The 140,062-nt window shown below is 45.6% G+C and overlaps 2 protein-coding genes and 1 pseudogene across 10 annotated transcripts; all 3 read right to left on the bottom strand.

Moving 5' to 3' along the window:
• Positions 12,659 to 13,785, bottom strand: Gm2059 (predicted gene 2059; annotated as a pseudogene).
• Positions 22,690 to 59,169, bottom strand: Tom1 (target of myb1 trafficking protein). Of its 5 annotated transcripts, NM_001136259.1 has the most exons (16): positions 58,984 to 59,125; positions 44,734 to 44,818; positions 42,543 to 42,621; positions 41,154 to 41,303; positions 40,754 to 40,888; positions 40,515 to 40,661; positions 38,118 to 38,234; positions 35,523 to 35,656; positions 34,337 to 34,370; positions 33,905 to 33,998; positions 33,551 to 33,622; positions 32,258 to 32,378; positions 28,342 to 28,417; positions 25,230 to 25,289; positions 23,676 to 23,715; positions 22,690 to 23,561 (listed from the first exon to the last, which is right to left on the bottom strand). In NM_001136259.1, exons 1-16 carry the CDS (start codon positions 59,033 to 59,035, stop codon positions 23,407 to 23,409), a joined length of 1,551 nt encoding a protein of 516 aa, NP_001129731.1. In that variant the 5' UTR covers positions 59,036 to 59,125; the 3' UTR covers positions 22,690 to 23,406. The 5 variants fall into 5 exon arrangements, with proteins under 5 accessions (NP_001129731.1, NP_035752.1, XP_017168150.1 ...); NM_011622.3 differs by lacking the exon at positions 33,551 to 33,622; XM_017312661.2 differs by lacking the exon at positions 33,551 to 33,622 and having other exon boundaries at positions 22,700 to 23,561; positions 44,734 to 44,829; positions 58,984 to 59,169.
• Positions 59,170 to 60,832: 1,663 nt separating this feature from the next.
• Hmgxb4 (HMG box domain containing 4) lies at positions 60,833 to 99,161 on the bottom strand. 5 transcript variants are annotated; one of them, NM_001316753.1, is made up of 12 exons: positions 99,062 to 99,161; positions 93,873 to 93,976; positions 93,103 to 93,251; positions 92,920 to 92,998; positions 92,698 to 92,812; positions 91,227 to 92,161; positions 72,486 to 72,567; positions 70,944 to 71,008; positions 69,507 to 69,612; positions 68,644 to 68,813; positions 63,201 to 63,323; positions 60,833 to 62,822 (listed from the first exon to the last, which is right to left on the bottom strand). In NM_001316753.1, exons 6-12 carry the CDS (start codon positions 92,091 to 92,093, stop codon positions 62,778 to 62,780), a joined length of 1,458 nt encoding a protein of 485 aa, NP_001303682.1. In that variant the 5' UTR covers positions 92,094 to 92,161; positions 92,698 to 92,812; positions 92,920 to 92,998; positions 93,103 to 93,251; positions 93,873 to 93,976; positions 99,062 to 99,161; the 3' UTR covers positions 60,833 to 62,777. The 5 variants fall into 5 exon arrangements, with proteins under 5 accessions (NP_001303682.1, NP_821136.1, XP_006531427.1 ...); NM_178017.2 differs by lacking the exon at positions 92,698 to 92,812; XM_006531364.2 differs by lacking the exon at positions 93,873 to 93,976 and having other exon boundaries at positions 99,062 to 99,138.
• Positions 99,162 to 140,062: the final 40,901 nt, after the last annotated feature.

Genomic DNA, 140,062 nt, shown 5'->3' with positions numbered 1-140,062 from the left:
GCTTAGCAGGGTAAGGCTTGGAATTCACCTTCTGAATTCCTGATGAGCTGGACTCTTCAGTACAGAACAGACATGACACAGACATACTGGGTGGTTCTTCAAAGCCTCCATAGTTTTGTATGTCCTCTTTTGTTGTTGTTAAAAGTATTTACTTCTTAAAATATTTCTTTAAAAAGTATTTACTATTTTCTGGGTAGTGATGGCACATTCCTTTAATTCTAGCACCTAGGAGGCAGAGGCTGGCAGATCTCTGTGAGTTTGGAACCAGTGTGGTCTACAGAGTGAGTTCCAGGACAGCAGAGGTTACACAGAGAAACCCTGTCTGGAGAAGACAACAATGAAAAGAATATTATTTATTTTATGTGTGTGTATAGGCCCATGTATATGTATGCATGCATTCATGCTGGGTGCATATAGGTGCCTGAGAAGGCCAGAAAAGGGCATTGGATCCCCTAGAACTGGGAATTAAGGTGGTAGTGAGCTGCCCATGCTCACAACTGAATTCAAGTCCTCTGTAAGAGCAGAAAGTACTGTCAACCACAGGCCATCTCTCCAGCCTCAAAATGACTTTTGATGTCAACAAAGATTTCATTCTTTTGTTTCTTTGTTTTGTTAATCCTGAGATTCTCCAGAAAAACCAACTCCAACATTTTGGGCCAAGTTAGAAGCAAGCTTTAAATATTAAATACTAACCTTTGGGGATGGACTTTGACCAGGTATGTTCTCTGGGATTTCCCAGCTGATAATGGCCTTGAGCCTCATGTTTCAGGGGTTTATAAGGACAAACCTATAGGCTCAGTACTTTCCCATGACCTACAACTCCCTGCATTCGGGTAGTTACCTCTGGTGTTCCTAAGCAGGAGGGATTTACAGTTAATTTTGGACATTATATTTTCTTTCTTCCCCCCCCCAAAAAAAACAGGGTTTCTCTGTGTAGCCCTGGCTGTCCTTGAACTCACTTTGTAGACCAGGCTGGCCTCAAACTCAGAAGACCAGGCAAAACTCAAACTCAGAGATCTGCCTGCCTCTGCCTCCCAAGTGCTGGGATTAAAGGCGTGCACTACCATGACTCGCTCTTCTTCTGTTTTTAAGGCTAAAATGAAATGGTGGTTCTAAGTCCTCGACTCTGAGAGAAGGAGAATGGAAGTCAACAACTGCCCATCAAGGGTTGATTCCCCACAGAGGGGAATGGGATGGCCAAGTCTCACCTGCATGTACCCAAGAATCTGTGGCACACGGTAAAGAGAGCTGCCATTTCTCTGCCACGAGAAGCAGTGACAATGGAATAACAGCTCATAATAACGGAAGAACACACACACACACACACACACACACACACACACACCCGGCATGCAGACAACTCATTTCACTCTCTCAGGAACTCCACCAAAGAAGTACAGGTATCAGCTGGCTTTACAAACCAGGACACTGAGGCTTAAGATAAGGATGTGAGTTCACTGTAACAGGAGGACGTTCACAGTCCCTGGAAAGCAGGTGGCATATCTTCTGCCTTCGAATGGATTGGCAGGAAAAGTGGCCATGACCACTGCCAACAAGCAAGTGTTTCTCTAGGTCTTCTGGTAAGGACCATCTTCCCCCGGGGTGACCTGGAAAGCAGGTGGGCAGGGACACTGTTCATTTTGCTTTGTAAATCCCCAGGATGGGGTCTGTGCCTGGCAAGTAGCTGGCAGTTAATAACTGTCAGAATGAGTGGCTGCATCAGGACTCCCCTTGAGAATGGGGTGCAGCTGTCTGGCTTCCATGTCACTACAGTGCCAGAAAGGCTGAAACCAAGCTCTGATCGAAAGGTGCAATCCCAGCCAACCTTTGTAGAACACTTGCTGTGTGCCAAAGCTCTCCTAACCCTGACAGCAGCCCACAAGATCTGTACAGCTGCCATTGACATCTATATTCTATTTGATTCTAATGAGGAATAGGGAAGCCAGGAATTTTCTTGTCACACAGCAATATTGATGGCAGAACCAGAATTCTAGTCCTGGTAATAGAAAGTCAGACCTCCCCCAGTCACCCTATCCCAAGCTCTTTCACAGAGGATCTAGGACTTTAGGGGGAATAATGAGAAGTCTGCAGCTCTAGAGCCTGTCATTCCAAGGTCTCCAGAAAGATGAAACTCACAACAGGAGTCCCCCTTTTCACATGGGGAGCTGGGGTACCCAAAGACTAAGGCACGGACTCCGGTTATGCACCTCTCAGAGACACGCTTACTGATGCTGGGTTTCTGACTCCTGGTGTTTGGCTTGTTCTCTAGGAGCCGCAGATGTAGCTAGATGATAAACTAAACAGGATTTAGGGACTGAAGCAGCCATGCCAGACTGTGCTAGTCCCCTCTCAGCCTCTCTCCTCTCCCCTGTGCACACACTGACTTGGCTTTTGGACTCCTTTGCCTCCTGCACCAGAAAGATCCCAATCCATGCCCTCCTTCCTCCTGCAGTGGCTGGCTGAATACCCCACCACACCCTCACAATTAGGACCAGAGAGAGATTCTGAAGATGGTCAGAGGGTCTGGCAGATATGACACTGTCCTGGCCCATCCCTCAGGATCCAGGATCATCACAAATTGCATGATGGGTTCAGACACAGTTGATGGATGACCCTGCCTCCTCTAAAGATGGGGGGGACACAGACGAAAGGCTGAGATGCACAGGCAGCCTCAGGAAGCTAGAAAGTGTCCAACCCTACCCACACTCCTGAGCTCATCTCACAGACAACCATGCTGTATTTCAGAATAGGACAGACCTAAGAAAGGAGTCAGCCATAACTCCAAAGCTTTCCATTAGACGGATGAAACTGCTAGCTTCTGTAACTGAGAGGCATGGGGGGAACAGCAGCAACGCTGTGTGAGTGTGTGTGTGTGTGTGTGTGTGTGTGTGTGTGTGTGTGTACCAGTTCGAAGTGTTTCAGATAGGGCTTTGCAAACAATTTAAAATTAAACAAGAAACTTCTGTGCCTTTCTAGAACTTTCACTTCCTTCTGCCTGCCGTTCCGGAACCTTTTACCAACTATTCCTAGCTGAGGCTGAGGGAACAGAGGGTGACTCAGCAAAATCTGTCTTCCCTTTGTCTGCTAATCACCCCTCCCAACCATGACACAGCATAAAAGCAGCTGAGGAAATGAGCAGTGAGGAAATCACAACTCAGCATTCCAGCCGCTGCGGGAAAAACAAAGTTCAGCTCCTGTGGGGGCTGGAATCCTGGGTGGGGGTGGAGCTCTTTGTGCCTTTTGTCCCAGTTAGATGGCAGTAAGGGAATTTGTGTGGGTGTCTTCAGGCAGGAATCCTCCTAGACAGCAAGCATACTGATTACACTAAGCCTGAGACAGACCAGGAGGGGGACATGTCCCTATCCCTGGAAGGCAGGAGACTCCAGTGGGGCTCTGCAGCCTACATATGCACTGTGTATCAACAGAGCAGACAGTCCAAAGCTGAGAAAATGCTCAACAGCTGACATGGAGACAGGGAATCTTACTAACAGAAGCATCCATGAGTAAGGTAGAACCCTCTGACAGGCAGGCAGAGCTGTACTGCCACACACGTAGGACAAAGAAGGAGAATTCCTAATAAAACAGCTGCTCAAAGTCAAAAGACAGCACAAATGACAGCTGCCCCTGTTAGTCCTATGACAGTTCCTCCAACAGACAGCAGCTGGACAGCTGGATAGAGAGCTGGAGCCTCCCCCCCCCCATCCCCATTTTCTCTTCCTCCTGCCCAATGACTTCAGAGGACAGTAATGGAGGGAGCTGCCCACCCCTGGTCAACATCGTTCAACTGCTCTTGGCTACCCCTCAGGTAAAGTGCCCTTATCCTAGCACACCTGGCCCAGCCCTCCCCCACACCAAATGTGTCAGACTCACAGGAGAAACTTCTAGCCCTGAACCAGGAAGTCTTTTATCCTCAGCCTTTGCTAGCCTCCCCAAGAAAACTTTTGCACAGAGACAAAAGTGCATGTTTGTAAACCAGCACTTGGGAGAAAGAAGCAGGAGAAACCACTAATTCACCAGAGACATAAGGATTACCACCACATCCCCACTAGGATGAGAAAGAACCCTGTGAAATGAAAATTCAGAGCACAGTGAGATTACACTACACTTATTAGAAGGGCTTAGTTGAAGATGACAATGGAAGCACACACGTTTGATCTCAGCACTCAGGAGGCAGAGGCAGGTGGATCTCCAACATGGTCTACAAACATAGTTCAAAAAAAGAAAGAAAAAAGAAAAAGAAAGAAAGAGAGAAAGAAAGAAGGAAAAAGGAAAGATGGATGACTCCTAAGTGCTACTGATTTGAGAGTGAATACAACTCTTTTTCATTGCAGATGATTATAATGTTGCCTTAATATATTCTGTATTAGTACAGAATTATTTTGAACTGAAGATAATAAACCCCCCAAAACTCTGTGTCCTCCCTCCCTCCCTCCCTCCCTCCCTCCCTCCCTCCCTCCTTCCCTCCCTCCCTTTCTTCCTCCCTCATGTGCCACAAAGCAGACTATCATAGTTTATAGAAGTATTAGATCTTTCCAAACCCAGAGAAAGACCCTAAGGAGTCTTTTATTTTAATTATTTTATCTTAGGTGTTTGGGTGTTTTACTTACATGTATGTCTGTGTACCACATTAGTACCCGATTTTCAAGGAGGCTCGAAGAGAGTATTAGATCCCCTAGAACTGGAGTTACAGATGATTGTAAACTGACATGTGGGTGCTGGGAATCGAACCTAGATCCTCTGCCTTCTGAGTGCTGGGATTAAAGTCAGACTTCACCAGGCCCAGTTTCGTTTGTTTTTATTGTTGTTGCTTGATTCCCAGCCAGGGAGCCTAGGAGGCAAAGGGAAATGGTTTCTAGACCAAACCACTCTGATAGAGTTTCTTAAAGCTCTAATCACACACCTTCTGCCCAAACAGGGACACAGAGTGTGGAGACTGTCCAAAGTTGTTCATGACATCTTTATCTGTCATAGCCCCACAGTGACATAACATATATGTTCCTCAGCAGGTCACTGGATAAACATGAATACTATAAATAGAAATGACTACTGACTAACACATCAACACCCAAGTATTCAAGATAGCTATGCCTGATAAAGACAAAAAGATCCCAGCACTCTGGAGGCAGAGTCAGGCTGGCCTTGAACACACAGCAAGTTTCAGGATAGCCAGGGCTACAAAGAGAGACCCTGTGTCAAAAAATTCCCGAAAGGGGGTAGGGAACTTGCTCCATAATTCCATTTAGATAAGAACGTGTATGAAATATATATATATATATATATATATATATATATATATATATATATATATATAATGAGCATAAGATAATGCATATATAACATATAATAAACCAACATAAAAATAGAAAATGCCAAGTAAGTTAATCAGATAGGGTGTCACCTGGTATAAGGCAGGGCTCACCAAGGTAAGAAAACCTTGAGGAGTGATGACTGTGCTCAGAACCCTGGTGGCTGAATGATTACACAGAGTTTGGCCCTGAACTTACCAGGCTTTGTAAATATGTAACATTTGTTACAGCTCAGTTATAGCTCCATGAAGCTAGAGACTCAGCTGAAGCCTTCCTGCTCTTTCCTATCCTCAGTCATCTTATGGGGCCTGCCTTCCAGGTCCATGTGCCCCAGATACCCTACCCCATCCAGCTGTGAGCAATGCAGTACTGGGCAGCAAGATGGCATGGGCATCACCTTCCTTCCTTCCTTCCTTCCTTCCTTCCTTCCTTCCTTTCTTTCTTCCTTCCTTCCTTCCTTCCTTCCTTCCTTCCTTTCTTCCTTTCTTCCTTTCTTCCTTTCTTTTTCTTTTTTTTCTCGAGACAGGGTTTCTCTGTATAGCCCTGGCTGTCCTGGAACTCACTTTGTAGACCAGGCTGGCCTCAAACTCAGAAATCCACCTGCCTCTGACTCCCAAGTGATGGGATTAAAGGCATGTGCCACCACCTCCTGGCTTGGGCATCACCTTTCTAAGCCAGAGCTTACTGGTACCACATAGGCATTGTCTGCATACTTAATGTAGGAAGCTTGGAATGTGAGCTCAACTCCTAGCAGGAGGCCACACACCTAAAATTTGGAGCCAGATGTGCCTGGCCTCCTGCATATTCACAGCAACCCACTGGGCCTAAACAGTTATGGGTATAGATAGAGCTACACCCTTTTCAAATATCATCTGGCCTCCCTCAGCATCAGACAGGCTGAAGGTCTAGTGTTTGCATATCCAGACCACAAGGATCATATTGCCATATGGAACCCAGCTATAGCTCCAAAGTCCTGGCTCTACTTGGCTGTACTGAAGGAGGGACTACTAGGACAATGTAAACTGGCTAATAAAATGGACTTCAAGCAACAGTTGCCACTCAAATCGAGATCCCAACAAATAACCATGTGCACTTGAACCCCCTGAGCCTCTATTTCCTCATTTGACAAAATGTGAAGTAAAAACAGCATCCACTTAAGGGCATGTGGGGAGGGCTGGGTCAGTTAGGATCTGTAAGAAACTTGCAAGTGGGCATGGCTCAGGGGAAGAACAAAGGAAGTGTCCATTATGTCCATTATGGTCAGAGAGAGCCAGTTCCTCTTTCGCCCTTCCAGCCAGTGTTTCTCTAATGTAGAATTTCCAAAGCCTTCTGCACTAGGGTGGGGCAGTCACTAGTATCCGGCACAGCTTTGTCCTCCACCACAGTTATGAATATCAGCTTCCTTCTGTCCCTTTTCTTGAGTTTATCTGTCAAGATGGCTCAGTGGGTAAAGAGCAAGCCTGATTACTGAGTTTGCTCTCTCTGGAACCCATGCAAAGATGGACAGAGAGAACCAACTCCATAGAGTTGCCTTCTGACCTTCACGTGTTCAGAACCCCGGAGTAACCTTTCTTAGGCTGAGCTTTTAAGCACAAAGACCATGTTCTAGGTTGATACACTAAAGTTAACAAGAACAGTTAGCCAGAAGCAGAGCTACAGAAGCTAAAAAGCAAGGTAAGTACATTTTGAGACTTTCGCAGACCTATGGACTTGTGGTACTTGTTATCTACGTGCTGAGTTCCATGTTCTGGATGTCACTTCCATATGGACTAAGGAGTGTTAAGGCCTGGGGGCCTCTTATACTTCTATCCCACACAGAAAAGTAAACCTTTCTTGGGAAGTGATTTCAAATGTCCATACAAGCAGCAAGAAAACGAAAACAAATGAACAAATACCATCACCAAGGAATTTCTATACACATATCTTTTTGGGGGGTGAGGGGGGCAGAGGTTGTCAACACAGGGTTTCTCTGTGTAGTCCTGGCTCTCCTGGAACTCACTCAGTAGACCAGGCTGGCCTCAAACTCAGAAATCTGCCTGCCTTTGCCTCCCAAATCCTAAGATTAAAGGCATGTGCCACCACTGCCTGGTTTCTATACACCTTTTTATGGGTAGAGTTTTGTCCCATTTATTTGTGTTCCCCTTTGCCCCTCCCCTCACCAAAGAGTACACTGCAGACCACTTAAATTCTCTATCAAGTCATGCTCAGATGATAGTTTCTCCGCACTCCTGTACAACTGCAAACAACTGGTGTGGTTCATTATATTGTAAGTGGAGGCAAAGTGCCCTGGGTCCAGAGCTTTCAGCCCGGTCTGGGAGTTAAGTGATAGGATTGACTAGCAGAGAGAAAGTATGCAAGTGCATGTGACATCAACAGGGAGAGAGTATACACACGTGAGTGACTACGAATGAGTGTGAACAGGAACACTCAAGGAAGCAGAGACAGGAACATCTTGGAGCCAGGCGTGACTAAGCTGAGTGAGGCTAAGATGAAGGGGATCTGTAACAAGACAAGGAGGATTATCAGGAAGAAAGTGTCCACGGACCAGAACTCACAGAGAATCATTACCTTAACTCCTACTTCCTGACCTCCTGCTTTCCTCCTGGCCTGTGAGTGGCTTCCTCCATGTGGAAGCTGGATTTCCTGTCTTTGTTTTGCGGTTTGTTTTGATACATAAAGTTTTGAAAAGGGGTTTTGCTTTGTAGACCAGGCTGGCTTAGTTCTCACCCTCTAACCCAAAAGCCTTGAACTTACTAACTTGTCTTCTGCCTTAGACTCCAGACTCCCAAACACTAAGGTTACAGGTGTGAGCCAACATGCCTTGCCTTGTTTGTTTTTTTAACTAAGCTTTTTATTATTTATTAGTGGTGGTGTCTTTAATTCCAGTGCACAGGAGATAGAGATAACTGAGTTCTAGGCCTGTAAGGGCTACATAATGAGAACCTGTCTTTTTTTTTTTTTTTTTTTCTTTAAGCCTTTAGCACAAAATAATCTTTGTGCCAAGAGCTGGGGAGATGGCTCACTGGGGTTAAATGTTTGTAGTACAAACCTGACCACCTGAGGTCAATTCCTGGAATCCTTGAAAAGGTAGAGATAATTGACTTCACAAAGTCATCCTCTAACCTTCATTCAATTGCCCTCCAAAACACACACACACACACACACACACACACACACACACCATTTTTACAATGCAGAAAGGCATACTTGGGGATGGTTATTTCAAACTAACTTATTAATATAAAGGCAAAGTATCTGGTAGCTTCGAGTTGATCTTCTTACAGTGGTTCTTTTTAAAGAGTCTGTAAACACACGTTATATAAACTATTTGCTTTATGCCCCTCTATAGTTCCCTGCCTTTAAGGGCTGTATCTGAACCTAAACTATCCCCCCCCCCCCCCGCCCACAGAGAGGACGTGCCACGCCAGCACGTCCGCTCTCCTTGCCAGGACTCCGCCCCTAAGGGTTCAGTCTGGAGCAACGGGAACCATGACTCAGCGAAAACAGACCTCGGGACCGTGACTCAGCGTCACACAGCCCCGGACCTTGACTCAGCAGAAAAGGCACAGCTCCGGATTCCTAATGGATTGCTTAAGACTGCCCTGGCTGCTGCTCCGTGGGAACAGCTTGCTCACTTCGCATGCTAGCCCCTGCTCCTCCGCGTCCTCTCCCCTGGAAGCTAGATGGGAGAAGTGATCTGGTGGACCCTGCCTACAGCTTCAGGATGGTGGGAACCAGCTGCTTTCACCGCTGGGAATTCAACAGGGTCAGTTACACACACACACACACACACACACACACACACACACACACACACACACACACACACACTTCTTTTCCTTAAAACTGTTAACAGATGGTCATGGTGGCACATGCCTTTAATCTCAGTACTTAGAGGAAAAGGCAAGTGAATCTTTGATTTCAAAGCCAGCCTGGTCTACAAAGTGACAAGGACAGCTAGGAAGGACTACACAGAGAAACTTTGTCTGGAAAAACAAGTAGACTAAAACGCTGCTCAGGAGCTGGAGAGGTGGCTCAGCAGTTGAGAGCACTGGCTGCTCTTCCAGAGGATGCAGGTTCAATTCCCAGCACCACGTAGCAGCTCACAATTGTCTGTAACTCCTGTTCCACGGGATCTGACACCCTCACACAGACATACTTGCAGTCAAATCACCACTGTACAGAAAATAAAAATAAATAAATCATTAAAAAGAAAACCGTACTTAACAGGGAGAACTCTGGAGAAATAGCACCTTGAAAGGAGAAGGAAGAATAAGTCATCAGCCTGGGACCTCAAGAGGCTGAGGGATAGAATGTATTGGGTGATACCTTTGTCTATGTTATGGATTTCTAGCAAGGAAAGTAAAGACTGATTAGATGAGACCTCGTTATATGTAGCCATGTGGCCGCCCAGGTGCGAGGAGCTGAGCATCACTGCCCTGTGTATATCAAACTCCGGCCACGAGAGGGGAATCGGGACCAAGACCTGGAGCCCGGTCATCCCTCAGAGCTTTTGCTCCCTCTGGGATGACGATGGAGCAGATTGAGGATATCACCCCATCCCCTCTGAAAGGAAGGGGAGTCATTGAGGTTGAACAGGACTTCTCAAGTTGATTTCTGTTAATAATTTGCTTTATGTAAGGTAAAAATGAAAAACAAAACTGCTCAACAAAGACTGATTTCCTTCCACTTATTTCTAACCGTGGCTTTTACATAAACATTTTAAGTACACTGTAAAGCATTCGCAAAGTTCATGTTCCATCTCCAGTAGACCAAAAAGGAAAACACTCCAACAAACAAAACACATTTCAGGCCCACTAGTTGTGAAAGTGACACCTGGTGGGGTTCAGGAGGAGTTGTCACCACACCCAGCCTGCCTCCAAACTTCTTATCTTTATACCCATCTCTCAGTTTTCACCATAGAAGCCTCTTTTTTGCAGGAGATGGAGATGAACACAGAGAGTACGGACAGGTTCCTGAGCAGAGAGTAAAAGATTGTGTGGTCAAAGGAGTCCACAGTGAAGGCTTCTGGAGCAGGAGACGGAGGCAGTGAGTTAGGCACATCCACACGGCAGGATCTTGTCTCAACCAGATAAATCACACACCAGAAGGAAGAAACAACCCTAAGCCTGGCTTTGAGTCCATTCATAATAAACCATGTGGTTAAACAGGACTTCCTGGGCTGGAGAGGTGGCTCAGCAGTTAAGAGCTCTGGCTGCTCTTCCAAAAGGACTCAGGTTCAAGTCCCAAAACTCACATGGTAGCTCACAACTGTGTGCAATTCCAGTTTCAGGGGATCTGACACCTTCACACAGACATACACGGAGACTGAGCACTAATGCCCATTAAAAAAAAAACAAAAAACAAGAAGCACAAGACTTCCTTTCCTCTTTTTTTTTTTTTTGTAGTTTTGTTTTGTTTTTTATCCCCCTTTGCCTCCCTCCCAGACAGGGTTTCTCTCTGTGTAGCCCCAGCTGTCCTGGAACTCCCTCTGTAGATCAAACTGAACTCAGCGATCCGCCTGGCTCTGGCTCTGGAGTGCTAGGACTACAGGAGCATGCCACCATCGATCGCTCCTCTTCTTACTGTACATTTATTTGTTGGGTGGCACAGTGACATGCATGTGGAGGTCAAAGGACAACTTGCTGAAGTTGCTTCTCCTTTTTGTCCATGTGGGTTCTGGGGACTAAAGTCATGTCACACTCAGTGGCAAGTACCTGTTGGCCCATCTTCCTTCTGTGGTGCCATAACTAGAAACCAAGACTTTGATTGGGGTCAGCAGTGACTTTAGCAGCCCAAAGAGAGTCCCAAGCCCTTTCCAGCCAGCCCCTGACAGACCCAGACCCAGACACGAGTGTATTAAAAAACAAACAAACCATGCTGTTTCCTGAGTCCCGCTCCAGTTCTGTGTCACCTGTTCCTCCTCTCTGTGCTTCCTCTTTCTTCCTCAGCCCCTCCTCACCACTCTAGTTACCCTCCCTTCCCCAGACACCTTTCAGCTTCCATGGGCAGGCAACCGTGTCAGGAGTGGGGATGCTTGCTATCATAAACACCATGTTTACAGGTGGGTCACCAGGCTCATAAAGCAGGGGGCAGAACTGGGGTCAGGATCAACCGCAAATGGTGTGAATGCTGTCACGTGATGTTGGTGAGAGGTGGGGACTATGGGGATCATTGTGTGTGTGTGTGTGTGTGAGCCTGGGGCTGTCCCTTCCTGTTTCCTAAGGGCTTCTGCTGGCTTCCCTGCACAGGTGAGCCCACCTTAATGCCCAATAGACTCCTGGGAGATGTTGGGGGGATTTGAATAGGTGTTGGGTGCCCCCATAGAGACTCTAGATCTTTCTGTTCCCAAATGAGTTACTTACTTCTAACTTATTTTTCTGCCAGTGAAATAAGTCAACTCAAGGCAGATTAAAATATATATAAATGCAGGTTTATTGGGAAACTGCTCTAGGGTGGGCACGTTCATTGGCCCCAAGGAAGGAGGCCAAGGAAGTAGCCATGGGAAGGGAGACAGAGGGGAGAGGAAAGAGAAAGAGAGAAAACGCTAGACTCAGCAGCAAAATTGAAGCAGAGATTTTCAACGTTGCAAGTCAGATGTCAACCTCAAGAAAAGGCAAAATATTCCTAGGACTTGAGAGGCAGAGGCAATCAGATCTCTGAGTTGAGGCCAGTTTGGTCTTCAGAGGGAGTTCCAGGACAGCCAAGGCTATACAGAGATATACCCTATCTTGGAAAAAAATTAAAATAACAGAGAGAGAGAGAGAACTGGCAGCAAGTTAGCACAAAACAATATGTTGTTTTGTTTTTGTTTGTTTGTTTGTTTTGAGACAGGGTTTCTCTGTATAGCCCTGGCTATCCTGGAACTTACTCTGTAGACCAGGCTGACTTTGAACTCAGAGATCCTATAACTCTGCCTCCCAAGTGCTGAGGTTAAAGGCATGCACCTCCACGGTCCTCAAAATAATGATTTTTATAGTTCCAAATCACAAAAAATTCTTACCCTCTTTCCCCCATAAACTGACGTTCCAGAGTGTGAGTGACAGTCTCTCCTGCTCATTATCCAGCATAGTCCCCATCTGAAATCCCCTTTCTTCCTGGGGCCCCAGTTCTCTACCTTCCTTTTAGAGGGCTCGCTTGTGTAGCATACTGTAACTTTTCAACTCTATCCAAAGCAAATAGCTTCCTGTTGCTGGGGATGCGAGCTCTAGTGCCCCTGCTACTGTTACTGATTGAAGAACTGTAAATGCACACCACCCTGAAAGCCAGAACGACTGATTTCCTACACCCTGATGGGACTCACATGCCTCTATCAAAAAAGTAGCTGGACTTCAGCTCCAATAGATTTTTTTTAAAGGTGTTTTAACAGTTTATTTTGAAGTCTCTTAAAAAAACAAAGTAAAAGACAATCTGAGAAAAAAATTGCACAGATGATACTCATTAAATAAGCATGATGACTAAATCAGACAGGGATATACTCTCTCCTGAAACTCCAGAAGTGAGTTCTGTGGTCCTGATGGTTCTTAGACTTCCAGAGTGGGGAGGGGAATCGTGGCAATTAAAGCTGCTGCCTTGTAATCATGTAAGTCTACAGTAGCAACCAAATGTTTCTTTTCTTCCCAAGAAACCAATTTCAATCTTCAAACTGTGCCTTGTCTTTTAAAGATAAGATGCTGGAAACTCGATGGGATGTGGTGGTCTTCCCTTCGTGAGCACAGCAAGTCCCCGGAATAAGATAGACACAACTGTCTGGTCCAGGTAGGCACGGGTGAGCAAGGACTGTAGATCCTTCTGCTTCAATGACTTTTCTGCATTAATCTTCTCATTTTCGACTATTCTCTCAACGCTGTCTGTGAGCCTGTACTCAGAGTTGTGGGAAGCCACATACGCCATTACAAGGTGGCGCTGGCTACCGCTGGCCACCTCGCATAAGTCTGGGTAAACAACCAATGTGTACATATGCAGTAAAGTTTTTCACCAAGTCACTGCCTGGCCTGGGTATGATAATAAGGCTCTGCAAGGTACTAAGAGAGAATAACCAATCAGATGAGAGACATGCAAATGAGGTATGATAATGAGGCTCAGTGAGGTACTGAGAGAGAATAACCAATCAGATGAGGAACATGCAAATGAGGTAGAATGCATAACTAATCCGGGTGTGAGACACGCCTCTCCTAGGCCTATATAAGCAGCACCAGTTCTGGGCTCCGGGTCTTCTTGCCTACGCAGTAAATGCTCTCCCAATAAACGTGTTGCAGAAGGATCCTATTGTGGCATCTGCTTTGCTGGCGAGTCGGGCGCTCACACACAGTGAGGGTTTTCTGCAACCTGTGTCTGTCCCTCCAGCATCTGCTCTGACTCCATGGCAGACCCTGCAAACTGCAATCAACCAGATACCAGTCTTCCCCAATGCTATTGGTTCCCTAAGCGCCCTGCATGGCGCTGCCGACTCCCAGGGCGAACCGCTTCAGCTGTAAGTACAACAGATTCTTGCCAAGGTCTCACGTAGTTCAGCTGGCCTTGAGAACCCTGAAAAGCCAAGAATGGCCTTGAGTTTCTTATCTTCCAGTCTCTATCAAAGCCAGGTCTGCATCCCTAGTCCCTATTTACAATCTCTAATAAAAACATTAGAAATTAGAAATTAGAAATCTTTCATATAAGATAATAGATTGAACTAAAGAACGAAACAAGCCGGTCGGTGGTGACACCTTTATTTTTTTTTTTGTTTTCTACTTTTTGGTTTTTCGAGTTGGAAGTCAGCCTGATCTACAGGACAGTCAGGGCTACATGGAGAAACCCTGTTTTGGAAAGGAAAGGAGGGAGGAAGGAGGGAGGAGAGAGAGAGAGAAAGAGAGATTGAGAGAGAGCAAGTGCAAATGAGTATCTTCTAAAGGCTGGTAGTTTGAGGTTTGAGGCCTCTGGACTAGGCCATACCTTATGTTCTCTAGTTGGCTGTGCCCATGGGGTGTGGGTTCTGTAGGTGATGGCCTCAGTTACTAACAACTCCAGTCATCTCACCTCTTCTTTTCTGTCACCTGACATTCCCTAGAGGCCAAGGCAGCATGGGGCTTGCATCATCCTGTGATTTTGCTGTCCAGGAGGTCAGGCAGGTCATCAGGGCCAATATCCAGCAGATCAGCTGGCCTTTGTGGGGACAGGAGCCCTCAGTTTCTATCAATTCATTTACCAGTTGCACTCACTTGTTTCCCGACTGTCCCTGTGTCTATGGGGTCAAGGACAGTGACTTTTCTGTAGGTACATTCCTAGCACCCATCTCAGGATCACAGCACAGAGGGTGGGGCAGGGAACAGAGGCACATTTGTAGCTGTTGTGAACATAGATGGCAGGACTGAGAACAGAGAAGAGGTGGGACAGGTCTGCTCTCTTTGCCCACAGCCTGTAGTGCTGGGGATGGAACCAAGGGCCTTGCCTCTCCTGCTTGCAAGCAAGGCAAGCACTCCTCTTCCATACCACACCCCTAGCCTTCTGTCAGCCCAGAAGCCTTTATTTTTTTCTCCAACTATCCACATGGACAATAGATTCAGGGATGGTAACGGCAGAGTCATACATATCTAAGGTAGAGTAATCTGTCTTATGATCTCTCTATTCATCTTGTTATTATAATCACAGAGAATTCCATGATGGGTGAATGTCAGGTCAGAGTGTCAGGAATGACTTGACTGGAAGAGGTGACACAGTGAAGAACAGGTGAGATAATTCGTGGGGAAGCGTGTTCTTCAGGGCACAGCAAACATCTTGTTCAGAGGCTACAGAGTCAGACCATGGGACTCTGAGGTGTGTGTGTGTGTGTGTGTATGTGTGTGTGTGTGTGTGTGTGTGTGTGTGTGTGTGGTGTAGAAACAGCTTGTATTCTGGGTGTTTCTGGGCACAGACCCAGGAGCTTTGGCCAGGCCAGAAAGTGAGTCTTTAACTGGAGTGAGGATTTGATTTTTGTTGAGGTTTGAGGATGCTAGTTATTTTAAACATGGTCACAGTAAGTTAGATGGCTCAGCTTGTAAAAGTTCCTGCTGCCAAGCTCCAGGACTTGAGATAACCTGAATTTGATCCCTGGGATTCACACAATGGAAGGAGAGAACTGAAAACTGTCCTCTGACCTCCCTTAGCAAGCATGCACACATATATACATGTAAACAGACAAACAAATAAATGTAATTTAAAAACTAAACAAAACTCATCCAGGGGTTGAAGAGATAGCTCAGCTATGAGAAATTACCCTGTACTCCCCAGAGGGCACAGTTCCGTTCCCAGTATCTTGATCCTACATCAAGTGGCTCACAACCACCTGTTTAACTCTAGCTCCAGGAAATCAAATGCCCTCTTCAAACATGCACTACGCTCACATGCACATATCTGTACACATACACACTTAATTAAAAAATTAAAGTCGGGCGTGGTGGTGCATGCCTTTAATCCCAGCAATTGGGAAGCAGAGGCAGGTGGATTTCTGAGTTCAAGGCCAGCCTGGTCTACAGAGTGAGTTCCAGGACAGCCAGAGCAATACAGAGAAACCCTGTCTCAAAAAACCAATAAAATAAAATAAAATAAGGGACTGGAGAGATGGCTCAGAGCACTGCTTTTCCAGAGGTTCTGAGTTTAATTCCCAGCAGCCACATGGTGGCTCACAACCATCTGTAATGGGATACAATGCCCTCTTCTGGTGTGTCTGAAGACAGAACACTTATATAAATAAATATATAAATAAATTAGTATTTTTAAAAAATTAAAATAAACATGTACCAATAAAATATTTTTAAGAGCCTTCTGGCCGTGTGGAAGCCCCCATCTTGGGGAGGGCAGTGCCCAGGCTCTGGGGGGAGGGGGTACTTCTGCTCTCACCACGGAGTCCAGGAGCCTCCGTCCTTCACAGCCTTCCTCCTCTGCGCTGTGCTGACTCAGGCATGAAGTGTCACTCCTTCTCCAGTTCTACAAAGTGACACTCTTGGCAAATACTTGTAGGCAGAAGATCTGGGTCCAATTGACAGTAAGCTACCTGGAAAGAAGTATAACATGGTACCTTGGGTTCTTTTGGATGGCTTTGGTTTCCTCTCCCATCCATCAGCTCCTGGGCCTTGAGACGATTTGTCTGGTCTTAGCTTGCTGGTGTTCTTCTGGGATAGTGTGGACAGTGCCCCTTTCCCAGCAAGAGCTTCAGCTCTTCCTTCTTTGAACTTAAAGATTCTACAGCGTGATTCACAACTTGAACCGACTTGGTTCCATGTTTTCTCGTCACTTCCTGGATATAGCCAGCCATTCCCTAGCCTTTTGCATGCTTTGTTACAGCTCAGACAATGCCACTCACTTTCTTGTCCCTTATGCAGGAAAGGGTCTAGCCTCGGCCTAACAGGGTAGTACGTGTCTGTGAACCAGCTTAGGAGTTAGAAGAGAAAGGATCAAGAGTTTAGACCAGCTACACAATCATTTAAGGCTAGCTTTTGCTACATGAGATCATGTCAAAAAAACAAAAACAAAAACAAAAACAAAAAAAAAAACCAAAAAAAACAAAAAAACGCCAGAAAGTCTCTGAACTCACATGGTAGACAGAGAGAACCGATTCCTCTAAGTTCTTTTTTGACCTCACATGCTCATTTGTGGAATATGTTCACACTCTCAGATTGTGTGTGTGTGTTTGCAAGCATTTAATGTAAAATAACAACAACAACAACAACAACAACAACAATACTGTTTAAAAAATACAGGGGCAGGAGCTATAGCTCAACTGTTAAGAGCACTGACTGCTCATCAAGAGGACCAAGGTTGAATTCTAGGCACCCACATGGCATGCAGCTTACAACCATGTATAACCTAGTCCCAGAAGAACACATGCTCACTTCTGGCCTCCATGAGCACTGTATGTAAGTAGTGCACAGACGTTCATCAGGCAAAACCACCCATACACATAAAAAGAAGATTTTTTAAAAATTCAGCTTCTAGGGTGGAGAGATGACTTGAAAGTATCTTTTGCTCTTACAGAAGACCCAGCTTCAGCTCCCAGCACCCACACCAGTGGCTCACTAACAGCTGCAAAGCCAGTTCCAGGAGTTTTAATGTACACATGAACTCACAAAGACACACATGCATATACATAAATAGAAATAATACATCTTTTTTTGTTGTTGTTATTTGCTTTTTGTTTTTCAAGACAGTTTCTCTGTGTATCCTTGGCTGTACTGGACTTGCTTTGTAGACAAGGCTGGTATCAATTCACAGAGATCCACCTGCCTCTGCTTCCCTAGTGCTGGGATTGAAGGTGTGCACCACCATGCCTAGCCCAATATAATCTTTAAAAAGCCACACCTTGAAAGTTTAACCTCAGATCTTATGAACACCCTCTTCTTGTGCTTATGTAGCACTGTAGGCTATGCCAAGAGGACTCCTGCTGGCTGGAGCATGTGTGGGGCGGTGTGCCTGTGCACTGCATGTATGATGGCAGTATGCCACATGGACCAAGGCTGAGTAAGGAGGAGCCTGATAGAAGAGGAGGGCTGGAATGCATCCCTATCCTTAGCTACATTCTGTCTCCTCTAGGTCTTTGCTCTTTGACAAAGTGCAGGTGCTTGCTTTTGCTAGCTGGACCTAGAGGACAGGCTCCTACACAACAGTGACTGAGGAGGGGGTCAAGGCATGGGTGCCAGGAGGGGATAGCAGGGACAGTGGCAGTAAACTGACGAGTGAAAGGTACCAGCTCAGCACTTTACAAAGCCAGGAGCAAAGCCTTCAAGGACAGAGCAGGACTAGGGTTTCATGAATAAACACGCCCATGAAGCTGAGGCCGAGGTTGGCACGAGTGTTTCAAAGCATGTGGCCCAGTGAGTCTGGTTATCCTCGACTTCTGTCCTTTTGGGTCAGGGGGTTTGCCTCAACCAGCAGGGCTGCACAGATGGAAACTGGCCAGCTAGAGCATCTTCGATACTGGACTGAGTCTGATTACTGGTGTGCAAAAAGGGAGAAATAGGAACTGCTCAACATATTGCAAAGTATCATGTAGACACAAGCACAGAAGTGATTATCTATACACACATATGAATATCAATGCAGTCACAAAGTGGTGGTCCCAGCCTCCATGCAGCCCTGGTGGGAGCTGCCTCTTCCCAAAGCCAGGCTGAGATAGTGGTTTAGGTAGAAATCTGAGATCATAGGTTGCCTGACTCCTGATTTTTGTGTACCTCCCTTCCAAAGACTGCATCAGAGACACAAAGTTAGAAATAAAAATAGAGACCATTTATTTAAAAAAGTCAAACAGCCAGGCACGTAGTGTACACCTTTAATTCCAGGACTCAGGAGGCAGAGACAGGAGGATTTCTGAGTTTGAGGCAAACCTGGTCTACAGAGTGAGTTCCAGGACAGCCAGGGCTACACAGAGAAACCCTGTCTCAAAAAACAAACAAACAAACAAAATTTATATGTATGTGTTTTGTTTATATTATGTCTGGGTACCATGTACTCACAGAGGCCCAAAGAAAGCTCCAAATTCCCTGGAACTGGAGCTAGAGACAGTTATAAGCTACCATGTGGATGCTGGGAATTGAGCCTCCGTCCTTTGTCACATGCAACTGTGGGGATTGAGATGCAGGGTGGCTTCGGGCAGGGGCAGCGTACAGATAGGCTAATCCAGCGAGGGGAGGATAGGGCTCCAGGTGGATGGCAGTGAAGTCTGCTTGCTCACTGCTAGGTGCAGCTTTTTTTTTTTTTTTTTTTTTTTTTTCGAGATAGGGTTTCTCTGTATAGCCCTGGCTGTCCTGGAACTCACTTTGTAGACCAGGCTGGCCTTGAACTCAGAAATCCGCCTGCTTCTGCCTCCCGAGTGCTGGGATTAAAGGCCTGCGCCACCACGCCCGGCTTTTTAAAAGATTTATTTATTAATTATATGTCAGTACACTGTAGCTGTCTTCAGACACCCCAGAAGAGGGCACCAGATCTCACTACAGATGGTTGTGAGCCACCATGTGGTTACTGGAATTTGAACTCAGGACCTTCAGAAGAACAGTCAGTGCTCTTAACCACTGTGCCATCTCTCCAGCCCCCTAGGTGCAGCTTTTAAATGGGTAGGGAGTCCTAGGGAGCAGGTAGAAGCCCCAGTCAGACTCCCTGGATCTGAGTCCTTTCTCTCTCCTATTCTGCTCTGACCTCATGGCTGGTTCTTGGTAGGTTCCCATGTCTCTGGAGATGGGCTAAGTATGATCTGTCAGTCATTGTCAATCTCCATGAGGACTGGTGGAGGCAGGTCCTATATGCCACTGCTCTGTACAGTTGAAGGAACCTGTGTGTGCTAGCCATGAGCATGATGTCTTTCCAAATGCATATGTTGAAGTCCTTAGGACCTCACAGTGTGACTGTTTTTGGAGAGAGCAACTCTAAAGAGGTGACTAAGGTGCAGCATGGTCATTAGACCAGTATAACTGCTGTCTTTCTGAGAGGAAGTCAGGGTGAAGATATGTAGGCCAGTGACAGCACAGGGTGAAGACGGCCATCTGCAAACCAAGGATGTTCCTGCCACACCTGGATCTTAGACTTCCAGTTTATGGTGTGAATAAATGTGTGTTGTTTGGCCAGCTACGGCCCTTTGCTGGGGAATTGTGCAGGGGAACGACATGGACCAAGGACTTCTGTGGAGCTTTCTGATGTTGGAGGTGGAGAGGCTTCCTCCAGGGACAAATCCCAGAACCCCCAGACAGTAGGATGTGTTAGTCACTCTATCTGCCTACAGTGAAGCCTGCTTCCTTCTCTTCCTGTCCCAAAGCTGTAAGGTGAGTGGCAGAATGGCCACTGTCAGTGAGGGGACTGCAGCAGGTCAGAGGGGTTCAGGAGCTTGAGTTGAGGGAAGACTTGTGTTTGGACAGGGTCATGGGGTCCAGCAGAGGATGGCCTGGAAAACATCAGATAGGGACATCAAGACTAGTGGTAATGTGATGGAGCAAGAAGCAGTAAGAGTGGACCAAGCTAGGTGTACAGATGATGTCTGAGACTGCAGCACTCGGGGTTTGAAGAGGGAGGTTAGGAAGTTTGCTTGCTCAAAAGCAAACAAAAAAAAATAAGCTGGGCAGTGGTGGTATATGTTTTAAATCCCAGCACTTGGGATGCAGGGCCAGGTGGATCTCTGAGTTTGAGGACAGCCTGGTTTACAGAGAAGTTTCAGAACAGCCAGGGCTACACAGTGAAACTCTACCTCAAAAAGAAACACAAACCAAACCAACTAAAAAACCACAACCAATCAAAAAACAGTAGTACATTGGGCTGTGTTTCATTACTGGAGAAGTGAACAAACAGCACAAGAAGCTGGGATCTGAGTACTGTGCTGGGCTGTACTCGGTACCATGGTGCAGTCCTGACTTCCTGCACATAGCAACAGTTCAGTTGTGCACGTGGCAGAGGAGCCTAAGCAGGATGCACACCAGCTTCTGTCAGGAGCACCAGGAGATGGGTGTTACCTATCTGAAGTTTCATAGCCTGTTGCTAGCTCTGGTGTGTCTTTTCTATACAGTCCAAGAGTCAGGAGAATCAGAGCTGAAGTGAGGGTAGGGATAGGGTGTGTGAGTGTGTGTGTGTGTGTGTGTGTGTGTGAGGGTAGGGATAGGGTGTGTGTGTGTGTGTGTGTGTGTGTGTAGGAATAGGGTGTGTGTGTGTGTGTGTGTGTGTGTGTGTGTATTCCTGAGACACGTGCTTGGAGGGAAAGGTGGAAGGAGAGCTTCCTTGAATGCAGCACTGCTGCCATCTTGTGGTTACAGTTGGACACTGGTTCTGAAGCCAGGTCCACCGGGCAGGAGAGCCTTTCAGCTATCTTGGAAAGCTTCATGAAGTGCTGACCTGGGCAGACCTAGAACCAAGACCCATGGCTAGTCCCTGCTTCACTCTCATTGCTGGGGTCCAATCAATTGTGGGCATCTTTGCACAGGCATCTAAGGCAGGGAGGAGACTGGTGCTGCCTTCTAGGTCTCCAGCAGTTGTCCTCAATGGCCACACTGGGAGCTAGGAAGCAACAGCCTAGGCTGAGTTGAGGAACCTGAGCTGCAGAATTGTAAGCTTACTACTGGGGTCTGCAGCCAGTGCCTAGTTTCCTACCAGCCTCTCTCCCTTCTGCTGCCTGCTTGGTCTCCAGAGGGAGAGCCCTGATAGCTCTGCCCTGTCTTGGTGGAAGTCTGGGGAACTGCTCACTTAATCCCAGCTTTGAGGTTAGTCCAGTGGCCCCTTTATCTCAGATCTAGTCTTTATTGCCCCTTCCCTTCTACAAGTCCTCAGGCAGGCACATTTGTCACATCCCTATTCATATCACCTGCACTGTGTTGCGCACCATGTCTGCCGTACAACAATTAGTCACAATATCAACCTCTGGTAACACACAATCTGGTAGTGTAGCTATTGGTAGGGCCCTAGGCTTCTGGAGTGGTCATGGAAACTCCCCCTAGACTTTCTAGCGTACCTAGCAAAGTAGCAGCCTTGCCTTTGAACATTTACAAAGTCACCTAGTGGGCTTCAGATATGGAGAGAATAAAGGAAGCAGGTAGGTAGAGGAGTGGGTGGGTGGGGCCCCTTCTTCTCCATGACTTGTTAGACAGGTAAGGCCCTGCATACCCACATGTAAAGGAGAAGCACACCATGGATGCTACGGGATCAGGCCAGGGGTGGACAGGCCTGGCTTGGACATGGACTCTCAGCCCTTCTCCTGCATGAAGATGGAATATTCCAGATCTATGCAGGCTGTCCTTAACCTGCTCCCTTTACCCGAGTGTCCCTAGCGAGCTGGGCCAGGTCGCAGAGTACAGGTGCCGGATCCTGTGTGTTGGCCACTGCTTTGGAGAAGACAGTGTCTCTAGCATTCTGCATACTGCATTCTGCATACTGCATGCTTAGCATGCTGCTAAGGGCTGGGTCAGCTATAAACAAGGCCTCTTGAGGTCTGTATAGAACCAGGGAAGGTCTTGGTGCCCACATGTGATTTGCATGGCCCAGTGCCCAGGGCTGTGTGCTGAGGCAGCCATGAGCTCTAGTCACCAGCATGCAGTGCTGACAGTGCAGTTACCTAGGCCATGGCCGGCACCAGCACACTCCCTTTGGCCTCCTGTCCCAATATGCCAACATTGTCTACCAATACTAGGCTCCCTCTCTTGACCAACATGCTACTATTGTAGGATGGGCAAAAGCCAGCTGCTAGGGGTAGTGGTATATGAAGGGACCCAATCAGGTAGATGGCTGTCTTGTGCACAGCAGAGGGAGGCTGGATCTTTTGGGGTGAAGCAGGGATTGTATCTGAGCATGGCTGTGTGCTCTGCCCTGCTGTGGGCAGGAGATGCTCACCACTCAGATGGCTTTTAGCTCAAAGCAGATGCCCTGCTCCCAGTGAGCTCAAATTGCTTCCGCCAGAGCAGATCATGCTGACAGGTGGTTTTCTACTTTTATTTGGGGATACAAAAGGCACCTCTCCCTGTACCTGAGGACCAATCAACAGGTGAGCCCCAGGTGGGTGGAGCCCTGCTGGAGGTACAGAGCAAGGATAGGGGAAAGGCAGTGGAGGAACTGGGGAGCTCTGGGTACCCAGAATCCTCGAGGTCTCATCTTGACACCTGGGCAGTGAGATGTTTCCTCGATGGGTGCAGTTTCGTACCAGGACAGTGGGCAGCTCAGCAGGGGCCACCATAGCCCATCCCAAAAGCCACTGAAGCTTTTTTCGGGCCCCACTCTGCAGGGGGATGGGATAGGCAAGGCTGTGGTAATGTCTCCTCTATTGCCTAGACTGTTAGTGTAGAGTCTGGAGGGCTCCCGTGGGATTCTCTGGGGAAGGGACCAGGGGAATATCACAGAAGCAGCCTTACACCAGGTCAATTAGGTCCTATCAGGTCAGCTTGTCTGGGGCCCCAGGTCTCAGTAAAATCATAGTCGTTAGCAGGATGGGAAGAAGGCAGGACCAGCCAGGATTCCAGTGGAGGGCTGACTTATTCCTTCAGTTGACCCCCTTGCTGCCCAGGCTCTGGGAGAAGAGAAGCGGGGTAACAAAACACCCCCAAGCAGCTTTAATACCAAGGGAGGGAGGGGCCCCAGTGGGTATGAGAGTGTCAGGCCCTGGGCTGCAGGATGCCAGACCCTGCATTCATAAGGCAAACAGCATGTCATCGTCCTTCTCCTGGGTCTTCCTCCGAGGGGCTGTTCCAGGAGATGGTCTGGGGGGTCCCTCGGCTGAAGGGCTGGCCAGGTTGGGAAGTCGATCAGCAGCTTTGGCTCGTTCTTCCAGAAATTTGTCAAATTCTAGAGGGAAAGAGTAGGCTTGTAGGCTAGAGCTGGGGGAGGGGGAGGGAGAAGGGGAGAAAAGGGGGTGGGAGAGGGGCAGGGGCAGGGGCAGGCAGATGGGGTGGAGGTTACCTTCACTGGTGACACCAGAGGGCTCCTCAGCACTGTTCCCCTGAGAATGCAGAGGGAAAGAAACAGAGGTTATTACTGCCAGGAGCATGCAGAACTGGACGCCCAGTGGAACAGCCTTGGGATCAGGACCAGTGTTGCTGTTGTCCTTAAGCTGACCCTGATGTCAGGTCTGAGGTCTTGGGTTGAAACCTCCTATGCTTCAGAACCCAGGTGTTCCAATTTCTCAGCCATGATTTTTTTTTTTTCTCCTTTGAAACAGGGAGACTGGCCCTGAAGAAATAGCTTAGCAGTTAAGAGCTCATACTAATTCTTACAGTGAACTCAAGTTCAGTTTCTAGCACACATATCAGGCAGCTCCTAACAGCCTATATACCAGAAGCAGGGGACCCAATGCCTTCTTTTGGCCTCTGTGGGTACGGCTCTTGAGCCCATACAGGTGCATGCTCACTCATAGACACAAAACATAAAATTAGGACTGGCGATCTTGCTCAGTGGTTAAGGGCTCAGTTTGCTGTTGCAGAGGACCTGGGTTCTGTTCCCATATGGCAGTTCATATGAATTGTAACTCTAGTTCCAAGGAAGCGGATGTCTTTTATTTTGTAAAAAGTTAAATCTTTTTTTAAAACTTAAATGTCAAGAAACAGAGAGAATGGCTAGGCATGGTGGCACATATCTTTAATCCCAGCACTTGTGAGGCAGAGGCAGGAGGATCTCTGTGAGTTCAAGGCCAGCCTAGTCTACAAAGCAAGTTGACAGCTAGTACTAGATAGAGACTCTGTCTCAAAAAGGCAAAGAAAGGAAGGGAGGAAGGAAGGGAAGAAGGAAGGGAGGAAGGAAGGACAGACGGATGGAAAGGAGGAGAAACAGTGCAGCCAAGGCTAAGCTCATGGATGTGGGACGCTAAGCACAGACCACACGCAAAGCCAGGAATGATGCCTAGCAGTACACTCCTCCCTCCAGGGTTCACAGACAGAAGGCAGGAAGGCTGACACCCCCACTCAGGGACTGCTTGTGTTACAGCTGTCCTCAAATCTGGCTGGAGGTAAAGTTATGACCCACTACCCAACTGGATGTGTGGGGCATGGAGTTGGAATGAGACATCTGCCTCAGAAGGGCCTTTAGAAATTAAGTGTCCAAGCTCTCCTGGGTCTTCAGTGTCCACAGAAGTGGTGGCAGAAGCAGGGCTTGGGGCTGGAGGTCCAGTTCAGGATTTCTGTCTTCTGGTAATGCCCCTTTAGAAAGTGGTAGCTGTGAGCTGGGCCCCTTGCAGTTACCAGCCTTTTTGATGGGAATGGGACAATGATACTTCCCTCTGAGGGCCTACTGAGGGGAGTTTAGTAACCCCTGCCTCCGTCCATAACCAATGCCACCTCTGATAAGCACAGGGAAGTCACGCTGAGAGTGTGACCTGGAACAGGAAGGCTGTTGCGTGGGAGAGGACGGTGGGGATGAGATGAAGACAGTAATACTTGCCTCTCCTCCAGTCACTTACAAGGCCCTTCTATAAGACAAATGGATCCCTGCTTGGCAGGAGAGGTGTGAGCCCCAACTTACCACATCTGTGGACAGCCACTGCTCAATGTCCTCCATGATGCGGGCCTGAGTGGCTGGGATCTGGAAGGAAGGCAGCAGGGAGGCAGTGGGTGAGTCACAGGAAGGAAGCTGAACGCTTCCTCAATCCCTCATCCACCCCGATCTGAGTTGCTTTCGTGTCCTAATGGGGTGCAGATCCTGGGGTTACCTCTTCCAGCTGCCTGAGACCGTTCTGCCTAGCAGCAGGAGCAGCACAAGGGGTAAATAGGATCATTTCCGGCATGGAGAAAATGTATGTCTGGCCCCAACAGAGGGAGGTGCTTCAACTGGAGAAGGGTTTTAAGCCATGGTTCAGGACAAGGACAAGCCTGGTCACAGGTGCTCAGAGCAAACAGGGAGACTCAGTTAATGGCAGAAATAGGAATTTAAGCCGGGCATGGTGGTGCATGCCTTTAATCCCAGCACTCGGGAGGCAGAGGCAGGCGGATTTCTGAATTCGAGGCCAGCCTGGTCTACAAAGTGAGTTCCAGGACAGCCAGGGCTACAGAGAAACCCTGTCTCAAAAAACCAAAGAGAGAGAGAGAGAGAGAGAGAGAGAGAGAGAGAGAGAGAGAGAGAGAGAGAGAGAGAGAGAGAGAGAGAGAGAGAGAGAGAGAGAGAGAGAGAGAGAGAAGAAATAGGAATTTAAGAGGAGGGAGGCTCCAAGTGTTCCAGAGAGTCCAGGCTGGTGGTTACAGGGGCAGCTTTCTAGATGGGAGTATTTGACTCTGAGCTCAAACACATGGGCTCTCACATGGTGGTTTCTAAAAGGAGCAGGAGTTGGTTTCCTCTGTAACAGTTTCAACAGTGTCAATCTGGCATGTGCATAGACGTGGCCTGCTATGGAGCTCAGGGAACTCCTGGCATCTTACACAATGTTCTTGTACTTGTCTTCCTTACCTGGCAACATGGCTATCATCCATAGCGCTGTCAGGAGGCAGTAAGGCCAGCAGAGAGCCTGTATAGAGGAAGGCTGGGAACTTAAGTTTCTGTTTGACAGCTTTGGAATAGAGGGAGAGCTAGAGTCTCTGACCAAACCAGTTTAGTGCCCAAGCTTATCACCTAAGCTACCTAGGGTGCCTCACTATGGGAGAATCATGATGACACTCCCTACCTTTCTGACTGGTCACAGCTCTTTTAAATGTCTGCAAAGGGAGGTCAGCCAGCCAGGAAGGTGAAAGGCCAGGGCTGGAGGGGTGTGGCTGGCACCTGGCTGCTGGAAGATGTGGACAGGGATGGAGTATGTGGTGTGGCTGAGGAGTATACCCAGAAGCTGCCAGGTTGGGGCAATGTGGAGAGCAAAGTAAACAAAACAAGACAAAACACTCCTCCACATTTCTATGGGACCCCAAAGGGTAGCCCACACACTCTAAGCTGAAGAGCAGCAGCTGTCAGCCAGCCTGGTGACTACTGAGGGCTTCTAAGGGGCACTCAGGTTTTAGAAAGACTGCTTTGTCCACCGGTTTTATAGTTAACAACAGCAAAGAGGAACCTTTCTAGGTCCCAGCACAGGAGGGTGGTGGCGAGGCTCCTACCCATTATGCATTGACCCCTCTGTCTACTTTGGATGACAGTCATGTTGCCAGGTGAGGAAGAAAACTACAAGAACATTATGTAAGATGCCAGGAGTGCCCTGAGGTTAATGTCAGACCATGTCTACGCTCATAACCAGTGTAGGCTTAGCCTACCGCAGCACCAAGGAGTGAAGGAAGAGAACCTTGTCCATCACACAGGCTGTGAGTTCTGCTGAGCCTTGGACAAGGCACTGCCCACCAGCTCCAGTCTGGATTTTGATTTTACAATACCATCCCACAGTCAGTGGGTTATGTGCCTTTGCCTTTAGACAGACTCAAGCCTTTGGGAGTGGGTGCTGGCTTGGTCTTCAGAAATCATATCCAACAGGTGGCTGCCCGAATAAAGGGTGGGGGGAGTGAATGCACAGTCATGCTGGTCAGCAAGGGCAACTGTGCCTGTGTTGTCCACTGTGGGCTACTGAACGGCGCTGTGGGAACCTGGAAACTCAACACTGCTCATCCTCGCCATTGCTGTTAGTCCTGGGAAGATACCTCTATTTCTGTGTGGCAGCAGGAGTGAACAGTGTATGATTCCCACAAGAGGAACATGAGGGCTTAGCACAGAGCCAAACACAGAGAACAGGCTCAAGAAGTGATGGCTCAAAAGCATGCAGAAGAGAGGCCCAGAGCAGGTGTGCGCCGAAGCACCCAATAGAGGCCCTTGGACTCTATGAAGTCTGCCTGTCCAAAAGTGTTCTGTGCCTGTTCTGCTCTGAAAGGGACTCCAAGCAAAGAGCTAGGAGGTACAGGAGCACACATGGAGAGTTCCTGGGAGTCACCAGATCCTGCCCTGTGTGAGCAGGACCTCTGTGCTCAAGGCTTTCAAATAGCTTCTACCTCAGCTAGGATAGTGTCCGTGGTCCTAGACACCTCGTAGACCTCTTCCCACCTCTCAGGCACCTCTCTCACCACGTGGCCTCAGACTCCATCTTCTACACTCCTCCTTCTCCTCCTCTAGCTTCTGAGAGGAGTGTGCTATTTCTAGATGTCTCACTCACAGTGGCTTGGCTCACTATGGATTCTGCTTGGAATCTTGCCACTGTGGAGGACAGCCATAGAGGGTTCAGTTCTGGGCTGCCACTTAACACATAGTCAAGGAATTAACTGGACTTAAAAGAGTGTGTGTGGGAATTCTGACTGTTGTTCTAGGGTTGCTTTTGCTCCCCTCTGCTCATGCTCCTGTGAGTGAAAGGAGTGATGGGGAACAATGACAGAGTGCTGCCCTCTCCCAGGCTGCTGTGCATGTCCACTGCTGTTAGGAGTTCCAGGTAAAGATGACAAAACTGCCATAGCTGGCAGGTGATGAAGTGGAATGTGAACCCAGGACCACACTGACACTAGTCCCTGAAGCAGGATTGGGTCACTTGTTGAGTGAGTGCTTCCTTGGCTCTTGACTGGGAATAATCACACTAGCCACAAAGGGCCAACTGAGAGCCAAATGGAAAAGAGCTGTACCAAGCCAGTGCTGGAAGTCCCTCCTTTTTGGAAGGCTCTGGATAGAACAGATCCTCTTTGCTTACCGCTCCGGTGCTCTGCTGCCGGGCATCTAGGGCCCCAGCCAGGCCATCTGTGGTTTGGGGAGCTTCATATTTGACCCTGAAATACAGAGCAGTATGACATTAGACGTTGCTTGACCACACCAGGCCTGATAGGCAGCGTAAGGACTGAGGGTATCAGGTGAGCCTGACTTGGGTTGGCCTGGGCAGGAATGGCTCAGGTCACAGAATGTCCTGGTCTGAGGCTCCTCCTCTCCAAGCATGGGGCAGGAAGAGGAGGCTCCATTTTTTGCTATTAAAGATTATGTTCATATATGTGCCCCATAATGACATACATCAACGGAGCATGAGAATCTAGAGATGCCAGGCAGTGGTGGTGCACGCCTTTAATCCCAGAACTTGGGAGGCAGAGGCAGGCGGATTTCTGAGTTCGAGGCCAGCCTGGTCTACAGAGTGAGTTCCAGGACAGCCAAGGCTACACAGAGAAACCCTGTCTCGAAGACCAAACAAAAAAAAAAAAGAGAGAAAGGGAGGGAGGGGGGGAGGGAGGGAGAGAGAGAGAGAGAGAGAGAGAGAGAGAGAGAGAGAGAGAGAGAATATCTAGAGACAACATGTGACCAAAGCCCAGGAATAAGCTCATACATGGTTGTGACCACAACAGACCAAGTTGAAGGACTAGGAGATAGATTGTGACTCCCGTGCTCATGGATAGTTTTTATAGGTTCCTTTTTGAGCAGTTCCCATTTGAATTTCATCAACTGTGGTTCTGTTTAAGGATGTATTTGAATAGGGGAGTTTCTTCTACTGCCAAAATGAGTGTGCAAGCTGCTAAGGGCCTATCTGACCTTGGCTGGCTATTGGAAGACACTCCCAGGCTCTTTGATGGACTGGTCACAGCTCTTTTAAATAGCCCAAAGGGGGGCCAGCCAGCCAGGCAACTGAAGGCCAGGGCTAGGAAGGCTGCTGGCTTTGGCAAATGAGGAGAGGGAAAGAGGATGTGGTATGACTGAGAATAGCCTCAGGGGAGAGAGAGGTCATCCTGAAGTGGGAGGGAGGCTGGCCCTCATCTGTCCTGGTCAGCTGAGCCTGGAGGTGATGAACGCAGCCACCCGGTTTCTATCCCAAGGGGAAAATACGCACTGTCAGGAGTGGAAAGGAGTTCCTTTCCTGGGGCCCCACTACTCTGCTATGGCCAAAGACTTTAGCAATAGAGGCTGCATCACAGTGGGCTTGTGCAGTGCTGATTCCCTTTTCTGGGGGCTGTGTAGGCTGTGGCTAGGAGGATCTTTGAATAAAAGCCCCAACTCCCTGACAGCCATTCCAAGGATGATGCTGTCACTCCCTTCCTGGGAGGCCCAGCTGTCACAAACAGGACTGGCTGGTTTGTTTCTCTTGGCCACACAGCTCCTGATTACATGAAGAGCAGGTTGTTGATATCAGCACTATGGGGCTCAGCATCTCTAACTAAGTCTGAGCCAGGACAACCAGCAAGAAGGCACCCATGCCAGAGACTGGGTCTATTTTCCTAATTACTCCTGACCACCATGTCCCTGTCCTCAGTCTTACAGTGAAAACTTAGCTATTTGAAAGGCCCAGTATGTTCCCCTGGAAAGCCTAACTTGACCTTTATGGGCTACAGACCCTGGGCTAGAATTTGACCATCCCATGACTGGGCAGGAAGAAGGGAGTCTCTACCCAGGTTGTCCTTATTGGTTGCTGAGTAGGGCTGAATCTCAGGGCACTTGGGACAGTACTTGTCTAAGTGCTTCTGAAGAGGCTGCTCTGTAGACATCATTGAGGAAGGATAAGGCTCCTAAGGATAGTAGAGAGGATGGAAGGGAGGAGCATCCTGACCAGGATGCCCAGGCCTCTACTGTCTTCCTTTGTACTCCAAGTACAAAGGCCTGGTTGGAGAGGCTGTGGTACTGGATTTGGTAGGAGCTGAAATGAAAACAGGGGCGTTGACAAAAAGCTGGCTTCCTTGTGAGGCCTGGCAGAGCCAGCTGGAGGCTGGCATGGAATGGGGAGGTTGGGAGGGCAAGGAAACTATCTGGGCAAAAAAAGTCCGCCAGGTGACCAGAATGAGAGGGTCTATTACAGCATGAAGGTGGGTTAGGCAGGAACAAGGACAAAGGAACAAGGACCTCAGAGCTAGGGCCCACAGAAGTGGGATCTCTGTGGGTGCATTCTGTAGGGTGGGGATCAATGCACAGTGAATGGTACAGGAAGACCAAAGGCCTAAGGGGGCTCAGGGAAGTTACACCAGTCAAAGGGAAGAACTGTTGTGTGATCTTCTCAGTATCTGCTCCCTTACAGACATGTGCCTGTGAAGGGCTAGAGCTCAGCTCATCTGCCTTGCCTCCAAGCCTTCGCATTTCCTGTTCCTAGAACCTGAAATGCTTCCTAAACCCCAGTCTGGCCTTGAGCCTTCTGAAGGGCTACCTGCTCCTCCACACAGTAACTACTACATGTGCCGGGCGGTGGTGGCACACGCCTTTAATCCCAGCACTTGGGAGGCAGAGGCAGGAGGATTTATGAGTTTGAGGCCAGCATACTCTACAGAGTTGAGTTCTAGGACAGCCAGGGCTACACAGAGAAACCCTGTCTCGAAAAACCAAAAAAAAAAAAAAAAAAGAAAAAAAAAGAACCACTGCATGTGTGCCTTCCCTGTGGAGGTATGGTGGTGAAGCAGTGTACCCCAGCCATGCTGTCAGACCTGTTAAACACTCGGGACTCTCCAGTGTGCCTAGTTGTTTTGTACACTGGTGCCTATGTGGACACTCCATCCTCCTGAGTGTGGGTCCCACTAGACTCATTAGCTTTCATCTGCACAGCAGCCTCAGCAGCATCCTTAATACCATGGCTATCGTAAGCTGCTAGGCCAGAGGCCTCTGGGCTGGGGAGTACAGACTGCTGAGGGAAAAGACAAACCTGGTTTACAGCTTAGTGTGGAACTGGCTGGCTGCAGACTGCGTCAGATTGTACCTGAATCTGTAGTGTGAGGAAAACCAAAGGCCTAAGGGGGCTCAGGGAAGTTACACCAGTCAAAGGGAAGAACTGTTGTGTGATCTTCTCAGCATCTGCTCCTATACACAGACATGTGCCTGTGAAGGGCTAGAGCTCAGCTCATCTGCCTTGCCTCCAAGCCTTCACATTCCTGTTCCTAGAACCTGAAATGCTTCCTAAACCCCAGTCTGGCCTAAATCCTCTCTGGCCAGTTTCTACTGTCCAATAACCAAGTTGTCAAAGAAAGAATAGGCACTAAGACACTAAGTGGGAACAGCTAGGAGGCTTTTTTAATCTAGAACTTTCCTTGGCTGTAAGAACCATAGCTTCCACATAGCTGAGCCAACAGGGTTACAAGCAAAGGGATGAAAAATATCAGCTAAGCTATTTCCTTGACGAGCACATGAGGAGCTAGTATGAGATCTGCCAGAGCAGGGAGTGCCTTTGGAGGCCTGCTCCATTACAGGGTCTGACTGATGACAACAGCTCTCTGAAAATGGACAGCTCACAGGGAAGGCTTTACCCCAGTGCAGCCGGAGTCTTCTCTAGGGATGAAGGATGGTTATGAGACAATAGTCAAAACCTAGAAGTCACTAAGGCTTTCTTAGGAGCCTTCCTTGCCCCTGGGGGCTTGGTACTGGCTGCACATTATGGAAGATGGTGGGCCAGCCAGACAAAATGTTACGTAGAAGTGGTCAGAGGCTCCCAACCTTCCAATCCCTCAGAGGTTTGCTTCTGGTTCTGGTCAGATGTTGGTATCCCTTCCTGTCCCTGAACCACAGTGTTATCCAGGCCATGCTGGACTGAACTTAGGGACTGTGCGTCTTTTCTCCTGCCCTGCCCATTTCCATTCCAGATTCAGGGATCTCAAGAGATGCTCTTGTCAACAGAGAGCCCTCCCCCTCAGGAGAGCAGGATGGAACAGGTAACTCACCCTTTCCGTTGGTCAGCCAGTGAGCTGCCCCGAGTCAGAGCAAACATGTCAAAGTCATCTTCCAGGTGACCTGAGGTCTCCAGAGACTGCAGGCCAGCTCTCACACTTCTGGAGCCAAGGTCTGCAGAGACAGAAGGGCCAGGCAAGAGGCCTGCTGTTCCATTTGCTCTTCCCATGTTCCATCTGGGACTAGGGCTGCTTGCTTGAAGAGCATTAGGGGTGAGGTGGAGGGATTTGGATGGGAAGCCGACTACTGCCCGAGAGCAGTAGGAAGCCCTTCATTTCTGCTGAGTGTGCTCACTTCTAAAGTGGTACCACAGCCGCCTCCTCCCGCTGTGGTGAGGATTAGAAAACAGGAAATCCCTGCCTGTATCACCTGCTAGAGCAGTGGTTCTCAACCCGTGGATCGAATGACCCTTTCACAGGGTTGCATATCAGACATTTACATTATAATTCATAACAGTAGCATAATTACAGTTATGAATTATCAATGAAAATAACTTTATGGTTGGGGGTCACCATAGCATGAGGAACCGTGTTAAAGCATTAGGAAGGTTGAGAACCACTGAGCTAATGGAAGAGGCTGAGCAGCAGAACAGTGCTCAGATCCGACTGCTCACACATGTGGGAGCAGAATGCATTTCTGGGGTTTGGCGTGGAGCAGGCAGTCAATAATATTAAACTCAATTGTAAGCAGACCTTGTGGTGCCAGCCTGTAAGCCCAGCTCCAGGGGAGACTGAGAATAGCCTAGGTTACTAAGCACATTCAAGGACAGTTTGGGGAAATTTGTGAGGCCCTATCTCAAAATTAAAGGGTTGGAATATAGTTCAGTGGTAAAGCACTTGTTTAGCTTGAGGCTTAATCCCCAGCACAAAACAAAACACCCAAAATAAACAACAACAACAACAGCAGCAGCAGTAGCAGCCCAGGAACAACAAAAAAGATAATGACTGCTAATATTACAGGTATACCCACCTGTAATCTCAGGTTTTGGGAGACTGAGGCAGGAGGATGGAGAAAGTTTGAGGCCTACCTAGACAGGCTACTGAGCACTTAGCAACAACCTGGATCAAAAGCCAGCAAAATCAAATCAAACCTAAATTATCTATTTTTTTTTCCCCAGAACAAAGCACCAAAGGAAACCAAGCTGGAGTTTAACTCAGTGGCAAAAATATTGTCTAGCATGGCCAAGGTCCCGAGTTCTATCCTGCAGTGTCACCGGAACGGAGCGCCTTCTGGCCTCGCCCTGATAGAAGCCGCTTTCTGGCAGTTTCTTGCTCTATTCTTCCAACCTTGAAGAGGGGCCCATTCCTTCTTTCCTTCTTCAAGTAGGAAGTGATTACTGAGGCTGAGCAGTCGATTGTCTGATGGTCCCCAGGATGTTCAGGTGGGGTGGATGGAGGGGATGGGGAGGCAGGGCAGAGGGATGGTTAGAGTGCAGTGGGATTTATATTATCCAAGGGGCTCAGGGACATTGGTACTCCCAGGGCATTCTCACAAGTTTTGCCCAATCCTGTAGCAAGATTTGGCTTGGGATCCCAGCAAAGTAAGATGTGGACCAATGCTCTGCTGTTGGCGAGCACAGGAACTTTGAAGCTACCCACACATTGAAACATACCCTTGGCTGGAGTCCCCAGCATACTTACTCATTCCTGCCAGTTGAGATGAGAGGTTGTTTGTGGCTGCGGGGTCAGGACCCATGTCAATCAGGTCAGTAGCTAGCTCAGCTTCACTGGAGGCCTGAGGTGAGGGGAGATGCCTGGATGAACCTTTCAGGATGCAGAGATCTGCCTCCAGGCCCCAACATGTCTGAATGGGAGCTGGGGACTTTCTCCTCCACCTGGGCTCCAGCTCAGCTACACCCCTGGGAGGCTGGGAAGGCCCTGAGGTACAAACTGGTGGTGGCAGAGCCTTATTTCCCTTAAAGGGATAGTGGTGTAAGAAGTCAGAGACTTCCCTATGAGCCTAAAAAGAAGCACCAGTATCCTTTACAAGGAAGGCATCAGGGAGACGGTGAGAACTTCCCTCTCACTTCTATCAATAAAGCATGACACAGTCCCACAAGAGTTGCCTCTTACCTTAGCAGTCTGGCCTGTTCGGAAGCGTTCAAACCTACAAGACAGAAAATACCCCAGTCAAAAAGAACAGATGGACACAGTTCCCAGAGGACCCCAGATCATTACCAGGATGAGGAGATAACTGGTCTACCCTCACAGATGCAGCGCATGCTCGCTGTTCTCATGCTATCACTAGCAGAGCCCCTGTTTCGCTTGCACAGGGCTGGGAGGCATTTGATCACTCATAGGAACACTTTGCAATGGTCAGCAAGAAACAAGGTCACAGGAACACAAAAGAAAGGGACACTCAGCAAGCAGAGTTGAGCACTGCTTTGTCAACTGTCTAGTTACTTACTCTACATTTGAGAATGTATGGTTGGCTCTCAAAGATGGCCACTTGTCTCTAACCCTGACTACTTAGGGGCCAGGGGCTAGGGAGGTAGGTGGAGAAGACCTTAGTGACCAGCCTGTTGGAGTTCTGGCCTGGTATAAAGGACATCACTTTTGAATTCATTTTCTGTTCTAATGTCTCTGGGCACCTGCCTGCTAGCTGAGGTGATGACTGAGTTGAGGCACTGAGTAGCAGTTGGCTGGCACCAGAACAAACTGGTAAATTAGGGGCCTGATGCTAGAGAACTGGGGGACTACCACACAGTGCACCTCAAGATGGCAAAGAAGGAGCGGGGCGGTGGTGGCGCACCCCTTTAATCCCAGCACTTGGGAGGCAGAGGCAGGTGGATTTCTGAGTTCGAGGCCAGCCTGGTCTACAAAGTGAGTACCTGGACAGTCAGGGCTACACAGAGAAACCCTGTCTCAAAAACAAAACAAAACAAAACAAAACAAAACAAAACAAACAAACAAACAAAACAAGATGGCAAGGAGGAGAGGATGTGCATCCTCTTGGGCTAGTGAACAGGAAAAACTGGCCAACTGTTGCCCTCAGGGGCCCAGCCCCTCTCGACTGACTGCAAACCACACAGCAAGTGGGGAACACACAATAGACACAAGGAGTGGGAGGTGGCTAGATAATAACCATTTCTAGAGCAGAGCACTTTGCTTCCTGCTTTTATGACTACCCACTACCCAAGCAGCTCAGTGACGGGGAGAGAGCTGGGGGCTCTGGTAGCTTGCTGATGTCTGAAAAGGGCACAGGGAAAATGACTGAGTAGCCGAGGCCACGGCCCAGGTGAAGGTGTGGCAGGACTACCGTTCATGGCGCAGAAACACGTTGTTGAGGTTGTCGTTGATCATGAGCAGCTCCTCCGTCAGCTGCTCATTGGAGATGCGTGGGATAAGCTCCAGGATCCGCTGCTGCATGGCACGGCAGGTGCGGTTCAGTTCCTACGGGGAGGAGCGAGACATTGAGGCCACACGAAGGACAAGGCTACTCCTCATCAACAGTCCTGGAAGAGGGGTCTTCATGGCTCCACAAGCCTGTTCTCAAGATCACTGCTCAGGTGCTGCAGTGTGGTTACAGTCTTTGAGTTGTGAGATGGGCTCTCACTGTCCCCTAGGCTTGGCCTCAGGTGACCCACAACTTCTGGAGTAGCTGGAAGTGTTAGGCTTCACAATAACATGTAAAGTACCGGACTGAGTCCTGATAATGACTGTGCTGCTTTAACAGGACTGTGTGCAGACTGCAGAGTCAAGTTTTAGCCACCACGTTTGCTTACTTAGAAAAACCTCAGCCTCCTGGACCAGCCAGTCTGGCCCATGTGGTAAGTAGCACAAACAGGAGAGACACTGCCTCAAACAGAGTTGAAGGAGAGAGCTGGCTCCCTAAGGCTGATCTCTTACTTCGATAGCAAGCTGTAGTATTGCCATGTCTCACTCACACACACACCACAGTCACAGATGCACACCTAAGGGGAAAACAGAAGAGTGAGGAGGGTGAGGAGGATGACGGACCTGAGGATGGGGTCGGGTGTGAACACGTTTAACTTCTCTGTTACTTCACACAAGCTTTTGCCCCACTTTTCTCATGGATTGGCTTTTTTCTCTTTTAGTAAAACTTATTTTGGAACAATCTTTCAGATTTATTGAAGAGCTGCAATATGGCACCAAGGTTCTCATGTGCCTTTACCCAGTTTGACATTTGTCAAAACCAAGGCATCAACACTGAAATCAACTAAACTACGTTTCCTGCTAATATCTTTTTGTTTCCTGTTTCTAGATCCTACATGTATTTAGGCACCATGTTACTGATTGGGTTTTAATCACAGTTAAACTTGTTTTGGAAAAAAGAAAAAGATTAAGAGGTTGGGTGTTATGCTATGAATCTGTGACCCGTATAGTCAGGGACTGAGACAGGGGGATGGAGAATGTGCAGGACCAGGCTTGGCTGCATCATGAGACCTTTACTAAAAAATAAGTAAGTAAAATAAACCTCCTTTGGTCTACAGGCAACTGTAGGGAGACTGGTCACCTTTTCTCCAGCACCTGCCATGGATATGCCAGCACACTTTCTCTTGTAGCATCAAAGATGAGGCACTTCACCAAGCTCTGTCTTTTCATGGACCTTGTTCCCCACCCACCCCACCCAGGCCTCCTGGGGTTTCTTCATCTGCACAGGGAGTCTTTCAACATCTCTGGCCTCCCCTTCTCTTCCTCCTATGATGAAGTATAACTGACATTAGTTTCTGCTTCCTCATCGGTCCCTCTGGACACAAGAAGAGCCTAGACTGAAGTCGTTGCTACAAGTCACAAACCCTGGATTTGCTACCTACCAGCCACAGTAACCACAGGCATGTTACAGTCTCTTTGCCTTAGTTTCCTGATCTGGAGAATGGGTTTGTTTAGGCTATGAATGAATGTATATCAAGCACCTACATTGAGCTTGATACAAAGAGTACTCATTATGTGGGCACTGACTCTGTGTCACCTTGACAGCTGGCTCCAGCCTTCTGAGTATCCCAGACTACTCATATCTGCATGGACTTGGCTTGGGACATATAACACTATAACAACTCTTAGTCAACCTCCTTTCTTCATCTAGTTCTCACACTCAAAGAGTCCACTCAGCTAAGATACTCCTACTTTATTCCCCCACCCCCAAATATAAGGATCTCTGAGCAGTCACAGGGGCATAAAGACCTGGCTTCAAAACTGCTCTCTGAGGGTTGGTGGGAGGGCGATACAGACAGCACACAGAGCATTCTGCACACAGAGCATTCTGTCCTTCTACACATTCTGGAGACTCTGGCTTTGTCAGTTCCTGACTTTCTCACTGCCTTCCTCAGTGTCCCCTACAGGAAGGCTGCCTAAACCCCCCTCAGTCCTGCGCCCCACTCCATATGAAGACAGGATCAGGTGACTATCATATGACACCCAGGAGCAAAATCCAGCATTTCCCACTGGCCTCAGCTCCCCAAGACTGGATGGATGGTCACTCCTCTCAAAGCCCACACTGCTTTTTCCCTCCTGTTTGCCACCGCCAACACTGTGACGGGTGGGAATCGGCCCTTCTGGCTTTTCCCAGTGTTGTCTGTGCTCACCAGTACTGGGCGGAGGAGTAGATGCTTCACATGTACTATCTCCTTTAACTCTCATGTCCTGCTTGTATCAAAGCAGCCACACAGATGGAGAAAACGAGGGGTGGTTTTGTTCAAGTCATAAAGCAGCAGAATTAAGATGTGAATTCCTGTCTGATGCAAATCCCAGGTTCCTGGTTGTAATGTTTTCTATTGCCTGAGAGCTCCCAGCAAAAACAAAGGACTGCAATGTAGACAGGGAGGAAACAGGTGTGGCTGCACACAGGGTCACTTTGGTGGGGGCTGAACCTGGAGGCAGGCTGTTTGCTCACCTGTAGTAGCTCCAGGTCTGCAGGCTCTACCTGGGTGGGCACCAGCTCTGTCAGCATCTCTGACATCACTCGCACGTTTCCGCTCACCATCTCCAGCTCACTGCGCAGCTTCCCAATCTGAAATGCACCATTGTAAGGGGGAGAAAAGCCAGAGTCTAGAGCCCATGCCTCCTCCAGTCGTGTGGCCCAGGCACTATTCAGCCAACACTTTCTCCACACAGCTTCCCTCCTGACTCCTGCGGATCAAGAGCCTGCAGAAGCTTCCTCCCACTTCACAGCCCCTCACAGAGGTGCTACCAACCGCTGCCATCTCCCAACCAGGAGCCAGGAACAGAGGCAAGTTGAAAGTCGTGTGACAATCGGAGGGGAATAGCCAGTGAGGGTGGTTGGAAGAGTGCCAGCATCTCTTGGGGCCAAGATGGCAATTAATGAGGCCCTAGGGATGGTTCTCCTAAGGATTAGGAAGGCAGGTTGCAGAGTCCCCTTATGCCTGGGAGGACAGAGTAGGTTTTGTCTGTGTCTTTACCTTCAGATTCTTTAGGGCCCAGGTTTATCCAAAAGTAAGCGCAAGGCCTGATACCCATGTGAATTAGTACCAGTGATCGAAAAGAGCCAAGGTTCACAATGATGGTGGTCAGTGTCCTCAAACAGATGAGGTGTGAGGGCCACTCTGCAGTGTCTTTTATGAACTCGGAGGACACTGTGTTCACTTTGAATACTGAGAAGCAGATGAAGCACTGCTCCCTACCCCCACCCCCCAGATGTACCTGGCTGAAGAATCCTCTTATAATGGGATGGCTCATAAATCTAGTGGCTAGGAGACTACATTTGGGGAAATACTGGTATATTCTAAATTGTGTGATTGAGTGACAATAAACTTCAGAATTTAAATTCATGACTGTGACAGCAGCTCCCATTTCCTGACTAGTTAATAAGCGCCAAGCACTGAACATGCGCCATCACAGGTGGGCTAACTTTATGGAGCTCAGGGATGAAGAAACAGGCACGCAGGGACAAGCACCATCCATGCCCATTGAAGCTGACCAAGAGCACACCCCACAGTGCCAGGCACAACGGCTTGTTTAATAACTCCTGGTGTGAGTGAACAAGCTGCTCATCACCAGCTTGCCATCCAAACCCAAAGGGATCTAACCACAAAGGAGCCTAGGAATTACATCACCACACCACAGCATCCTAACACGCCCAAGAGGCCAAAGGGGCTATGAAATCAAACAAGAATACTCAGTTTTACTTAGTAAGAACCTTCTAGCACTAATTAGTCTTAATATACAGACTTTAGAAAAACTAGTTAAAATCAGAAACAAGATAGATACTTGTTTTGGATTTTAGAGTAATTTTACAATTTTGTAGACTTTACATGCTCAGAGAGCCAGCCTGCTCTCGTCATGTTTGTGGTGGTACAGTTTCATAACGTGGTATAAGACAGCACCAAGCTTCTCTTTGTTGGGCTGAGACCATGCACTATACACAAGTGGTCAGGGAACAGTTCTTGGGAATTAAGTGTTTCTCATTTGTATCATGTTTGTGAATCTTTACTTCCAGCTAAGTCTTTATACTTCACTGGTGATGGTCTAAGGTCTGAGAAGGCCTCAAGCCCAGCTCAGTACCACACCTCAAATGACCAATAATCTAGATTACAGCCACCTGGTCTGAAGTTGGTAATACTCTAGAGCTAGCCATAGGCTAGAGAAACTTCCCCAGAATCTCAAGCTAAGCTTCTAAGCTTCCTCATGAGGAATTGTGGGAGGCCTCAGTGGAGTACAAATAAAATTTCTCATTTTGTGAAGATGCAGATCTCTCTTCCTCACCCACCTTCTTTCTATGACAAGAGTTTCACTATGCATCCCTAGCTAGCCTGAAAGTCTCCATGTAGATCAGAGGCTCTGAACTCACACACATCCACTTACCTCTGTCTCTCAAGTGCTGGGATTAGAGGCATGCCACCAACCCCAGCAAGCATACAGATCTTTTATGGTTGTCTTCAACTTGAATCTCAATTCAGATGAAACTCTATGTGAGCCTACTAGCACATAGATAAAGTGGAGAGGCCCAAGTGGAAGGGAACACCTGCCTGTTGGCCATTTCCTCCCCACAGTGCTCCACAAAGGGCTCCATGGAGGGAAGACTTTGGAAAATGACAGTAGTATTGAACTGCATTCTAGAAGTCAGAGAGACTGGAACTTGAATCTCAGTAGATTCTGATGAGCTGTGTGATTCTGAGTTGGTGGATTTGCCTGTCTGAGCCTTATCCGGACCATAGGATGAACAGTACACATCTATGGGCTGCTGAGAAGACAAAGGAGTTTCCACAATGCTAGGGGCCATCTCTGACACCTCCCTGGATCTTCTGGTTCTGCCACAGGCTTGTCTGTTTACCTGCTCAGGAGTCGGTGTGATGGGTGAGTCACCCGGGAGAACAGCTGGAGTGGGCAGAGGGGTGGCATGCTGGCTCAGGTCTCCACGCTGACTGGTGTTGGAACTCACAGAGTTCTGTCTGGATGGTGTCTCTGAGTTGAATACAGTCTAAGGGGCAAAAGACAGGGTGAGTGAGGCTTCCTGGAAAGGCACTGTAGCCCCCTCAGGATAATTCTCATCTCACCCAAAATTCTCCTTACTCTCTGGGGTGTGTGGATGGGCGACAGCATGTCCAGGTCAGTCATGGGAAATTCTAGGCCCTTCCTTCGCAGGTCCTCGTAGACAGCAACAACACCTGTCAAATCAGGTGAGCTGCGGAACGCGTCAGCCCAGGACTGAGAGGGGACAAGGGGACATTGCCTGTAACCACTGCTCACCTTCTTTTCTGTGAGCCTGCCCGACCCTGGCACCTAGACAGAGGACAGAGTGCTTTCCTCCTCTTCCTCCTGTTGCCTGGTCCTCTAACCCCGTGTACCAGGCTCAGCACACAGTGATAAGTCCTGCTGCACACGTAAGCAGCTCACTAGCAGAGTAGAATAGCCCCAGAATTCCCCCACCCCTTGAGGCCACCGATACACCCTACCCTGCCAAAGAGCACACCTGGATGAGGTTCAACACCTTGTCATGCACAATGGTGGGTGGATTGTTCTTCGGCAGGATGGTCCTCACCAGCACATTCTCTACAAAGTCCTGGTTGGCCACCAGTACATGGAAGCGGTGCCCACAGTTCTTAACACATGTTTCCAAGACCTGTAGGTCAAGGTGCCCAAGAGAATGCCCCATCAGGGAAGGGAAGCCCAGCAGAAGACAGGAGGCTTCCAGAAGGGAGCCCCTAGGACATAAGAATGGAAACGGTGATGGATTTGGAGGCTTGCCTCCTAGGGGACTGGGACATGACAGGACAGACAAGACTCCCTTCCTACTAGGCCAGTGCCTATAACCTAACCCTGGTTTCTAGTTCACATCGTCTAGAGCAGTGGTTCTCTATCTTCTTAATGCTTTGACCTTTTGACATAGTTCCTCATGTGGTGGTGACCCCTCAACCATAAAATTATTTTTGTTGCTACTTCATAACTGTAATTTTGCTACTGTTATTTTTGTTTTGTTTTGTTTTATTTTATTTTATTTTTTTTTTGTTTTTTTGAGACAGGGTTTCTCTGTGTAGCCCTGGCTGTCCTGGATCTCACTTTGTAGACCAGGCTAGCCTCAAACTCAGAAATCCGCCTGCCTCTGCCTCCCGAGTGCTGGGATTAAAGGCCTGTGACACCACGCCCGGAGCTACTGTTATCTTAATGAATCTTAATGTAAACATCTGATATGCAGGATATCTGATATGTGACCCTGGTAAAAGTCATTTGACCCCCAAAGGGGTTGTGACCCATACATTTCGAAACACTGGTATGGAAGCTTAGAGATTCAGGAGGAAGCAGATACAACTTAGGTTGGTAACATCATGACCCAGGGACCAAGCACTGACCTCTTCCCAAGGCCTAGCAGAAGCTGCTTGTGCTTTGCAGGGTCGCAGGGCCATCTGGATCTAGGCACTACCGTGTAGAGGCTGGGATAGGGTGTTCTCCTGCCTATTTTCCAGCCATGTTGCTCTGAAGACAGGATGTCTGATGCTTGGCCCATGCTGGCCTGTCTTAGTACTGAGGTCAACACTGTTCTTAGACACAGGCATTTGTTTTACGTTCATTTTTTAGGGTGCAGTTTTAGAGGAAAGTGGCCCCAGTGTATCTACTCCCCATGTTAAGGCTGGAAATTTCCTTTCTAGCTCCCTTGCTTTGTCATCCACCTTCACCAACAGTGTGAACAGGAAAACAATTTGCCCATGGTCACTTTCTTCTGAGTCTTCAGGTGAGAAACCCAAGCATGGATGGGAATCCTGCTGGACCTAACTAAGGAGAAGCAGCTTTCAGCAGACCACGGTCCAGCCATGGAAGAGATCATGGAGAGATGGACAGATGAGAGAGGCAGCAGGATATTCACCGTAAGGGCCAGCATGACCTCATGGAAATTCTTATTCCCCATAATTCGCTTCTTCACTGCTCGGAAGGCATCTTTGGGGCTGGCAAAAAGGACAAAAGGAAGGATGGGCTTAGGTTTAGAAATTTCTTCCCCAGCACAGAAGGCCAGGGGCCCAAGATCAGGAGAGTGAACACAGCCTGTACTCAGAGCACCTCAGACGGCTCCCTGTCTTTCCCTGGCCAGTTCCAGCGGCAGCTGGCTTCAGTTCTTGGTGGCAGTACTGTTATATGGTTTAGACCCTGAATTTTCAGCAGCACAGTGGCACTCTTGAGACATGTTGAGGTGGGCTTAGGTTGAGGCTACAGTTCAATGGCACTGCATGTCTGGCATGTGCAAGGCCCTGGATTGGGGTGGGGTTAGGAGAAGAGCTGGACTCTGCTGGATGCTCTTTTTGTCAGAGATGTGAATTTGAAGGGCACTATGGAACTCTGTCCCTGTCACTTTTTTGTTCCCTGGCCATGTAGTGAGTGGGCTCGTCACACATTCCTCATGATGTGCACAATTAAGACTGAGACAAAATAAAAACTTCTGCTTTAGCTCCACAAACCAAACCAAACCAAACCAAACCAAACCAAACCAAACCAAACCAAAAGTGAGATAAAAAATTTCTCTTTACAAGCAAATCATCTCAAGGGCATTGTTATAAAAAGCTGACTGGCTTGTGGACTACTTTAGTGTTTGAAAGGGACTGAAGTGGCCTGGAGAAAAGGGGACAGCACTAGCAGTAGACTATGTACTGCACACACATGGACAAAGCATATGGCAATGGTATGATTCTGCCAAAGGCACAGGAATTTAGGTGAGATTGCTGAAGCCAAGGGTCATGCCTCTGATTGCCTATGGCTGGGTCCTCCATGCTGTGGGCAGAGTCTGGAACACCTAAAGTGTTCAAATGAACTCTGTGCTTCCCAAGATCACCATGGAGACAGGACACTGTCTCCAAAGCTACTGCAGTGACTTACTGGCCCTAGCAGAGGCCAGTGGTCCTGCCATCTGTCCACTTGCACCTTACGCTCACTTTGAGTCCAGATGCAGATGCGTAGGAATGCACAGCTGAGGGGGACTTTGGTTGGGGCCCAGAGTTACCATCCTCTCCTAGCCTAAGATATCCACAGTCTCCCTGAAGTTCAGGGTGCACTCCCTGCCTCCTATCCTTCTTGGTCAATCTGCACTTAACTGGGAGGATGTTCGGATTAACCAGAGCAGAGGCCTCATCCAGCTGCCCTCCCTGCCTGCCATGGCTACCCATTCACCTCACCCTACTTTCTACCCCAGTTAAGGACTTAGGCTAGAATTTTGTCAGGATTTAACAGAGCTCTTTTGAGGAAAAAGTCCCAGAGAGGTAGTATGACTTGTCCATGGTCCCATTCCACAGAGGAAGACAGGACTCCAAGACTTCTCCCATACCATGCGTTTTGGCTGGAATCACCTTTCTGAGCAAACATTAGGGCCCTATACCTGGTCACCTGCGGGCATCTACTCTGAACCGCAGCTCTGCTCTGATTCAGGGCTGCCCTCTGGGAACTCCTGGTTTCTAATCTTTAGGAACTGAAAGTGTGTTCTTGCTCTCAGAGACCAGCTGCCCCAAGACTCCAGCTTTCAGCATACAGAAAGATAACATGAGTCTCCAGCTCGTTTTGTCCCAGGGTAGAGCTCTAGATCTGTGTGACATTTGGCCTACTGTTCAGAGACACTGTGGGTCACAGCTAGTGACCCTAGTGGCCAGCTGCACACACACTACGTCTTTTTTAGAGACAGGGTTTCTCTGTGTAGCCAAGAACTCTTGATGTAGATCAGGTGGGCCTTGAACTCAGAGATTCCCCCTGCCTCTGCTTCCTGGATACTAGTATTAAAGGCATGCATCACCACCAACCGTCTCATAGTGACTTTGAACTTTACATCTCTAAGTTTTTCATCCACTCGATGAAGGCACTATATTGTATAAGGGTCTAAAGATGTTTAAAGTGCCATGTTGCTGTCTAAGATAGAGTCAGGATACTATTGTACAGCAGGGTTAGACTTTGGGGCTACAACAGTTGGGGGCTATAGAGGATCATCTAGTGGGACATAGGCAGGAATCAGTGATGGTGTGTACTCTTATAGTTGGCTGTCATAGCCTGCATCCCCACCCCTCACCCCAAGGGTCCCTTACCCTTCCTCCGTCTCGTTGATGATGTCACAGATTTCCATGTTGAGGGCCCAGTCCTCGCTCTGCAGGGAGCCATCTGTAGCTTTCTCTGTGAAGAAACTGTGAGTCACAAAGGTATGGGGAGTCCTGGATGGTCAGACTCAGACAGTGGAGTGAGGAGGGAATAGATAAAGCAGAAGGTCACAGATGCTTTCTGGGCACCCAGGCTTATATGTAGTCCCACTTGTCACTGAATTATGCCAGCCATATGAGGCCAGAAGTGTCCTTGCCCTTTTATAGATAAGGAGAATGGCTAAATGGATGAATGGGGCTAAGAACTAAGCCAGGCCTGACCTCAGAGGGCTTGTTCATGACAGGGTAGCTTTATCTGTGTGGGCTATGCTCCTCTTTACTTCCTAGTATCCTTTGGGTTGGAAGCAGTCACATGGTTCAAAACACAGAAGAAGTAGTCAATGGGGGCAACCATCTCTGTCCCTTTTCAGGCTCTCACTTCTTACAACCCCCACTGTAGTCGGTTTCTTCATTATGTTTTTCTCCATGGCTGTGCCAATGAAAGATCAGCCTCCAGGGTGGCCAGTGTTCAAGTGGCCCTCTCTCAGAATGGCTGTGCAGTGAATGCTGGGCATTATTGTTTTCCTTTTCTGGCACTGGGGCTTGAAGGTAGGATCTCATGCATGGCAGGCAAGTGCTCTACCACTGAGCTACCTTCCTAGCCCAATTCTTCCCTTTAAATGAACACAAGTCATAAACATAAAGGGCCATCTTTGATTGTGTCATCACCTGGTTCCGTCATAACGCTGTGGAACCACTTTCACGCTGGGTGATCCTTAGGGTAAGTTTTCTGAGCTAGGAACCAGCTACAAAGGTCTCAAGGCTTGTAATGGGGAGGTAAGCATGGTGGCACATACATATAATCCCAGTACTTAGAAGGCAGGGGTAGGGGTTCAAGGCCACACTGGTGCTATACACCAAACCCAATTTTACATAATAAGACCCCATCTCCAAGGACATTGATGGGTGTTATGTGAATGATGAATCTAGGTTCAGAAAATGTGAGCCCTTCACCAACGGCCCATACACATGTACTGCCATGTCTGCTGTTTACACGTACACTCAACTTTGTTCCACCTCCTGTCATATCCTGGCTGGCATGACAAACATGTATTTTTATCACATGTAAGCATGCGACAGGTTAACATTTCATATTCAGAGGGTGAGAACTTGGTGTTCTCCTCAGCTGCCATGCTGACTCCTCTAGTTTTCAGACTCTGGCTGAAGATGTCATGTACATACACATACACCTGCTTATCAGCCAGTTTGGATGCTAGTGTCACTTGTCACACAAGGAAGACAGTCTTCATAGCTGGGTGCTATTGATGGCTTACCACAGCTCTTTGTAAGCCAGGCCCATTCCAGGCACTGAGATGCCTGGTGGACAGATATAGTTCTTGCTCCATGGTGTCTGGAACAGGCCTCACAACACAGCACACTCTTAACAGGACTAGGAGGGGATGAGGGTTGTCTCCATGTGACTGGGTAGGGCTCTATTTCTTCCAGCAATGCCCCTGCTGGACTGGTCAGGCAGCTGGCTCTCTAACTGGTATGCCTTTTGGTCCACCCTTGCTTCCTGCAGCAGGCCAGGTGCTAGTATGTTCCAAACACATGACAGGAGGCTGAGACAGAAGGGCGGATGCCATGCCACTGGCTTATGGCCAGGGGAGGAGGCCAAGGTGTCCCTTTAGAAGGGCTGGAAGACAAGGCATGTTCTTTCCTCAAATATCTACTGAGTGTGGCTTCTGTCACCACTCCTCACGTTGAGGTCAAGAGTCGCCTTGAGCTGGTTATGAGTTATAGCTAAGAGCTATAAGAGTGTCTGCGGGTAGGGGCTGCATAACCATAAAAACCTGCTACTTCTTAGGCTGCCCTCAGCCAGATGGCCAGTGTTGAGTCATCCTTGAGCTCAGACCTCTAATAGTCCCAGTTCCCTGACAATCCCACCTTACAAGTTTGTACTGTGGTCATTATTTTTTTTCTCTTTCACCATATCCACTCCTCCTACTTGTCATGCTGCTGACAATAGCCATTTTCTTCTTCCCTAGTCTCTGCCTGGCCAACACACCCTTCTGTAATATTTTAACCTCATAAGCTATACATTATATAATCACCAGAGTAATTGCTGGTTATAGTAAGCATGAGATTTAATTGTCACCTCAAGAGGTGTGTACTACCACCTCCATCTCACTAATAAGGAAACCCAGACAGAGGGGTCAGCACCTTAAAATGGCCGGCCATAGTGCACACCTTTAATCTCAGCACACCTTTAATCTCTGGGGGGGGGGGGGCAGAGGCAGGCTGATCTTTGTGAGTTAGAGGTGAACCTAGTCACCATAACAAGGCCATCCAAACCTACATGGTCAGATCCTATTTCAAACCAAACCAAACCAAAAAACCCAACCAACCAATTAACCAACGGATCAAAACTCCTAATAAAACAAAACACCAGCATCCTATGGTGAGGGGTGCTGGTGTTTTGCAACAAACTTCTCATACCTGCCTTGCTGCCCTGCTCTCACTGGGGTCGGAGCATTCCATAGCATCCTCCTGATCTTCCCCAGGTTGTGTACTCTGCTCCCCTAGCCCCAGGAGCCCAAGGGTCTCTTAGCCCTCTCACTGGCCCTGCAAACCTGGTAACTGAGCACCTTCTTCTCCTGGGAAGAGAGCTGAAGTTTCAAAAGGGGCTATAGTCATGTGGAAGGGCCAGTGAGTGTTGAGGGAAAGCTGTGGGATGGGGCAGGTGCAGAAGTAGTCTAATTAGTCTTGCAAGAGTGCCAACAGAGATGGAGATATGGTGACAAGCAGAGAGGAGGAGGACTGTGACCTAAACAGGAGAAGGAAGAAAAAGAGGAGGTGGTGGCACAGGTAAGAAGATCATCTGAGCAGGTGAAGAATTGCAGTCTCTTCTGACTTGCCCTGAGATGTGTCAAGGTATCGTGTAAGTGTGGAATTTGAGAACAGGATTGTCATGTTTTGTTTTTAAACATGAAAGTAACTTGCTATTTTGTTTTTAGTTTTGGTTTTTGTTTTTGTTTTTTTTTCTTCTTCTTCTTTTTTTTCCTTTTCTTTTCTTTTTTCCTTCTCTTCTCTTCTCTTCTCTTCTCTTCTCTTCTCTTCTCTTCTTTATTTTTTTTTCCGAGACAGTGTTTCTCTGTTTAGCCCTGGCTGTCCTGGAACTCACTCTGTAGACCAGGCTGGCCTCGAACTCAGAGATCCACCTGCCAAGTGCTGGGATTAAAGGCATGTACCACTACTGCCTGGCGTAACCTGCTATTTTAAGAAGGGAATAAAAACCCTTACCAGCTTCCCAGAGCATAGCTGACTCCTCTACCTCTAGCTGCTGGCTGACTTTCAAGGGCTGCTGGGCAGTGGCTCTTTTCTCCTAGCTCTTGGAGGTCTCTGTTATCGTTATAAGCTTGCTAATGCTCAAGGATAGCAGTCCTGGGATCAGCAGCTAGTCCTGTGTTGGGTTTGATGCAGGTGTGTTCTGCCCAGAGGCAACTTAGTGACTTGATCTGGGCAGTGGCTCTGGCCTGCTGACCATACCTCCTAACGCAAACATGTTCACTATGGGTCATGTGTCTGTGTGTCAGATCTGGTTGAGCCTGCCTTCTTCCTAGCAGAAGAAGCTCCTCAGCAGTCAACTATCTGAAGTCATGTGAAGGCTGTGAGGAACATCTTGAGACAACAAGAAGGAATAAGCCTTGGCCAAAATTCATGTATTTGGGTAGTTGCTGGGTGCTTGCCCTTGCCTCCAAACTGTTCATCTTCAGCGGTGACCCAGAATCCCTGGCAGGACATTTTCCCTTGTGGTCCCAGAGGAGCCCTGCTCTCCTGTCCCTTGGAATCATTCTGTGGGTGCTCAGTGGAGTACAGATAGCATTACAGCTATGACCAACTGCCTTCCTGTTGCCATATCGGCTGTCTCCTTGCCTGCACAGGCCGGAAGCTGCTAGGGCTTTTGTGACAGGGCTAACTCTGGACCGGCACCATTACCTGTCCAAGCCGGAACTGTGATCCCATTCCCTGCTCTTCAGTGCAATTCTAAATAGCTCTCTTTTCTGTTGATTAATTATCTGTAGCTCTGCTTCCAAGAGTCATGACCCGAATTCTTCAGAGTGAGAGGAAGAGTCAATACAGAGTCCCCTCCTTCTGAACCCTTCTTTCACATCCCTGAGTGCTGTCGGGAAGGTCATCCTTACATACATGCTCGCTGGGCACAGTACGAACCTAACATAGGACTGAGGATGTCCTACACACAGTGACACTTACTCCCCTCAAAACAGGCTAGAACTGGGGGTGGGGGGAAACAGAGGGCTCAGACTTGCCTACAGCTACATGGTTGGTAAGCTGCAAAGCAGAGATTCACTCTAAAAAGTCTGTTTCTCAAAGCCACTTTATTTATTTATTTATTTATTTGTTTATTTGTTTATTGGAAGGATCTTGCTTTATTATTACTCCCCTGACCTAGAACTTCTTCTGTAGACAAGGCTGACCTAGAGTTTACTCTGTAGATATGGATATCCTGGAACTTCCTGTGTAAAGGACTGGCTTGGGAATTACTGTAGACAAGGCTGGCCTGGAGCTTACTCTGTAAGACAGGACTGGCCTGGGATTTGTATTGATCCTCCTGCCTTTGCTTCCCACCTGGGTTATAGGCTCAAACAGACCTGTAGCCATGGTTTCATGCCTCCCAAATGTCTTGAAACATGTCCAGACTCTGGGGAGACATTAGGAAGCAAGGTCAACAAGGCCCTACCATCAGCAAGTGTGCAGCCCAATGGAGGCTATGGCAGCTAATGCAGGAAGGGAGGCTGAGTCAGCACATGAGCTAGCTGTAGGGCTGGATGCAGAAGAGGAAATGAGTCTGTTGATGTACATTCAACCCTTACCTCACCCACATCCATCCTTAGCCATCACCTCACCAGCCTCCTCCAGTACCATGAGATCACCAGAAAACAAGGATCAAAAGACCAGCACTCACAGAGCTCTATAACCCTCCTCTCCTGCACCCTAGCTGACGGGTTAGCCAATGCTGAAGAGTGTCTACTACCCCAGAGTGCTGGCCACTCTGCTCTGCCTGCTGAAAGCCACCTCTCCCTGTCCAGCTCATAACCCTCCCAGCCCACACTCTGGGTAGTAGAGAGGAGAGGGCCCTTTTGTATTTGTGCAGTAGTGTACTGAGTCTCCAGGCTGCCAGGTGTGCAGTTCAGCTCTACGGCCTGGACCTTGGTATTCTTTGTTATACTCACTCCTCTGCCTCCAAGCTCACAACAAGGAAGACCTGTGAGAAGGACATTAATGAGCTGCCAGTCCGTGGAAAGTTGCGTCTTTCCAAACTTCTTCTTTTGTGCTAGGATTAAAGGCATGCGCCACCACTACCCAGCTTCCAAATTTCTTTCTTTTTTTCTTTTTTTTAGATTTATTTATTATTATACATAAGTATACTGTAACTGACTTCAGACACACCAGAAGAGGGCATCAGATCTCATGGTGGTTGTGAGTCACCATGTGGTTGCTGGGATTTGAACTAAGGACTTTTGGAAGAGCAGTCAGTGCTCTTACCCGCTGAGCCATCTCTCCAGCGCCCAAATTTCTTAATAGGTAAACATATGCAAGGCTCAGGCTCTATTGGTCAGGTTTCCTGTTGGCAGTGGCTCAAAGCAGGGCAAGCTGCTTGGGATTACACTATCAGGCCCCACTGGCTGGCTTTCCTACAGGGTGGCTGTGCTGTTGTAGGTACCTTCAGTATGAATCTAGTGTCCTGGTTTCCTGGAGTTTGGCAGTCAGGACCCAAGTGCTGTGATGCATCTGCACCTTACACAGCTCAGCTTTTTACCTGGAATGAAACAGCCTGGTGGCCCGCACTCAGCCTTCTGGACTTTTGAACATGCGCAATTCTTCTGGGACAGTGCCCTTGTCTCTTAACTCAGTTCCTTGCCCAGCATTAAGGTCAGATCACTTTCTGGGTACCCTGCCATCTCCCTGCCTGCTCCTACACCAGCACTCTGCATAGAATGCAACTCTCAGCTCTGTCTAGTAGACTCCTCGGAACATGGTACAGTGTTGGTTTCTTGGTCTGTCTGTCCCTTCCATTAGGGCGAAAGTGGATCTGAGGGCACCGTCTCCTGAGTCTCCAAGTTCTCTACACTAGATGAAGCCTGCAGGACCTGTTTGCTAAGTAACTGGGTGATGCTCCTGCTGTATTTTTAGCACGGTCACCTGTACAGCACTGTGGTTAGGAGAAGTACCACCCTGGCATTCCTGATCCCTCATAGCTACTGGATAAAATTGCAACCTATCAGAAGATTCTAAGTTTGTTCTTCCTTCCTTCCTTCCTTCCTTCCTTCCTTCCTTCCTTCCTTCCTTCCTCCCTCCCTTCCTTCCTTCCTTCCTTCCTTTTCTCTCTCTCTTCTTTTCTTTTTCTTTTTCTTTTTCTTTTTTTTTTTTTTTTTTTTGAGACAGGGTTTCTCTGTGTAGCCCTGGCTGTCCTGGAACTCACTCTGTAGACCAGGCTGGCCTCGAACTCAGAAATCCACCTGCCTCTGCTCCCAAGTGCTATGATTATAGGCATGTGCCACCACCACACCTGGTCCAGGTTCCTTAATCTGCCCTCTAACCTAACATCCTTGTTCCCAATGAAAGTCAATTCTGGACATGATTCTATCCAGCCACTCTGAATGACCAACCCTCTGAGATGCAGACTAGCTGTGCAGCTAGAAGTGCAGTGTGGGAATCCTCAAGGAGATGGCTGCAACTAATTTGCCCAAAATAGATACTAGGGTTCTGTGGATATCTGTTCTATGACATTCATGAACACCATGTTGACCTGTTACTGTGACAGACGATCTCCCTAAGCTCACACTGTTTTGCATTCCTAGTCCCTCTTCTTCACTCATTCCTAGCTACTTGAACAAAGTGGGAGTCCCTGGAAGGTACCTGTACGCTCTGTTCTCCTGGTAAAGAGATCTACACTGCTGGTACCCTCAGCAGAGCTCCCTGCCCTGAGGAGGACATTGGTATGGAAGATGCAGGAAGACAGGAGCCACTAGTGCACACATCACTCAAGATGAATACCCTGTGACTCATGGAGAAGACCAGTGAGTCCCTTTCAGTCCTGCAGGACAGTGGTGAGGAGGGAGACTAGAAACATGGGATGTGAATAGACAATTTGCATTGTAGGTCCTGACTTCAGCAGTCAGTGGCTGTGTGACCCCGAGTGAATGCCTTAGCCCTTCTGAGCCTCATTCTTCCTTTGCAGAATAGGGCACCTAAGGTACCCACTTCCCAAGGGTTGTGAGAAGGAGATGAAAGTATGCAGGTTGGGCTGGCAAGATGGCTCAGCAGGTAAGAGCACTGACTGCTCTTCCTCATGCCATGAGTTCAAATCCCAGCAACCACATGGTGGGTCACAACCACCAGTAATGAGATCTGACACCTCTTCTTGTGAGTCAGAAGTCAGCTACAGTGTACTTATGTATAATAATAAATAAATCTTTAGAAAAAAAAAAAGGATGCAGGTTAAGCGTGTTGTGCCCACTGACTGCAGCATCAGCACCAAAACAAATGTTACTCACCCCAAAAATATCAGCCACAAACCAGCCCAAAATTTCAAACCTTCACATAAAGAATACTCTAAAAGTTATATACAGTAGCCAACTTTTTTTTTTTTTCTTTCTAGTCAGCAAGTTGTCATGAAGCCTACTTTCCAAATCAACAATTCTTTCCTTCTAGATCCAGCCTGGAAACTTCTATCAGTTTCCTAAGTTGCTGAAATGTCCTTTCTTAAAACCCTGGCTGTCTCTCCCCTGTCATTTTTTTAAACCACAGGCCACAAGAGAAACCTTAAAATACCTTAAGGAGCATATTGTTTCCTCAGTCCACAGTTTTCAAGAAGATGTAACTAACTATAAGTTCTTGCTGAAGAAACTTTTGGTTACACAAAGGAGGGTTTCCTAAACTGTTCAGGCAGGAGGGACCAAGACCATGAATGCAAGGGCTGACTCTTGGTGACATTTCTCTACTCCACCCATGATTGAGCAAGATGTGAGGACAGCCTGAGTATGGGAGGTGGAGAGAGCTCTGAGATATGTTAGGGCTCAGAGAAATGGAGAAACAAGGTAAGGCTAAGTGCTTGCTGTGTAACATAATGACGTGGCTTCCCATCCCAGCACTACATAAGAAGCTGGGTATCTGGTGTGTACATGTAACCACAGCACTGGAGAGGCAGAGACAGGACAACACCAGGAGCTACTGGACAGGTAGTCTGCAAAATTGGAGTGCACCAGGCTTAATGAGACAGCCACTCTCAAAAAAGCAATCGAGGAAGACATTTAACTCTGACCTCTGACTTCCATACACAGGTACACAAATACACACGGAACTGTACATACACACATGTGCATTCATGTACCATGTAACACACACACACACACACACACACACACACACACACAAAATATAAGAGAAATGGAAGACTGAGAGAGAGAGAGAGAGAGAGAGAGACAGACAGACAGACAGATAGACAGACAGAGCCAGAGAGAGAAAGACAGAGCCAGAGAGACAGAGAGTCAGAGACAGAGAGGGAGAGAATAAATAAATGAGTGTGCATATACCAGTGGGCTCACTGATTTTAACTTTAAGGCACGCACTAACAAGACTGCAGAGACGTGTGGCTGGCAGAGTTTCCCTTGCTCTGGGGATGCCAATCCTTTAAGGAAGTCTTCACTGATTAAGGATCATCCACATGATGGAGGGCAATGGCTCATTGGTAAGGGTGCTTGCTGTCATGACATCATGGACATAATTATGAAGGATGGAACTAAAGGAGCTTAAACGAGGCAATTAAAGGAAAGCACCATGGAAATGATAAAGGAGGCACACAGATACAGAAGGTCAGGAGGCGGCAGAGGAATGTGGCAGTTTGAGAGCCCTGGCCTAGATCAGAACCTCGTCAGAGGGCTAGAGTCAGTGTCCTGAATTCCAGTTATGGAATGGCAGCCCCAAGTTAGCTACATACTGAGAGTTTTAGTTTAGCTGCCTGAACACCACCCCCAAGACCAGAAATTTAGGATTTTACTCTTATTTCTCAGTGTTCCATGTGGGAACAAAACCTATTTACCAGTTCAATCCACAGTCAGGCTGAGCCTTCAATCCCCAGGAGAACTGGCTCCACCCCACTGCCTGAAACCTGACCAGCCTGTGAATGTGCAGCCACCCAGCCAGTGACTGCTCATATCTCAATGACACAAAGACCAAAACACAAGCTGGACTGGAGTCAGGGTCCTGCATTATTACTTTAGCTCTGTCAGTAAGAGTGCCCTAGGAACAGTGACACCACCTACAAGAATCCCCAGGGCTAACAGCTGTGGATGCCTCTGGTCAGGCAGGCACAAACCAAGTGCTTCAAATGCCACACAGTATATACACAGCAACCCCACCTGCCAGGTGCTATTATTAGCCTCCTTTTACAGAGGAGGAACCAGAGATAGTGAGGTTAGTAACCTACTTCAAGTAACAAAGCTAGTGTTCTGACTCAAGGTCACCTTGGGCATTACTAGAATTTGTCCAGCCAAGGCAAAGCCCTACGTAGACATTGTTTTGAGATAGGGTCTCCCTATGCAGACCAGGCTGGCCTGGATCAGCCTGCCTCTGCCTCTGCCTCCTGAGTACTGGGATTAGAGGCATGCAGTACCACACCTGAGAAGAATAATGTTTAATGACACATAGCAATGACATGAACTCAAATACATGGTCATATAGTTTTATTGGAGCATGACCACACCTATTCTTTTACCTATTGTCTTTGGCTCTCTCTGCAACAATGATCTTGTTGAGTATTTTAAGAGACCAGATGGCCTCTGAAGTCTTGAGGATTTACTGTGTGGCCCTTTGGAGAGTAAGCCTGGTATAGTCCACCCTGACAGTCAAGTGAGAGTCCTCTGAAGCTCTCTTCTTTGACCCCTACCTAGCCAGTCTCTGACAGGTCTAGGCTTGGCTGCCGCCTGGCTCTGACTTCCTCTTGGAATAGCACATCACCTTTCTGTGCCATGTAGCACTAACACGTCCCCATTTCCATTGCTTTTCAGCTGCTGTTCACCAGTCCTTTGGGCAGGAGAGGGAGTGGGGGTGCCTCTGTGTTCCATTATAGATAGGGCTGCAAGAGTCAGAAGCAGACAGGGACTGAGAGCACCTCTCCTGAGCCAGCCCAACAGCTACAACACAGTCTAGTCTGTGGGTTTCCTGCCTCTGCTCCAAAGGAGCCCCAGGACCCTGATGCTGGTCATTAATTTCTGATTCATGTCTATGGGGCTGAGGAGGTTTTGGGAATCCAAGGACAGATCTACCTGTATGTGCACATGTGTGTGTATGTGAGTGTGTGTGTGCACTTTGAAAACACAAGTTGTCTCTGTAGCCCAAGCTAGCCTCAAACTCATGGCAATTGATTTGTCTCAGTCTCTTGAGTACTGGGATTATAGGTGTATGCTCTTTATCTTGCCTTCCTCGCCCAGGTCTGGCCTCAGTCTGAGCTCCAGTGTCCTAACTCCCTGAGACTGGTACCCAGGAACTGCCCATATCTGTGGGGGCATCTGCAGTTGGCGTCTAAGCATCACTGGACAGCCAGAAATGGAAGGGGGAAATCTCCTCTACAGTAAGCTCTGTCCTCTTGAAAGAGGACTCTGTGCTACCACTTGGTATAAGCCACTGAACCCTCAGGCCCACAGCCTGCTGGCGCCCCTGTGGAGGTCTCCTGGAGTTGGCCTGAGTGACTTGGAGGTGGGTGAAAACTCATCATTATCTCTAATCTGTGGTAGCACAGATTAATTTTGCAGGGTTCTGCTAATATAAATTCAAACTAGGACCTGAGTAGACTGGTGTGTTCAGGGCAAGAGAGAGCACTGGGTCTTAAGTGTGACCCTGAGCAGCTAGGCTTCTCTCCCTCCAGTTAGGTCTCAAACCTGGCACAAATAAATAGGCCTCAGGTGCCTATTTAACATATCAAAGTGGATTTGGCAGTCAGGTTCTCCCAGCATCCTTCAGTCCCTACCTGTTGCAGGGCCCCCCTGTCTAGCACATCCCAACCCCTGCCCTAAACTTTTCCAGCGCATGTATTAGCTTAGACTTCCTTCCCTATACAATGTACAATGTAATTTTGGCTATCTGGCCTTTTTTCATCTACCTTTACCTTTCAGGTCCCTTGGCCTGGCTCTGCTCCCTCTCTGCTCTGCACAAGGCCCAGCGCAGTCTACTCACACTCACCCTGGATTCTCCCAGATGCCTCTGGTCATGCTCTCTCTTTTATTTACAATAAACATTCTCCTCCCCCATCCTCAAGACCAGCCACATCCTTCCTTTTTTCTTTTTTGTTCACCTCCTTCTAGGAGCTAAGGCATCAGGAAAGGGAGGGATTGAACTCAACTCAAGCCAAGCTGAAGACAGACTTGCAGGGACAGTGATGCTATCAGTGTGATGGAGGTGGAAAAGGAATACTAGAGAGCAGGAGCTGCTTTCCATACCCTCTCACTGCACAGTCACTCACCGAGGGACCAGCTTTCTTATAACTTCCCTCAAGCAAGAGAGTTCAAGTTTACAAACTGAAGTTCCCAGGAGAGCTATACCTGTGTTAAAGATGTTAGAAGGTTGATTACAACCGTGTGATTGTGGAGAGTTGGAATGCTGCAGATCTTGAGACAAATTACCTTGCTTTAGATCATTTAGTAACTGCTTATTGCTCATCTCTGTGTCTGACCTAACATTTCTGTGACTTACCAGGTAACTTAGAAAACTAGTGTCCACCAACCCAAGAGTTAGAAATGTCATCAGCTAGCACCTGAGACATGTAGCATAGATTTTCATGCTTTGCTGTAACCTGAGTGTCTGATTTATAGCTTGCTTTTGTTCTCTGTGGCTACAAAAACAGGAAATCATCTCTTATTCGGTGTGATGTGAATCTGTGTTCTTGGGTCACGGCAATTCATATTTGATCCAGGGATAGGATGAACTATCTCTGATTTCTCTTGAGGTTAGAGCTGTTTTGTGCCTACTGGTAATAGATTGAGGACAGAACAAAAGAGCAGAAATTGGATGAGGAGTTGGGAAATGGCCTTAGGGAGGAGGTGATGGTGCCCAGTGCTTCCAGGAATGAGCCCAACTCCTCATGGCAGCATGTGGCATGGCAGCACTCCAGACTGTGAGACCAGCAATTATCAAGGTGTTTGTGAATTGTGAGGCCAGTGACACTGGGCTCTGATTAACACCACTTAATGACTGCTATCCTCTAGGATGCCAATTCTATGAGACTCCACTCTCAGGGCAGGAAGTCAGCAGACCTGGGAAGACACCACTTTACTCCTGCAGCAAAGAGGGGCTTGGATTATAAGAATACAAGCAGCTAAAACCTGCTTGTCATTAATCATCACAGCCAGTCAGGTCTTCTCTACTTGGAAGCTGATGGGAGACGACTTCTTGAGTCCTGAAGTTTCTGACCAACCTGGTCAACACTGCGAGACCCTGTCTCAAAAACAAATGCAGACTCAATCTCCAGTGCTTCTATCTCTATACACGGAAGAGTATGTAACACCGATACTGTTGTTGTTCTTTAAGTTAGGGTCTCTGTAGCCCAGGCTGGACTTGAGTTCAAAATCATCCTGTGTCAGCTTCCTGAATGCTGGGATTATAGGCATGTGCCACCATACCTGGCTCTTTTACAGCTTTGCCATCTTGTCTCAATTCACTTGGTTTTGGGTCTTACTCTGCAGCTTATGTTACCCTGCAACTAATTTCAGAATCAGCTAGCCTGGGACTTTGTGTCAATCCTCCTGTCTTAGTCTCCTGGGTATAGGATTACAGATGTGAACCACTGCTTCTGGTGGGAAATTTCAAAACGTGTGGTTTCCCAGCCAGTTGCAAAGAGAACTGGGAACCCTACACCTGCCCATCTGAGTCTTGGATAGGTCTGACATGAACCCCAAGGCAGAAAGGGTCCAGCAGTGAGATTTAGTCAGTGTTCTGAGGTACTGATGTAGCAGTACTCTTAATCAGAAGTATTTCTTGCCCAAGGCAGGCAACTTTCAGGGCAGGAGAGATGCTGAGCTTTGAACTGACAGGCAGTTTAAAAGACTGAACCCAAAAGACTTTATCCAAAAAGTCTCAGGACTTTGAGGCTGGCTTTGAAGGCCAGACTAATTTGCCTGTTTTACATAGGAAATCTGCGAAGAAGACTGCCTTCTCTTTCCAGGTCTCAAACAACGATTTATGGTGAAGCACCTGGGCTTCAGGCATCAGAGCTCCCTTGCAGAGAACTGATGAGAACCTCAAAAGAGCTACTAACAGCTGCAGTGTTGGTTACAACACAGAGCTGGGTTAACAGTTTCAGGGGAAGCCTTAGCTTTCAGATTCGGCCTTCCCAATTTCACAATGCCGTCGGGACCCTTCAGGTAAGGGGGTATGGATGTCACGCCCAGACCACCCATTCCTGGGGAAACGTCGCCGCCTGGCCTTTGCCCGAGAGTAGGTGCTGGGAGCCGGCACCTTCCCATGGGCTCCAGCCCCAGTAGGTGGTAACACGTTGACAATGACAGGCGTTAGCCATGTGCCAGGAAACATCCTCAGTGCTATCTTATTAATGCATTTAATGATCAAACAAGTCCAGGAAGGCTGGGCCATGACCCTTTAACTATGGGCGAGGACCATCACGGGGGCGACGTCACATAAACCCGAGACTCCCGACCATGGGGACAGAGGCGCGGCCGAACCTAGACACCCCGGCGTCTCGGAATGTGAAGAGTCGGTGACGCGGCGAATGATCAAGACGCCGCCAGCCCGGGAGGGGCTCTTAGTCTGCGCGCGCCCGGTGGTGGCGCGGCCCAACGCCTTCTCATCACAGCAGTCCCTTTAACCCAAACTTTCTCCCTCTACTCGGACCCCAGCACGCACACATTGGCTGAACCACATCCGCCCAGGACCGCCTCCTTCCACTGCCTATTGGCTACATCAAGCATCAATCCCCATATAAGACTTCCGATTGGCCCGTGTTCTTGTCAATCAGGTGGGTCATAGGGTGGGCGGAGCCCAGAGCGCCGCGCCAGCCTCACCGCCTAGCCTCCCTCCTGTCTGCCAGACTGCGGACTCCGACAGGTCCCAGGGCCAAGGCCAGAGCGGCACACAGGGGCGGGACTGCGCGCGGCTCCGGGGACTCACCGATCCGTTGTCCCACCGGAGAGCTGAACGGATTTCCCAGGAGAAAGTCCATTGCCGCGGCTACCGCTGCCACCAGCTCCCAGAATCAGGTGACAGCAACCGCCGGCGCCGCCGACCCGCCACGTGACCCGTTGGCCAGCCCGCGGGGTGGTGCCGGCAGGCGGGGGCTCTGGAGCGCAGCCACGAGGCCCCGCCCCCTACTAGGCTGCCCCTGGGCCGTGGCTGACGCCACACCAGGGCGGGGCCTGGGAGGGCCGGCTTCTAAGCCACGCCCCTGAAGCTTCAGTGCGCGCCACTGTGGAGCCTGGAAGTCTTGACATCCTGAAACTGGGTCTCTGGCCAGGGAAAGACCTGGGTCAGGTTACGCATACTCAGACAGGTATTAGTATTAGTGTCTTAGCCTTTAGTCCTGGGGACCAAGCCCTGAGGATGACAGCCTCCTTGCCCAAGTCGGACTCGAAATTTCCATTTGATGTCTCCCCGCTCCAAGAGCCAGAGGAGGCAAGGGCCTGGGTTTTTGCTCTCTTGAGACAGAGAATGAACTGCCTGTCCTGTGGCAAATGCTTTCACCTCATAAGCCACCTCATCTGCCTTGGCTCTCACCTGGCAAACCGGAAAAGTGCTTTTTCCTTATCTGTTCCCCTCAGCTGTAAATATCCATAATGTAATGCTTTCAGAGTATTGAGGTGACATGAAAATCACTCATAAGGCATTCCGTAATGGTTGCTTCCTCCTTGCTGTATCTTTGTAAGGCATTATGTTTTAAACTTTTAAATTTTTTTTTAACTCTATATGTGTGTGTTCCATGGTGCATACAGAGAGGTCAGAAGAAAACGTGGAGGAATCGATTCTCTCACCACATTTAATCTGAGATTAAACAAGTACTGTGGGCCATCACACTTCCTCCTCCATTTTGGCAGGGCTCATACCTAGGACTTTGCCACACTGAAACCCGGTGCTGCAGTCCCCCCCACCCCCCCTTTTTTTTTGACAATATCCCTTGTCTGGCCTCAAACTCAGATCCCTGGGGTGTTGGAATTGGAGAAGTATGTGCATCATAGCATGCAGCCTTATTATTATTATTATTTTTTTTTTGCTACTTATGACTTTTAACATTTTGTTTTTCCATTAACTTTTTCCTTAACCATGAAAGGTCAAATTTCCATATTTCAATGTTCACAGTATTAGCACATATTCACTTCAGGCCATGTGGCTGTTGACTCAGAGACAAGGAGGTGACATCACATTTTTTTTTTATTTAAAATAGACAAGACTCTGGAAAGCTCCTGGGATATGAACTGTCTGTTTTTTGGCATAGAATTTTCATGCAACTCTGACAAAAGATTGATGGATACTTTTTGATTTAGGCCAATAGCAATATTTTAAATGGTTTCATTTGCTATGCCACAACTATCATATTCTCTCCTTTTATAATACATGCAAATGATATTTGAGAGCCTTTACATATAAGGTGTGTTCAACCTGAGACCCAAGGGCTGCATGGCCCAGGATAGATAGGAACATGGTAACTTGACCTTTATTTCAGGATTTGGTTTTAAAATTTTTAAATTTTGTGTTTGTGTGTGTGTGTGTACCTCTGTGTGGGTATATGCACTTGTGTGCTGGTGCCTAAGGAGGCTACAGAGGGTGACTGATCCTCTGAAACTGGAGTTACATTCAATTGGATGAGTGTTGGGATCTAACTTGGGTCCTTATCAAGGGCAGGAAATATTCTTCACCAGTGAACCATCTCTTCAGCCCCCACTCCCTTATAGAGAAATGTCAGGGTAGAGTAGAGTTATACCGACTACGATTAGCCCAATTAGGGAAAAGACAGCTAAGACTGGACTATAAATATTAAAAATGAGATCTTTAATATAAGTACAAAATATTGTTTCTTTATACAACTGTAATAGGATTTGGATCAAACCACTAGGATTTATTTAAAAAAACAAAATAAAACAATGATATAAAAACAGCAAGAAGGCCTGAATCCAAAATTTTTCCTCTAATAGTACCAAATACCACAAGGTACAGATTATTATACAAATGTGTACAAATCTTTAATACAAATACAACAGGGCTAGGCTTCAGAGGAAAACAAACCCGAAAAAGCCGGTTCTCCTTAGGAGTTCACTACTGTCTGTAGCAAGGGCAATGGAGGACTGGCTGCTTCCTCTACCACACATGTCTTCCCTGGCCTCTCCTTGATACCATTTCTCACAGGAAACTTCTGCAGGGTCAAATGAGGTTCTGACATGTTAACTCAAATGGAAATTTCTGCTCTGCTTGATTTCAGTTCCCACATATTTCTGTTCCTTTCCCTATTTCTCAGATTAAATCTCAAAACTGCTCTGAGCTGACACAGTCCTGTGAGAAGCTTAGCTGTGACAGCAGTCGGGCTATGGGAAGGAGTTCCCTAGGATGCCAGCTGGCTACATGGTCCCCAAAGGTTTACTGTGATGCTGCCTCGTTCCATCCAGGCCATTAGAAGAAAGCATGGTTATTAACTCAGCTTGGTTTTGGCAGGGAAGGGAATCTCTCACCGAGTTCCCAAGCAACCCTGGAGCACTCAGCTATCTTCTCTCTAATGGGGAAGCAGGTCTGGGTCTTTGGGAATAAGGGAAATTAGGAATGGTGACATTCCTTTCTATTTCACTTTCCTAACATTATTGAGGGCCATGAAGTTCCTTTCTGAGTCACAACACCTTAACATATGGACGTCTTGGAGCTTTTAGACAGACATTAAGAAATGACAAATCTGTATGCTCCACATGCTCCTGCTGGTGGAGGCTTGTTATTAAATTATATATACAGAAATTTACAGGATAAATTAAAATCTAAGAAATTCTAAAGAGTTAAATACACATAATTAAAATATACACTCACACGCACATATAGATAACCCTCCTGAGAACCAAGAACTTCTTTGTGATCCAGCTCTGTGTGGAATGCAGAGCACAATGTACCCACCAGGGGAACCAGAGCTGAACCAAGAACCACCAAACAGCTAAGCAGCAGAATCCTCAGGATTTGTTGGGCAACCAATGCTGCTAGTGGAAGATGGCAGCTTTGGTTTTTATACACCAAGCCTTGCTGGCCAGACAAGCAGGTTCAACAGGTGGCACCAACAGCTTTGGTTTCTGCAAGGTATTTATTTCTCTGCTGCCAAGAATCACATAGCTGAGGCTATAGATGGTACCGATGACTCTGTGGAACCGTGGTTACAATAAAACTGGAGACACAGGTATCTCTTTAGTAGGAATTGGAATGAGTCCCCTACCCAGTCCACCTAAGCTCCACCTCCCCACCCAGGTTACTCCATGTCCAAAAGTTTGTAGTCAGCTGGCCTCCTCCCAAGATCTTTACTACATTTCTGATTATAAGACAGGTAAGGCAAATGGTCAGTGATGGGTCTGGAGGTAAACCCAAGCTTGGAAAAAAAAAAAAAATCACATTTTAGCAGTCTATGAGGAGATATACATGGCACCCAGAATAAGCCCCTAGTCCCCAAATTACACTGATTTTTTTTAAGGCAGATTTTTTTTTCACAAAAAAATAATTCCAAGCCCACATTCATGCTAAAGTTTCCTTTTAGCTAAACCTTTGCCATTTCATAAAATTATTAAAAGCAAAGTAGTTATATCCTATGTATATACTGTACATTATATACGTATATATAGATTATAAAAATTTAAAACCTACACCCAGAGGTCAGTGGAGGGTCTGGAACAGTCATCTATACATAGACTAGCGAAGGGGTAGACAGTCTTCTGTCCCAGGCGTCTTGGAAGTCACAGTCCAGGCATAATGTATGCAATGTTGTCCAGCGTGTTTGACTGTAAATAAGGAGAAAGGACTCAGCTGTGGCACACCTCACTGCAGTCCCCGAGACAAGGCATGCTCAGGAGAGAGATGGGAACAAGTGGACAAAACACACGAGCTGCTTTCAGCTGCGGCTCCTCAAGGGCTAAGCTGGACTGCTCTCTCCAGAGTAGTGTTGTGAAAAACGGCATGTTTTCTAGTTTCACTGAAATCATATCATGCAGCTGATACACAGTGTCATGGTCTGTGGACAGTATGTAATAGTGCTATTCACCTCATGAGGAGTGCTGGGCAGTGCTCATTAAGGTAGGGGTAGAAAGGCTCCCAAAGGCTCCAGCCCTCCAAAGGTAAGGGAAACCACCACCACCGCCACCACAAAAAAAAAAACTCACCAAGACCTGTTTAGGACAGCCGTTCAGTTCAGGTAGTTGTGTGGTCAGGCATGCCAGAGGGCCAAGAGCACAGATAATGGAATCTAGGAGCACTGACAAGCTTCCAGACACTGCCACCATGCCCTGCAAGAAAAGCAGACAACTGAGTCACACTCTCAGTTGCTCTCTGTTCAGCGCTCCTTTATGTCCTCTCAATAACACACTAAGACGGCAGTGTGCGGAGACAGCAGAGGACCCGTGAGAGGCTGGACCCACAGGCTACCGGGATTCACTCCATGTAACCAAGCAAGATCTCAATAACCACGAGTCTCTACCACCTCTACACGACATTGCTGCTGTACCTTCTTCCCGGTGCTGGCTTCTTTCAATCACTATCTAAAATAGATGTTCTCAGGCCAATAGGAACTCTAATTACACCCGTCCTACTCAAAAACTCCCCTACAGTTCCAAAACAGGAACTACAAATACCTCAGTGTCCACCAAGACACCTGGCTTTGATGCTCACCTCCTCTTCCTACCTTATGTGTTGTATGCCTGCCCTGTAACAGTTAACCAGGAAGACTCTTCTTAAGACCCACTTAAAGCCTCAACAGACCTCTGCAAAAGACTCCAGGGTTAACAGGAATGTGCTGTCTTCTGTTTGCAACTTCTCTTTCCAGTTATCTATCCCACTCCCTTCTGCTAGGCCTTTGGCATCCCTAACCTGGCACACTACTTTTTTTTTCTCTCACTTTTTAGCTCAAGCTGGCCTAGAAGTCACTTTTGAGACACTCAGCCATCTTCCTGGCATGCAGAACTATAGTGCTATGCTTAGGTGGCACTGTTCTTTAAGTCTTGTAATTACTAACAGCAATTACTAACAGGAGAGCTGCTCACGGAGGGGAAGGACAGTTGAGCTCTATTTTTGGTACTGACAGTTGTGTAAATTTGTGATAACAAGGCTCAGATATTTAATGTCTACATTAATGAGTTATGTAAATCAGTATTCCTGAAAGTGTGGTATGCATATGTTAAGTGACATGTAGGAACTTCAACTATTTTAATATCCACTAGGCAGTGTATTAGATAAAAATCATGGGACTGGAGAGATGGTTCAGGAGTTAAGAGCACAGGCTGCTCTTCTAGAAGACTCAATTCCCAGCACCCACATGGTAGTTCCTAACTCCCTGTGACTTCAGCTCCAGGGAATGGACGCCCTCCTTTGGCCTCCATGGACACTGCATTCTTGTACTTCTCATGTGTGGGCTATGTACTACAAGGACTGCACACAGCACATACGCAATGAGAAATGACTGCTAATGGGCTTGAAGTTACTTTCTAGAGTAATGAAAATGTTTTAGATAGTTATGGGTTCAAAACTGTGTAGAGTATTAAGAGCCACTAGTCCTGCATTGTGATAAAAGGGTGAACTTTTGGCGCATTAAACATTTATGAAGACTGTTACAGAAGATAAGTGCTAATAGAATGTGTGAACTTTTTTCCCTTTCTGGTTATGGTAACCACCCCTTAAATTCAGTTTCCCCTTGCATGGTTGCAGTTGCTCAGGATTTTGGGGCAGGAAGGGGTTTGCTACTGTTTGTTTTTATGTATTGCTGCTGGTTTCAAATTTGTGATCCTCTTGCCTTCCCCTCTTATTTTCTGGGGTTACAGGTGTGCTCGCCACTCAGCTTCAATTCCCAATTCTAAACTGCACGTATGCCGTTGGAATAGCATGATGTCATTAATAATGTCCACGCTGCATGGGCAATCTGCTTACTAGTTCTAGTAGCCGTCTCTGGTACCAGGTCAAGCACCATGCTATCACTGTTTCTGAAGAGGTGTAAGTGATGCCTGTGGTTTTAGGCATGCAGCTGAGTGGCTGGAGCCTGTGGTGTATATGCAAACCCGCAAAGCAGCTCTTACATATATGTGTGTAAGATGTAAATCACATAAGAATTGTCTTTCCAGTTAGACTGTAAGCATCCCTAAGACAACAAATAGACATTTAGATTTTTCTACTAAGTAAGTTTTTGGAATAATCTCCTAAGAACTCAAAACTTCTTGCCAAATAAAAAAGAACTATTTGGAAAATCTGGAAAATGAATGGTACATAAAACCATTTAATTTTCAACTTTTAATGTGAAAATACAATAAAGATCACTGTATATGTTATTCTGGAAATATTTTTACCTATCCAGGTATTTGAATATTTATAAGAATGCACACATTTTTTTTTTTTTCAACATCTACTGACTTTTTAGAAAATAGCCTAAGAACGGAGATATAGATTCAACACCTGTGGCTTTTGCCATTTTGTCTGTTGAACGGTAATTTAGCTTTTGCATAAATACAAGTCATTAGCTTTTATATTTCTACACTGACTAACTTAAAAATGTTTTTCAGTAGCATATAATAATTTCTTTGCTGAAATGTCTCCAGGCTGAAAACTGAACTGCCATACTACTGAGTTAGCTAAGGGGCAGAAGAGTTAGAAATGAACCCTCTGAAATTAAATCTCAGAAGTATAGACTTCTGTCAGGTCCACAGCACTGTACAACCTAAATGCACACTACAGCTCCATTTATTGTCTACATTCTTTTCTTCCTTTAGTTTTAATTAAACAGCACCAAAAGACTGTATGTCTGTGTACTATGTTTGTGCTTGGTTAAAGAGGGTGTTTGGATTCCCTGGAATTGGCAATATGGACATTTGTGAGCCGAAAGAAAGAGAGAAATGCCACGGCACTCCAGTCGAGTCAGCTTGTCAGGCAGGGATGCCTAAATGCTGCTCATGAAGCAAAAAGTTTCATAGAAACTCGCTCCTGGAGTCTGGCATTATCTCTAACCCATACATTAAGTTTCCATTCCCGAGTTAGTCTAGTGTATGGATCCACGTGCTCTCCTTTAGTATTACCCTATTATAAATGCCTCTTAAGATTAAATTCTGACATAGCTAAAGCCTTCCGCCAGTGTTCCAACAGTCCTAGAACGTCCTTGAGCAAGACCATGGGCTTAAAATTCAGTAAGAATGTTGATAATCAGAATAGCCTCTAGTAATACACTATCACTTTGAATAAAAGCTAAGTCACTCCCATAAACAGGAATTTACAATGGTTTAGGAAGTAGATCGGGCTTGGTTTTAGAGTATTACATTATTCATGAGATGGTTAGCTAGAACGGAACTCCCTAGTTAGAACCAAGACTTGGGTGTGAAAGCCCTTGCCCTAGGAGAGTAAAGACCTCACACCTGGCTTCTAAGACTATAGCTGAGTTACACCCATACACACGTATTTACAATGGCCTAAGGGGAAGGTGGACTATACAATAGACTAAAACTGGAACTATGGCAAGGGCACAAAGCCCTTGACCCTGGCTTCTAAGATTAAGTGAATCTTAGGTAGAGCCCTTGTTTATCCCAGTTGTTAACAATGAATTCTATCCCAGGTGGTTCCTGTTAGACCTTCTGTGTTTGCATTCCTCTGTTTTATGTAAGAATCCAGTAACCTCTTTGTACCTTGCTGGTGGGTTCCTTATTGTCTTCTACATAAAAAGTCTAATGCTCGATTTAACATTACATTCAGATCCAACACCTCTCCTGTGTACATCTATCTGTCAGTTCATCTGACGCTTTGTCCACCTGAGACTAGAGACCTGTTCCACGCAGACAAAGGGGCCCAGAGGGTCTACGGCATGTTGGGGATTAAATCTGTGTCTGCTGGAGAGCAGCTGTGCCCTTATTCCAGCCCACTTTCTTTTTCATTTAGTTTTTTCAAACTCTGTGTAGCCTGGCTGCCCTAAAATTATGTAGAGGCTGGCCTCAAACTCAAAGATCTGCCTGCCTCTGTTTCCCAAGTGCTGATATTTAAGGTGAATATATATCTTTCATTTTTTGAAATTGTAATATAATTACATCATTTCCCCCTCTCCTATCTTCCCACCAAATCCTCCCATGCCCCCCCTCAAATTCATAGCCTTTTAAAAAGTCAATAACTGTTGTAATGCATATAGGGGTGCAGGTGTGTATTTTTCTCCTAAACACATAACTACAATCTGCTCGGTTTCTATATTACTGGTGTGTTCTCAGAGCTGACCCTTTGGTATTGGATATCCGAATGGTGTGCTCTTCCCTGAGGAAGACTATTTCTTCTCCTTTCAGCAGTCCTTAGTTGCCTGTAGTTTTCTGTGTAGGGTTAGCCCCTGTGAGCTTTTCCCTAGCACCTTTCTTTAAAGGTAGGGTCTCACTGTATAGCCCCAGCTGACCTCACACTTGAGATCCTCCTCCCACCTCTGGCTTCTGAATGCTATGATTTTCAGAGAAAGTTGGGAGCTATTCTCCCTATATAATCTTGTCTGACCATTCAAACTACAGAAATGACACTGAACAATCCTGTTCTTACAAAGTACCAGGATGTCAACTAAGCTTTTCACATTTTAATTTACTCTGGCTTCTTTATTTTATTTATTTATTTTTGAAACAGTATTTCAGTCTACTGTAGTCCAGGCTGATCTTGAACTTGCAGGAATTGTGCTTCAGTCTCCTAAGTTCTGGGATTAGGGGGCTGAGCTGGTATGCCTAGCTTCTACTTAATTTTTTTTAAAACATTTAATTTATAGGTCTCTCTCTCTCAGAAAAAAAAGAAAAAAGACTTATCTATCTATCTATCTATCTATCTATCTATCTATCTATCTATCTATCTATCTATCTAATGCATGTGAGTATACCCAATCCCGTTGTGAGCCACCATGTGGTTGCTGGGAATCGAACTCAGGATCTCTGGAAGAACAGTCATTGCTCTTAACCACTAAGCTATCTCTCTAGCCCCCCCGCCCCCCCACTTAATTTTTTTTAAGAATTATTTTATATGAACCAGGTGGTGGCAGCAGTAATGCTTGCCTTTAATCCCAGCACTCAGGAGGCAGGAGCAGGCAGATCTCTGAGTTCAAGGCCAGTCTGGTCTACAGAATGAGTTCCAGGATAGTCAAAGCTACAAAGAGAAACTCTATCTTGAAAAACAAAAACAAACAACAAGTTTATATGTATGGGTGCTTTGCCTGCATGTTTGTCTGTGCCCCACATGCATGTAGTGCCTAAGTAGGCCTGAATAAGACACCAGATCAGAGTTGGTTGTGTGTGAGCTTCCTTGTGGGTGCTGATATTTGAATCCTGGTCTTTGGGAAGAGCAGCCAGTGCTTTTAACAGCAGAGCCATCTCTCTAACACTTCTACTGAACTTTTAAAGACTAAAACCTAACTACAGGTATCTTGACTTCTTTTAGCAACACTTTCTACAGGATGGTATAACCATAAACTCTGAGAGCAGATAGGTAAACTCCCAAATCTTTTGAAAATTTTCACCACACTGTGGGTTCCATGGCATAATTTTACATAAAGTAGTTGCTCATTAAATAAACATAGATCTAAGCATCCTAAGAAACAGGAACCCTGCCATTGAACGTGGTGCTTACCTCTGTCTCCTGTAGGCGGTGTCCAATGAGGCTGAGGGACTCTCCCAGCAACTGGAGATGAGCAGCGACATCAATGGGCTCTGTTTCAGGAGCTTTGGCTGGTGAGGCTGGCAAAAGCATTGTGGTGGGTGGGGACTTCTTTTGGGGTGACAGTACTCCTACAGAAGAGGCTGAGAAGAGGAGGATGAAAATTTGCCTATGGCCCTCAATGTCAACAATATTGACTGTTTTCCCTCTTGAAACCTATGTACCAGGTATTAGCTAACCTATCCACATGAATGCATTGCCCATAGAGGCCAGAAGAGGGCATTGTAGCTCCAGGAGCTGGAGTTATAGCCTGCTGTGAGCAAGTCAGAGGCTGGGATTTGAACCCTGGTCCTTTGCAGGAACAGCTAGTGCTCTCAACCATAGGGGCCATTTCTCTAGCCCCTAGCTGTATACATTAAAGGGCTGTAAGAAAAACAAACAAACAAACAAACAAACAAAAACAAACCACATGCATGTGTGACTGGGAATGCATGTAACACACAAAGGTTGTAACATTCACTTTCTGGATCCTTTTTATTTTTAAAGAAGTTGTAGTCTCAGTGTAGTCCAGACTTGTCTACTACATCTGCTATGTTGCTAAGGCTTGAACTTGCATTCTCCTGCTTGTTGCATTACATGGAGGCAGAAGGCCTGATCCCTGGCTTACTTTCTGGATCTTTTTAGCGAAGTCTGTGACTTCTTACAGTTTCTAAATTTGAACTACTTTTATGTAGCCTGTCATATTCAGTAATACGTAGGTATCAAGGCCTACTTCTATTATAAGCTGTCTGCTCTCCCGGCCTCCTAGCAAAGCAGTAGAGAAAAGTGTCTGCTACCTCTGACTTTCATGGAACCTTCTGCGCTGGATGCTTTTCTCTTCACAGTTGTGGCTTCAGCTTTGTTCTGTTTGTGCTGCAGATACTGAGCCTTTTGCTTCCAGATCTGCAACAGATCACCCACACAGAATTAAGAAAGGCAAAAGAGGAAACAGAAAGGGAGCAAGGAGCTGGGAGAAGGTGGAGAGTGGGCAAATAGTAACTTTGAATCTTAGTAGCTTCAAGACTGGTGAGCTGATATCTTAAAAGTCAGCAGGACTACAAGCACCCATTCTTCAGTGCCAAGGGTCAAGTCTCAGTACTGTTAAAATACTCTAAGGTTACATGTAGGTAGGTCATACAGCGGAAAATCTGGCTCAGTACAGTAATGTCCAGTGGCTAGCCACTTCCTCTAACTTGCCTGGCAATGGAAAACAGCAAGCTATCAAGAATCATCTGGGTGGAAAAGAGTTACTTTTATTTTAAAAAGCTATTCTTCAAAGTAAGAATGATAATTCTTGTTCCCGTATGTGGTGGTTTGAATATGCTTGGCCCATGGAAGTAGTACTAGTAAAGAGGTGTGGCCTTGCTGGAGGAAGTGTGTCACTGTGTAGGCAGGCCTTGAAGTCTTCTAGTGCTCAAGCGCCACGAAACGCGCAAGACAGTCTCCTCCTCTCTGCTTTTAGGTCAAGATGTAGGACCCTTGGCTCCTCCAACACTATGTCTGCCAGCTGCCATGCTTTCTGATATGTTAATAATGGAATAAACCTCTGAAACTGTAAGCCAGCCCCAATTGTTTGCCTTGGTCATAGTGTCTCTTCACAGCAATGAAACCCTAAGATGCCATAACTACCACTTACACTGACTGGGATATGACTACATGAATCAGACCTAACTGTTATTGTCTTCACTATCACTGGCTCTACTACTTTTCTTTTTGTTTTTTTTAAGACAGACTTGTTTTATATCTATCTCTCCCTCCCTGCCCCCCCATCCTGAGCTGGCCAATCTTCAATCTTTATGTCTCAGTCTACTAAGCAGTGGAATTATAAGCATGAGCCGCCCATACCCAGAAGTCTTATTAGTTCTTCATAGAATATATTGCAAATGGTTGATGAGAATGGAGACCCAGAGTCTGGCTAAAGCAATCTAGAAGGTGATGGTTGTCAGTCCCTAAGACTATGACTGACTGGCACTTGCAGTAGGGCACTGTAACTTTAGATTTTTCTTTTAGGAATATTTTAATCAACCAGGGTCTTTTTATTTTATTTAAGTCTGGTTTGGGGACAAAAAGTAGACACCAGTAGAAAAAGGCAGTCTTCTTATAGCAAGAATAGCCTAACAATAACAGTGGCCATGTCCTCTGCTAACTACTGCTATTGCTTCTTTCTCACTGTCTCAGGGTTGTGTGACTGGCAGGTAAAACACATTGAAACCTACATAATAAAATATACTTACCAGTTTGTCTTTTTCTGGCAACTGCTTCCATACTTCAGCCAATTTTTTACTAAGTTCCCCAAAATCTGATAAAAAAGAGTTAAAAAACAAACAAACAAACAAAAACACAGAACTGTAAGAAAACAGAAGTCTGGGGAAGCAGACACTAGAAAAGGATGGGTGGAGCAGATTTCTTCTTGTATTACTACTGAGACAGGGTTTCTTTGTATAGCCCTGGCTGGTCTCAAACTCAAGAGACCCATCTGCCTCTGCCTCCTAAGTGCTAGGATTAAAGGCGTGTCACACCATGCCTGGCAATGTCTAATTTTCACAGCACCTTTGCAGAGTAGAGTGGAAAGTCATTTTCTACATAAGCTCAAGGCGACTGTGATATAAAGTGAACTGCGTAAGGTCAGGCTGGTGTCTGCCCATCTAAGTGCTAGCACAGACAAGAACTAACACTACAGTACAGATGAAAGGGAATTCAAGGAAAAGCCTATGCTATTAGAAATAAAAAGCATATTTTGCATATTTAGGTGCAATGATACATTGTTTCTTTTGAGACAAGATCTTGCTATATAGCCCAGGTTGGTCTGAAACCTGTGATCTTTTTAGGTTAGTCTCCCTAACCAGAGGTTATAGAGGGCCTGGCTCTTATATCTATTTAATTTATACTTTCCTCTTTTTTTTTTTAAAGATTTATTTATTAATTATATGTAAGTACACAGTAGCTGTCCTAGATACTCCAGAAGAGGGCATCAGATTTCATTAGGGATGGTTGTGAGCCACCATGTGGTTGCTGGGATTTGAACTCGGAACCTTTGGAAGAGCAGTCAGCGCTCTTAACCACTGCACCATCTTGCCAGTCCCCTATACTTTCCTCTTTTATTGGTTAAGAAATACATACTAAGAAGATGGCTCTATGGGTATAGTACTTGCCACATAACCCTAATAACTTGAATTCAGATTCCCCAAAATTGTAAATGTAAAATTTTACAAGAATTTAAAAGCAACTTGTGGCAGTGCACGTCTATAATTTTAGCACTGCAGAAATACAAGGAACCTTGGAGTTCAGTAGCCCTCTAGCCTAGCAGAATAGATGAGTTCTAGGCTAAATAAGAGACCCTGCCTTGCCGGGTGGTGGTGGCGCACGCCTTTAATCCCAGCACTCGGGAGGCAGAGGCAGGTGGATTTCTGAGTTCAAGGCCGGCCTGGTCTACAAAGTGAGTTCCAGGACAGCCAGGGCTATACAGAGAAACCCTGTTTCGAAAAACAAAAACAAACAATATACAGGGTAAATGAAAGGATTTGCAGAACTGAGGAAATACATTTATCTTTTGTTTGAGACAGGGGCACATACTGTAACCTAGGCTGTGGTTGCTGTTTCAGCTTTCCTGACATTATGGGCCACTGCAGCTAGTTTCAATTTGTATTCTAATGTTATAGGGTGAAGCTGCCTAGTGATCGAATTAATCAAACGCACTGCTTCAGATACTAGAAAGTAAAAACAAAACAAAACAACCAAAAAACCAAACAAAACCCAAAGCTCAGAAAGGTTCTTACCTATACCTGGATGGTCAGCCACAATGGTTACCCGGTACTCCTTACAGAATACCTGGTAGGCAGACATGTTCTTCTTTTTCGGCTAGAGCCATAAAGAAAATAGAACAAAGCAAAAATTGATTAGGACCCAAGTAGTATATTTAACATTCTCCAGTCACAGAGGAGTTCCATTTATGCCTCACTGAAGAGGATAACTTAATTTTTAATCTATGTTACTTATTATACAGAGGTTAATATCAGATTTAACTTTGGAGGTAAAAGTCACATGCTAAGCATCTATGAATACTTTGATTCTTAAGTAAAAATCCCATGTTGCATATTTCTTTAAGCATCAAGTACTAACAAAATAAGATCTCCATCTTCTTTGGAGGAGACTAATTCTCTCATGCTGGAGAATCATATGACTTCCTTTTCTTTATTTCTTTTTTTCTTTTTAGGCTTTTCCAGACAAGGTTTCTCTGTGTATTCCTGGCTGTCCTGGAACTGTGTAGACCAGGCTGGTTTCCATTTCAGAGGGCTCTATCTGCCTCTGCCCCTGCAATGCTGGGATTAAAGGGGTGTGCCACCCAATGTTTTCAATCTGGCTTTTCTCAACAAAACACCAATGGAAACCTGAGAAGCTCAAAACCAAATGAAAGAACAGGGAAAACCATCAACCAACTAAAACCCTCTCTACTTCATGCAGAAGCTTCAAAATATGATGATCTCCTAAGAGCCCCTTTTATAGTTAGCGTAATGACCATCACAAAGCATCAATTCATGCTTTCAAAGTTATGGGCTTTGCCTTAAGGGTCAGATTTGTGACTAAAACCCAAATAACAACATAAGCGTTCTTTACTGTCTTGCTCAACACTTACCTGAACTTGCATGAGTCTATCCTCACCTATCTGCATGCTAACCTATCTGCATGCTAAACCCCTCTCCCACCAAAATAATGTGTACATTTCCCGATCTTTCCCTCCTGCGTAATCTATCTCACTGCTAAATAGAGACATTAGGGTTTGTAACAATGCTGTCTAAACACAGTACAATAGTTGCTTCCCCCTTGCCTCAAAGCCACTTAGAGCTTAACAACTTTATGAAGTACCTTCATAATCAATCATAATTTTTGGTCAACGTCCAAAGTCACATGTACTGAATTCCCCTGTTATAGAGGAATTTGTTCATTTTAATAGTAAACAAACTGGTATTTACCAAAGAATTATACTGGGTAATGGTGTAGTAGAATGAGTTTGAATCTCAGACCTTTCTGGAAGAACATCAACTGTAGGGAACACGTGGAACTTTGCCTTTAAAGGCCCACCACCTCTTACCCAGCTATGCTACATGGTTGATCTTGAGTAAGCACACAAAACCTGACAGCTTTTCTTACATGTTGTAAGTTTAAACCAGGGTGGGTGATTCACATCTATAATCCCAGGACTCAGCAGACTGAGGGCCGATTGCAGAGCTCCCCAGGACCTAGGTGAACCTTTCACATATGAAAGCAGACCTGGCCTCTAGGTTCTCTCAGCATTCCTCAGTCCCTACCTGGTACACCCTACCCCCAACCCTGAACTTTTCAGTGCAGGGAGTGGCTACCCTTTCCCCAGAGGCTCTTCCCTAGATAATCCACATCTTTTGGGCTCTCCCTCGATCACTCTATTCTTCACCTCCCTCCCTCCCTTTCTTTCTCCGCATAAGCACCCTTTCTCCCCCACCCCCATGGTGACTTCCCTGGCCTCTGTCCTGGGCCAGTGAACTCACCCAAAAACAGCTTCCTAAAAAAACCTGCCTACAAATTGTTTGGTTTCTGACTCAGGGTATGCATATTTTACATACCAAAGCAGACCTGGCCTCCGGGTTCTCCCAGCGTCCCACATTCCCTACTTTGCATGCCCTTCCCCCCCAACCCTGAACTTTTCAGCCCAGGGACTGGGTTGCACTCCCCCAGAGGCTCCTCCCTATAGAATCCAGACATTTTGGTTTCTCTCCCCTCCCCCTTCTCTTATCTCTCCACTTTCTCTCTCCTTCCCCCACCCCATCTTTCCCCATGGTGACTCCCTTGGCCTTGGGGCCAATGAACTTGCCTGCCTGAGAGCAGCTTCCCAAGAAACTTGCCTTTACTATAATCTAATCTGGTTTAAATTGGTTCATTTCACCAAAAGCAGAGAAATAACCTATCACATATAATCTAATCTGGTTTGAAATGGTCCATTTTACTGTCATAGAAACAACCTATCAATAAGATAGGTTATTAGACACAATAATGCTGAATTTGAAGGACAGTGGTAGCACACGCCTTTGATTCCAGCACTGCGGAGGCAGAAGCCGGTGGGTCTCCAAGTTGAGGTCTACAGAGTGACAGGCAGAGCTACACAGAAAAACCCTGTCTTTCACACCAAAACAACAACTGGCAGAATCTGGAGACTTAACAGGATGTAAACAAACCAAACACCAGGTTCACAAATGGCTTCGTGTTCCCGAGTTTTAGTTTCTTTAAATAAAATGTAGACGTTTGAGGTGATAGCCCAATGGAAGAGCACTGGCCTAGCATGCAAAGGTATCTTGTACTATACCATAACTTGAAGGTGGGGTTAGTCAAATGTTCCACATTCAGAAAGTGCTCACTTGAAGAATTTCAAGATGTCTTCCAAGACTGCTTCCTGGTATGCATGTCTTGTATCTGTCCTTTTGTGAACAAAGTGCTAAATAAGAAGGGTACTGGCTCCTGTATATTTTATTACAGGGCAGAGACTTTTGCATACATAATTAAGCTGCATCTAAGTCAATCAAAAGGAAAGTTTTCCTAAATAAGGCCTGCTTTCTCAGGTGAGCCCTTAAAACACTCTGAAGGCAGAGGCAAGCAGATCTCTGTAAGTTCCAGCCAGGCCAGTCAGAGCTACATAGTGAGACTTGGTCTCAAAACCACAAAACAAAAACAAAAGAAGACAAACCTACCAAGTTATTTAGTAGCTTTGACAAACTGAATCAAAGTTTGTATACTGAGGTAAAAGACCCAGAAGAACCATCACGGTACTAAAAGAGTACCCAAGGGGCATCACTTACCACACAGTAACTGACTGGCACAAGAACAGAGAGCCCAGAAATACAGCAATGCATGCACTGAAATGACCTTTGACAAAGGAGCAAAGGGACCACAACAGAGAAGAGACCCTATTTACGTGGAACAACTAGATAGTCACAAGGTGGGGGAAAAGTCATCACTACAGCAAAAAGACTTTGACACGGACTTTATACCCTTCGAGATACTTGTCTCAAAATAGGCATACATAAAAAACTGAAGGGGCCAGCAAGATGGCTAGGGGTGGGGGTAAAAGTACTGCCAAACCCGAGGACCTGAGTTTGATCTTGGGGCCCATATGATGGGAAGAAAGAACCAATTCCTGCAAGTTGTCCTCACACATACACACCCCACAAACAAATGCAACATGTACCCCCCAACAAAAAACATCTATAGAACTAAAAATTAACACGGCAGAAAATCTCCACGACCTGGAGTATTTTAGGTAAGATACCAAAGGCTTAAACCCAAGCAGAAAGAACTTATAAGTGGGATTTCCTTAAAGTAAAAATTAATCTGGGTACAGGTGGTACATGCCTGAATTTAAACTTGTGCAGCAAAGGCAGAAAGATCAGTTCAAGGCCAGCTTCAGCTTTTAAGAGACTCATTGGCTCTGCAAATGGTACTGTTAGAAGAATGAGCCCACAGACAGGAAAAGCACTTGTGTAAGACCTACCCGATGAGGTACTGTTACCCACAGTGCACAAGGAATCCCTAAAAATAAACAAGAAAATAATATAAACTGGGCCAAAAGCTAAAAGACACCTTCCCAGGAAAGATAAGCTGACAGTAAACAAACACAGATGAAAAAATTCATGTCCTTAGAGAAGAAGCACATATTAAACACTGAGATACCATTCAGACAACTGGCCACGAACGCAGCTCCAAGGAGGTGGAAGACAGTAGCTCTCAGCTGGTGGATGTTTGAAATAATCTTTCCAGGTTCCGTAGAAGTGCCCAGACAACTTCAGGTAACCAGTCCTTTAGTAACACTGGCTACCTACAAAGGAGGAAGCTGGTACAAAAGAGCCAAGAACAAAGGAGATGCCTTTACAGACGTGAGGGGAGGAGGTCTCTAAACTCAGAGGGAGGGGTATGTTTAGCATAATAGTAAATTACTGGATAAGAGTTTTCTATTGCCCCACCCTGCCTAGTGGCTGCTGTGTGTGTGCTAAGACTTTAGCTGATTAGGGAGGGTACTAGATGGATATAAGCAGTGACAGACCTCCTCTCACAGAGGCATCAAAGTACACTGGGGAATGTAGAATGGGGTAGCCATTTTGAAGACAGTCAAGTTCTTATAAACTAAATACACTTCATTATACAGTCCTTCATGCCTCTTGGTATTTACACACTGGAGCTGAGAACATCTCTCCACATAAATTAGACATATGGATGTGTATGGAAGCTCGATTTTGCACAACTGCACAAGCTTGAGAGCAGCCCGGGCAGCCTGCAGTTGGTGAACAAATGAACTGTGGTTTAATCAGACAACAGAGCACTACTTAGAGGACAGAGGACTTTTGCCTGGAAAATGCCACCTACAAATGATTCTAATTATGTGGCATTCTTAAAAAGTCAAAATATGGGGGCTGGAAAGATGGCTCAGTAGTTAAGAGCAATGACTGCTCTTCCAGAAGTCTTGAGTTCAATTTCCAGCAACCATATGGTGGCTCACAACCATCTGATGCCCTCTTCTGGTGTGTCTGAAGAGAGCAATGGTATACTCATATACATGAAATAAATAAAATTTTTTTAGAAAGAAAGAAAGAAAGAAAGAAAGAAAGAAAGAAAGAAAGAAAGAAAGAAAGAAAGAAAGAGAAGGCAAAAAGGGAAAAAAAAACTTAAAAAAGGTCAAAATATGGAGCAAAAAAAAAAAAGGGTGAGGTGAACAGGTGAAGAATTGAGGTTTTTTAGGGTAGCTTAAAGTACCTTGTGATACTACAGTAAGAGATAGAGCATTCTCATGACAACACTGAGTGCAAACCTATCTATGCTACAGACTTGGAGAGACAAGACATGTCAGTCTGAGTTTGGGTTCATCAGCTGTAACAGGTACATAGTGGGGTGTTGATAGTGGAGGAGGCCAAGTGTGAGACAGAGACAAGGAATATATGGTAAATGTCTGCATTTTCTTTTCTTCTCAATCTTACTGTGACTCAAAAAAAAAAAAAAAAAAAAAAAAAAAAAAAGGCTTTGGCAGGCCTGGAACTCGAAATAATCCACTTTCCTCTGTCTCCAGAGGTCTGGTGCACCACAGGCTTTGCTTAAAACTTAAAAAAATTTTGCTTGGGCTGGTGAGCTGGCTCAGTGGTTAAGAGCGCCGACTGCTCTTCCAAAGGTCCTGAGTTCAAATCCCAGCAACCACATGGTGGCTCACAACCATCCGTAACGAAATCTGATGCTTTCTTCTGGAGTGTCTGAAGACACACTACAGTGTACTTACATATAATAAATAAATAAAAAGATTTATTTTAAAAATTTTTGCTCTACAAAAATAGTTTAAAAGTTTCTTCCCAGGTATGGTGATTGCTTACTTAGAAGGCCCAAGCACAAGTATTGCTAGTTCAAGGCCAGCCAAAGCTACACAGGTAAACTATCTAAGAGTAAAACAAAAACAACAAAACAAAACAAAACAAAACACCCTCCACAAAACCATGGCAAAATATCAGATGTAAAAGAATAACATTAAAATGTAATGTTGAAGAAAAAAATAGAAGTCCTAAGGATTCTTCAGCTACAGGAAACTGAAAGCCAACTAGAATGAGCCTCAGATAAGAATGCCATCAGCTGACCATTCAACTTGAGTCTCTGAGGTCTGAAGTACAGGACTCAGGCTTACACTCTACAAAACTGGGTTGAACTCATGGCTGCTGTTTTAACCCACTAAATTATGATGCAGAAGTAATTGAACAGTTCTCTTCATTTCCTCTGTATATTTAAAAATAGCAGCTGTGGCATCCAGGCAGCTGATACAAACTGTTCTAAACGTAGAAGTCCCCACCCATCCACCACCCCACCACTACCCCCCATTTAGAAAATTTCATTTAAATAGTAATGGTCCCTTGGGAGGTGTTAGATCCAGTCCTAAGCATTTGGGAGACAAAGGCAGGAAGCTTTGATTCTAAGAGTTTAGACCAATCGATCTAGTACTGAGTTCCAGGCCAGCCATGACTGTCTCAAAAGTACATATATAAACATTCTCTGGGAGCCCTCTGGCCCGTCTGACCAGGGAAACAGGTAAGATAATTTTATACATCTTCCCATCCCTCAGGTCTTTCACATTCAGTCCCCAGTCTCATTCTCAGCTCTCCAGGAGACCACTGTTGCAGCCCCTGCCCCCATTGCTAGTGGATCCTACAGATCTTCTCCTCCTAACCTCCCTCTTCCCACCCAGTTGTTTTATTCCAGCCTCCAACTCCAGCAGGTCCTCCTTGGGAATCCACAAGCCACTCTAGGGAAACAAGTAGGCTAATTGCAGATGTCACCTTTTCCTCCATTCTTCCAAGCCCAGCACCCCAGGCTCATCCTTAGCTGTGCAGTAGAGCTCCTGCTGTGGCCGGTCCTCACTCAGCCCCTTTCCCAGGTGACTAAGCAGATCCTGAAGGAGCATGCTGCTTTCCTTCTACCGGTAGATGCCCCCCACCCCTCCCCATTCCTAATTGTCAGCTCCCAATACCCAAAAACTTTTTAGATGGAACACCCAGTGGCCACACCTACCAGGACCCTAGAAGAATTTCCTCCCAGGCAACACACAGCCAGTACACTCTCTTAAGAACCAGAGAGGAAACAGAAACCAAGGCACCCCCTCCCCAAAACAAGACCTAGAATATCAAGAATACAAGACCCCCAATATCAGCACCTAGAATTACAATCTTCCCAAACCCAGATGCTAGCATAAAAACACAGTAACTAAGTCAGGACTATCTAAATTAACAAAATCAGAAATAAAAGGGGGACATAACAACAGACACTGAGAAGATCTACAGAATCAGAAGGACATACTTTAAAAACATGCACTCCATACCTAACTGGAAAATCTAACACAAATGAATTATTTTGTTGATATATACCACCTAACAAAATTAAATCAAGGTCAGAAAATCAATTTAAATAAACATATAACCAATCCTTAGTGAAATAGAAGCAGTCGTTAAAAGTCTCTCAACTGCTGGTTGTGGTGATCTTTAATCCCAGCACGTGGGAGGCAAAGGTGGGCCCCTTTGACTTCAAGACCAGTCTGGTCTACAAAGAAAGATCCAGGAGAGCTTGGGCTGTTCCACAGAGAAACTGTTTCACAAAACAAAACAATTCTCCCAACCAAAAAAGCCCAGGGCCAGGTGGTTTTAGCCAATATAAAAGATATTGGAAGTTCCATATAAACAAATTGGAAAGACAAAAGCCACATGATCATATCATAGATGCAGAAAAGGCCTTTAACAAAATCTACTACCCCATTCATGATAAAAATCCTGGAGAGATTAGGGAGATAGGGGATGTACCTCAAAATAATAAAGGCAGTTTACTGCAAGTCTATAACCAACTGAAATTAAGAAAAACTCAAAACAATTCCACTAATATCAGGAACAAGACAAGGCTGTCCACTTTCTCCAAATCTATTCAAGCTATTAAAGTTTTCTACGGCAATAAGACAATCTAATAAGATCAAAGGAAATATATTGGAAAGGAAGAAATCAAAGTATCTTTATTAGCAGATGATATGATAGTATACATAAGTGACCCTAAAAATCCCACTGGGATCGACTAGTGAGATTTAAAAATTTTTCAGCAATGCGGCTAGATACAAGATTAACTGAAATTATTAACCCTCCTAATACAGAGTAGTAAAAATGGCAAATAGACTGAGAAAGAAATCAGGAAAGCGATACCGTTCACAATAGCTACAAATAATATAAAATATGTTGGGGTAACTAACCATGGGAGTGAAAGACTTGTATGATAAATCTTCAATTCTTTGAAGAAAGAAAATGAAGATATCAAAAAATGGAAGATCTCCCATACTCATTTGTTGATAGGATTAATATTGTAAAAATGGCTATCCTACCAAAAGCAATTTACACATTTAATGTAACCCCCATCAAAATTCCAACACATTCTTCACAGATCTCTAAAGGCCAATTTTCAGCTTCATATGAAAATGCACGCACACGCACACACACACGAAAACACACAGAATAGGTAGAACAATACTGAATAATAAAAGAACCGACAGGCATCACTATGCCCAATTTTGAGTTGTACTACAAAGCTGTAGGAGATAAAGAACAGTATGGTATTGGCACAATGGAATCAAATTGAAGAAAGACCCAGACATTAATCCTTGGATACCTGATTTCTGATAGAGTCCAGAAATACAAACTGGAAAAAGATAGCATCTTCAACAAATAATGCTGGTCAAACTGGCAGCTGCATGTAGAAGAATCCAACGGATTATACTTATCACTCTGCACAAAACTCCAAATCCACCAAAGACCTCAACATAAAGCCAGGTAGACTGAACCTGATAAAGTGGGGAATAGCCTTGTATACACTGGTATTGAAGAAGACTTTCTGAACAGAAAGCACAAACACTAAAGTCGGCAATTATTAATAAGTGGGACCTCATGAGACTTGAGAGCTTCCATATGGGAAGGGTATCATCACTCTGACAGAAAGGCAGCATCCAAAAGTGGGAAAAGATTTTTATCAACTACACCACATCCAATAGAAGGCAAATACCCAAAATACATAAAGAACTAAAAAACAAATCAAGAAACCAAATAATCCAAGTTAAAAAATGGAATACAGATCTAAACAAGAATTCTCAATACAAATGGCTGAAAAACACTTAAAAAAATGTTCAATCAACATCCGTAGCCATCAGAAAATGCAAATCAAAACTACTCTTAGATTTCATCTTATACCTGTCAGAATGGCTAAGATCAATAAAACAGTTCATGCTAGTGATGATGGTGGAGTAAGGGGAACACTCATACATGGCTGGTGCCAGTGCAGACTTGTACAGCCACTATGGAAATACGTGCTGTGGTTCTTCAGGAAGAAAGGAATAGATCTACCTCAAGCTTCAGCAATATACCCAAAGGACGTTTCATCCTACCATGGAGGTACTTGTTGAACCATGTTCATTGCTAATAGCCAGAAATTGGAAACAATCTAGATGACCCTCAACAAAAGAATCAATAAAGAAAATATAGTACAGTGGAGTATTACTCAGCCACTAAAGAAAATGGCATCATGAAAATCACAGGTAAGAGGATGAAAATAGAAAAACCAAATCATCTTGAGTGAGGTGATCCAGACCCACAAAGACAAATATGGTGTGGATTCACTTATGAGGGTATTACTGTCAAGTCCATAATAAGCAAGCTATCACAGAACCACACAAGTTAGAGATCTGAGGTATAGACAGATCTCTCATTGGGAAAGGGAAATAGAATAAATAGTTATGAGTGGGAGCTGGAATGAGAGGCTCAGATGAAGAAAGAGGGGTCTGAGGGAGGGAATGCAGTGAGAGACATCTAAAATTCAGGGGGCCGGGCGTGGTGGCGCATGCCTTTAATCCCAGCACTCGGGAGGCAGAGGCAGACGGAATTCTGAGTTTGAGGCCAGCCTGGTCTACAGAGTGAGTTCCAGGACAGCCAGGGCTACACAGAGAAACCCTGTCTTGAAAAACCAAAAAATCAGCATGTAATATGTGAAAGAAATATTTTCAATAAAAAGAAAAAAGGAGCAAGCAAGCATACAAAAAGTAAATAAACAAACAAAAATAAAAATAAATAATAGCTGGGCAGTGGCGGCTCACACCTTTAATCCCAGCACTCGGGAGGCAGAGGCAGGTGGATTTCTGAGTTCGAGGCCAGCCTGGTCTACAGAGTGAGTTCCAGGACAGCCAGGGCCACACAGAGAAACCCTGTCTCGAAAAACCAATACACAAACAAACAAGGTCTGAGCTAGCAAAATGGCTAAGCAGTTTAAGGTGCCTGCTGTCAAGCCTGATGACACGCAGTTCATGGTGCCCATGCTGTAGAACCATGTAGGGGCTTGTGGCACTACATGACACACATGTAGCAGCATGTACACCAACATACATGCTAAGCAACAAGCAAAGAGTAAAGGTCCCGTGTCTTAGCATCTTTCTAGGGACCTAGTCCCATCTAGAGATGTTACAGAGGAGCGCTGGGAGCTGGGGCTTCTTTATTTACTCAGCAACGGGTTTATAGCCCTGACTTAGGCAAAGATTTATTTTGTTCTAAATTATGTGTGCATGTGTGTGCCTGTGTGTGTGTGTGTGTTCAAGCAAGCATGCATACAAGCGCATGCATGTATGGGAAGCTCTGTGAAGGACAGAGTGTCTTCTCTCCTGGGGTTGGAGTTACAGACACTTCTGGGAGTGGAATTCGAGTCCTCTGCAGTGGTGAATGATCTTACCTGCTGAGCTGCTCTCTAGCCTCATTCCTAAACACATCTTAACTATGACACTTCTTTTCAAATGCTTTCATAGGGACCACGATAGAACAGCACCCTCCCCAGGCTGTATGGTACACTTACACATGTGATATCATGATATATAGGGTTGGGGAGAAGAGTCTCATGACACCTCACCTGTCACTCATTCTACCTAAGAATCTATACATTTGAGTAAGTGTGACAGGGGGCTTAAATTTATAAATCTGCCTTTCCTAGATAGTTCCTATATGTCACTTTCACTATCAAAGTAGCATTCTGGGGGCTGGTGAGATGGCTCAGTGGGTAAGAGCACCCGACTGCTCTTCCAAAGGTCCGGAGTTCAAATCCCAGCAACCACATGGTGGGCTCACAACCATCTGTAACAAGATCTGACGCCCTCTTCTGGAGTGTCTGAAGACAGCTACAGTGTACTTACATAGAATAAATAAATAAATCTTTAAAAAAAAAAACAAAGTAGCATTCTGATGTTGTTTTTTTAAAATAAGGGATTATACAACATAATCCTTTTTTTAAAAAATATAATTGCGGGGAGGTGGGGCTGGAGAGATAGCTAGGCATTAAAAACACTGGCTGCTCTGCCAGAGGTCCCTGATTAGGTTCCTAGCACCTCTATGGAAGCTCACAACTATCTAGAACTCCAGTTCCAGGGTGTCTGATACCCTAATTCTGGCCCTTGCAGATGGCAGGGATCCAAGTGGTATACTTGCATGGCAGGAAACCACCCATACACATAAAGTAATTAAAAACAAAATAAAACTATGGTTCCTGAGCCTATGCCAATGATATGATATGGGAGTAGAGAGAAAAACCGGGCTCCACCAGGAGATACTCTGTCGGGAGGGATCTGTTCCTCTTCAAAGTGAAGCCTTCCCACAGCTTGTGCTGACCTTGGAGTCTACTCACTGTATAAGAAGAACACCCAATCTGTGGATCTAGAGTTCAGATTTCAAAGTGAAGGGTTGAACATTTTCTATAGCACAGGCAATTAGAACTGCAGGAAAGGAGGATGATATTCACGCAAACAAAATCACTGCAATGAGATCCAAATACAAAGGCAGGCAATCCTCGCAAAAGTTGCTAACAAAGCAAGCTTTAAGAGGGGGCCAACAAATTAGAGCTGGATACAGGGCCTGGATCCATAAAATGGTAACAGTGTCAAAACTTGGAATACTAAATTACCAAAAACAAAGTACTTATAACAAGTAGATTCACTAAATGTGCTTAGATACAATGTTACCGGCAGAAGTGGTTACCACTTTTGATGAAGAAAATGATAATAGGATGTATAAAAAAACCCAACTTGTTAAAGACCTTACTAAGCAATCCTGTTGAACTTTTTTGGATCAGGGAACCAAAAGGACAATGAAAATCACTCTTTAGGATGGTAATTTAAGATGTAGTATGAATCTTAAAATTGGGAGTTTGAAGAGTAGCTCAGGGGTAGGGTACTTGCCAAGCAAGTGAGATACAAGGGTTCAACTTCTAGCACACACTCACATACACATGTACACACGTGCATACACACGTGTGCACATGGACAGCATACACAAATGCAGAGTTGGCTTTCTTCTGTTAGGAAGGAAAGTTAGGAGTCAAATCCTTTCAGTTTCCCTAAAGTAAAAGATGTAGACAGTGTCTCTAATATGAAAGCTGTTGACACTGACTGTTGTGGATTTGGTTTATTGTTTACATTATGTTAAGGGGGTTCCCAAATTACATAGGATTCACATGTCTGCATGCAAGACTCTGTGGGTCCCTGCCCCTAGTGGCCTGCCCCTAGTTGACTCTAGTTGGTAAATAAAGTTGCTGGCAGCCAATGGGTAGGCAGAGAGACAGAGGCCTGACTTTAGATTTCCCGGGTAAGGGAACCGAGGGAAGAAGGAGGTTTTAAAACTGTAGAAAGCCGGGCGTGGTGGCACACGCCTTTAATCATAGCACTCGGAGTCAGAGGCAGGCGGATTTCTGAGTTCAAGGCCAGCCTGGTCTACAGAGTGAGTTCCAGGACAGCCAAGGCTATACAGAGAAACCCTGTCTCGAAAAAACAAACAAACAAAAAACAAAACAAAAAACGCAGAAGGATTAGGCCCAAGAGCTGGAGACATGAGAGCATACAACCATGTAAGAACCCGGGTAGAGAGGCCTCAAGAGCGTACCCCACCCCACCTTGGGTCTAGAGTAGCAAAGATTGAATAGAGATTTCAGGAGTATTGGAGGGGGAGCATTAGCAGTGTTTGGGAGTGGCTCAGTCACTGTGCTTTTTAAGGCATATTAAATATAAGGCTATGTGTGTGTGTGTGTGTGTGTGTGTGTGTGTGTGTGTGTGTGTGTGTGTGTGTGTTTCTTTTGGAAATCTGGTATACATTAGGTGGGCGGTGAGGACGCTGCACCACCTATGGTTGAACGATGGAAGTAGCGTTAATAATACAACAACTGACTAGAAAGGAAATACCAGTTGAATCTATTTCAGCTTTGCTGAGCAGAGGTAAATTTTATGCTGGAAAGAAGAGACTGAGAGCCAGAGTACTAGACTGGGACCAGCAGGGTAGCTTGTGAACACTGGAAAGCAGGCGCCACACAGGAATCTGCTGCTTGTCTGACCTCACTTGACTAAGATTTCGAATTCACTGAAGGGAAAGGAAGACTACAGGAGGCTAGTTAGGTCTTCACACTAAGGCTTTGGTCCAACTCTTTTAGTACTTTCAACTTTCTAGACCTGAAACCTGGGAGAGCAGACACTGTCTTACTCCTCTGTCCTTGGCATCTGGCAAGTGCCTGGCTCTATATAGTGCTGAACACAACTGAATGTATTAATTGACTACATTCAATGAACAGCAGAGTCTGAGCAGTACATGGCAGAGGCCAGAGTGCAGTGAGCACCACTATCCCACGTGAGTCTCCCCATCCTTCTGTAACTGAGGACTAGGTGCCAGGTCTACTTTAACTATGTAGGAATAGGAGAGGGTCCTAGGACCTCCCATTCCTTCTGCAGACCAGGACTCTCTCATGAATTCCTGTGACCTCCTGGAAATATTATAACACCTACTTTTTTGCTTCTCAGCAACCCTACTTCCTTTCAATCCATACCTCGCTCCCCTCCAAACAATCCATGGCAGACCTTGGTTCCCTCTAAAGCAAGCAAGGTATCAGATATATAAAAGCAGACCCATGGGAACAAGTTGTCTCAGCAGGTCTGACACCTAGAGTTCCGTACCCATGGTGGAAGGAGAGAACCAGTTCCTGAAAGTCGTATTCTGACTCCACATGTGTGCCATGGTACATGCATCCCCACACATACATATGTGTTATACACATGTGTGCCATGGCACATGCACCCCCCATACACATATGTATTACACACATGTGTGCCATGGCACATGCACCCCCACATACATATGTGTTACACACATGTGTGCCATGGCACATGCATCCCCACATACATATGTGTTACACATATGTGTGCCATGGCACATGCATCCCCTCACATACATATGTGTTACATATGATCTTTAAAAGTCTCTGTGCTTAGTCTGTGAAATGAGTGCCTAAAGTTTTTTTCTTTTTCTTTTTTCCCAAGACAGGGTTTCTCTGTATAGTCCTGGCTGTCCTGGAACTCACTCTGTAGACCAGGCTGGCCTTGAACTCAGAGATCTGCCTGCCTCTGTCTCCCAAGTGCTGGGATTAAAGGCGTGCGCCACCACTGCCCAGTGTGTCTAAAGTTTTAAAAGCTGTTTTCATGTAGATTTTAGTTTTTGCAACTCTTTATACTTTGGGTCTTAAATTAAAAACATTACACTCCTCAATAGAACATATATAACAGCAGGATGCTCAAGTGCCCACACTGAAAGTATGGTTATATAACTAAGTATGGCCTCAAATTTGTGCTCTTCTTGCTTCAGACTAAATACCGGGATTACACACATGTGCCACCGTGATAGGTCTGATATTTCGTTTTCGTGGAAATTAGAAAATACTTTGTTTTGTCAAATATGAACTATGAAACATAGTGGTGCTTGCTTTTGAAGGTTGACATGGAGGACCATAAATTCAAGGCCAGCTTAGGTTATAGATTAAAACCAACCAAACAAACAAACAAATAAAACAAAACAAAAAAACAAAGATTGGGGATGTAAGTCAGTGGTAGGATGTTTGTCTAATTTGCACAAGGCTTTGAGTTTTTTGTTCCCTAGCACAAGAAAACAACAGAATGCAACATTAAAACTTGTAGTCTCCCCTCCCCCAGCCTGCTTGCTCAGGGGTGGAGCTTCCTGCTCATTCGTTCTGCCACACCCACTGCTAGAACCTGCGGAGCCACACACGTGCACCTTTCTACTGGACCAGAGATTATTCGGCGGGAGTCGGGTCCCCTCCCCCTTCCTTTATAACTAGTGTCACAACAATAAAATTGGAGCTTTGATCAGAATGAATTTGTCTTAGCTCCGTTTCTTCTTTCGCCCCGTCTAGATTTCTCTCTTACAGCTCGAGTGGCCTTCTCAGTCGAACCGTTCATGTTGCGAGCTGCTGGCGGCTGGAACAAAAACTAACATGGAGGCGGGTGTGGTGGCGCATGCCTTTAATCCCAGCACTCGGGAGGCAGAGGCAGGAGGATTTCTGAGTTCAAGGCCAGCCTGGTCTACAAAGTGAGTTCCAGGACAGCCAGGGCTGCACAGAGAAACCCTGTCTCAAAAAAAACACACACACAAAAAAAACAACCCAGAAACAAAACCAAAAACAAACAAACAAACAAACAAAACCCTAACATGGTGCTCAGTAGCCAGGTATAAACGCTTTATGTGTAAGTGGAAAGATTTAGGTACAGAGAGTTAAAGGATCTGTGCTGAAGTCTGGCTCCACACTGCTTCCCAGCTTCTTACTTTTGTGAAGTGAAGTACTGATCAATTATGATTGATGACTGATAGATAAAATGCCTTGGGAAGCCTGACACAGGCAAGAACTCAACAGATACTAATTCTTACAATTTATTCTTGTTATTCAGCCTTGGTTTAGCTAGAAGGAGAACTTATACAGCATTGTCCTAGGTCTAACTGTATCATCAAGTTTACTTTTTCAGTAAATCAACAAGCAATGCCTAAGCAACCCTTTACACATACACACACACACACACACAAATAAATAAATGACTAAAATAAAAGCTTTTAAAAGGAAAACTTCTATCCCAGTGGTGGGATTAATTTTAAGTGAAAATCAAGATATTATTATATAATGTGTCTATTTCATAGAAAGCAGGTCTCAAAGTCAGCCATAATTTCCCTTCTTCCCTCTGGTATACAAGTACGAAACAGGCTCATGGCACCTCTTCTTTCCCATTCATACATTTTTCTTACTGCACATATACCATTTAGTTTTACTCCAGTTTCAACTAGTCTCCCAAATTCTGGGTTATATAGATCACTCCCCGACTAGGTGATGATTTTAACAACTACCATTTATTGAAAGCTACCTAAAGCAAAAACAAAATTCCCAAAGGTTCCTAGTTCTCTTGTAAGTATCTTTCACAGTGCTAGGGACTGAACCTGAAGTTTTGGGAATGAAACATGTGACACTTACTTATTTTGATTTTTATCACAAAAATCCCAGAAAACCCATGTTTACAGACACCAGCAGGAATTCAGGAGCTGCTGAGACTGGAAATGGCCTTGAGAGAGTAGTTCCTAAGGCACCTAAAAGTTGTCAGGGATGGCTGCTTCCCTTTAAAACATCTAACACGCAGCAGTGGCTGAGGCAGGCCCTAAGTGAGTTTACATGCATTTAATCCTCAGCAGCCCTAGGCTGAATACTGTTACTCTGGGCAAGTTATAAAAGTTGTCTAACATAGCAGGGCGGTGGTGGTGCATGCCTTTAATCCCAGCACTCGGGAGGCAGAGGCAGGCGGATTTCTGAGTTCAAGGCCAGCCTGGTCTACAGAGTGAGTTCCAGGACAACCAGAGCTACACAGAGAAACCCTGTCTAGAAAAAAAAAAAAAAAACCCCAAACCCCCAAAAAAAAAAAACACCCCCCCCCCAAATAAGTGAACGTTCAACTCAAGTTAATAAATACCCAAGTTGAAGCTGGCCATGATGGTGCACACATGTAATCCCAGCACTCTTGAGGGAGAGGTAGAAGTACCATCTGAAGTGCAAGGCCAGCGAAGGATAAACGACCAGTTCCCATCTTAAAATCCCAACCCCAAACCAAAAACAAAAAAGCAAAATGTCAACTGAGAACTCTATTTTTTTTTTTTTTTTTTTTTTTTTTTTTTGGTTTTTTGAGACAGGTTTTCTCTGTGTAGCCCTGGTTGTCCTGGAACTCACTTTGTAGACCAGGCTGGCCATGAACTCAGAATTCCGCCAGCCTCTGTCTCTCAAGTGCTGGGATTAAAGGCATGCGCAAGCACTGCCTGGCTAAAAATTTATTTCTTTATTATACTTATTATATGTAAGTACACTGTAGCTGTCTTCAGACACTTCAGAAGAGGGCATCACATCTCATTACAGATGGTTGTGAGCCACCATGTGGTTGTTCGGATTTGAAATCAGGACCTTTGGAAGAGCAGTCAGTACTCTTAACCGCTGAGCCATCTCTGCAGCCTACTACTCCTATCATAAGCAGGGCTAATAATAGACTCACAGAGTATTCACCTGGATTTCATGAAATAATTTGTAAATGAACAAATGAAAACCTGCTATATCCAAATGTTGTCTGTGCTTATAATGACTCTTGTATCCAACGTATAGCTTTTATACCCATACCCAGGCACTTTTTTTTTTTTTTTTTTTTGGTTTTTCGGTTTTTTGAGATAGGGTTTCTCTGTGTAGCCCTGGCTGTCCTGGAACTCACTCTGTAGACCAGGCTGGCCTCGAACTCAGAAATCTGCCTGCCTCTGCCTCCCGAGTGCTGGGATTAAAGGCGTGCGCCACCATGCCCAGCTTCACATCTGCCTTTTCTCTCTCTCTCTCTTTTTAAAACAGAGTCTTACTTTGTAGCAGATGCTGGGCATAAATTGTAACTCCCCTACCTCAGTTTCCTAGAGCCTGGGGTTCCAGGCTTATACTACGATGGTACTGACATTCTAAATATAGTTGGTTATCATTTTTCTTAGTAGCTTTTCTTTCAGATTTTATATATTTTACTTTGTAAAAATATAAACAAAGGAAGAGAATGGAATGGTTGGTTTTAGGCAACAAAATTATTTGTATTTTCTATTGTTGAGGGAAAAAATTATACATTTTTCCTTTAAGGCTCTAGTAGTTCATTCATGGAATACATTTATAGTATATTCAATTGATTTATTTCTGAGTTTATACATTTCTTTTTTCTTTTTTTCTTGGAGTCTTACCTACACTGGTTTTGAACTTTTCTTCTTCCTGCCTCAGCCTCTGAAGTGTTGGGAGTGTCATGAATGGGCCACTACCCCAGCTCTGAGTTTGTAAATTTCCCATGAAAATAGGTATCAATTTGGTAACAAAATCAGACTGTCTTTACCTGACCCTAAAATACATCTGTTGGAGCCCTTCTCAGGTGGTGAGGTGACTGATCTCTCACAACCATCTCTCCAATGGACAAGGAGCTCTCTAAGGTCAAGAACTGGGTCTTTGGGTTGGAATGACGCTCAGCTATTAAGAACACAGGCTGCTCTTACAGAGAACACAGGGTCAGTTCCCAATATCCACATGGCTGCTCACAACCATGGGTAATCTCAGTTCCAGAGGGCTGAGGCTTTCTTCTGACACGCACGAGTCAGACACATCAAAGTACATATAAATGAAAAAGAACTGTCCCCGGTTGATCTTTGCAGCTCATCACATAGTAAGCACTCAAACACTGATAGGGCAATTAGACACAAGAAGAAGATGAAGGACTGTCTTAACCCACACCAGTCAAGACAAAGACGTGAGCTCATTTTATTTACTTGATCAGTTAGTTACTACTAGTTTAGAAAATCTCCTCCAAGATGACCCAAAAGGGACCTTTCCTATGATGTCTAAGAATCATGGTGTTCTTAATCCTTTGATCAACAGGCTAGGAGAACAGCTCAATTAAGAGAAGCCAGGAATGATTAGACTGCCATCCCTTTTCCCTAGGCAAATCTGGCCACTGGTAATACTTTATGCCCTGTGCTATCCCATCAGCTCAATGGTGGCAAGAACAGGTTCCTCAGAAAGGTCTTGTTTCATCAAGACCTTCTCCTTACCTTTTCTCCCCTCTCTCTGTCTCTGTCTTTGTCTTCCCTTTTCTTTTTCTTCTCCCCGTGTCCATCTGTGTGTAGAGCAGGAAGTGGCAGGGTGGGGACACTGGAGGCAGGGCCAGGTATCAGCCCGTGCTCCCGAGCAGTACCGTGCTCTCTGGCAGAGCTTCTCTTGGTCCGGGAGTGCCGCTTCTCCTTGTGTCTGTCTTTGTCCTTCTTCTTTTTGCTCTTTTTTGACTTCTTCTTCTTCTTGATCTCCCTGTAAGAGTCATCTATCACCAGCTCCCCGGCCTCCAGCTCCCCAGCTGAGGACGATTCGGACTCTACTAGAATTGGGTCAAGCCCTGTGATGTCGAGATTGGCACTGTGGGGTTCTGGAAGCTGGGAGACGTCAGACCCACAGCCTTCTGGGCCAGGAGAGGAGTGTGAGTCTGAGGATGACTTGTGCTTCTTCCGGGCCGTTTTCAGGAGGCTCTGTAGCTCGTGCCCTAGGAGTAAAGCACCTTGCTCGTCCCGAGCTAGTTTCTTCGAGGGCTTCTTCAGCGAAGCTTGTTGGGCAGGGTACTGAAAAGCCTCCTCTTCCACTGAGCTGCTTCCCTTCTCCTTTGGTGAGAGAATGAGTTTCATCTTTAAGCCATCTGGCTCACGAAGAGTCAGTGTCTCTGTGTTCACATAGAGTGGCTTCATCTTTTTGGATTTGTGGGCATTGCTGTCATCCAGGGAGAGCTCTCCACTGCTGCCATTGCCCTTCTTCTTGTGGTGCTCCTTCCTGCTCTCTGGATGGCTTGAAGAGCTGGAGGATTTCTCCCCTGCCTTCTTAGAGGACTTGGCACCCGCTGCCAGTGGGGAGGTGATAGCTTTCAACAGGTCCATTGCTGTGTCCGGAGACTGTGGGCTAGACTTCTTCTTTTTCTTCTGTGATGATTCCAAAGTCGAAATGTCTAGAAATAACCAAGAAGTACTGTCAATAGGACAGGAAGTAACTTGTAGCAAGTGCCCCCTCTCACCAAAACCCAACTGCCATGAGGAAAAGGCTAACAGGAGTGATTCTGAGGGGAGACACTTTGGCTCCTAACATTCAGAGAGAACCCCCATGTACTTCTTGCCTTAGTAGATTCAGCCTTTGGCCCTGCAGACCATTCTTGCCCCTAGAGCTGATTCTCTTCCCTGAGTCTTCACAAGAGACAGAGAACATATTTAGGATAGAGCTGTGAGATTAAGGGTAGTTCCAATCTAGATTAGACTGCAGACAGAGTGTCACTGGTTCTTGTGCTGAGGACAAACTCATTCTAGTGAGGTTAGTCTCGTCAGCTACACATAGAGCATAGCTAAGAAAACAGGTTTTGTGAGTAGATATATGCTGGCTGAGAAATGCCCCACAGATATGTAGAGGGCCCAAGGGCTGCATCTGGCAAAGGGATGCTAAGTAGCAATGGCACAGATAAGTGGATGGTTGGGGGGAGAAGGAACCTGGTACCTTGTGTATCACAAATGAAGACTGTTCTTCTATGCTGAATCCTCCAAAATACCAGCCCTCCACCTCTCTCCTCCTTCACACTGGTTTATCGGCACTCAGAACAAGAACCACTGTCCTGTTAAATAGGCCACTGAGTCAGCAATATCTGGGATCCCTTCCCCTACCCCGACTCCAAGAACCAGAGATGTGCAGACCCCACCTGCAGCCCACTCCCTCGCTTACCTCCATAGTAGTAATCGTCAGGGGAGTGCTTCCTCTTCTTCTTGTGTGTGTCCGTCCCCAAGAAGAACAAATCACTGTCCTGTGGTTAAAGAGGGAGAAGAATTGGCGAGTAATAAGATGGCGAGGGGACGGTTTGGAGCCATTCTTCTGGGATCCCGGCTTTGACAGACATCTGGAACTGACCTTTGACTTCTTCTTGGAAGAGCTCCTGACCTGCGCGGCGACTTCTTCCTCTTCCCTTAAGAAGTCTTTGTAAGACCGCTTCTTTTCTCGTTGGCTTCGGCCAGCTGCAAGTCCTATGTCCTCAAAGCTGTGATCACCATCAAAGCAATCTGGGAAGCACAGGTTCATTTAGGGACGGAAATGACAAAAGTGCACAACAACCAAAGGCCAACAGCCCCATCTCCAAGTTACAGTTACGTCTCAGTGCGTCCACTGAAATGCAGGGCTAAACCCAGAGGGCCAAGACGACTTCTGACGACCTGGCTGCAAACACAAGACTCAAACCTGAAAACACAATGCTTCCATGCTATCCAAATGCCCAGTGTGCGTCCTCAGACATGGTTTCTTAGCAGTGATCTGGCAGGTAGATACAGACTTGCGAGGGAAGGCTGCAAAGGGTAAGGATTCGTGTGCTGAGCTGCTCTGTGGGAGTCCAGTGTAAGATTCCCAGTCCCAGACTCCTGCACACTGGAGCTGGCAAGGACTACGAGTGCTGTGGGGATCACCCCCAAAAACTAAGACTCTTATTTCAGACTCTTGTGTAGGAACCCCTGTTCTGGTTTTCATGTCCATGGGCTCAGTCTGGGGATGATGTGGAGGCTGTGTCTCACACAGTCCTCTGGAGCATCACTTGGTCTAGGCTGTGTGCCCAGTCTTGGTCTCTACATCCATGGACTGCAGGGATGGAAGAGGTTATGCCCTTTGGAATGCTTCTGAGTAAGGGGTCATACCTTCTTTCTTCATGGAGTCATCATAAGCCATGGTGGTCCTGCAGGGCCTTTGAGAATGTGTTGTGTCACTGTGTCCAGGCTCCTTCCCGTCTACAGGACCAGGTCTGAGAAACAAACAAGGAAAACCTTCCTGTAATGTGAACTCACTGTGGAGAAGCAACCTTCCAGGTGGGAATTCCAAGCAATCCAAGGGCTGACTGGAACACAGGAGTGTCTTGTCAGCTCCTCCCTCTGTGCATACACTCGAGTTGAACTTGCAGGGAGGATGCTAAGCTTAACTGGAGTTAATTCGTGTCTTAAAGTTGACATTTGAAGAAATTTAAGATTAAATTAAAAAAAAAAAAACTTCCAAAATTAATGAGAATTTCTGGAATGCTAACAGGACTAATAACACTGAGACAGGGTAGAAACTGACATTAAGTCAGAGGCCGGGTTCAATCATAGTCACAGGATATACAGATAAAGCCAGATGCAGAGGAGGACAGAGTACACCAATAGTGGAAGACCACAAAGTCCTACTGATGAGTCTGCTGAGCTTGTAAGTTAAACAGCACACACACAGATACTAATAATTTAAAGCTTTTCATTCTATTGGGCTTTATGAATTTATTTAAATTAACCACTAATACGGGCATACTTCTCAAATGTGTTGGCTATATGGAAATTTCCAACACTAACAAGCCCTTTTTAAAGGATAGTAAGAAAGAAATATTTATCCACTGGTGATAAAATTTATAATTTTAAGGTTTTTAAAAATTAATTTAGAAGTACTCTAATTTAAAAGTTCTAAGTATTGGGTTTTGTCTTTTGAGACAGGGTCTCCTTACATAACCCTGGCTGGCCTAAAACTCACTTTATAGACCAGAGAGCTCTAGAGTTTACAGAAATCTACCTACAGCTGCCTCCTGAACACTGGAATTAAAGAAATGTTCATCACCTTACATAGTTCTAAATATTTTATTGTTTAAAGCAGTGGCTCTCGATCTGTAGGTCAGGCAATCCCTTTGGAGGCAGGGGTGTCAAACAATCCTTTCACAGGGGTTGCCCAAGACCATCAGAAAACGCAGATATTCAGTCGTAACAGTAGCAAAATTACAGTTATAAAGGAGCAACCAAAATAGTTTTATAGTTGGGTGTCACTGCCACATGAGCAACTGCATTAAAGGGCGTCATAGCATTAGGAAGGCTGAGAACCACTGATTTAAAGCTTTTGTAGCATTCAAGTTCAAATGTCTGGATTGACTTTGAAGGTGATAAAGTTATAAATTGCACTCTAAAGTAAATCCTTAAAGCACCTTAAGGACAGAAAATATTTGCATAGTTTTTCTTTTTTGAGACAAGGTCTTACTATGTAGCAGCTCTGACTGGCCTAGAACTCACTGCTTTGCAGGATATCTGAAATAACTAATTTGAAAATGTTCTCATTCAGTCAAGTGCTTAGAAGTTAATCTAATTGGTAATTTAATTTAACCTTCACTATAATAAATGACTTTAGGATGACTGAAGGTCAGTTCTGTAACATTATTCCGCCCTTCAGATAGGTGTGGAGAAAACAGAAGCACAGAGTTTGTGGGAAAGAAAACACGAGCTGATTAACGGGAAATTTTCATGACTTAATGGTTAAGAGTTTTAATTTAGTGAGGCTTGCTGGTGAATACCCTTAGTCCCAGCACACAGGAGTCAGCATGTCAGGGGCATGTGGTTCTCTGTAAATCTCAGGCCAGTCTGCTCTACATGAGTTCCAGGCCAGCCAGGGCTCCCAAGTGAGACCCTGTCTCAAAACAAAACAACAAATGTTTCTTTAAAAGCCACATAAATACAATGCACAGGTAGGCCAAAGTTGACAATACAAAGAAAAGCACTGTTATGATTTTCAAAGTCTGAGAATTACAAAATGTGAAATGAAGGAATTTGTTCAAGGTAAGGGAAGCTGGAGGGAAGTAAATCTACATGAAGCCAATTGTTTAAAGAGCTGGCATGCTGGTTGCTCACAGGGCTTTTCTCATGAAATGAAGAAAATGTAGGGTCAGGCCTCATGTAAGAATGTAAGGTGACAAGATATACATGGCCATTTTTTCCTGTTTTAGTGTTTAATTACTACACTTTCTTAAATAGAAACTGTTCTTCACTTCCAACCCCTCGATATTAACTTAAAAGGGAGTGAAGGTGGGCCACTGAAAATGATATGCACTCATTTAAAGACAACAATTTTGCCAAGTGGCACACACCTTTAATTCCAGCACTTGGAAGGCATCGACAAGTGGCTATCTTGTGAATTCAAGGCCAGCCTGATCTACATAATGAATTCCAGGGCTAGAGAGAATCTCTCAAACAAAACAATGGCAATATTCTCACTAGTTCAAAAATGATGAGTTTATTAGAAAGCCATACAGGTGATCTTGGCTTTCACAAGCTGACACTAAGTAAAATAACTTTAGATTGAAGTTTCAGGCTTTTCGTACCTGATGAATTTTGGCATAGAATTCCTGAGAAATAATGCCCCGCTCCTCCCCAGTCCAACCACATCCTTATTTAGTCTCATAATACATCCATCAGTCACTGGTCAAACACCAATACACTTTTAAACATAAGTAATGGCAGGCCAGAGACTCATAAACAGCTTTCCCCCTTGAGAACATTACAAGTAATATAAGATACAATTAGGCAATGTCTTATTGGGTTGGAAGCCAGCTGAACTTTTTACTAGGTGTGAAAAGTTATTTCTTGACTGCTGTGAAAAATTAGTACATTTTAAAAAGGTTTGGAAACATAAAATTAGGGAATGCTCCTGAAGGCAGGTCAACACAGACGTGCTGGCTTTCTGTATTAGGACTACGCCTGCTACTACCAGAACTTTCTTAAAATAAAGACCAGGGACTGGTGAGATGTCTCAGTGGTTAAGAGCACTGATTCCTCTTCTGAAGGTCCTGAGTTCAAATCCCAGCAACCACATGGTGGCTCACAACCATCCATAATGAGATCTGACACCCTCTTCTGGTGTGTCTGAAGACAGCTACAGTGTACTTACATATAATAAATAAATCTTAAAAACAAACAAACAAACAAACAAACAAACAAAGACTAGATGCTTGTAGGAAAAGTGAGTGAACCCTGAACACAAGTCCAATATGTAGGGCAGCCCAGAACCTGAGAAATACTATGGAATATTCCCAGGATGGGCAGACTGATGGGCCCTAAATGGTGGCTGCCTCACAAGAAAAAGACAGTACCAGGGAGGGGGAAAAGGTCTCAAGCAGCAGTGTGAAAGAAAGCAGAGTTCAGGAGCATTCATACAAGATTAGATGAACACTATGTCTCAAATTAAATTGAGGGCTCAGGGGTAGAAAGTAAATTGGGAGAGTTAATGAAGATCAAAAATTTAGGTTTGATTTTCACATCAGAAAACAACTACATCAAATGTTAGCAAACACAAAACAGGTGCTAAAACCCATTCTCTTGAATTCCATAATTTTGGAGTTTACAAAATTCTATGCTGTCAACTTCTTGGGGCAGGATAATCTTACAGTTAGTGTTTGTCTTAGTGTGCAAAAACATGACAGCATAGAAAAGCTCATTCATTGTTTAATACTGTTTATGCCATTATAGATAGCGAATGCTTAGAAAACGTGAACACCGTGGCTCGGCTCTTCCAAGGCTTTTCTTCAGGGTATAAGAAAGGAGAAGCAGGCTGTTAATTCCACTTGAAAATAAAACTTCAGCACAGGCTTTTGGGATAACAAGTAATTATGAAAAAAGTTAAAATCTTCAAAGGTAGAATTTTGTTATTTTGGAAATTCAAAGCGTTAACTATAAAAAAAGTTTCAGAAACTAAGTTTTTGGAGGTAATCTCAGTTCCAGCAATCGCTAATCGTTATCATCATCCCAGAACAGATCGGAGAATTGAAAAAGAAAGAAAATCCACCCAGTAAACTGGGCAAGGAAGGTCTGTCTCCTCCAGACGGGAGTTTCCTCCAAGGCTGTTTTTAGGAACTTAGATTGCCAGTCCATGCAGTCAAAGGAAGAAACACATCCAGCTGTTGGCAGATTCTGATATTTTGTTGCTACTTCTAGGATAGCACAGGTGAATTCTTACTTCAGTGGGTTTCCTTCCTTCTTGGATCTGTTGGAGTTCTTGCCACACCCTTTTCCAAGGACCCACCTATGCAGCACTCCAGCCCCTGCCAGCTTCGCAACTTGCAGAGATCTCCATAGCCAGAAAGGCGCACTGAATCTTCTCACTGCAATGCTAACTGGAACCACGACCACTGCACAGATTGGCTGATAACATACTCGGTTCCACGAGTTCAGCGATCCAAATTTTGACAAGCCATAATCAACAGGCTTTACTTTGGATGCAGTTTTTAAAAATGTATTTTGCTACGAGGGTATAGAATCAGCCAGTACTGGAAACAAGGGTGGGGTGGGTGGGTGGTAGACATATCTTGTCTGCTATATGATATAAACTAAAGTGAACCTACAAGTAGTGGTTGTGGAGGGGGAAATGGGCCTGTATGGAGATGACTCCAATTAAGAAGGCATGTTCAAACTGAGTCGCACGCAAAGAACACACACAATACGAGATCGTTTATCCATACAGTCCCCAAGACCACCGTTCCCGGGGTCCCCGCTGTGATAACCTCGGCAGGTCTGCTGCAACCGCTAGTTCAACAAAGCTCTGCGCAGCGCAGGAAGCTCCGGGCATCCTCTCCCGCTCGCCGCTCACCGCGCGCCCAGCCCTCCCGCCCGCCGGCCCGGGACCTCTCTTCCTGACAGCCCCAGGTAGCCCGCGCCCCGGCTCCCATGCCGCGCTCCGCCCGACCCGTGTTCCCACGTCCCGTCGGCCTCCGGCGCCCCGGAGCGCCCAGACAGCGGCGCAGGGGGAGGGGCGGCGCGGGCCGCGGGTCCCTGGGGCGGCCGCACGCCCCCTCCCGGCCCCGCAGCTTTCCCGCCTTCCCCGTTTGAACAGCTCCCGCCGCCTTCCTCCTGCGGCCCGCTCGAGCCCCTTCCCCGGGGCGGCTGCAGCCGCTACTCCAGTTCCCGGCTTGGCCCCCGAGCTAGGCCGCGGCGGGCCTGAAGCGCCTCCCGGACGGTGTCGGGGGGCCGGAGCGGTGGGCGGAGGCCGGGCGGGGCCGTTGCCGCCCCGGGGTGGGGGTCCGGACGGGTCTGGTGGGGGCTCCGCTCGCCGCTACCTTCACTCGGCTCGCTCGGATCCCGCCTCAGCGCCGCCGACGGCCGCCATCTTGGAGAAGGAGAGAAAAGCGCGAGCAACAAGGGCGCCTCAGTCGAGCCCAGAGCGCAGACTCCTACTGCAGCGGGGCTACCGCGCCGGCGAAAGAGCGTCGAGCGCATCGAATAAACCTGCTTGTTGAGCGCGGTCGCGGTACCGTTTGAGAATACACTCCTCCGTTGCAGGTTTAGTCTAGAAATCTCTTCTCGGTCTAAACAAATAATTTCAAAAGTCTCCTGTTTATTCTTCAATAAAAATATCTTTCTGTAAAGAAATTGCGAATAAAAAATATCAGGCAATTAGATTAATGTAGCCAAACACCTGCCCCAACCCAAAGTCTTTACAGCTCCGTAAACTTCTATGCAATTAGAACAGTCGTTCTGAAGCAATGGAGCTTGGCTTTGGATTTTATACGTTCACTGTCAGTTACAATTTTATGTACTTATCTACCACGTGCTTATACAAACCTCGAAAATTTCATGACAGACTTAAAATTAGACAATTAGCTTTGTATTCTCTTTTAGGAACTCATGGGTCCTTCTCCGCAATCTCGGTCCTTTCTGGTCACCTAATAGTAGCCCTTCTTGTTCTCCTTTTACCCCTAAATCTTTTGTATTTAAGACAGAATGTTATGCTGTTTATTTCAAGACAATCTGTTCTTTGCCGGACTCAGAGCGATAAGGGTTAATAGCCGTATTTATTTGTAATTTAGCATTTACATCTGGAGAGTAGCCCAGGTGAAGTGGAAGACCATACACTTGTAAGACAAGCTGTTTTCTCACCAAATTATTACACCGCTCACACCAATTTTTGTTTAAGTGTTAAGAGGACTGGTGAATTGGTTCAGTGGGTTAAAATATTTTACACCAAATCTCTGGGTATGTGTTTGACACCGGAAATTTACATGGTGGAAAGAGAGAACTGATTCATGCAAGTTTGACTGCCACAGGAATGTCCCCTAAAAACACACAAAATGGAAATAAATAAGTTACTCTTTCTCTAAGAAACAGGAGAAAACAGTTTCTTCTGATTTATTGAGGAGAACTCAATAAATCAATAGCATTTACAATTTCCAGAGCCTGGTTTAATATAAAGACTCTGTTTTTGTAGCATAGTGTAAGTATATAATAGCCTTCTGTGTGAACAGTGCTCACTCCATCAGGGCAACCAGAAGCTGGTGCCCTCCTCACTGAAAAGACCCAGCCTTCATCTGCTCTAGGGAGGAATTTCTCTTCTGTTTTGCTTTGTCAAAGTCACAGGAGGTAGGCAGTTTTGGCGGGAGGGATGGGTGGAGGAAGCAGCCCTGGCTGTCCTGGAACTCATTATGTAGACAAGGCTTGCCTGAAATTCACAGAAATCCTCCTGCTTCTGCCTCCTGAACACTGAGATTAAAATCATGCACTACTATTAATTCTTATATATAAATATAATTAGATCATGTTCCCTCTTTTCAACCCTTTCCATTTATTTCTCTCAAATTCATGGCCTCTATTTCTTTAACTGTTGGTGTGTGTGCACATGCTCATAGAAGCCAAAGGAATACACCAGATTTCCTGGAGATGGACTATAGACAGTCATGAACTGTACAGTGTGAATGCTGGGAACTGAACTCAGGTCCTTTGGAAGAGTAGTATTCTCTTAACCTGCAGCCATCTCTTCAGCTCCTCAGCCTGTTCTTGACCACAGTACTATCATTCTTGGATCACTGAACATACACTCGTTCATTTATTCGCTGAAACAGTCCTTATGGAAAGCACAGGGTATAGCAGGCACTGGGCAAGGTGCTGGGCACTAACAAGAGAACAAAGTCAAGGGTACTTGAGCCTCAGCAGCTGATACTCTGGCTGGGAGGGCAGCAGAAAATAATAAAGCCATGTTGTAGTGAGTGGTGGTGTGTTGGTTGGGGAAGAGCAGTACAGATGCAGGTAAGGGTGGAAAGGCCTGCTCTTTAAAACATGACTCCGGTGCTTCTTGTGATGAGGTGCCTGCTGGCACTTGCTTTGCTGGAAGGGGAATCGGTGGTGGAGTCCAGAAGGCCGAGGCACTCTGAACAAGCTCCTCCTCAGAAGCATGTGGGTGAAGCTTCTCTGCTGTGAGCATCCTAGCATGGCTCTGTGGAATTTGGCAACAGAAGGTGGGAGATGAGCGCTGACCTCACAGAGTCCTCCTTCGGCTTCATGGGACGTAAAGAATACATTCACCATATTGATTGTAGTTGTTGGTTGGGTTGACATAAATCAAGACTCCACCAAACCTAATACTTTAATACATGACAATTTGAGATATTTCAGTTGTTCATCAATAAAGGTATCAAAATATCATAGAGAGACACAAATCCAATTTCTAGGAATGAAAGCTATAATAATGCCTGGGATACCTGGATAAAATAAGCAGCCAATAAGATACCAAAGAGGAGATCTCCTTAAGACCCTGCAAAGACACCACCTAAATGAAATGTACAGAGGAAAAGCCCCAGATGAGGCTTCAATGACTATGGGATAACCTTGAACTTAAGATAAAAGCAATCTGAGAAGCTGAGAAAGGAGAATGAATTTTTATTTGATTATTATCGTTATTGTTGTTATTAAAACTAGAGAGCTACAGTGGTTATGAACGTGGGCTGCTCTTCCAGAGGGCATGAGTTTAGCTCCTAACACCACCCTTAGCTCACAATATGTGTAATTTTGGTTCCTGGGGGAGGGAGGATCCAGTTCCCTCTTCTGGCCTCTGAAGACGCTGCACTCAGGTGGTATGAAAATCTGTATGCAGGCAAAGCATACATAGACATAACATGAAAATAAGTAGAATATGAAAAAAGACATAGAGGCAGGTGGGTTTCTGAGTTTGAGGCCAGCCTGGTCTACAGAATGAGTTCCAGGACAGCCAGGGCTACACAGAGAAACCCTGTTTCAAAAAAGAAAAAAAAAAAAAAAGAAAAGAAAAGAAAAAAGACATTTAGAGAGCTAGGTATAGTGGTACATTCCTGTAGCTACTTGAGATCCTGAGGCAAGAGGATTTCTTGAGCCTAGGACTTTGAGGCCAGCCTGGGCAGCCTATAGAGATAAACTTTTACTTCTAAACCGACAGCATTGGAAAAAGGTCAGCAAGATGTCTCAGTGGGTAAAGGCAAGCCTGATGTTCTATCAGGTACCTGCCTGTAAGGAAAGAATGGACTTCTGAAAAGTATCCTCTGACTTCCACATATAATCCAGGCACTCGAGTGCTCCCTAGCATCATCATTATTACTGATTAAAACAAAAGAAAGAGGCAAAGAGGATGGCCGGCTGGTCGGTGGGCAAGAGAAGCGCCCGGGGGGGAGGTCGAGGCCTAAGCGCCCAGCCCGCTGTGTGTCACTCCCACCCTTTCGCCCTTTTGCGTTGCGGGGGGGTGGGGGGGGTGTCCCGCGGGACTCGCAGCCAGAGTGACCCTGGGTGATTGCCAACGCCGCGGCAGGAAAGTAAACAGACTTAACTGAGGATGTATGAAAACCTTGACAAGTCCCATGTAGATGAAACAGGAGAGTCAGAGCCTCTGAGCAAGACCTGGGAGGTGCTCTGGAGTGCTCTGATGAAACCTTACAGAAAAAAGTGAAGTCGGACTCACCTAGTTCCCAAAGAGTGGGAAGACCTCAATGACCTCTTACTGCCCAGGGAAAAAGGATTGGAACTCATTAACTCTTTGTGAACCAGAGAGAAAAGAAAGGAAGAAAATTGGAGGCTGGAGAGATGGCTCAGCTGTTAAGAACACTGACTGCTCTTCCAAAGGTCTTGAGTTCAATTCCCAGCAACCACACAGTGGTTCACTATCATCTTTAATGGGATCCGATGCCCTTTTCTGGTGTGTCTGAAGACAGTGTACTCATATGCATAAAATAAATAAATATTTCTACAAACAAAACAAAAGAAAGAGAAAAATCAAAGAAGTGATAGAAACTTCCCAAATCTAAAACTGAGGCCACGGGGCATCATCACAAGCTAGTTGCGCAAACAGTGATCATAGGATAGTTTTAAAATAAAATTAGCCAGAAGAAAAGGCTATACGTGTGGGGGAACATTTAACATGGCACGCTGCCCTTATTAAGGTCTGCCTGTAGGTTTGGATGTTGACCATAGTCTCTGGACACCTGAATTTCAGGAGGCAGCTTTAGTTTTCTTGCCCTTCTGACTGAAGGTTGACAATTCTGGCTCATGACCAGTCAGTTATCCAGAGAACAGAACCCCAAAGCTCTCTCTGCTTCCTGAATGCACACACAGTAGGTACATTGCTCAAACAGCAACAGCTCAGAGCCCTCTGCATAGAGGCTTCAGCCTCTGCTCATCATTTCCAGATTGTGCCAGGTGCCTGGATAAACTATTTAGCTTCTATTACACCTCTTTTCATCCTAGCACTCTCCCCAGCTACCGCATGACCTTCAGAATCTCTGCAGTGACAAGGCTCCCTGTGCCTAGCTCTGCCTCTCCACCTTGTCCTTCTATGCTTGGGCCCAGGAGCCATGTGGAAAAGGATCTCATGCCCAAGTGGGTAGCAATGAGTTCCCTAAGGACGATGAATAGCCACCATTTGTCCTCAAGGAATGAATTCAGTGCTGGATAGCTGGACTGTCATTGCTAATTAAAGACACAAATCCAGGGGGCTGATGAGATGGCTCAGTGGTTAAGAGCACTGACTGCTCTTCCGGAGATCATGAGTTCAAATCCCAGCAACCACATGGTGGCTCACAACCATTCATAATGAGAAACAAACAAACAACCCTATAGACCGGAGCGAACTGGGGGACGGATCGAGCAGGGCCCAAAGCAAGAGGGAGAAAGGGAAAGGGGTTGGGATGGGGAGAACACAAATCTCAGGGCTGAGTCTAGATCATTGGTCCAGAGACCAATTTAATACCCTTTAATTTCCACTATTCCATCTCAGAGCAAAATACCTGCCTTTTCCATAAACCAGGCCATAGTTGAGATTACTCCAGTCTACAAGATGTGTTTTGATGACTTGAAGCATCAGAGGGAAGATAAAGAATCCCCTTTTCCTTTTTTCCCAGAAGTACTTTGCCTATGTAAAAAGTAACTACAAAGAAATAAATAGCAAGTGGGCAGTACAACAGCAGAGGGCTGCCATCCCACTGCTTTCCTTTTGGCCTGTGGTAGCAAATTCCATGACATTAAAAGGTAGTTAGCCTGGGCTGGAACAATGGCTCAGTGGTTAAGAGCACCGACTGCTCTTCTGAAGGTCCTGAGTTCAAATCCCCCAACCACATGGTGGTTTAAAAAGAAAAAAAAAATATGAGGTTGACCTTATATTTATAAAAGGTAGTTAGCCTGGGCTGGAACAATGGCTCAGTGGTTAAGAGCATGTACTGCCCTTCCAGGGGACCCGAGTTCACTTCCCTGTGTTCACAATGGATGGCCCATAACTTCTTCAGCTTCATGAGGATCCAATGCCTCCTACTTCCTCAAATAGAGATACATGTAAATAAAAAATAATAAAAATAAATCTTAAAAATGAAAGCATTTAGTGGACTGGGGATGTAGCACACATATACACATACTTTTTTTTCCCCACTTAATACTTTCAAATTAAGGTTGTTCCAGGGTATCTGCGACCCCAGGAATGGAAATCTTGTTTAAGGAGTATTACTGTATTAGCACTGAATTAAGTGGGCTTGACGGAGCCTACTAACTAAGCAAGCCAATGATGGTGAGAAGGGAAGATGCTGAGGAAACAATCAGGCTGGGTAGGGCTGGGAGCTCAAAGCTGTTCCGTGATGAATGTACTTGCTTGCTTGCTAAATCTTCTCCTAACTGATCACCTCTTCCTGGAGTCTGAACTGAGTGTATGAATGAAACTGAGGGGAGGCACCTGCACACCTCGTGCTTTGGCCAACTGGACTGACCTCCTCTCTCTGTGTGTCATAACTCTGTAAGACCCTGCGCTAGAGCTTGATGGCACCCCGTTTCCTAGGACCCACTCCTGCTATAGGGGAGTTTTCCCCATCTAGCCTCTTAAGTGCCCGCCTGTGAATAAGAATGGCCCTGGCTTAGCCCCATATTTGAATGCTTGTTTACCAGGAGGCGGCACTACTTGAAAGGACAAAAAGGATCAGGAGCTGTGGTCTTGTTGGAGGAAGTGTGTCCCTGGGGATGGGCTTTGACTGAAGATCAGGATGTGGCTCTCAGCTCCTTCTCCAGCTCCATGCTTGTTATGCCTGCCACCGTGCTCTCTGCCATGGCAACAATGGATCAATCTTCTGAAACTAAAGCAAGCCACCCAATTAAATGTTTTTCTTCATAAGAGTTGCTGTGGGAGCTGGAGAGATGGCTCAGCGGTTAAGAGCACTGACTCCTCTTCTGAAGGTCCTGAGTTCAAATCCCAGCAACCACATGGTGGCTCACAACTATCTGTAATGAGATCTGATGCCCTCTTCTGGTGCGTCTGAAGATAGCTACAGTGCACTCACATAAATAAAATAAATAAATTGAAAAAAAAAAAAAAAGAGTTGCTGTGGTTAGGGTGACCAAGATACCATCTGTGGCCCAAGAATTTTATTCTGTAAATTCAGGAAACCAGAACCTTTCTACTCTAACTCCTGAGTTAAAGCCTTCCTTAGAGGAGAGAAAGGCCATCTTGAAACGCAGACTCTCCAATATTCTTTTGTTGTTGTTGTTGTTTTGTTTTGTTTTGTTTTGTTTTTGGACACAGGGTTTCTCTGTGTAGCCCTGGCTGTCCTGGAACTCACTCTGTAGACCAGGCTGGCCTCGAACTCAGAAATCTGCCTGCTTCTGCCTACTAAGGGCTGGGATTAAAGGCATGTGCCACCACTGCCTGGTTTGTTTGTTTTTTTTTTAACACTCTAATATTCTTGTATCACTGCTTCCTTAATGAATAAATCCAACTAATAAATGGAGAAAAATGATGGGATTAAACAAGCACCCTTTGTTAATCATACTAACCTATTCAGTTGGGAATGGTCAAAGACATTGTACTGGCTAGTTTTGTGTCAACTTGACCCAAGCTGGAGTTATCACAGAGAAAGGAGTTTCAGTTGAGGAAATGCCTCCACAAGATCCAGCTGTAAGGCATTTTCTCAATTAGTGATCAAGTGGGGAGGGCCCTTTGTGGGTAAAGTCATCCCTGGGCTGTTAGTCTTGGGTTCTATAAGAGAGCAAGCTGAGAACCCAGGGGAAGCAAGCCAGTAAGGAACATCCCTCCATGGCCTCTGCATCAGCTCCTGCTTCCTGCTCTGCTTGAGTTCCAGTCCTGACTTCCTTTGGTGATGAACAGCAATGTGGAAATGTAAGCTGAATAAACCCTTTCCTCCCCAACTTGCTTCTTGGTCCTGATGTTTGTGCGGAATAGAAACCCTGACTAAGACAGACACTAATGTCCCTGAGTGTACACTGGAAGAGTAACAGATGCATAATCTCATATTGGTTCTCAGTAAGATACATGTTATCTGAAAAAGAAAAGAAGTGTAACAGCGAATCCACTGGAAGCGGGTTTGTTATTTATTTATTTATCTATCTATCTATTTATTTATTTATTTATTGAGACAGGGTTTCTCTGTGTAGCCCTGGCTGTCCTGGAACTCACTCTGTAGACCAGGCTGGCCTCAAACTCAGAAATCCACGTGCCTCTGCTGCCCAAGTGCTGGGATTAAAGGCATGTACCACCACTGACTGGCTATATATATATATGTATATATATATAATTTTTTTTTGAGACAGGTTTTTACTGTGTAGTCCTGACCTGTCTAGAACTCTCTATGTAGACCAGACTGGCCCTGAACTTGCAGGATGCTGGTGTTAAAGGTATTAGCTACAATACCTGACTTGAAGATCAACAAAAAGATTTATTTATTTTATTTATGTGTGGCTGTTTGAGTTTCTATACATCAAGTGCATGCAGATACCCATGTAGGCCAGAAGAGGACTTTGTATTTCCTGGAACTGGAGTTACAGGTGGTTAGAGTTTCCATGTTAGTGCTTGGAACTGAATTCAGGTCTTCTCTGTAGGAACAGCAAGTGCTCTTAACCACTGGCCTGTTCCTTCAGTCCCCCTAAAAGATGCTCCTTTATTTAAAGAATCAATATTAACACCATCAGTAACAGGGTAAAGTGATAGCATATTCTTCTTGGTATGATGCTGTGAGAAGAGTTGCCACTGTGGGATCTTACCAGGAGTGGGTAATCCAAATCCCCCTCAAACTGAGTACACCCTACAAAGCACCTGGCCTGCATACTTACAAAGTGTCAATGTCTTGAAGTGTGCACATGCATTCATATAACACTGAAGGGATGGGAAGCATCCAACTATGGAAGGCCATGCTTGAACCTGTGTACTCTCTGGCAGAATTGAAATGTAAATAAGGTTTGAAGAGTAGCATTGGGTCAGGCAGTGGTGGTGCATGCCTTTAATCCCAGCACTTGGGAGGCAGAGGCAGAGGCAGATAGATTTCTTAGTTTGAGGCCAGCCTGGTCTACAGAGTGAGTTCCAGGACAGCCAGGGCTATACAGAGAAACCCTGTCTCAGAAAACAACAACAACAACAACCCCCCACAAAAGCCCCCCCCCCCCAAAAAAGCATTGGATTTTGTTTATTTATTTATCTATCTATCTATCTATCTATCTATCTATCTATTTATTTATTTATTTATTTTTGGGCAATCAAAGTGTGGTTGTATAAGATTAATTTAAAAATTTGTGTGTGTGTGAATACAGATACCCTTAGAGGCCCGAAGTGGGCACAGATCTCCTGGAACTAGAGTTACAGGTTGTGAAGCTGTGGTGGTTTGAATATGCTTGGTCCAAGGAGTGGCACTACTAGGAGGTGTGGTCTTGTTAGAGTAGGTGTGTCCTTGTTGGAGGAAGTGTTGCTTTAAGACCTTGGTCCTATCTGGGCAGTGGTGGCAGGCAGATTTCTGAGTTCAAGGCCAAGGCCAGCTTGGTCTACAGAGTGAGTTCCAGGACTGTCAGGGCTACACAGAGAAACCCTGTCTCTAACCACCCCCCCCAAACAAAACGAAGCAAAACAAAACAAAACACCCCAAACCAAACCAAACCAAACCCCCACCAACAACAACAAAAACAATCTTAGTTCTAGCTGCCTGGAAATCAGTCTTCTCCTGTTTGTATTTGGAACAAGAAGTGGAACTCTCAGCTCCTCCTTACCATACCTGCCTGGACACTGCCATGCTCCTGCCTTGTTGATAGTGGACTGAACCTCTGAACTTGGAGGCCAGCCCCAATTAAATGTTGTCCTTTATAAGAGTTGCTTTGGTCATGGTGTCTGTTCACAGCAGTAAAACCCTAACTAAGACAGAGGCACTTGATATAGGTTTTAGGCACTAAATTTTCATCCTCTGCAAGAGTAGTGTGCACTCTTAACCACTGAGCTGTCTCTCCAACCCTGAGATGTTTATTCTGAGACGAGTTTTCATGCTGCACAGGCTGGTCTTCAATTTGTTACATATTAAGGATGACTTTGAACTACTTGATTTGTTACATATATACATACATACATATATACATTTGTTACATACATACATACATACATACATACATACATACATACATACATACATATTGACCCCACTGCCTTCACTCATAAGTGCTGGGTTTACAGGCATGTATCACAATGTTTGGCAAGAGGATACTCTAAAAAAAAAATCACATTTAATAATTTATTTATTTTACATGTGGGGATGGAGGGATATTTAATTTGGCTTTTAAAATTTGGCTTGATGATGAGTGGTTGAGTCTGGCTTATTAAGGCTGTCAGGGCATAGGCTCTGACCTTAATCTCCCTAATTAAAAGGATGTTCATTTGGTCCCATCTGCCTCACATCTGTGTTGGGGCCTGTTCTAGTTTGCTTTCAATTGCTGTGATAAAATACTGACCAAAACCATTTCAGGAAGGAAATAGTTTATTTGATTTATATGTCCTGGTCACAGTCCATCTTTAAGGAAAGTCAAAGTAGGAACTCACAAAAGGAAAGAACCTGAAGTCAGGAGCTGAAGCAGAGGCCACAGAGAAACAATGGTTACTGTCCTTGTGGCAGGCAGCTTTGTCTGTCAGAGACCAGAGATGCCATAGTGTTGGTTCTGCCCTGGCCAGAGGTCAGGGATGACAGTTGGGGGAGTCCATTTTATCCTTATCTCTTCCCCCCCTCCACCCCAGGAGCACTCCTGTCTGAGAACTATTTATGAGGATCTGATGGAAATAGAGGGGCATCTGGACACTTTATGAATAAAGACTGGAATGAGCAGTGCATCTCCCTACAGACAGACTTTGGCTACGTTTTTTTCTACTAATTTATTTATTTATTTTTGTTTTTGTTTTTTTCTCATGACTACTTAACAAACTGTGACCACCACCAACAAACAGCAACCAGCCAACAACCCACCAACAGCCAACAACCCAACAACAGCCAACAACCCACCAACAACAGCCAACAACCCACTAACAGCCAACAACCCACCTATCAGGGCTCTAGAATTTATATACCCTCTGAAAAGTTCCCAGAATTCCAAATGCCATACAACTCGTAGAAACTGTCTGCAGTGGGCAAAATCACACCTCAACTAGAGCATGAGGCAAATCATAGTCAGCTGCTGTGGACAAACTGAAGCAGCCTCATATCCCACACTTGAGATTAAACAAAAACATATTCTCATAATATTTCTGTTTTTCATGAAATCAAAACTCCAAAATTGTCATTGCACTTCTCATGCCTTATTAACTCCACAGCAGTGGCCCTCTTCTGTGGCCCACTTCTGTGGCTGTTTTTCCTGTGCAGGAGTCTGCCTTCTTTCTCTGGAGCTCTCACCTAGGAAGCTACAATACATTTCTTTTTAAAACTTACCACCTGTAGCCACACATACTGGTGCACGCCTTTAATCCCAGCACTCAGGAGGCAGAGGCAGGTAGATCTCTGCATTTGGGCTGGCCTAATCGACAAAGCAAGCTCCAAGACAGCTAGGGCTATACAGAGATACCTTGTTTCCAAAATCAATCAAACAAACAAACAAACAAACAAACAAACAAACAAAAATATCCCCAAACAAACCAAAAAACCAAGCCTGACCCCCTGTGATATATGAATTTCATTCTTTGAATATGTGAGGCAAGACTAGGTGGCACTGACTTAGTATAAGCTTCATGTGACCATGAGTGTCTGGCAGCCTAACTCCTGAGTTAAAGCCCACCCAAGAGCTGAGAAAGTCTCCATTGCTCTTACAGACCACTCAAAATGACCACATCTTTTGCAGGAGCCCATTAGCCAGGGGGTTGGAGGGTACTGAAGACCATGGAGAAATCAACTTCTTTATCCTTTGGGGGCCTGGGGAGCTTTGCAGGAACTAGAGAGTCCTCTACCTTTTCCACGTTGTAACTGGGGCTTCAGTGGTGCTTTATGAAAACAGTATCTATGGAAACACAGCTCTTACCTCAAAGCAAAGAAGAAATTATTCTGAGGCAGATACCAGGGACCATTGCCTAGGAACACAGATTCAGGTTGACTGAATTTCCAATGGGAAAGCAATTACATAAACTTTTTTTTAAAGTTACAGAACAAAAGGAAGTCATGAATCGAAGCATTTACCACATATATTGGTAAAAACATCAGACAAATAGGTTACATGAGACTGTGCAGTAGGTCTCAGATGCTTTCGAAATGACTAAGAAAGCCATTTTGTGATTTCATTTTGTTTGCTTAGACAGTCCTCAGCCCTCTACCCACTTCCCCTACTGGTCACATCTCCGATGGCAACACGCTTGAGATTTCCATTGTCTTGACGATATGTCCAGATATATTAACAAAAATAATTGGCAAGTTATGTCTAAAACAACTACTGACCCTCATCTAACTGTAATGTACTGCTATGGCTTTGCCTTTTAAAACTGCGTATCTCTGAACTTGGGCACCAAGAGACTTTTTGGAGCATGTTCTTGGTCTGGCTATCAATAAAAACAGACTTAAAGCTTTTAATTAGCTTAATTGGGCTGGTTGTCAACAACTATCCCAAGTGGATTATTACAGCATCTGATGACAAGCTTAGCCTTCAGATTGGTTGAAGTTAGTTAGTGGTCTGTTAAGTTTCATAATGCATTCTAAAAGATTTTACCTGACAGTCAGAAGGATGTTAGGTTAGATGCGGAAATGGGCAAAGCTGGTGGATGTGACAGGGACTAAAAGTAGCCCAAGGTCATTTGACTACGTTTGCTGTATCTCCCTCCCCCCTGCTGTCTTGAGTTCTTATCAGCCAGTCTTGTAGCATCTCTAATGTGTGTCTTTCTTGGTTGTTTAGTTTTGACACAGGGTCTTCTTGTGTAGACTGAGCTGCCCCGTTGCCTTGGGAGTGCTGGGATTAAAGGTGTGTGCTAGCAGGCCAGCAGCTTTTTTTTTTTTTTTTCCTCCTTGGGAACTTTAGTTTTCAGTAGGAAGACTCTTTTCCTTCAGAGTTGACTCAAAAGCAGAAAAAGAAGTTAGCACAAGCCTGTGTCCATACACTGTAATACACCAATGGAAGCACCATCTCCATCCTTTCAGCACTCTCTGGAGTAGGTAGGCGTAGGTATGCATTTAGTTTTAACAAGATACCGTTTATTTACAGACAGGGTATGGAAGTTCGGAGGGATACAGTAAGTAACACTCCAGCTGTAAATAACTATCTGGATGTTGATGTGTGGGCTGGTAACATCACACAGCTGGAGCCCCCGAGCAAGACCATATGAGGACAAATGAGACCATGCCTAGAAAGCTCTCACTAGCCTTTTTGGAATAGTGAATGTGTTGGACTAGAGAATGTGTTCCTGGTATTCTAGCTCCCTCAGTCCTTCCTCCAAGAAGCCGCTAGAGGGCGCAGCTAGCCCAGTTCAGCGTGCTGCCTGATCCTGAATTGCTTACTATAAAACTAAAAAACCCTTCAGTTTCCTGGACTCTCCCCTGCACGGACCCCTTCTATTTTTGTATTCAATTTTACATTTATCATTTTGCATTATTTTTTCCACAAAGAAATGTCCAGGAACAAAGTCAGTCTCTCAAATCCGTACGCAAAACATTGTTTGCTCAAGGTTGGGGCATTTGAGTGTCCTCTGGTCTGAGCAGACTGGTGAGACTTCCTGTGGTCTGCCTGTGCCTTACCCCAGCTTCCTCCTGGACAGCTCGAACTTCTCCCTGCTTGATCCCTCAAGCTTGCCATCTGCAAGTGAATAGCAAAGGTACGTCAAGAGGTGAACAACCCATCAGGGTATTGAAGTTACTTTTGTCTCTTCTTTGAGGTTCATTTCTAATTTAAAAGTTTGGGTGATTTGGGTGGGACTTCACTTTTAAGTCTCTTCCTATTGAATCTGGAGGTCTAACAACCCGGTACTGCAACCAGAAGAAATTAGGAGACAGAGGCTGGTGGGATAGGTTTATACATTTCAAAGGCTTATCTGTTAGTAACAGGATGTTGGGTTAGACAGAGAAGGCAAGGAACAGCTGTTTGGGTGAGTTCAGACAGCTTAAGGTGATAAATTGCAATTCGGCTCAACACATGCGTCGTCCAGTCTCCACACAGTGATTGAAGTTCCAGTGACTGGCTTGCTGAAAGGTCAGTGACAGGTCCAGTCCCTTTCTGGAAGTTCTTCCTCACCGATTCCTGGCCTGCCACAAAACCAGATTCTTTTCTCTCTAGACATCCGTTTTGTTTGTTTTGTTTTTGTTTTTGAGGTATATAGAGAGCTGAGCCTCAAACACTAACTTGTGAGCTCCTGGCCAATTTTCAAGGAGGTGGATGGTAGTATTTCCGAGGCTACCACCGTAGGTTGTCCTATGGCTGTCACAGGCATGTGCATGTATACTGAACAAACAAACAAGTGGACACATCAACCATCCCCTAATTCTGCTCTTATAACTGTAACAGGCCCAGACCTTAGTAAACACAACTGACTCCATGATGTAAGTCCCATTCACACTGTAAAACTCAGCACACAGACAGTAGTATCACCTGCCAAAGCTAAAACAAAGGCCTGATCCATCAATGTCCATAGTTCTGGGAAAGTCTCTAAATGTACTAACCTTGCTTTTTGGCTTCTGTAGTTCTACTTCTGGCTAACTGTTCTGCTAAACGAAGTATGTCAAGAAGGAATATGATTTTTGTATCTGAAAGGTCACCCTGAGGAGGCCCAGTGCTACACTGCATCCTGAACACCCAGTGTAGTTGCTGGGCAGCTAATAAAGACTTTATATTGGCTTAAACCCATGTCTGAGTGGTCTTCTCTGGTAGATAACTCACATCACACCCCCTACCCCAATTGGCAAAAATGAAAATAAATCCAATGTATGTATGTATGTATGTATGTATGTATGTATTTGTTGTTGTTGTGTTGTAACCCCAGAATTACTGATACTAGAGAAACTTCAGTGTTGTACAGACAGTTTTCCCACCAGAAGCTCCCATTCTTTCTCCCCCTTGCTGCAAGCAGGATATGTAGACAGCTGCTTTCTGTACTATGTCCTCCTGCAGCAGCCAGGGACTCCCTCCTCCTCCCCTAGTGTTAGAATGGCACCTCCTCTGTGTCTCCACAAACCAACCCTCCTGCTGATAAGCAGCAAAACTCCAGGTACCTGTCCTTGAGACCTTAGAGAAATAACAAGCTCAAGGGAGAGTATGGAAAAAAAGGTAAACAGAGGTCAGGTCACAGACAGTTACAACTGGCCATAAAATTAGTCCTTGAACAGACACCCCTCTCCCGCTTCAGTACTATTCCACACTCTTCTCCCCCTTTCTGTGAATATTCACACTCTTCCTAACTGTACTGTATATAAACCCGATGTTTTCTGGACTCAGGGTTGCCTGCTGGTATTCACACAGTAAGTGCTAGGTGGGCAAACTGAGTTCGATTGAAACAATAAAAGACTCTTTTCTGAGTTGCAGCGGACTTCCCAATTCTTGGGTTATTCTGGGTTTCCCGTGGACTCAGGGCTCAACAGTGTTTGTTTTGGTTTTTTCCGAGACAGGGTTTCTCTTTGTAGCCCTGGCTGTCCTGGAACTCACTCTGTAAACCAGGCTGGCCTTGAACTCAGAAATCCGCCTGCCTCTGCCTCCCAAGTGCTGGGATTACAAGTGTGTGCCACCACTGCCCGGCCTCAGTTGTTTTTGAAACAGAGCTTCTCTGTGTAACAGATCGCTGGCTGCCCTGGACTTGCTTTGTAGACCAGGCTGGCCATATCTCTAGCTCCCCTAATTTTCTTTAAAATACAGAGAAGCTTTGCTGTCTCACCACTGGTTCCAAGACAGAATGAGTAGACACGGACCTAACTTCCAAGACTTTGAACCAAAATAAGAGGCTTCCTGTGAGGAGATTAACCTAGGTCATTTATCATAGTAACAGAAAGCTGGAATTGTCATGGCAGGTATGAAAATACTCTAGCGACAATTTTGTGCTTCCCCTTTGGCTATCAGACCCCTCAGACAATGGACACTAAGGAATTGGAGTTTCCCTAGCAGCTGGAAGAAGGAAAAGACTGAAGTCTGGTGGGAAAAGCATGTCACAAACTTTTGATGACTTAGCAGCTCACGCCTTGCTGGGAAAAGGATGGGTGGGAAGACCGTGGATGGGATCTAGCAGTTATCCGAATCTCCTGCCTCCTCTTCCTCTTCCTCTTCCTCTTCCTCCTCCTCCTCCTCCTCCTCATCTCCTTCTTTTTGGTTTATTCAAGACAGGATTTTTCTGTGTAGTTCTAGCTCCTGGAACTTGCTCTGTAGAACAGGCTGGCTAAGAATTCACAGAGATTCTTGCCTTTGTCTCCTGAGTGCTGGGATTAAAAGCATGTGCCACCATTGCCTAGCCTTTTGACTTCTATTAATTAATTACCCCTCTGCCTGTCTGTCTGTCTGTCTGTCTGTCTGTCTGTCTGTCTGTCTGTCTGTCTGTCTGTCTGTCTGTCTGTCTATCTATCTATCTATCTATCTATCTATCTATCTATCTATCTATCTATCTATCTATCTATCTATCTATCCTATCTATCGTATAAGACTGCTTTGTTGCATGTACATTGTCATGCCAGCAGAGGGCATCAGACCCCTTTATGAGTACCATGTGGCTCTTAACTGCTTAGTCAGCATGTCTCCCACCCTCCCTTGCCTTTTTAAACCTAAACCCCATGTCAGGACTTTGAAAATGGTCTGGGGAGAAGACACAGGATTTCTTTGTTCCTCTATCCAATGGCTCCATTGGAAAATCTTTCTCTGCTGTTCTTTTCTCTGCTTTTTTTATTACTTGTCTGCTAAGTTGGCCTACCAAGGGCAGGTGGCTGAGCCTAGGTGGGCTGCCACGGTTCAGATCCTGACTCTAACAACTCTAGTTACAAAGCTGATGAATACACAAAGCTGCGAACATTTCGGTCAGTGTATGGGGGCCACAATGTGATTGACAATTAAACAGGCAACGGTAGTAGAATTGCCACTGTTGGGGTCCAGGAGTTACCCCACAAACCACACGAACACTAATCTCAGTCAGAAAAGGATAGTTTATTGTACATACACCCTAAGACTAATTGATCAGGGCTGTTGCTGAGAGTTTGGGGCTGAGGCTATGACAAATATTTGAGGCAAATATTTCTCAGGGGAGGCTCACAAAGGGAAAAAATAAAAACACAACGAGCTCATGAACAGGTGCAGGAAGTGCTATCCAGTGGTCAGTTCTGACTCAAGCTATTTTGGCTAGCTAGACAGAATAGTTCTAACTGACCTTTATTGTAATTGGTCCTAAGTGGAGCTTACCGTTGTAGAATTTCTTAAGATTAACAAACCTCAGAACATACAGAATGTAACAGGGTATGCGGTCAGCACGACCCTGCTCTGAAAGTTATCTTCCTATGTCAGTGACTGGCAGGCATATTACAGCAACAGTATGAAATAGCTGGCCGGCATAGAACAAAATGGCCACCGCTATGCTAGGGGGTAGGCCTCAATAGCCATCAGCTCTGAATTGCTGCAGAACGTTGCCATCAAGCCCAGTGTTCCTTTGTTCCCTTTGTCTCCCAGTCTCTGGTCCCTGGCCACACTAATGCACCTTTGTACAGTGTTTTTTACATTTTCTAGAATTCCATAGAAATGGAATATGTCCTAGTAACCTTTCTATTGCTCTGAAGAGACGCCATGACCACGACAACTTATAGAAGAAAACGTTTATCTGGAGCATGCTTACAGTTCAGAGGGTTGGGAAGCAGGGCAGCAGGCAGGCAGACATGGTGATGAAACAGGGCTTAGCTCTTGTTATCTTGTTTTGGGTGTTGGTCTTGTGTGCTGTGTATTCAGATGCTGAGTTCTGTGCCCTAAGTTCAGGTTGCAGTCTGGACATGGGCATTGACCAGTGTGCTGTAAAGAATGCTCCCCCAAAATCTGTGATTGGGTAATAAAAGGCTAGAGCCTGTGACTAGGCAGGAGGGAGGGGGAAGAAGGAGGGGGAGGGGGAGAGGGAGAGGGAGAGAGGGAGGGGAGACCTCGAGGGAAGGAGAGAGGAAGAAGGAGACAGGATGGACCATGAGGATATGGTCAAGAGAAGCTCGCCCTGTGAACACATATTGAGCAGAGCTAACCTGACAAGACTCAAACAGCAAAGAACATGAGGATTATGGCTGAGCTATAGGTTAGAATAGCTCAGGACCTGCCCAGCACAGTTCCAACAGCTTGTAAATAAAACACCAGGTTTCCATGTCTTTTATTTGGAAGCTATGCAGGCTAAAATCGGGCAGACCACCCCCCACCCCCCACAATAAAATTACTTCTGTATCTTGCTACCTAGCCATGAGGCAGAGAGCACTAACTAAGACTTTTATGGTGATGGCTCTTCTTGGTTGGCAACCTGACTACATCTTAAATTAACTAAAATCTAAAAGTGGGTGGGCACACCTGTGAGGTATTTTTGCTTAATTAAATCACTTGAAATTTGAAGACCCAAATTATCAGAATCATTTATCAGAATCTCTGAGGTAGTAAGAGATAGTATCTTACTACCTCAGAATCTCTGAGGTAGTAATCCAGATCACTTGAGGCCACACCTTCTCCTGTCAGGCTGTTTAATGGATGTGGAAGAAGAAAGCAAGTCCCCTCCTTCACTGGCATTATAGCCTACTTCAGGATTCTGATGCTCTGGTGTATGCTAAGATCAGTGGAGACACCCGCCTTGTGGAGTTAACCACTTCTGAATTCTTGGACCTTCCATCCATTGGTAGACAGTTATTGTTGGACTACTTGGACCACAGCCTGTAAGCAATTCTTATGAATCTTGGGGGGTGGGGGAGAGAGAGAGAGAGAGAGAGAGAGAGAGAGAGAGAGAGAGAGAGAGAGAGAGAGAGAGAGAGAGAGAAATGATTGATTAATACATATGGACTTCGGATATCTCAAAGCCCATCACCAGTGACACACCTCCTCCAACAAAGTCTCAACTCCTAATCCAGACAGTTCTACACCTGAGTCAGTGGAGACCGTTCTCATTCAGACCACCACAGACTCTTAGAGAATGTGGAATTTCGCATTAGTCTCCTCCTAGTTGGATGTCTCACGCTCATCAGCAATTCCTTCTAAGCATTGTTCTGGCTGAACAGATCATCTTGTCCATCTATGAGAGGCAGGACAAGGAGACAGGAAAAATCCGGGGTTTATGTGAAAGGAAAGGAGCCTCTCATTCTGGACTCTGATTCAAGTCTCTCACTCACTGAGAGTCAAGAATCCTGTCACCGTTAACACATAGAGACAGTACCCTTTCATTGAGAGAGTTCAAATAACACTGTTAGAATAGCACTGAGCCAAGCTGAAGGCCTACACGTACATGACCAAATAGGGCCTTTTTTTTTTTTTTTTTTTTAAATAGAAACCTGCAAGTTCTTAAGAATCTAATGAGCTAGACTAAATTCCATTTATGGTACAACATGTGTCTTACTCCGCTTGTGTGATCTACTTGACCTATGATTTCATGTTTCAGTCTTACCCAAAGCATCCTCGAATTACCCTGTCTTCTCATTTACCTAAAAACCAGGAAAAAGAAAAGTTCCTTACAGAATTTTGAAGAACATAATTTAGAAGCCACGAAAACCACATACTATTTTCTTTAAAAGATTTATTTTATTTATAGAGAACATTGTTGCTGTCTTCAGACACACCAGAACAGGGTATCAGATCCCATTACAGATGTCTGTGAGCCACCATGTGGTTGCTGGGAATTGAACTCAGGATCTCTGGAAGAGCAGTTAGTGCTCTTAACCACTGAGCCATCTCTCCAGCCCACAAATCACATACTATTAAGACACTGAAACATGACTCTCCCTTGAGCCCATGCCCACACTTGGGTGTGTACTCCCCTTCCTCTATCCCTCATTTATGGATCTGCATTAAAATCTCTTTTAGATTCCCACACCAAGGACTGCTTTAGGGCTGTGAAGCTGAAGAGAACACTGGCACCCAGGGAGGCTGCCTGTGCCTTTTAGAGCTGAGCACCTGAAAGTCTCAGGATGGGCACATAGGCCAGGGAGCAGCCAGAGTCCTGCTACTGTGCTTATTATCTCCAGGAGCTTTTATGATGTCCAAATCGGCTCTCCTGGCAATCAATGCCCAGGGAGTGGCACTATTAGAAGGTATGGCTCTGTTGGAGTAGGTGTGGCCTTGTTGGAGTAGGTATGTCACTGTGGGTGTGGCTTTAAGACCTTCATTCTAACTGCCTGGAAGCCAATATTCTGCTAGTGGCCTTCAGATGAGAATGTAGAACTCTCAGTTCCTACTGTACCATGCCTGCCTGGATGCTGTCATGTTCCCGCCTTGGTAATTATGGATTGAACCCTTGAACCTGTAAGTCAGACCCAACTAAATGTTGTCCTTATAAAGTTGCCTTGGTTACGGTGTCTGTTCACAGCAATGAAGCCCTAATTAAGACAACTCTCAAACACCTCCTGGTTGCCCTGAACCAAGTGTTCCATTCCCCAAACTCCCTTCTGAGGGGTGAAGGACTGTCACAGTTCCTGGAAGGGTATGCACAGAGTCTCTTTGCCTGAGGCCACCACCAGCACCCCTATTCTTCTACCAGCCATCACAACTCATCGCCATCCACATAAACTTCAACGTATACATTGTGTATTTCCATAATGTTGTCAGCTGCCCATAGAGCACTGAGAATATATTTCCTCGCATTAGAGTGCTGGTAACTCAATTTATAGCAATTTATTCCACAAAAAGCCGGCAGTAATTCAAATGGTGAAAGGAGGGGAGAAAGAAGACTCTGCTTACCCACGACTGTTCCTCAGTGCTGGCAATCAAAATGCTAATACATGGAATACATTTCTCCAAGTAATGGGCTCGGCTGGCAGATGTGTGAGCTGAGTTAAATGCCTTTTAAGTAAATCTCAGCATGAGTTATCTGCTTGCTTGGATGGGCAGGCATCAAGACTGCAGAGCTGTGTGGACACAGAGTGCATGCTTATAACTTTCATTACTCCACATTGGGACTCTTTGTTAAGAAGTTAAGGCCACCATGTGTTTGGGGTCACTGTGATAGATAGCTAATGATATAGTATTGAGCCATTCGTTTTCTTTCTTTCTTCCCTCCCTCCCTCCCTCCCTCCCTCCCTCCCTTCCTTCCTCTCTTTTTCTTTCGTTCATTCAATTATACTTCAAGCCTATTAACGATCAGTTTGTTGTATTGTTCAGACATTGTATTAGGCAAGAAAGAAGCAGATGTAGAAATGAGAGGCAGGGAGACAGTTCTGTGCTTGCTATATAGGTATGGACATTTGAGTTCGGATCTACAGTTCCCACCTAAAAAGCTTGCAATCCCAGTACTGAAGAGGTAGAGATCTGCAACTCCTTACAGCTCATCGGTTGGTCGGCTTCACACAAGAGTCTTCAGTTTCTTGGCAATTGTTTACTGGTTTTATAGCTTCAGAATTAAGAGTTGTGTTTCAGATGAGACCAGCTACACAATGGTGTCAGGTCCAGAAGAAACCAGGACTGGGCTCACTCTGTACCTGTGGCTCCTCCCAGCACTTCTCGCCCCGCCCCCTACCCTACACCTCTCCAACCCAGGGAGGGGCCTGCCTTCAGTTTCCTCCCTCAGCTTCTGGTACCTAAAGAGCCTCAGTCGCTTTGGCCACACACTCTCTTGGTTCATTCTTTCTTAGTTATCTGCACTCTCTTGGCCTCTTGGTGGCTCCTCTCTGGTCCTCTTGCCCCACCCCCTTCCTCTTCCTCTTCCTCTTTTCATTGAGGATTTATTCTGAACTCTTACCGATGCCTCTGGCTGTTCTCTCCCTTATACCTACAATAAAGTCCTTTACCGCTATCATTCCTAGGAGTGGCCATGTTCTCATTTTTCATTCAAATGGTTTCCTTACCAGCTTTAGAGTGGATGAGATACCAGGGGAGCTACTTTTGAGATTTTAAGAAGGCACCATGATTGTGAGGAAGACAGTCTCTCCTTGTAGCCGCCCACCGCCCGCAGTGGCTGAAAGGGAGGCTGGGGCTGCATGGGAGAAAATGGGAAGAGAAATAATGAAACCAAGACAAAGATACTGATCAAGGCTCAAAGTTTACTTAAGAGTCTGAGTTTATAGCCAGGCGGTGGTGTCACACGCCTTTAATCCCAGCACTTGGGAGGCAGAGGCAGGCGGATTTCTGAGTTCGAGTCCAGCCTGGTCTACAAAGTGAGTTCCAGGACAGCCAGGGCTATACAGAGAAACCCTGTCTGCGGGGGTGGGGGTGGGGGAGTCTGAGCTTATAAAGGGGGAAGGCCCATCCCCTACCAGGCCAGGTTCTTGATGCTTTGTCACCCGGCTGTCTGTACTTGGTCGCCAGGCTTATTCAGGAATGTCTCTGGAAGACAGGTTCAGCTTCTCAGCAGGTAGCAGCAGAGGTGGCAGAACTATCAAGATCAGAAGATAGGTGGTCTCTTTCACAGTGGTGGAACAGGTCTGAGCCAGCCTGCTCAAGGCTAGGGGAGGCTACATCTACTCAAAGCTTACTCCTTTCCCTTCAAACCCTGCCCCCTGCCCCTGCCCATTTCTTTAAAGCCAGCTCACTAGGTTTTTCCCGAGTCAGTTCTGGTGTGAGAACCTTTTGGACCTGCTGACTTGGGACCCTGATAGGAAAAAACTATAACTCAGCTCCTAGCTAGCATACTTCCTTCCTTCCCGTTCCCTATGCCCAAGGGTTCTTGTCTGTTTTGTAAGTTTTTAGGAACAGTTCTGGATCCTTGAGCAAAACTGAGACGAGATGGGGAGTTGGGGATAAGAGAGCCACTCAGGTGAGAAAGAGAGGGAAGCAGTGGGTGAGGTCAGGAGGGTGGGGTTCGGTGGGCAGGGGGAGCTCACTGGAGGGAATTTGACCAGAAAGAACTCATCTGGGAGTGGAAAGAAGAGGAATGGAAAGGGTCACATTGAAGTGGAGTGACAAGAGTTTGAAGGAGAGTTTTATTTATGGTTGTGTCTGTGTGAGTGTATACCACATACTCAAAAATATCCCACAGAAATGACCGTGAGAGTCCTGCTTAAGCAGCCAGCCAGCGTTCCAGATAGAGCCCCAAGTGGTTGCTGGGAATTGAACTCATGACATTTAGAAGAGCAAAGAATGCTCTTAACCACTGAGCTACCTCTCCAGCCCAAGGGCATGATATATATGTTTTTAAACTCTTGGACCGTTTTGATGTTCTTTTTTTTCCCTGTCACAGAGTTAGGGAGGGAAGAAGTACTTGGGTCTGAAATGGGGGTTTGGGTGGGGGGTGGGGATGGGTTACAAGGTTTCCAGAGCCGGCTTCTTAGCTCAAACAACACCCAACAATTTATCAATATAACATGCATTATAAGGTCTGTGGGGAGGGACAGGATGTTCCTCATGCTACCCAGGGTAGTGCTGGGCTGCGAGAGGCCTGCACTGGGACTTCAAGGAGGCTCATAGGGCCACCAGATTCTTGGTGATTCTATGTGTTACACAGCTATGCAATGTAGGAATTCCCAGGTCAGCGTGCTGGGAAGCCATGGCTACCCATCTCACTTTCCTGCTGCTCATGGAGAAACTGAGTCTCACAGGAACTTGAGGGCCTCAGAGTCCATTTTGCTACACCCAGTCCTGCCATCCTCTGTCTGGGTGTGTAGGGGTGGGGGTGCATATGAAAGTATAAGGTAAAAACAAAATTCTAGGCCTTTAGGTCCAGGCTTCGGAATGTGACCTCTGTGACTTAATGCTCCAAGGTATGCTAATCATAAAACATTCCTCCACCCACCCGCTTCTATTATGCAAATGTGCTATTGTTAGGGGCTCTTAGAAACTGTCTTGAGAGATAACCTGCACAATTACCAGGTATTCCTTGTGACTCTTGTGACTTTGCACTTCCTTGGGACTCTTAACTGGTATCTTTGGTATTTTTCCAACAACGCCCTTCCCACCACCTTGAGTTGTGGTTTCTTCCTTTAAATACCCCCTTACCCAGCTACTCGGGGCACCATGGTCCTCTACCCCTGTGTGGTGTATGACCGTGGGTCTGAGAGTGCTCTTGAATAAAAATCCTCTTGCAGTTTGCAGCAAGACCGTTTCTTGTGAGTGATTTGGGGTGTCACCTCTCCTGAGTCAGAATGTGGGTGAGTCCTCATGTTGTGGGTCTTTCACATGCATGCCGCTATGCATGCATGCATGTGTGTGTGTGTGTGTGTGTGTGTGTGTGTGCGTGCGTGTGTGCATTCATGCAAGGCAGAGGACAACTTTTGGGAGTCTGGTTTTTTTTTTTTTTTTTACCACACGGGTCCTGGGGAAAAAGCTCAGGTGCCTGGCTTGGCAGTAAGTGCTGTCCCCACAGAACAATCTCAACTAACAGCTTCTGGGACTCCATCACAGGGGGAAGGACACATTCTTGCTAAGAGAGGGGGCAGTAAGATTTAGCTTCTGAGGCCCAGAGTTGCTTTCTCTCACCACCCTCTCCCCATTTGATCAAGTGTGAATACATTTATTAAACAACTATAATTGGGGAACCTGCTCTATCTCTCCTATCTGGACCATCCCTGGCTTAAATGTCTCCAGAACTGGGCCTCTCAGCATTTTCTTCAGTAGCTCTTGAGGGTCCTCTATCCCTTTTTTCCTTGCCTCCCTCCTTCCCTCTCTCTTTTCTTCTTCCTTCCTTCCTTTCCTCCTCCTCTTCTCTCTTTCTTTCTCCCCCTCTCCATTTTCTTTTCCTTTCTCGTTCCTCTCTCTCCCCTGCCCTGTGTGTGTGTTTGTAGGTGTACTGGCTAGTTTTGTGTGTGAACTTGACACAAGCTAGAGTCATCAGAGAGGAAGGAGCCTCAGTTTAGGAAATGTCTCTATTATATCCAGTTATAAGGCATTTTCTCAATTAGTGATCAATGTGGGAGGTTCAGCCCATTATTGGTGATGCCATTCGTGGGCTGGTGGTCCTGGGTTCTATAAGAAAGCAGGCTGAGCAAGCCATGGGAAGCAAACCAGTAGGTAGCACCCTTTATGGCCTCTGCATCAGCCCCTGCCTCCAGGTTCCTGCCCTGCTTAAGTTCTTGTCCTAATGTTCTTTGGTGATGAGCCAAAGAAACCCTTTTCTCCCCAACCTGCCTTTTGATCATGATGTTTTGCTGCAGTAGAAGGCCTGACTAAGACAGTGGGTTTATGTGCCTGGGTATACCAGAGGTCATCCTGGAGTGATGTTCCCCAGGAACTGTTCACCTTTTCGGTTTTTGTCCTTTGTTTTTGAGTTGAGAGAGGGTCTCTCATTGAAACCCAGGGCTTGCTGATTAGGTGAGAATAGCTGGTGAGTGAGCATGGGGTCTTCCTGTCTGTCCTCCCAGAGCTGAGATTGCAAATGTGCAGCACTGTGCCTGGCTCTTCCAGGTGCCAGTGAGGAATCAAACTCCAGTCCTGATGTCTGTGCAGCAGGCACGTTACCCACTAGGCCATTGCCCAGCACCCATTGTCTTTGCTGTCCTCTGCAGGATTAGTTAGGCCAGTTTAGGTTAGGAAAGGTAGCCCCCTCCAGCTTGACTAGTCTGGCAGCATCTCGGACTATAGTCATTATAGTCATGGGGAGAGAAGGGATTTGTTTTTATAGAGTGTCAATGATGGTCTGGGCAGTATGTTAAGCATTCTTTCATGTATTCACTATTGGAACAATTAACATGCACTAAGACAGAGGGAGCATGATAATAACCAAATGAGCTGTAGTCACCTATGTGTTTATGAAGATTGGATCCAAGGTCTGTTGACACTTGTGGCCTCTCTCTATGAAATACTGAAGCAGTTGTATGTAACCTATTCAAATTCCTGGATGCACCATTTTCCTTTTCTGTTGCCATTTTTTTTTTTTTTTTTTTTGTACTTCAAGTACCTCATGCAGTACTATGCATGCTCCAGCAGACTTTAAAGCATCCGGGTGCTTGCGGGTGTTATGTGTATAGATGTTATCTGTAGTGTTGGGAATGATGAGAAGTCTTCATTTCTAGGTCAGTTCTAGCTTTATGCCTCTATGTTCTACAACCAAAGTATGTTATATCTTCAGAGGAAGGGTCTTACCATCAAGTTGTGATGTGCAACTAAGTGTAATGGCAATAGATTGTGTTGTTTTGAGGGACCCTTTAGGGTCTTCTTGACCGATAATTCATATGGAGGTTTCTTACACTTAACGTTTTTATTTAATAACCTATATTTGCCGAGGGAACCATTACCCACCCATGCAAGCTGATAGTCCTTACTTTTCGTTAACTTACCTCACCCCCTTCTTTCTTCCATCTTCCTGTCCCCATCCCTGCTTCGGTCTTTAAGCCTAGGTATTCCTCGCCCATATTTTCGTATCACATGTAGCATGTTTTGCTTTATTTTGTTTTTCCTTTGTACATTTATGATTGTCAGTTTGTTGAACATAGATGTAGAGCCCACATTGTCTTTGTCCACAGAGGGGGCTATCCTCTAGCCAGGAAGACAAACAATAAACAAGAAGGCAAAAAGACAAATAATGTTGCAGTGTGATATAATGAACAGGAGGTAACTCAATGCAGCACAAGGCAATGCAGTTTATAACATCAAAGGTAGGACTTACTATGGTACTTGTGCATGCATGCATGCATGTATGTATGTCTGCATATATGTATATAAATACACACACACACACACACACACACACACACACACACACACATGAATGTATGATTTAGATAGGGTCTCATGTATCCCAGTCTGGTCTTAGAGTTGCCCAGTTATCTAAGGATGACCTTGAATGTCTGATCTCGCCTGATTGATAGAATTACAGGCTTGTACCGCTGCATCTGGTTTGTGCAGTTGTGGGGGTAATCAAATTTAGGATTTGTACATGTTAGATTAACACTGTCCTCATTGAACTGTATTCTTAGCCCCCTTAATAGTCTTTTAAGGGTAAAACTAAGGACACCAGGGTTGAGTTAGCAGCTTGACTAAGGCAATTTGCCGGAGTCAGTGGCTACTGAGGAGTAGAACTTGCCATCTACACCTCTGTGTGCAGCTTGCTTTGTTAAGTAGAAAACTGTCTACATTCCAGCTCACTGTACAGCTATGTGGTTTCACCTCTTGAGCCTCTGTCTCCACACCTGTCTGGTGGATATATAACTATGTCCTCAGGAAGCCTGCTGTGACATGACAGCAAGGGACTATATGGATATAGATGTTCCCTGCTACCACTTGTGCATCTGTGGTGTGCTTCAGGAGCCTGAGTTGAGAGAGATATTTTCTATAGAGATCAGTTTCTGTGTCCTCAGTGGGTTCTTGTGTGGAAGCCATTGCTTTTTTTCCTGTTCCTCTGAAGACACAAATCAGTCCCATGGGGTCTAGTGTACAGGACAAATGTGGTTCTGGAAAGGTGTTGCAAGGAATTTATGTCCCCAAGTTCTCCCTGGGCAGCCTACATGCAGACATTTTGTCCCTAAAAATACAGGTGCCCCTCCTCCAGCTTCGTGCTTGGATGAAAATATCTATAACGTGACTAATTATGGAATTTTCATAATGCATTATTAGTTAGTAATTATGACTTTGTCAGGCGCCAGTTAATTTTTATGTTAGAGTCACTCAATGTGTGACATGGAAATATTAGCTTGTCATTGGCATTCCTTTTAGCTGGGAGAGAATCATTTCAAAAGTTAGGTTAGTGATGCGGGGTGGGGGTAGGGAGAAGTAGGGAGGGAGAGGGAGATGCATGGGAAAGAGACAAAATGGAGGAGAAGGAGGGATGTGTGGTGAGTGGGGATGTGTGTCTCACACACCAGGAGACAGGTGGAAGGACCTAGAAACTGGTCTCAGAAGGTGAATTATGTCACATTTGCTGGCCTTCTATGTGGAGCTAAGGAGCTTTTGTGGGTGTTGACACATTTCCTAATAAGAAGGCATTATCATTTCACAGCCTCCTTGGAGATTCTTGGCATATCTCATTTTGCTTGAATAAATTATTAATTTGGTCTAATTAGGCTTATCCAGCACTTGGGAGGCAGGTTGAGCTAATTTGGGATTCCTGTGTGGTTCGACATGCATGTTTGGCTAGGTGTAGATGGGGATCCTGGTGGCAAGGTCCCCTCCTTTAGTCAGAGTGAAGGTACAGAATGGGTACTGGAGGTGGGGTACTAGGTTTTACTCAACTTCATCTCTGGTGTGTGCCTCTCCATAGGCATCTGACAACTGAACTTCAAGTACCTAGAGCCCCTGTACTTCTTCAGACTCCTGGAGCCTTCACATGGCTGCACAGTTGCCTGGGTCAAGGGAGAACATGGTTCAAAGAAGTAGGTTGTGATAGGTTATTCTTTACTTACTGTTAAAGGTGCTTCACAGTGAGTCTGCCAAGTTCATTACCTCAGGGCTTCCAGATTCCAAAAAAAATGGCTTCAGTGTTGAAGATTATGGGAACAGACAATGCTAGGTACTGAACTATGGATTTTCTCCATATAGCTCTCTGAACTTCAAAAGATCACATCAACTCTGTGACCTTGGCCACAGCTGCTCTGTCAGTCTAAACGAGGACTGAGCTGATAAATGCATCTGGCTATCATGGCTGTTCAGTCAAGCACAGTTGTGGCGATTACCAGAGATGTGCCTTCAGCTGCTTTATGCACAAGGCATTAGCGTTCCAGGGACTATAGCAGGACTTAACCAGGACAGACCAAAGTCCCGACCCACATCGTTACATCTCAAAGTTGATGTTGGCACTTTTCTATTCATTTCTTGAAGAAATATTTTATTTACATTTTAATAAATTTAGTGTTTGTGCTTACAAGGGTCAGAGGATAGCTTGCAGGGGTTGGTTTTTCTTCAAAGATGTGGGTTCCAGGGATTGAACTCAGAGTCTCAGGCTTGGAAGCAGGTGCCTTTACTCATTGAACCATCTCATTGATCTTTCTTGACAATTTTTTTTTACTGGAATATAGGCAATGAAGAGACCAATGAACTTAAGAACTCTGATTATATTTAAATCATTTTCAAGTCCCTGTGACATTTCTTCCCACTTGACAAGGTTTAATTTTTTTAAAAGATTTATTTATTTTAGGTATATGAGTAGACACCACTGAAAGAGGGTATCAGAGATACCCATTAAAGGTGATTGTGAACCACCATATGGTTGCTGGGAATTGAACTCAGGTCCACTGGAAGAGGAATCAGCGCCATCTCTCTAGCCTCACAGTTTGATGACTTAACATGTTTTTGAGAGGAGATAATTGTCTTTGTGGGATTTCCTGTGACCAATACCAGATTTGAAACAGTTTCAGTATCCACAAGACTGCGCTGGTACAATGGCTTTGTTGGGAAGGTGCATGTTATGCAGTTGTGAAGACCCAAGTGGATTCATAGCATCCATATGCAAAGGCAGATGTGGGGGTACACATTGTGATACCAGATCTGGGGAAGCAGAGGTAGACGGATCCCTGGCACCTGCTGCATAGCCAGCCTATCCTGAGCAGGGAGTCCCAGATCTCAAATAACCAGGTGGACAGGGTCTTAAGAATGACACCTGAGCAGGGTGGCGGTGGCTCATGCCTTTGATCCCAACACTCTGGAGGCAGAGGCAGGTGGATCTCTGAGTTTGATGCTAGTCTTGTCCCCAGAGTTCCAGGACAGCTAGAGCTACACAGAGAAACTAAAAAACCCTCTCTTGAAAAACTTAAAAAAAAAAAAAAAAGAACAACTTCTGGTCTACACACACACACACACACACACACACACACACACACACAGGCACACACAGACATATATGCATGCACACACACACGTGCACACACACAGACCTTCTGAGGTGCTGAACTGTTTGTGAATCTGCCAGCCTGTATGTATGCTTGGGTAGCTTACCCACATGGTTATGCCCAGTGTTCTTTATATAAGCATTCGTCTCCAAGATGAGGGAGGCTTCAATAACCTCCAGGCCAGGAACTGCAGCATTATCTCAGAGTCCCAGGCTCAGCGTAGAACACCTGATAACCCTTCTACAGCTTCTTGATGAATGGAGCAAAGACGCTCAACAGAGCTATAGTGATTGCAATGTAATCTTTCTCCCGTGTTCAGGAGGCTATTGCAGCGCCTTAAGGGGAGCAATTTAAATCAATCAACACACTTAATAGCAACACCTGCTGTAGTACTGCACCCCTTCTCAAGGGACAGCTTCATCAACAGAGAAGTGGCAAGGAGGTGGCTCCCTATGTTACAAACAGGGAAACTCAGGCCCAACAGAGAGCAACAGGAACAAGGACACTGGGATTTAACTTACCTCCTGACACTTTTGGCTCTTCCATCAGTTCACATTGTGAAATCTTTCCCCATTACTTATGCGGAGCCTTCACTACAGCAGTCCCCTCCCACACACCTTCCTGCTTCTGCTCTCTTCTATGTCATGTTATCTGGGCTCAGAGACACAGGTTCTCCTCAGACAGGGCCTTGTTTCACCTTGACTGGGAACTTGTTATAAATGGAGCTTCAGCAGGTCTCCCCAACTCACAATCCCCCTGCTTCCTGAGTGCTATCCTGATGATACTACCACAGACAGCTTTAGTGTCTATGTGGTGTGTTCAGGTTCATGTGGCTGTGTGCGCACATGTATGTAGGTGTACATGTGTGTGAGGCCACAGGATACCTAGTGTCTTCACTTTCCACCTTTTAATGTTGATTTTTTTTAACTTCTGGGTCTTGGGGCTCACAGTAAGTTGTCTGGGTTGGTGGTGTCTTTACCTTCTGAGCCACCTAGCTGGCCCTCCACCTTTGTTTTGAGGTAGTCTCTCACAGAGCCTGGAGCTCACTAACTCAGCTAGATTGGCTGGCCAATGGGCTCTGGGGACACAAGGTGTCTGGCATGTTTGCTGCTGCTACTATTGCTGTTCATTTTTTTTTTAAATATTTTTTATTAGGTATTTTCCTCATTTACATTTCCAATGCTATCCCAAAAGTCCCCCATACCTCCCCCCCCCCAACTCCCACTTTTTGGCCCTGGCATTCCCCTGTACTGGGGCATATAAAGTTTGCAAGTCCAATGGGCCTCTCTTTTCAGTGATGGCCGACTAGGCCATCTTTTGATACATATACAGCTAGAGTCAAGAGCTCCGGGGTATTGGTTAGTTCATAATGTTGTTCCACCTATAGGGTTGCAGATCCCTTTAGCTCCTTGGGTACTTTCTCTAGCTCCTCCATTGGGGGCCCTGTGATCCATCCAATAGCTGACTGTGAGCATCCACTTCTGTGTTTGTTAGGCCCCGGCATAGTCTCACAAGAGACAGCTATATCTGGGTCCTTTTAGCAAAATCTTGCTAGTGTATGCAATGGTGTCAGCGTTTGGAAGCTTATTATGGGATGGATCCCTGGATATGGCAGTCTCTAGATGGTCCATCCTTTCATCACAGCTCCAAATTTTGTCTCTGTAACTCCTTCCATGGGTGTTTTGTTCCCAATTCTAAGAAGGGGCAAAGTGTCCACACTTTGGTCTTCGTTCTTCTTGAGTTTCATGCGTTTAGCAAATTGTATCTTATATCTTGGGTATCCTAAGTTTCTGGGCTAATATCCACTTATCAGTGAGTACATATTGTGTGTGCTCTTATTGTTATCATTCAGCTTGACTGGAAACGAAGACAACACACAGAGGTGACAGAGCTCGTGGACTTGGAGTTGGGACTCAGCCTAGGTGCTACCTCCTTCAGTAAACCTTGCCTCTGTGTGATTCAGTTGCATTCTAAACAATCAAGAACCATTATACCATTGGTCATGATGGCTTAGATCATTACAGATCATGACTGTGGATCAAGACAGACTTCAGTGAGTTTTGTGTCCATGCTTGTCTGTCTTGACACCTTATTGAACTGCTTTCTTACTAGCCTCCTCTAAGATCATTATAGGAAGTAAGAGGAGAACTCTGTCTGCGGCTGCTGTGGGGATGGATGGAAAGTTCTGCCTCCTTCCCAGCAGCCTCAGCTTCACCTGGGGTCCTTTCTGTTATGTCTCCTGGCTGGGTTACACTTGGTGCTCTGGACACTGTGGGTGCGATAATAATAAAATACTCAAATTTCCCTTTTTGCTTTTGCTGCCAGAAGTCTCAGAGTCAGTATTACCTCCAACACACTTTTCGGGGTCTCATCTGAGTTCATCTTATATTTTCATCCTATTTTCCTTTTGCTTTGATATCTTCATGGAAAAAATTGTCCTCATTATTCATGTAAGCCACCAACATCTCTTGGCTGAGAATGAAATAGGATATCCACTACCAAATATATTCACTTCCTGATCCTATCTGGTCCTGTCCCTAGTGATGACACCAGAACACCACAGGGAAGGATCTTTTTCCCAGCCCAGAAGTCTGAATTTATCCATCCTTCCAACAACTGTTCTTTCAGCAACATGCCTTCTCAAAAAAACAGAGGCAGAGGCAAAGGCCCTGTGCTGATATGTTATTAGGGAGTACTTCCCAGGGTCACAGGGATGACCATGGCTGTCCTTCAAGGATAAGATGTTTGTTCTTTCTTGAGAGGCTGTCACTGTTGAAACCAAATGATGTGATGAGAACAGTCCAGCTCAGGAGAGCTCAGACAAGGAGTTCATTCCATCAGCCAAAGGCTTGTACCAGAGTGAGTTCTGCACTTCTGGACAGTGGCCGCATAGTCATCATACAGGTACAACTTTAATTTTTTTCAAAACCTAGTTTTAATGATGGTTCTTAAATGCTTTAACCTCCCTTTTAGTCTATCACCTACCAGAGGTAGTGGGAAAGAAAGGATACGGGGGAAGTGGATCTGTTTAGAAAGGTTCTTTGGAGCAACTCCTGCCTGTGTTGTCTGGAAATCAGCAGTTCAGTTCACAGGTTAGCAGGCAGCAGTGGCTCTATCTACTCGCAAACACTTCACAAATACACCAGCTCTGTAGAGTCAGATTAGCAATAGAGGTGACATGACCTAGCAGAGACAGACAGGCCTCAGCCTTGGCTCAAGTTAGCAGGAGGGACAGCAGGAACACCAGAAGTTCTTGCCTATGCCACTCTCAGGGAAGCGAAAATCAGCGAAGAATAGAGACCCACAAGTATTACACAGCTAATTGTACCAGCAAGCCAAGCTCTCCTCCGTCACTCCGTGGAGTCCTATTTTTACCCCCCAAGCATCATGTGTCCTTCATGGGTCTTGCCTCAGCATGTGTGTTTGTCTTAGCTGATATCATCTGCCAATCAGCTCAAGTCCTAAGAAACAGCAACAAACTGCAGCACACAACCGGAAGTTTTTGGTGCACTTTTGTCTATGCAGCTCAACTACATAATGTAAGGCAGACCAATATATGTGTTGTTAGCGAAGAATCCTTCATCTCCTGTCCTTTCATGATGGGTGAAGAAGCCATCCATCACCTTGCTTTAGCAGCACATCCTCTCTCCTCCGTCTGCTTCAGCACAACACTACTTTATGAGTCTGCCTTAGTCTTTAACCTGTTTCCACTTCAGGAAAACACTCCATAGCAAAACACCATCCAGCACAACTGACTTTCCAAAGAACCCTTAAGTTTCCACTTCCTACAGGTGTAGCTCTCTGTCTCTCTCTGTCTCTTTCTGTCTCTCTCTGTCTCTCTCACTGTGTCTCTGTCTCTGACTCTCTGTGTGTGTGAGACATCAATGGCTGGAACAGAGCTAGTTGTAGCATGCAAATCAGAGTACCTCTAATGCTTCCCTAATGGAAATATTCTCCCCAAGTCTTTCAGGTGTTTTCAGCCCATTCACAATGACAATCAAACATCACAATATCCAAAGCCAGGTTCCTTCAGTGCCTTAGTGCATGGTACGGAAGAACAGATCTACCAATTCCTCAAATCTGCGCTTTGTTGTTGTTGTGTTTTGTTTTGTTTTGTTTTGTTTTGTTTTGTTTTGTTTTGTTTTTTAAGACAGGGTTTCTCTGTATAGCCCTGGCTGTCCTGGAGCTCACTCTGTAGACCAGGCTGGCCTCGAACTCAGAAATCTGCCTGCCTCTGCCTTCCAAGTGCTGGGATTAAAGGCGTGCGCCACCACGCCCGGCTAAATCTGTGCATTTTGCTCTGCTATATGGATCAAAAGTAACTTGGAAATTCTATTACCAGAACCTTGATTATTCCTCAAAAGCAGCATACAGGAGCTCTTGCTGCAGAATAGAGGACCTTAGACATTCACTGGATAGAACACCTATCAATATGTTATGTGATTAGACAGGGTATTGAGAGCAGATCAAAGAAAATATTCTACCCATGTTTACCTCGGCAAAAAAGGAGTTTCCTAGAGTTGCTTACAGAAGCACATGTGACTCAAGGCAGATGTAGCTGAGGAAAGCCCACATTCTAATAGAAGGGACTGCTCACAAGAGCCACATTGCATCCCTGTTGCTCCGTGCACAGCTATAGACAGCTATGCCAAGTAGTCTTCTCGACCCAGCAACTGTTAACAACTTCTTTCACCTTGAGGAGGGCTCTGTGAATCTTGTGAACCTCTGGGGTCCCCAAGTCTGAGAGTATATAATTTGGGGAGGGCCTCCTAAGTCTGAGAACTTTTCTGTGAGTCTCCTGAGCCTCCCCCTTCTCTATAGGAGAGAATGTTTAATTTTAAAGGAAACTGCCACACAAAAAATATGGCTTATGCTCAACACTTGCTCTCCTCGGAGATCTAGAGATTTCCTGCTAAACAAGAAGAAGGGGTTGTGTGACCAGATCATCAAAGAACTAGGAACTGGACTTGTAACAAGCATCCCTGGTAGACAGCATCCCACATGTGTTCTCCTGAGTGAGTGCTGAGGAATTAAGTAGATTGTCAACCTGACAGGATACAGAATCACCTAGGAGACACACCTGTGGGTGTGTCTGTACTGGAGTTTCTGGACTGAGCTAACTGGCTCAGGTCCCAGACTGAATTTAAGAGAGCAAGCAAGCTGAGAACCAGCATTCATCTCTTTTGCTTCCAGACTGTGGATGCCATGTGACCATCTTCCGCCTGCTCTTGCTTCCCCCACCATGAGGGGCTGCACCCTCAAACTATGAGTCAAAATAAATCCTGATTTCCTTAAAGTAATTAATACAGGACTTTTGGAAACCTGTCCCTGTTTCCCTCTGGGAGTTACCCCCATGTCTAAGTCTCAAAATTCCCCTGTGTGTCTTCTCTCTAGAATAGAAAATGATAAATACAACTATTGTACTGAAGTCTGAGTGTTTGCGTATGTCTTTGAACCTGGGGACTATCCAGCATATTCTCCCCATGTTGTCTTAAATACCCTTCAACCCAAAGACCCTTCTTTCTGTTTACTTGTGCTTGACGGTGACTTGTTTCACCTCTTGACCTAGGGTTGACTTTATTAGCTCTTGAATTAAAGGTGTATACTAGGGTTGGGTCACACCACAACCAAGTTTTGGGGGTTCACAATGTAATCAAATGCCCTTCAACAGCCAACATGATATCTTCAATTCCAGCCGTGCTGAGGTAGCTTCAGGGGCAGAGGATGCAGAGAATGAAGGTCTGGGACCTTTTTAATCTTCTACCCAATACAGAAAAGTCTGACTGCAGCTGTAGAGCTAGCCCAAGTTCTAGGCTGCTGACTTCCCAAGGCTCCATCAGGGCTGCTAAAGGCATAGGCACATTCCCTTGCCCATCTGTGTCTGTTCAGGGTGCCTTTTGTTGGCACTTTAATGGAATGTCTTAGAGCTGGGAGTGTTGAGGCTGGAGATCAACAGTAGGATGACCAGGATATCCGGGTCTTCTAGGTAATCCAGGCCTCGCACAGATAAGGTTACTTCAGGATAGAAATACCCAGTCCCCTGCCATCTGGGTCTGAGGCAGCCATACATTAATCAACCCCTCTTCCTTATCCAGCAGCTTAATGACTCCTAGCATGTAAGTCTAAGTTGTGTATGTTCCACAGCACAGGCTACATATTAATTGAGCTGCCTTGTGGTATGAGATCTCTCTATCCTTCTAAACCCTTTAAAATGGACACCTAGCTTTGTTTGTCTTGCTTTGGAGCTCTGCCAAATGGCGCTGCTGCCTGCCTGCAGCATTAGTAACTTTTTCAAAAAGCTTTCACTTGAAGGACAGTTTTTTTCTCTTTTTCTCCTTTCTTTTCTTAAAACAAGCAGTAGGGAAAGGCAGGCAGAGGCATCAGGCCAGGCACACACAGCTTGGTGATGTTGAGTCAAAAGATTAGATGAGAGCCAATTTCGGGTCACATAGGTGGTGGAATGGATACTAATGATCCCGATTGAGTGATGGGCAGTCCTCTGTCTACATATTTCCTTCCTGGTCAATGGATGGGCCATTCTTGTACCTCCATCTGTGAGACCTGCTCCTATCTATTTGCTTTCTTCTCTTGCTCCCCCCCCCGCTCCCCGCCCCCCACCCCGTGGCCCTGGATCTCTCTCACAGCACAGCAATAACATTGTACTCTGTCTTTTCATTGACACCCACCCCATTTCTTCCCTCCTTTTTATTCTTTATTTCAGCCATTTTAAAGAGGTTGCTATATTTATGTGGTTGCTCATATGTCCTCTCCCTTTAGTTGACAGGAATTTACTCCACTCAGTCCTTCATTCCTACCTTCCTCAAAACGTCAGTATTCCACAGTCTTCTAGAACAGTATCATCTGATGTTCATACACTTAGGCCTGTAGTGACATTTCATATTCAATCCCTGACAGATATGATGATGTTGTATGACGTGAACAAATGTCTATCTATCCAAGATAGGGCACCAATGACAGGCCAGAGAAATGAGTCTACTTCATGAGCCAGAGAATTTACTAGGGTTATTTCAGGAACATAGGTTGTAGGTGACTCAAATTTTACCCCTAGCATAGGCAATGACTCGGGGAGCTGAATTCCTGTACCTCTTTGTATGATGTGCAGACAGCTGAGCTTGTCTGTCTGTCTGTCTGTCTGCCTGCCTTCCTCTTCCCTATAGCAATTTCTTACTTCATCTGTTCCCTTGGAGAGAGAGACCTGGATTTCAGGAGCTTCCGTGGAATTGTAAAGTTTACTTTCTGGACCTTGAATGCTTCATGCACTTCCCAAGTCTTATGAGCCTCCCTCTTCCCTTGGGAAGCTGCCTGTTGAAGCTGGGCCAGAGAGATGGGGAGTAAGGACAGCCAAGAGGAGCCATTGCCCATTTTGGGGGGCAGAATCAACCAGTCTGGTAGAAGAGAACCAGCTTTGTTTTGTCTAAAAATTCCTGCACCCCTAATAGAAAGAGGAGGGTAGCTTCAGGGAAGAAGGCTGTGAATTTCAGATGGCTGGACACAAATGTTCTCTCTCCACTCTGTTTCTACACTGTGTCCAGGATATCCTTTCCTCAAAGGGACTCATTGATAATCTAGGGTGATAGAGTGTCATCACTGTCATACCGTTGCAATGCACCCACTCTATAAATCACCCTGAGCTTGAAGAGGAGAAGGAAGAGAGCATTGTGTTATAAACTGCAAAGCCCATTAGTCACTCAGCTATCAACCATAAATATGACAGGTCCATCCATCAATCCTGCACCTTTCTTTTTGGTCTCGGAATGCATGCATTAGCAACTTAATGGATTTAGAAGCATTTTCTCCTATAGACTTGAAATAGAGAGTATTTTATGGTTAGCCTCATGGGCCATGGAGGGAAGGAAACAGGAGTCACCTTCTGCCATAGTACTCAGCTTGTGGGTCCAGAGGGAAAAAAATCCCACAGACTAAAGCTGCTGACATTGCTTGTACGTGAGACCCCAGAACCTGTCCCAGCAGTCAGGGGACTTCAGTGGCTGTGACCTGCCTCTCCTGTTTCTGTATCCACCGACTCCACAAGCAGCACTTGACTGGAAGATTCTCTGTCTGGGGCCAGCTTTCCCCAGGATCACACAAGTGTCGAATCTCAAAGTCACATCCCTGTTCTGCCTCTGCTATGGGCTGTGCTGATTTTAGTCTCATCCATGGGCTCCTGTCTTCTTTCCTAGACTGCTTTTCCTATAAATCTGAGTTGTTTATTGTTTGTCTGTCATCCATCAGTTGGATGTCTCTGGTTCCCAGCACTTCTCACACACAAGGCCCTGTCTGTGCCTGGCCCTGAAAAGTCAGTGTAGATACAGTTCTTGCCTTCCCAGGCATGCTGTAGAGGGGAATGTACCCCCAATAGAAGGATCAGAGATGGTGGGGTCCTAGTTTTCATCCTGGCCATGGAAGCCCCTTCATGTCACTTTCCCTGGACTTTGGGACTTGACCCTGGTGGATTGATGGGCTGTACTCTGGGGTTGGGCTGTCCTGACTGGGACCTTCCCTGTGGGCATGAAGTGGTCCAGGCTGTATGTATGCCCTTTGCACACTGCTTGATGGATAATGAGATCCAGTATCTGGGGTGGCTAGGACCAGAGGTTTTGGAATCACACAGATCTAAGTGAGGACTCCTACGGTGTGACCCTAGGCACCTTACTGTTTCTTCTCCAACTGGGCAAATGGACTCTGCCTCTGAGCACTGATGCCAGTAGATGCCATGGATCAACTGCTTCCTCTGGGCTTTGTTGAGCATGTGATTTGCTGAAGTTCATTGTTCTCACACCAGCTCTGAGGGTAGAAACTTGACCAGGCCCAATTGCATCATCCAGAGTGAGGTAACCCAATCACAAAGGAACTCACACAATATGTACTCACTGACAAGTGGATATTAGCCCAGAAACTTAGGATACCCAAGATATAAGATACAATTTGCTAAACACATGAAACTCAAGAAGAATGAAGACCAAAGTGTGGACACTTTGCCCCTTCTTAGAATTGGGAACAAAACACCCATGGAAGGAGTTACAGAGACAAAGTTTGGAGTTGTGATGAAAGGATGGACCATCTAGAGACTGCCATATCCAGGGATCCACCCCATAATCAGCTTCCAAACGCTGACACCATTGCATATACTAGCAAGATTTTGCTGAAAGGACCCAGATATAGCTGTCTCTTGTGAGACTATGCCAGGGCCTAGCAAACACAGAAGTGGATGCTCACAGTCAGCTATTGGATGGATCACAGGGCCCCCAGTGGAGGAGCTAGAGAAAGTACCCAAGGAGCTAAAGGGATCTGCAACCCTATAGGTGGAACAACAATATGAACTAACCAGTATCCCGGAGCTTTTGACTCTAGCTGCATATGTATCAAAAGATGGCCTAGTCAGCCATCACTGAAAAGAGAGGCCCATTGGACTTGCAAACTTTATATGCCCCAGTACAGGGGAATGCCAGGGCCAAAAAGTGGGAGTGGGTGGGTAGGGGAGTGGGTGGGAGGGTATAGGGGACTTTTGGGATAGCATTGGAAATGTAAATGAGGAAAATACCTAATAAAAATATAAAAAAAAATGGTTTCCTTGATAAGAGTTGTCATGGTCATGATGTCTATTCACAGCAACAGTAACCCTAACTAAAACATGTAGCAAAAATGGAATTAAAAGCTTATGCACCTGAAAAGGAAATCTGACCACTGTTGAACTATTCCACATTTCATATGCCCTGAATGCACTTATTTATTATCTGTGTTTGTGTGCGCCCAGCTTGGGTGTAGAGGTCGGAGGACAGCAGCAGGAGTTTGCCTCTCCTTCTACCATGAACACCTTAGGGATCCACTGCAAGTCACTAGGCTTGTGACAGGCTCCTTTACCCATTGAGCCACCTTGCTGGTCTGATCTTTCGTATCTTATTTTTTTTTCCTTTCAGACAGAGTCTTACTATGGACCTAGGCTGTCCTTGAACTCCAGGTCTTACCTCTTCAAGTTTTAGAATTACAGGTATGTGCCATCATGTCCAGTTGAGTTTTTTTTTTATTAATTAATTAATTTATTTATTATATGTAAGTACACTGTTGCTGTCTTCAGACACTCCAGAAGAGGGAGTCAGATTTCTTTACGGATGGTTGTGAGCCACCATGTGGTTGCTGGGATTTGAACTCCGGACCTTCGGAAGAGCAGTCGGGTGCTCTTACCCACTGAGCCATCTCACCAGCCCCCAGTTGAGTTTTTAAGATCATAATTTTCAGTACTAGCAATTTGATTTTCTCCTTCTACCTCTTTTCTACATTCATGCATATGTATTATAAAATTACATATTTTACCTATGTATATCATTACCTATTAGGTTTTAATTTTTTAAATATATTTTTATTAGGTATTTTCTTCATTTACATTTCAAATGCTATCCCAAAAGTCCCCCATACTCCTCCCCCCCAGCCTGAACAGAGTTTCATGTACCCAGCGGTGACCTTGATCTTGAATTCCTTATGAAGCCAAGGATGATTAAGAATGGCTGATCCTCCTGCCTCTGCCTCTCAACTGCCAAGGTTGCAGGTGTGTGCTACCATGCTTGCTATTGCAAGAAATATTTTTTAAGTTTTAGATTAATTTATATTTTTATTTTATGCATATCAATGTTTTGCCTGCATGTGTATGTACTACACGTGTGTCTGGTGCTCAGAGGTCAGAAAAGGGTGACAAATCCTTTATGTTTATGAGCCAGTATGAGGGTCCTGAGACCTGACCCCCCAAGTCCTCTGGAAGAACAACAAATGTATCAATCACTAAGCCATCTCTCTAGCTTCCAACCATGTTGGGTTTTATGAAGTGCTGGGGATTGAACCCAGGGCCTCCTGTCTGCTAGTAAGCACTCTCCCAGCCCAGCCACATGCCCAGCTCTGTGGCTCAAACTTTCATTCAACATTATAAGCAATTCTTAATGCCATTAAATGTTTTTAAAATTATGGGTGGTTATAAACTGCAATGTGGATATTAGGAGTTAAACGTGAGTCCTCTTTGAGAGTAAGAAATACTCTTTACCACTGAACCATCTGTCCAGTCCAACAAATATTAATTAACAGAAAACCATTTTGTTTACTTCATGGGTGAGGTATTTGTGGTCTGTTAATTTAGTCAACATCATAGTATGTTAGACTTTTCACTGTTATGATGAAAACACCTGACATAGGGTAGGAGAGAAGGCTTAGCAGTTGAGAGTGCTTCTCTTCTCTTGCAGATGACCTGCGTATTCATATTCTAGCATCACCATGGCAGACTGCAACCATCTGCAACTTCAGTTGCATAGGATCCTACGTCTTCATCTAGCTTCCACAGGGTCCTGCATGCATATGTTGCACGTAAACTAACGCAGGCAAGTGTATATACACATACAAACGTTAAATGAGGAAATATATATTTTGACTTAAAGTTTTAGTCCAAAATTCTTGGCTCTCTTGACCCTGGGTCCATATGAGGCAGAAAGTCGTGACATTGAAAACACATCATTGAAGATGGGAAGCAGAGGGAGATAATGAGGACAGTCAGAGCAAGTCATAACCCAATGGACCCCCAATCTGTGACCCACTCCTGGACCTTCCAACAACTCTAAAAACAGTGGCACTGGCTGGGGACCTAGACTTCAATAAATGAGCCTGGGGGAATGAGGATTTCATCTTCAAGTCTTAATTATGGCAGGTTGTATTGTCCTACTCCTAATCATTATTTCCCCGTTGTGAGTTGTCTGC

Source organism: Mus musculus, chromosome 8, assembly GCF_000001635.26.
Source record: "Mus musculus strain C57BL/6J chromosome 8, GRCm38.p6 C57BL/6J".
NCBI lineage: Eukaryota > Metazoa > Chordata > Mammalia > Rodentia > Muridae > Mus > Mus musculus.
The sequence above is the reverse complement of the archived record's forward strand: the minus strand, read 5'-3'. Positions and strand labels throughout refer to the sequence as shown.

Coding starts and splice junctions, on each gene's coding strand:
- Tom1 (NM_001136259.1), bottom strand. CDS start 59,035: ATGGACTTTCTCCTGGGAAATCCGTTCAGCTCTCCGGTGGGACAACGG. Junction 44,819..58,983: donor TCCGGTGGGACAACGGATCG/GTGAGTCCCCGG, acceptor GTTTCTTCACAG/AGAAAGCTACAGATGGCTCC. Junction 40,662..40,753: donor CCATCCACACACCCCAGAGA/GTAAGGAGAATT, acceptor TTTGCCCCTTAG/ACTGTATTCAACTCAGAGAC.
- Hmgxb4 (NM_178017.2), bottom strand. CDS start 93,903: ATGGCTTATGATGACTCCATGAAGAAAGAAG. Junction 72,568..91,226: donor ACAGAGAGAGGGGAGAAAAG/GTAAGGAGAAGG, acceptor TTATGGCTCTAG/CCGAAAAAGAAGAACATGTC. Junction 62,823..63,200: donor GCTGTCCTAAACAGGTCTTG/GTGAGTTTTTTT, acceptor CCTTATTTACAG/TCAAACACGCTGGACAACAT.